General features: G+C 42.6%; 2 protein-coding genes, 3 long non-coding RNA genes, 11 other non-coding genes and 2 pseudogenes across 34 annotated transcripts in view; 11 read left to right on the forward strand and 7 right to left on the reverse strand.

The window, feature by feature from the left end:
- Nucleotides 1-1,760: 1,760 nt before the first annotated feature.
- Nucleotides 1,761-50,656, forward strand: SNX6 (sorting nexin 6). Of its 5 annotated transcripts, none has more exons than XM_086363620.1 (14): nucleotides 1,761-1,796; nucleotides 1,951-1,998; nucleotides 11,051-13,172; nucleotides 13,408-13,518; nucleotides 16,564-16,685; nucleotides 18,600-18,723; nucleotides 25,833-25,928; nucleotides 28,183-28,288; nucleotides 31,865-31,940; nucleotides 33,809-33,848; nucleotides 40,509-40,595; nucleotides 44,295-44,454; nucleotides 44,537-44,622; nucleotides 48,933-50,656. In XM_086363620.1, exons 5-14 carry the CDS (start codon nucleotides 16,642-16,644, stop codon nucleotides 48,984-48,986), a joined length of 873 nt encoding a protein of 290 aa, XP_086219746.1. In that variant the 5' UTR covers nucleotides 1,761-1,796; nucleotides 1,951-1,998; nucleotides 11,051-13,172; nucleotides 13,408-13,518; nucleotides 16,564-16,641; the 3' UTR covers nucleotides 48,987-50,656. The 5 variants fall into 5 exon arrangements, 3 of the variants coding, with proteins under 3 accessions (XP_086219746.1, XP_086219745.1, XP_086219747.1); XM_086363619.1 differs by having other exon boundaries at nucleotides 13,068-13,172; XR_015149750.1 differs by lacking the exon at nucleotides 28,183-28,288 and having other exon boundaries at nucleotides 13,068-13,172.
- LOC147349271 (small nucleolar RNA U3) lies at nucleotides 31,184-31,406 on the forward strand. Its single transcript, XR_015150647.1, has one exon. It is a non-coding gene; the product is annotated as a small nucleolar RNA U3 (small nucleolar RNA).
- TRNAW-CCA (transfer RNA tryptophan (anticodon CCA)) lies at nucleotides 33,462-33,533 on the reverse strand. The gene has a single exon. It is a non-coding gene; the product is annotated as a tRNA-Trp (tRNA).
- Nucleotides 50,657-52,244: 1,588 nt separating the features above from the next.
- LOC147349273 (U1 spliceosomal RNA) lies at nucleotides 52,245-52,408 on the reverse strand. Its single transcript, XR_015150693.1, has one exon. It is a non-coding gene; the product is annotated as a U1 spliceosomal RNA (small nuclear RNA).
- Nucleotides 52,409-57,709: 5,301 nt separating this feature from the next.
- Nucleotides 57,710-57,799, reverse strand: TRNAY-GUA (transfer RNA tyrosine (anticodon GUA)). The gene is given in 2 exon segments: nucleotides 57,710-57,745; nucleotides 57,763-57,799. It is a non-coding gene; the product is annotated as a tRNA-Tyr (tRNA).
- A 2,782-nt stretch (nucleotides 57,800-60,581) lies between these two features.
- Nucleotides 60,582-60,745, forward strand: LOC147349275 (U1 spliceosomal RNA). The gene has a single exon (XR_015150649.1). It is a non-coding gene; the product is annotated as a U1 spliceosomal RNA (small nuclear RNA).
- Nucleotides 60,746-60,984: 239 nt separating this feature from the next.
- Nucleotides 60,985-65,886, forward strand: LOC147349276 (uncharacterized). Its single transcript, XR_015149756.1, has 3 exons — nucleotides 60,985-62,441; nucleotides 62,973-63,091; nucleotides 64,019-65,886. It is a non-coding gene; the product is annotated as an uncharacterized LOC147349276 (long non-coding RNA).
- On the reverse strand, nucleotides 64,100-64,189 carry TRNAY-GUA (transfer RNA tyrosine (anticodon GUA)). The gene is given in 2 exon segments: nucleotides 64,100-64,135; nucleotides 64,153-64,189. It is a non-coding gene; the product is annotated as a tRNA-Tyr (tRNA).
- A 969-nt stretch (nucleotides 65,887-66,855) lies between the features above and the next one.
- LOC147349278 (uncharacterized) lies at nucleotides 66,856-79,725 on the forward strand. 3 transcript variants are annotated; one of them, XR_015149765.1, is made up of 3 exons: nucleotides 66,856-66,994; nucleotides 67,561-67,620; nucleotides 78,440-79,725. It is a non-coding gene; the product is annotated as an uncharacterized LOC147349278 (long non-coding RNA). The 3 variants fall into 3 exon arrangements; XR_015149766.1 differs by having other exon boundaries at nucleotides 66,864-66,977; nucleotides 78,440-79,655; XR_015149767.1 differs by lacking the exon at nucleotides 78,440-79,725 and adding an exon at nucleotides 68,214-68,350 and having other exon boundaries at nucleotides 66,880-66,994.
- LOC147349279 (U1 spliceosomal RNA) lies at nucleotides 67,051-67,214 on the forward strand. The gene has a single exon (XR_015150660.1). It is a non-coding gene; the product is annotated as a U1 spliceosomal RNA (small nuclear RNA).
- On the reverse strand, nucleotides 75,179-80,150 carry LOC147349280 (uncharacterized). 8 transcript variants are annotated; one of them, XR_015149764.1, is made up of 3 exons: nucleotides 80,007-80,150; nucleotides 78,600-78,675; nucleotides 75,179-76,565 (listed from the first exon to the last, which is right to left on the reverse strand). It is a non-coding gene; the product is annotated as an uncharacterized LOC147349280 (long non-coding RNA). The 8 variants fall into 8 exon arrangements; XR_015149758.1 differs by having other exon boundaries at nucleotides 78,600-78,714; nucleotides 79,987-80,131; XR_015149757.1 differs by having other exon boundaries at nucleotides 78,600-78,714; nucleotides 79,753-80,121.
- On the reverse strand, nucleotides 79,767-79,930 carry LOC147349281 (U1 spliceosomal RNA). The gene has a single exon (XR_015150682.1). It is a non-coding gene; the product is annotated as a U1 spliceosomal RNA (small nuclear RNA).
- A 2,631-nt stretch (nucleotides 80,151-82,781) lies between the features above and the next one.
- Nucleotides 82,782-82,871, forward strand: TRNAY-GUA (transfer RNA tyrosine (anticodon GUA)). The gene is given in 2 exon segments: nucleotides 82,782-82,818; nucleotides 82,836-82,871. It is a non-coding gene; the product is annotated as a tRNA-Tyr (tRNA).
- Nucleotides 82,872-88,642: 5,771 nt separating this feature from the next.
- Nucleotides 88,643-88,806, reverse strand: LOC147349283 (U1 spliceosomal RNA). The gene has a single exon (XR_015150803.1). It is a non-coding gene; the product is annotated as a U1 spliceosomal RNA (small nuclear RNA).
- Nucleotides 88,807-92,557: 3,751 nt separating this feature from the next.
- Nucleotides 92,558-92,721, forward strand: LOC147349284 (U1 spliceosomal RNA). The gene has a single exon (XR_015150804.1). It is a non-coding gene; the product is annotated as a U1 spliceosomal RNA (small nuclear RNA).
- Nucleotides 92,722-96,683: 3,962 nt separating this feature from the next.
- Nucleotides 96,684-142,318, forward strand: part of EAPP (E2F associated phosphoprotein) — a 49,691-nt gene continuing 4,056 nt past the window's right edge. For 2 of the 5 annotated variants that reach the window (XR_015149768.1, XM_086363627.1), the window contains exons 1-5: nucleotides 96,684-96,838; nucleotides 99,814-99,995; nucleotides 101,090-101,182; nucleotides 102,474-102,591; nucleotides 105,228-105,341. Coding sequence is in view for 4 of the 5 variants with exons in the window: in XM_086363627.1 (XP_086219753.1) it covers nucleotides 96,741-96,838; nucleotides 99,814-99,995; nucleotides 101,090-101,182; nucleotides 102,474-102,591; nucleotides 105,228-105,341 (605 nt within the window). In the remaining variant the exon portion in view is untranslated. Of the gene's footprint in view, nucleotides 97,017-99,813; nucleotides 99,996-101,089; nucleotides 101,183-102,473; nucleotides 102,592-105,227; nucleotides 105,342-110,888; nucleotides 112,909-142,318 lie in introns of those variants that run through there. The other 3 variants (XM_086363626.1, XM_086363625.1, XM_086363628.1) reach the window with 3 other exon arrangements.
- LOC147349286 (small ribosomal subunit protein eS25 pseudogene) lies at nucleotides 116,547-117,543 on the forward strand (annotated as a pseudogene). Its single transcript, XR_015149769.1, has one exon. The product of XR_015149769.1 is annotated as a small ribosomal subunit protein eS25 pseudogene (transcript).
- LOC147349287 (large ribosomal subunit protein uL23 pseudogene) lies at nucleotides 127,786-128,338 on the forward strand (annotated as a pseudogene).

The following is a 142,318-nucleotide window of genomic DNA, read 5'->3' on the forward strand; positions in this document are numbered from 1 at the left end:
GGCCGGACAAGGGTGGGGAGAGATAAATATGGAGTTTGGGATTAACATATACACACTGCTATATATATGTGTGTGTGCGTGTATTAACGTATACACACTGTTATCTATATAAAATAGATAAACAACAAGGACCTATTGTGCACTCATGCTCAGTCACTCAGTTGTGTACTACTCTTTGTGACCCCATGAACTCTAGCCAGTAGTCATGTATGGATGTGAGAGTTGGACTATAAAGAAAGCTGAGTGCCAAAAATTGATGCTTTTGAGCTGTGGTGTTGGAGAAGACTCTTGAGAGTCCCTTGGACTGCAAGGAGATCCAACTAGTCCATCCTAAAGGAAATCAGTCATGAATATTCATTGGAACGACTGATGCTGAAGCTGAGCCCCAATCCTTTGGCCACCTGATGCGAAGAGCTAACTCATTTGAAAAGACCCTGATGCTAGGAAAGACTGAAGGCAGGAGGAGAAGGGGACAACAGAGGATGAGATGATTGGATGGCATCACCGACTCTATGGACATGAGTTTGAGTGAACTCTGGGAGTTGGTGATGGACAAGGAGGCCTGGCATGCTGCAGTCCATGAGGTTGCAAAGAGTTGGACACAACTGAGTGACTGAACTGAACTGTAGCCCGCCAGGTTCCTCTGTCTATGGGATTTCCCAGGCAAGAATACTGGAGTAGGTTGCCATTTCCTCCTCCAGGGGATCTTCCCAACCCAGGGAACGAACCCATGTCTCCTGCATTGGCAGGCAGATTCTTTACCGGCTGAGCTACCAGGGAAGCCCGTGCTATACACTAGGGGCTCTACTTCAATTTTTAAAAATGGTTTTTAAAAAGAGGCCAGACAGATGCTGAGGGTAATTATTGTGGAAGGGGGTTGGAAGGAGGAATGAGACCAATTTAAGAGGTAATGGCAGATAATCAACTATACATGTAATGGGATTTGGTTACTAAATGATGTGAGGACTGAGGGAGAGGAAGGAAGGACTTGAATGGGACTTTTGAGGTTTCTGGCCTGAACATCTGAACATGCTGATGCCATAAACTGAGTGGAAACGTAGGATTGCTTGTTTGTACATGTGTGTGCACTTCTGTGTAACAGAAGTGGGGCAGGGGCTAAGAAATGGTTTTGTCTTGTTTCAAGTGCCTGTGGACACTTGTGTGGTGCTATAGAACTGGACAGGTAGAGTGGGCCTGGGGACAATTCTTGATATAAAGAAAAGGAATACTCTAGTAATGTGTACAGCTCATTTATATAGTGTTCAACTATTAGCGCACCACACCCTGAGGTAATTACCTTGCCAGCAGTAAAGCTTTTTTACAGCCCCTGACCGATGACTGTATAAAGGGCCTTGGTTCCCACAACATCTACGGGCAAAATATTAATTGTGATTAATTATCGTGTGGCACCATACAAAAACTAGAAGTTTTCTTGTGGCTCCCGGAGGGCACTTGCTTGGTTTTCGCTACAGCTCTCAAGTAAAGGGAACTGGACAGCTCCCCGGGTGGCCTTCGGCCCTTCCCGGGTCTGAACCGGCCAGCCGCGAGCGGTCTCCAGACACGTGCGCCTGGGCCTGGGCGATCTGGGCCTAGGATGCGACGACCTTGGGCGGAGGGCACTGAGTCCTTCCTCCGCGCTCTCAGACCCTGGCCCCCAGCGTCTGGGCGGGAGGGGCGGGGCGGGGCGGAGTTGCTTCGAGGCCCCGCCCGCCTGCAGCCGCCGCCGCCGCCGGCTCCCTCCGGCCCGCGGTGCGGTGCGCGCCTGCGCTGGCCCTCGCCTCGGAGCAGCCATGATGGTGGGTGTTCGCGGCGCCGAGCCCAGGGCGCGCGGTGGGGGCGGCGGGCGCGGGGCGGGCGCGGGGGCCGCGCCGGCCGGGCACTAACGTCTCCCTTTGTGTCTCCCCTACTCCATCCTCTCCCCCGGCGCGCTGGGCCCTTCCGACCCCGCAGGAAGGCCTGGACGACGGCCCCGACTTCCTCTCGGAGGAGGACCGCGGAGTAAGTTCTGCCTCCTTCTGGCTCGCAGGACCCCCTTCCTCGCCTTGGCCCTGGGGTGGGTTACCGGAGGGGGGTCCCCGGCCGCGCGGCACCCGCTCCCCGCCGGCCTCCTTTCGGTTTCCTCGCCGCACCGCGCCCCGCCCTCCTGCAGCCCTTCCTCCCTTGGGGCCCTGCGGTTCTGATTTCCCGGGGACCCGCGGCTGCCCTCGGCCCCCCGCCCCGGCTCCGACCCTCCGGTGGACTCCTTCCCCGCCCGCTCCGGGTGCAGGTGGGGAAGTGGAGGGGGAAGTCGGAGCTAGACAGTCCCCGCCCCCCGCCCCACGTTGGGGGCTATGAAACCCATTGTCAGACCTTCCTGCCCGCACCCTGAATTTCCCCTTGGGGACCTCTCGAACCCGTCTCCGCCTACCCTTCTCTCTCTCTAAAACATTGTAGTACTGGCCTGTTGTAAATTATCCTTTGGCAAGGGATTTTACAGTCGCCGGATCTTATCTCTTCTCCAGTATCCTACGAGATTTTGCAAAGTGCTGGTAGCCCACTGTACCTTTACTTTTCCTAATGTCCAAAAGACACATCTTTTGCGGAGATCCCTTGGTGGTGATTTGAGGCAAACTGCAGTTCCCTTCAGAAAGGGCCTTCAGAGCTGTGATTCCTCCCTTCCACCCTGCCCCCATGTACCTTGGCTGAAGGGTGGTAATCTCTATAGTGCCTTGTACAAGTGAGCACTTGAAAGATACTGATACATGATGATTGCAACTCAGCAGCGTTTCATGGTTCCTTCACATTTAACAGCGTGAGCTTTACTTTTCTTTTTTGCTTTTACTTATTTATCTTTGATAATGTGAGAGACACATTTGTTAGTCGGTTTTTGGCAGATGATAAAGTATTTTTATAAGATTTTATTCCTGTTTTTTTTTAAGTAAAGATAAGGTAGTATTAACTGATGACCTTTATAAAGCTTTAACATAGTAAGAAAGATGCAAAGGGTGCAGTATACTTTTATAGATGAGGAATTAATACATTTATCTGTTTACACAAAACAGGAAAAGCAAACAGGATTTGCTCTCTTGTAAAACCTAATGTTCAGTAAAAGTATTAATTTTTTGAGTATTTATGTTGATGTGAAAAATAGAGTATTTTCTGGTGAATATTTGTGTTCCAAGCCTTATGCCTTTGATGAGATTTGCTTATCAAACTGGAACCTCTTAAGTAATGTGTCCAGAAACTTTTCATGTATTACAGATTAAAGGCAGGGTGAGATGAAAGGCATGGGTGACCAGGAGGTTCTTACAGAAACTTGCAGATGAAAATTTTAATATGAAAATGGAAAAAACAACAACAACAACAACAAACATCACCAGGAATTTGAAAGCATTTAGAAGGTCATGATGAATATGTCTACATGTCCAGTTCTTCCTTATTTTTGTCCTGTGAGACTAGGTGAATCATAGTAATAGCCACAGCCGGACGGTGTGTTAGCACTGTGTAAGCACAGTTTCCTTATATCTTCTCATCATTCTTGTGAAGCTTTTAGTATCCCCCCTTTACAGATGAGAAATCTGAACCTCAGGGAAACTAAGTAATAGTCTGAAGTCATATAGTCAGTGAGTGGGAGAGGTGGACTTTAAACCATGTAGCTGACATCAAAGCCAGTGCACATATTTCTCAAAGTCTCCTTGAAACACTTGCATCAGAATCACCTGGGGTGTTTGAAGAGCTAAAGTCAAAAGGTTGTGGGCCCACTGTCTAGTAAATCAGTCTCTTGAGATGGGGAGGGAAGAAAACTACTTTGTTAACAAGCAAGAAGATTCCACTGCACATGAAGTTTGATTATGGCTGCACAAAGTTATCCTGCTCTTTCCTCATTTCAGGAACAGAAATTGCAGGCCTGTTAATTTCCTTATATTGTGTTTGTCTTAATAGAAATAGATTAGTAGAACTTTTAGGCATTGCACTTTTAGTTCAGATTGTCTTATTCAGCCTTTTAAGAAAGTCTTGATAAAGAGAAAGTGTGAAATACCTATTTGATACAAATTACAGAGGGGAACATCACAGATTCAAAAATAATAGTGTAAGCACTTCATTCAAAGCAGCAAGTAAGCAAAATTAAAGACAGTATTTTTAAATACGTTTATAAGCAGCCTTGAATTTTCATATTTGGAACAGAAGAGAATCTTAAAGCTTTAAGAAAATACTGTTTCGGGAGAAAACATAAAAAGCAGACTTTAAGAATACACAATATTGAAAATATTGGTCACGTTTAATCTCTTCGGTTACACCTCTACATAATAGGGTATTTTTTTCTTTCCCAAAGGCAGGACAGTAACATATTATTTAGTAAACAAATGAGCCCTTTGAACTGGATGCATTTTGCTCTGATGTCCTTGTTAAATAGAGCGGTAGGTGCCAGCATGATGGCATAGTTCTGTTAGCATTTGATTTGAACTCTAAATAATATGTTTATTGTTTTCAGAATTACTTCAGGTGGAGGAACTGCACCTCTCCTGGACTTCTCGCCTTGCTCCTCCCTCTGCATTTCTTATCTTCATTAATGTCATTTCCATTCCTGCAGGCAAGAAGCCTCTGAATCATATCCTTCATCCCCATACCAGAACAATCATCAAGGCCAGATAATTTCACCTCAGAAATATTGTTTAGCCCATCTTTTGTTTACATGACCCCAGTTAAGGTCCCTGCCATCTCTTGCAGGGCTTGTAGCAGTATCTGTTATTGGTCTCTATCTCTGGTCTTTCTGTTTTCCAGTCCAGACTTCACATGACTGCTAGTTTACCTAACTGAAATGATTGAATCATATGGCACCAGTAGTCACAAGGACTTACTTGGACCCAGTTCTTTTTGCAGTAAGGTCTAAACTCCTTATTCTAGCATTGAATACCGTTCATCATCCTTTCTGGCCGACTTCCTTCTCAAGATGCCCCAGCACACATCCCCTCCCCAAAACACACGTGTAGGCATATTCTAGTCTATTTGTCATTGCTCAAGCATCTCTGCCCTCTCTAATGTCTATTTTATGCATGCTTGTCAATGTTGTGGAGTGGTTTTTTCCCTTTACCTCTTTTTTTCCACATGAAATTTGGCTTATCTTTTAAGACTTGGCCCAGATGTGTACATTTTCTTTTGTACCTCCTCAAGCATTTAGCTTGAATACATTCCACATTTATTGGTAGTTATTTCAGATAAAAATGTCTCATAGATTTTGTTAGCAAAGGATAAGATGAATGTTGGCAGAGGAAGAAGAGAAAGCTCCTGCCCTGGGACCATGGCAGTGTAGCATGAGATTTATGGTGAAGTGCTGAGGGAGTACCAAGGAGGGTGAATACGTAACGATTGCTACACACTGCTGAAGCATTTGCTGCATGCCAGGGACTTTCCATATATTAACTCACTTCTCAAATCCCTGTGAAGTAACTGCTTCTGTTATTCCTACTTGGAAAGGAAAAGTGAGATTTAGAAAGAGTAAGTAACTTGCCCAGATTCCCACAGCCAGTATGAAATAGATTCGAACTCAGAGGAAATCTAGCTATGGGTCCTGGGCTGTCATGTTCGACTGTTTTGTGACCCCATGGACTGTAGCCCACCAGACTCCTCTGTGCATGGGTTTCTCCAGGCAGGAATACTGGTGTGGTTTGCCAGTTCCTTCTCCAGGGGATCTTTCTGACCCAGGGATCAAACCTGCATCTCTTGCATTGCAGGTGGATTCTTTACTGCTGAGCCACCAGAGAATCTCGTTAACCGTGGTGCTGTCTCCTAAAGGAGCTAAACCTTAAATGTTGATCAGAAATTGTGTAGGCTGTCAGGGGAGGGGAGGGCTTGTCAGCAGAGAAGATAACATGTGTAGATAAGCCATTTGGTTCCACCTGCAGCGCTTGTTCTTATTGGAGAGAAATGAAGTGAAGTCGCTCAGTTGTGCCCGACTCTTTGTGACCCCATGGATAGTAGCCTGCACCAAGCTCCACCATCCATGGGATTTTCAAGGCAAGAGTACTGGAGTGGGTTGCCATTTCCTTCTCCAGGGAATCTTCCCAACCCAGTGATCGAACCCAGGTCTCTCACATTGGAAGCAGGAGTAAATACCAGTAGTACAGATAAAGTGCATAATGATAAAGAATCCAGCCAGTGGGAAGTTCTGAGGGTTCTTAGCTGGGAAGGACATATACCCAGATGAAAATAGCATTGTAGATGACTACAGTGTGGAAGATGGATTGCTGCCTTCTTGCAGAAAGCAGAGAAAGCAGTTAGCAGGCCCTTGTGGCAGTCCAGATGAGAAATGTTAAAGGTAGAACTAAGGCCGTGCAGTGGGAGAAGGGATGAAGGAGAGGACATAGCAGAGATGTCTAGGAGATAGAATGGACAGGGCATAGTGGCTTAAGAAATACATGGGCTGGGCAGAGGAGAAGGAGATGAGGAATATAGGAGAGAAGAGTAGAGTTAGAAGGTAGATAATAGGTTTGGTTTTCACATATGCTGGATTTGAAGTGCCTAATCCCTTTCCGCCAAAACTACAAACTAAGATCTGAAAGGACAAAGATTGTGTCTTTTCATCTTAGCACCTTTGACAGTAGTTGGCACACTGAAGGCACTCGGTTGTTTAATAAGTATTAAGAAATAAATATGTAAACACTAAACAACAAATACATCCAGGTGGATATATCTAGTTGGTAAGTTGAAATTATGATTGAGAACTTAGAATAAGAGATGTGAGTTGAAGGTATAAATTCAGGAGTTATTAGTCAAGAATGGCTGAAATTACAAAGGCTAGATACCCAGAGGAAATAAGATTCACATGCCAAGGGGAGAAAATGGACTAACTGATGGGGCTGAGATGGTCAGGAAGAAAATGAGAAGTGTTCCAGAAGCTGAGAGTTTTAATGGAAAGGATCAGAATGATCATTAAGGCAAATACTGAAGAGAGGTCAAAAAGACTGCAAAGTATTGGGTTTGGAAATAAGGTCCTCACCGTGTGGGGGTTTTGTGAGATCAGGGCTAATTTGACTAGAAGAGCAGTGCTAGAGCAGACAGGAAGGTTACATGCTCAGGTGGCCAGAAAGCTCAGCTCTCTGTAGGACACCATGTCTTCTGAGAAAGCAGAGGCATTGAGTCCATCCAAATCTATTTGTAGAAAGGTTTATTGATGGGTCTGAAGGGGTAACAGCTGCTAGTGTTTATTTCTTGGAGATGTGGGAGGCAGTGTCACTTATTGAGCATAGGCGTGGAAATGTGGTTGAGGCTTGAGACAGGAAAGGTTTGGAGTAGTTGCTCAGGGAGTCAGAAGGGGAGCTGAGCAGATCGGCCTAGGACTGTTGAATGATTTTAAGGATCTTATGCAGTTTGGAGACCAGTACTTTGTAGTGGACAAGTGCAACAAACAGTTGTGACTTTCCTCTAGCCACACTCAGCTCAGAAAGCAAAAAATGTCGATTGAATTGCTCCTCCAGGTGGGAATTTGCAAGTCAGGTATGGCAAAGAGCAGTGAGAGTTGACGAGACCTGTGAGAAAGGCATTGGAGTGACATCAAGTGACTTATTTTTGGTATGGTAGATGAAAGGAGATCTAGTTTCCAGAAAGTATATGTATGTATAATCAACCATTGATTTGACTGCTGAGTATACTGGGTATAATAATGGAAATAATTCATTACAGGACTTCCAAAATTATTTGTTGTGGTTCAGTTGCTAAATTGTGTCCAACTCTTTGTAACCCCATGGACTGAAGCACATCAGGCCTCCTTGTCCCTCACCATCTCCAAAATTATAACTGGTTGTAAATCAGCTGTACTTCAATTAAAAAAATTTTTTTTTTCTTTTTTTGAATCCTAACTGAACTAGGAGTAAAATAGATTTAAAACTTGGCCAGAACTAGTGAACTTAACAATTTCTGTCTGTCTCATGGGGTCACTGATTGTACTATAATTCCCTAGAAATAGTTTCTTAGCACGATTACGGTTTGCGCCTTTCTTTCAGGGCTGCATTGAGCCAGAAGAATAGGGCCTGGGGGCTCGCTGTAAGGACTAGGCTTTTCTCCAAGTGAGAACCCCTTAGGTTTTGAGCAGAGGAATGTGTTCTAGTTTACTGGTATCGTTCCAGTGGCCCTATATGGAATATAGATTGAAGAGGCAAGAGGACAGAAACAAGAGAATGGTTGGGAAGCTGTGGCAATAATCAGTTACTTTGCTTCCTTCTTCCTCCTCCTTCCATCAGTCTATCTCTGTACATGTATTTACTTTTCTGACAAAAGATAAACAGTTTTTTAGGAATGTCATAAAGTAGGTACTTTAATGTGTAAACACATCAGTGTACTAAACTAGTAGTGAATGTCCTCCTTACTAATTTTACATGAATTAATCAGCAGTAGGGCAGTGTCTTTATATTTCTAAGGATAGTGTATTTATGTTGCTTAATCCATTTCCTCTGCCTGGGCTTTCTCTTGACCATGACACAAGTGTTTAACCTAGTAAGTCTTTGACAAAAGAAAGTACAAAGTTTATTGACCCAGATAAGGATTAAACTGATGAATGTAGTCTAATTAGAATATCCTCAAACTGACCTGACTAGTTGCACAAAGTTAATGAAATGTTAATAAATCACAGTTGTTTGCTTCACTCCTCCCCTTAATAAAAGCTACCTAAAATTACTTATTTTTCTCTAAATCAAGAAGGTACTCTGCTTGCAAAATCTGTGTGTGTGTGTGTGTGTGTGTGAGGTCACTCAGTTGTGTCCGGCTCTTTGTGACCCCATGGAATATAGTCTGCCAGGCTCCTCCGTCCATGGGATTTTCCAGGCAAGGATATTGGAGTGGGTTGCCATTTCCTTCTCCAGGAAAATCAGTGCACATTGTATCTAATTAGCACTAAATTTACAGAAGTTCCCTGCAGTCCAGGGTTAGGACTCTGTGGTTCCACTGCAGGGGGCAGGGTTCCATCCCTGGTTGAGGAACTAAAATCCTGCAAACCGCACAACAGGGCCAAGAAAAGAAAGAGAAAAAAAAAAAAAAACCCCACCAAATTTACAGTACGATATTTTATTAAATCTAAGGTGCAGTTGATTGGAAGATATATTTTCTTACATGTACCACTAAGGAAAAAATACAGCCAACTAAACTATTAATTTGTCATCAATTACAGGGCATCCTTATTTCAGATGCATTAAAATGTGGAAAATATGTATCTGGAATTGATGAAATATGATATCAGATTATCTTTCTTTTTTAACTTAATTTTTTAAATTGAAGTATAGTTGATTTACAGTGTTGTGTCAACCCCTGCAATACAGCACAGTGACTCAGTTATACATAGATAGTAGTGAAAATAGCTCAGTGTGTCCCACTCTTTGGGACCCCATGGACTGTACAGTCCATGGAATTCTCCAGACCAGAATACTAGAGTAGGTAGCCTTTCCCCTTCTCCAGGGGATCTTCCCAACCCAGGGATCAAACCCAGGTTTCCTGCATTGCAGGTGGATTCTTTACCAGCTGAGCCACAAGGGAAGCACAAGAATACTGGAGTGGATAGCTATCCCTTCTCCAGCGGATCTTCCAGACCCAGGAATTGAACTGGGGTCTCTTGCATTGCAGGTGGATTCTTTACCAACTGAGCTATCAGGGAAGCCCATACACATACAGACGTTCTTCTTTTTTTTTTTTTTTAATTCTTTCCCATTGTGGCTTAACCTAGGATATTGAATACAGTTCCCTGTGCTATACAGTGGGACCTTGTTGTTTATCCATCCAGATTATCTTTCAGCGAAAGTTTTGTGTTGATGTGGGAGATCATTTTATTGGCTGGCAAACCCTTATGTGTGTGAAACAAATCTTGTGGTCAGACAAAATAATCCTTCTCCATAGGCCCAGGAAATGGAAAAAAATTGAAGTCTGAAGTGTATATGGGAACTGACCATAGGAACATGCACTATCAAAATGAATGCTTCTGCTGATATGTAGCTAACGTTCCTATGAGATATAAAGAGGAAGAATCAGAATCTTACCATCAGCGTTTTGCTGTGACCACATTTGTAATTCATGTACATTTTCCTAAGATCAGTTCTAGAACTAAGAATGAAAGAAGCAAATGGCAGGTTGAATTAATAGCTATTAAGGCTATTATGTGGGATGCTTTAGTAAAGCATACAAGAAGAGAATTTATAGAAAGGTTAGAAAGAAGTAGAGGAATAAAAGCAAAGGAGGAAACTTCTGGGACTGATGGAAATGTTCCATATCTTGATTATGGTGATGATTACAAGGGTATAATCTATGTATTTGTTAAAACTTTTCAAATTATATCCTTAAAATCTGCATTTAATTATATGTAAACTGTGCCTAAAAAAATATAGAGTACAAGACCAAAAGTGAGATATAGGAGTATAGGAATGTATAATATAGCTATACTTTTTGTATATAGGAATACTTGTATTGATTAGTTGCAATTTTAAAAAGCCAAGTGTTTTACTGTCAGACTAAACAAAGCAAAAAAAACGGAAATAGTGGATGTGGTATAAAAGGATACTGAAATGGAAGACAGAGAAATATGTTAATAATTTGAAATAATCTTTAATTGGAAGAATAAATAACAGCTGTTCATATGTAGAACTCCTGAAAGATGTATTTCCAGATTAATAATGAAATGGTTAAAAAAATAAACCTGAAAGTTAAATTGTACTTAGAGACATGCAGTCTGGCAGAATGTTTTATATCATCATTAGCAACTGAGATAAAGTTTTGACAGAATGTAAAGACAGTCCGGAAGAATCTAGACTAATGTTCCCTCATATGGTTTTTAAGGCTTATTCTGAAAATTGTTTTGATATGTCTGTGGTAGGACATGGGATTCTGTGTTTTTTAATAAGCATCCAAGTTGAATCTTACCAGTAGTGTCTGAGAAATGCTAGACCAGGCAGTGAAAACATAAATGAAGAACTGCCAAGATTGTTAGTCCAAAATCCGTAAGATAAATCTATTAGTTTCCTGGGGCTGCTGTAACAAGTTACCACAAACTTAATGGGTTAATACAACAGAATTTTATTCTCTCATGATTCTGCAGGCCAGAAGTCTGAAATCAGTATCACTGAGCTGAAATCAAGGTGTTGGCAGGGCCATGCTCCCTGACGCTGTAGCGAAGAATTAGTTACTTGTCTTTCCAGCTTTCTCCTGGCTGCCTGCACTCCTTGGCTTGTGGCTTTACCACTCTAATCTCTGCCTCCTTAGTTAAGTTGCTTTCTCTTCTTTTGTCTGTGTCAGATCTCCCTCTTACAAAGATACATGTAATTGTATTCAGGGCTCTCCTGGATAATCCAGGATAAACTCCACTTTTTTTTTTTTAAACCATATAAGGTTACATCCACAGGGATTTGGACCTGGATGTCTTTGGGGCAGCTGTAATTCAGCCAGCCACAATAAACATCTTAAGAGTGGCCTCAATATGAGTAAAAAGAAATAAGGAAACAGATTTCTTAAATTAGAATTAGGGTAAGGGGTTAGAGAAGAGGTAGGAAACAGTTTGAAGACCTGATAAGACTAAATAAAAGCAAGAAAACCAAAGAACAGCGTACTCTCTAATGTTTCCAATATTGCAGAAGCAATGAAGTTATTGGAAAATAAAAAAGAAAACTTCTTTGTAATTCAGGACAGCCTTTAAATTTCTTTTATCAGACAATGGCTACATGTAGCAGAGTACAATAGTGATTTTTTAAAACATTTTTATGTAAGTTTATAGTGTTAACTTAAAAATATGATTGCTGATTGAAATTTAATTCAGTATAAACTTATTAAAGTTACCAATAAAGTTTTTGTTAAAGGCCATCATAGATAGTATCATGCATTTTAAATAATGATTCATTTCTTCTGTGACTGTTGTTAGATTGTAATGGTATTTATTTTTTAAAAATATGTCTACTCAATATAGAACCAGTAGTGCAAAAGTGAAATAGTATTTTACTTTCATTACTAATAAACAACTCTATTTAATGAGAAACTTCACAAAATTCATCTTTGAATAAGTCACAAGATTTCTTAAAGGCTTTTTTCCAGTTTTATAAAATTCATGCATATTGTGGAAAGTTGGGAGAATAAAAGAACATAGAGGAAAATCACTGCAACTCACATTTTGTTGTATTTCCTATACATAATAATTTTATGTGTGCATTTTTTTAAAATATAATTGAGATCATAGAGTGAACAATTTTGCTTCTAGCATTTTTTCCATTTGCACCGTAATTGAAATTTGAAACACTAATGATTAGGTAAGTTTCCAAAGGCAATCCTGCTTTTGCAGCTAGAGTATTTGAAGCAGGCTAGTTAGATTTTTAATATTTTGTATCTTTACATCTGGCTTAGACTTGATTTTATCTTTTAGTGTATTTGCTTTTGTAAATCTACAAATTACCTTAAGATGTTAGAATGTTAATCTGTTTAAAAGGGAAGAAAAATGAGTGATACTTAAGAATGAGAAAAATTGTGATTAGAATTATAAGTGACGTCTTCTCGTAGATGAGTAAATAGAAGCACTAAATAGGGAATATACCCAATTTTTCTAATGTACTAAAACTGTAGAGTAAAATTTAATACATATCACGGGAGTTAATTATTATTTGTTAGCATTTTTCTTAGCACTTTGCATATGTAGTACATTGAACTGTTATTTTATTATATATTCCTAAATTAAAATAAGCAATAAAATTTAAATGATTGGCCATTATTCTTTTTATTATTTTTCTTATTCTTAAAGGTAGATACATTTCTTAATTTTAGGACATTTGAACTTGTAAAGGAGCATCTTTTTGGGAAATAGTTTACTAGTTTACTTTTTGGGTGAAACTATAGTAAATCATAGTTAGCACGTTGACTCATACAAAGGATAGTTGAATGATGTAGAATGAAAATTGATTAAGATAACATACCCAAAGCACCTCCCCCAGAAGATAGATTAAATGAACTTGTGTACTTGTTAGATCTAAGATTCACTATTTTAGTTTTGTTTTTGCACTGTCTTATTGTCTAGGAGAAGAATGAATTTGCATAAAAACCTATAGAATTTTCACTGAGGTATTATTTTTTTCTAGCTTAAAGCAATAAATGTAGATCTTCAGAGTGATGCTGCTCTGCAGGTGGACATTTCTGATGCTCTGAGTGAGAGAGACAAAGTAAAATTCACTGTTCACACAAAGGTAAATGGGGTTTTTTTACTTGTGTTATTTTAATTATTGTGCTGTTATATATGTAATAGTACACTGACTAGAATTTTGGTTTTCAACATAATTAGAAATTGTATTTTAGTTTATAATTCACTGCTGCTTATTATCTTTCATTAAAGACTAAGTTTAGAAAATAAGGTATAAATGTTCATAGAAACTTTTATAGTCTAATCTTAATTTTTATTTGAGAAAATCTCTGTCTTTGCAGAGTTCATTGCCAAATTTTAAACAGAATGAGTTTTCTGTTGTTCGACAACATGAGGAATTTATCTGGCTTCACGATTCCTTCATTGAAAATGAAGACTATGCAGGTTACATTGTAAGTATTGAGGTTCCATTTTAATCCTATTTTCTAGGAACTTTTTAGATACTTTATTATGTGTGGAAATTTTATTCAACACTTCTAGTGAACTGATGTAATTTTTTAAAAAATTTCCAGCTATAAAACATAATTGACTGCCACTTTTTATCCCAAGTTGTCTTGTTTGGGAGTGTGGCGATATCGATATGTAATGCTCCCTCATTTAAACTTAAATTCTTACTGTTTATTAGAATTGAAATGGGCTTGTCCTGGGGGGTAATAACTAAGGAGGTGTTAGAGACCATATTAGTCTTGAACCCTTAGGTAGACAGATGTTTAGAGTTGGAGGGCTCCTGAGAGGTTGTCTAATGTAAATATGCACCCGGTGTTATGGCTCAGCTGTGGACCACACTCAGATTTCTGGAACTGTTTCTTTTGATTTCCTTGAAATTGTCCTGACCTGATTCCATCTTTATCCTTGTGGCCCTTACTCTCAGTCATTTGCTTTGTTTTTCTTTCTACAACCCCAGTTTGGTGCACGAGTGGCGGTGCTTTTGTCGTTGTTAATTGCCAGTTTTTATCAAGACTACAACTGAGGGACAGCCCAGTAGAAAAGATGCACAGGATGAGATATTGGGGTGAGGGATTGGCACAGAACTCTCATGCCCTTTCCAGGATGTACCACCAGCATGTCAGTGTGTTTACTAGTCTGGAAGCTCTCCTGTTTCCACCCTTTTCCCCCTCATCTTCTTGTATGGCGTTATTTTCTTACTACTTTTTTCTCTCATAGACTAAACACTCCTCAAAGATCAAGACCATGTCTTATTTATCTTTATCTGCTGGTCGTTCAGCATCACGCCTGGCACATAGTAGATGTCGTGCATGGGCAGCAATGAATATGTGCCAGTCTGTACTTGGTGCTTCCTTCCCTGTTGCTTTCCTTGGTATAATCCTTTTCTTCTGGTCATTGCTGTTTTAACTTCCCCCTACTTACCTTTCTTTCTGTTTATTTGCTATCTTTGCTTTCCATCATTTCCCCTTCACAGTTCTTACTTGCAGGCTCTTCCTCTAAGATAGATTTTTTTTCTTTTATCATTCCCTTGAGTGATACGTCTCTTTTAGACCTTGTGTTTTTATTTAAAGTAAGTGCTTACTTTCCCCCTCACTGTGAGAGAATAGGGGGAGGTTAGTCATTAGTCTGTGCCGTATTCTCTTGTAGTTAAGTCAGTGCTTTCTGCCTCTGGTACACTCCAGTCATACCATTTACATACTTTGGAAAAAATAGCATGCATATTTGCAATACATTTAGTTAGTGTGTACTTAGAGCTTATTGTGCATATACATTTGAGAGCTCTAGGTTGTCACGTAGGAGTCTACAGACTGAAGTTTGGGTTCAGTTCAGTTCAGTCGCTCAGTCGTGTCTGACTCTTTGCGACCCCATGAACCGCAGCATGCCAGGCCTCCCTGTCCATCACCAACTCCCAGAGTTTACCCAAACTCATGTCCATTGAGTCAGTGATGCCATCCAACCATTTCATCCTCTGTTGTTCCCTTCTCCTCCCATCTTCAATCTTTCCCAGCATCAGGGTCTTTTCAAATGAGTCAGCACTTCGCATCAGGTGGCCAAAGTATTGGAGTTTCAGCTTCAACATCAGTCCTTCCAGTGAATATTCAGGACTGATCTCCTTTAGGATGGACTGGTTGGATCTCCTTGCAGTCCAAGGGACTCTCAAGAGTCTTCTCCAACACCACAGTTGAAAAGCATCAATTCTTCGGCGCTCAGCTTTCTTTATAGTGCAACTCTCACATCCATACATGACTCCTGGAAAAACCATAGCCTTGACTAGATGGACCTTTGTTGACAAAGCAATGTCTCTGCTGCTTAATATGCTGTCTGCTGCTGCTGCTGCTGCTAAGTCGCTTCAGTCGTGTCCGACTCTGTACAACCCCATAGACGGCAGCCCGCCAGGCTCCCTGTCCCTGGGATTCTCTAGGCAAGAACACTGGAGTGGGTTGCCATTTCCTTCTCCAATGCATGAAAGTGAAAAGTGAAAGTGAAGTCGCTCAGTCGTTTCCAACTCTTATCGACCCCATGGACTGCAGCCCACCAGGCTCCTCCGTCCATGGGATTTTCCAGGCAACAGTACTGGAGTAGGGTGCCATCACCTTCTCCGAATATGCTGTCTAGGTTGGTCATAACTTTCCTTCCAAGGTGTAAGCGTCTTTTAATTTCATGCCTGCAGTCACCATCTACAGTGATTTTTGGCGCCCACAAAAATAAAGTCAGCCGCTGTTTCCACTGTTTCCCCATCTATTTGTCATGAAGTGATGGGACTGGATGCCATGATCTTAGTTTTCTGAATTGAGCTTTAAGCCAGGTTTTTCACTGTCCTCTTTTCACTTTCATCAAGAGCCTCTTTAGTTCTTCTTCAGTTTCTGCCTTAAGGGTGGTGTCATCTGCATATCTGAGGTTATTGATATTTCTCCTGGCAATCTGGATTCCAGCTTGTGCTTCCTCCAGCCCAGCGTTTCTCATGATGTACTCTGCATATAAGTTAAATAAGCAGGGTGACAATATACAGCCTTGACGTACTCCTTTTCCTAAAGTTTGGGTCCTACGATCTAATACCAGAATATAGTGCTGCGCTCTGTTTCTTCCTTGGTGTTCAGGACCTCAAGAAACTTAATTTCTAGACTTAATCAACTTCTCTAACCTTAATTAGGATATTCCTCATTCATTCATCATGTCGTTAGCTCTCTCAGACAGCAGTCTTTTTTTTTTTTGAGAGGGAAACAAAGTAAGTTTGAGTGGGAGATGCTGTTAGAACAGCGGGCCAGCTCAAGGCAGAACCGACGAGACAACAGTCTTCTATAGTGGCAATAGTGCAACTACTGAAGGAAATAAAAGTCTTTAAAAACTAGTGGTTTAGGGGACTTCCCTGGTGGTCCAGTGGTGAAGACTCCATGCTTTCACTGCAGGAGGCGTGGGATCTATCCCTTTTCGGGAACTAAGATCCTGCATGGCACAGTCAAAACAAAACTAGTGGTTTTATTCTGTGACAGATCCCTCCAGCACCACCAAGACCTGATTTTGATGCCTCAAGGGAGAAACTACAGAAACTTGGAGAAGGAGAAGGGTCTATGACAAAGGAGGAATTCACGAAGATGAAACAGGAATTGGAAGCGTATGTGACTTTTGTTGTTATTTGTGCGTGTTTTTATGCCCTTTTTTTGTTTGGTTGGTTTTTGTTTTTGTTTCTCTGATATCCCATCCTTTCAATCATTTCACCACAGTGACCCTTTCTGGAAGATGCAGGTTTAAGCCATACAACCAGTGTTAACTATCATGATCAGAGCCTACAGGAAAATTATAGAATAATTGTCTGCATTGTAAAATTCTTTAAATTACTGTTTTAAATAAACTCTGAAGATTGAAAACAGAAGATCCACAAGTCCATAAATGATAGTAGAAAGGGAAATAATGACTTTTTAAAACACACATGTAGATCATTTTATTTTTATTTACAAGGCCTTAGTCATTACCCACCTGGTTCTCTTGTTTGGACAAGTGCATACTACCAAGATTTCTGTTTCTCATATAAGTGTGCACTAAGCAACTCTGGATATTTTCTTCTTTCTTTTTCAAAAACTGTGTGTGTGTGCGTGTGTGTGTATAATTTTCCCACTCTTTTGTCTGACTATGGCTTCTGCCTGAAGGGAAAAGAATAGGAGCAAAGCAATGAGAGAATAGTTTTTTAGTGTTTTTTATTAAATGATGATTAGTTTCGTATATACTAGACATATATTAAATTCTTGAAAAAATTCTATTTCGTTTTTAGTATATTCGCTGAAAATACAGTTTTTCCCCTTCTCTTGAACATTTGAAATAATTTTGGATTGCTTCATATTGTTTTTCTGTATTTTGAGAGTTAAACAAGGAAATAGCTTTCCTTGCATTACCATCACCTCCATCACTTTTTCTGGTCATTTCTCCTGTTTGTGCATTTCCTTTTCTTCTCTTCCACTGAATTTCAGTTTTTAAGCATATATTCATGCTGCTACTAGACTCTTCTTCAAAATGCTAAACTCTTGACAAGAGAAATTAACAAAGTAGGTCTTCTTTGTTAAAGTGTAAGGTGACAGATATTTTAAGAATTCTGTCAATACTGAGTGCAAGCAGTAGCCTGATAGTGGACAGGTATGACTTCTATAGTTGATAAGCCTGACAGCTGGAAATGAGCAGCGCACATTAATATTGAGAGAATCTGTGGTTTTCCAGTGGCCCTGATCATGATTCTTTTGTGGTCTGGTTAGGGGTTGGATAACAGAGAACCTTTGGTTTATTCTACTGCTACCTCCATCCTCTGCATCCTTCTTTTTTGTCTTCACTGAATGACTACCCTCACAGAGATCAAACTTCTCCCAACATTGGTCCTGCTGGTTTGCTGGTATGTAAAACTTAACCTCCTTGCACGTAGTTGAAGCAAGAATATTGGACCTTTTCCTTGAGTGTTCCCCCCCCCCCAAAACTGACATGTATTACTATAAGATCACTGTGATTCACTGATGATATTAAAATGTTTTAAACACAGTTCTTCAATGTAATGGAAAACACTAGTCTCTCCATGGTGTGTTTCTTTCTTGTGTGTTTGGGTCTTTAGATGAAAATAGTTATTAAAGTTGAAAATATGTTTACTGAGGTTTGTTTTAGTTATTTGTATGAAGGTGTATAAAAGCAGTAATTATCTAGAAATTGAATCATTAAAATTGTATGCTATAATTTGTAATGTACTTTCTCTGAAGCTAAAAACAAAAAGCCCTATAGTTACCTTTAACATCAACTTGCATAGGAAGAAAGGTTCATAAAACTTAAAAATATTAACATTTATATATAATAAATACTATTAACTAGCATGAAGTCTTTTCAGAGCTGGGTTTTATATATTTTGTTAACAGTTCAACTAAAACCTTTGTTTACATGGATTATATCTTCGTGCCTCTAGTTTTGCATTTAGAATAATTCCTAGTATTTGGTTAAAAAACTGTTGTGGGTGTTTTTCTGCAGAGTTTTTACCTTTAATTTTGTGTATTATTTCTAGTGAGTATTTGGCAATATTCAAGAAGACGGTTGCAATGCATGAAGTGTTTCTGTGTCGTGTGGCTGCACATCCCATTTTGAGGAAAGATTTAAATTTCCATGTCTTCCTGGAATATAATCAAGATGTGAGTATTGAATTGATAAAAGCAGTGATCAAGGTTTATTTTTAAAGAGTCATTGGAAGGAGAAGGGAGTTGTTAGAAAAGGCTTAAGGCCTTATAAATACATTTTATAAAATGTTCTGATTTTTCAAGGCAGTTTAATATGACTTTTTTAATGATACAGTATTTCAGTAGAACTTAAGTAGATTAATTTTTTAAATGATGCTAAACTATGTTACTGCATGAGATATTGATTTTGATCCTGAAATGTGAACTTCTTAAGAAATAGGGTTATTAAATTGGTTAATGTTTCTTAAATTTGAATTTGGAGGCTTCTGAAGTCTTATGGAGAATTCAGAGAAGTTCTTAAGCTAAAGAATTCCCAGTTACTTTTGGGTTGATCATTGACTCTTAATCTGTTTAACCTGCCTCCTTCAGTGCTGGTTGCTGCTAATTTTCCTCCCTCCCAGCCTCAAGAGATTTCTTCATTCGTGGTCCTGGAAAAAATCTTTTTAGTGGATGGGTGATACAGATCTTGGAGTCTCTATTTGGATGACAAGATTAACTCATGATTTTAGCAGAAGAGAGATATTTCCTAACCTTCGTTCATTTCTTCCTATGGCATCAGTGACCACACCCAGGACCTCATCTCACCCCCGAGTTCCTAAACCCTGACCTTATGGACTCCAAGCGTAGCCCTCTGTCCTCACAACTCCCTTTTTCCCTGTTCCCACTGCAGTTGTTCTTTGATTCACTGCTGCATCTAGACCCTTGACTTCTCCTGCACTTTGACCCTGGCAGTAGCTCTTTTCTTTCTTTCTTATCTTGCCTAGCGTGCCTGCTCTGTCACTTATAGCAGTGTTATGACTTTAGACAGATCTCTCGTTTTCCATTAAAGCTAATTTCAATAATTCTTCTAGATCAAATAATGACCTTGTTCACTGGGACTGGACACCAATCAGAAAGCAAACACCCAAACCTCCTGTATCCCCCCATAGTCTTCAACCACTTTGGCAGCCACACTCATTTAATAGTTTTCTTTTCTTTTTTCTTTTTTACTTCCTCCTTTCCAATCTGGATGCCTTTTTAAAATTTTGCTTGCCTGACTGCCCTGGCTGGAACCTCCAGTACAGTGTTAAATAAGAGCAGACATCTGTGTTCTGTCCCTGATCTTAGGGGAAAAGCACGCACTCCTTCACTATCAAGTGTGATGTTAAATGTGGGTTTTTACATAGATACCTTTTGCCAGCTTAGAGAAGTTCTATTCCTAGTTTGTTGAGTGTTTTATCATGAAAAAGTACATCTGTTGAGATGATTCATGTTTTTTATTCTGTTAATGTGGTAAAATGCATCATGCTTTTCCATTTTGACTGAGATACCTTTCTAGCTATGCTGACTCCCATGTTCTTGTGGATCTATGGGAATCCATCTTGATGTGTTCACCTCTTAACTCTATGGCTGCTTCCCAGTCTGCTTCATGGGCTTTTCCCGCCATATATCCGTTCATTTAAATCTGATTCTTCCAAGGTTCCTCATTGAGTTCTCTACAAATCTATAAGATTTCTAATTCTGTAAATTCTCTCTAATACCTGCTTCTGTGGCTCCAGCGATTCTAATATGCTATTAACTTAGAAATCTATGGGAATTCCTTGGCGGTCCAGTGGTTAGGACTCTGTGCTTCCACTGCTGGGAGCGTGGGTTTGATCCCTGGTCACGGAACTAAGATCCCACAAGCCAAATGGGACAGCCCTGCCTGGCGGCTCCCTCCGCCCCAACTGTATCACTCCTGAGGCCCAGCACTATTCATTAAATAGCCTCCTGAAAAACCTCCATTTAGATGTCCCCTTGGCCTTTTACCCTCAGCTGAACCCTTCTTTTAAATCCATGCCTCCTTTTGTACTCTTTGTCTTATCTCAAAGAAGGCATCACTAACTCCCGTTCCCTTCCACTGTGAAAATTACTGAGGACTCCTACTGTCTGTTCCTGTCAGGAGTCACCAGATTCTCTCTGTCTTTTTACTGTGGATACTTGGTTCCATCACTAGACCTGAAGACTAGTCCAGACTTTGCCTGGGTTATTGAAGCAGACCCTGACTGGTCAGTCAACCTCCAGTCTTACCTTTCTCAACCCCTCAGTTATATTGAGTTCTTTGGGTGCTTTGCTGATGCCCCATGAATAGCTTTAACACTATACTTCCCCTACTGTGTGTAATTATGTTTGCTTCTCTCTGTCTTCCTCTGTACCATTAGTTACTTTAGGAGTAGGGGCCACCTCTTAATCATCTTAATATTTGTAACACCTAGCACAGTGTGTGGTTATAATATACATTCATTATGGTTTGTTAAATGAGTGAATTAGAGAAAGAAATGGCAACCCACTCCAGCGTTCTTGCCTGGAGAATCCCAGGGACGGGGAAGCCTGGTGGGCTGCCGTCTGTGGGGTCGCACAAAGTCGGACACGACTGAAGCAACTTAGCAGCAGCAGCAGTGAAATAATTAATATAAAAAATAAGGTTAAAAAAAAGCTGGAGTACTTTGAGGGGCCTAAGAGCAGTGAATTCTAACTGGGAATTTGAAAGGGTTTCATGAAGAGATGCCTTTTATTTTGAATATTAAAGTCTGACAGAGTTTTTGGTGGAAGAGGAGATACCATTTCAGATACAGAGGAACCTAAGAGTTCAGAGCCTCTTTCGAGAACAGTGTGGAGCATAAGGCTCTTTAGGGGTAGGGGTGGAGTTGGGAAGGTAACCTGAACCAGATTTTTTCAAAGTGTTGAGTATCTTGCTAAGGGGATTGGTGTTCAGTCTCTGAACATTATGAAACTCTATGAACTTATTTAAGTATGGAAGAGATGCTCAAAGTGTGATTTTGGAAGGAAAAAGAAAGAAGCTGTAGATTGTGTCAAGATTTTTATTGAAAGGTATGGAGTTTTCATAGTTGCATACCTTTACAGTCAGTTTCTCCCATCGGGAAGCTTCCATAAGTCTCTTATCTTTATCCATCAGAGGGAAGACAGAATGAAAACGATAATCAAACTAATCAAACTGATCACATGGACCACAGCCTTGTCTAACTCAGTGAAACTATGAGGCATGCTGTGTAGGGCCACGCAAGATGGACAGGTCATAGTGGAGAGTTCTGACAAAATGTGGTCCACTGGAGAAGGGAATGGCAAACAACTTCAGTATTCTTGCCTTGAGAATGCGATGAACAGTATGATAAGGCAAAAAGATTTGACACTGAAAGATGAACTCCCCAGGTCGGTACATGCCCAATATGCTACTGGAGAAGAGTGGAGAAATAACCAGAAAGAATGAAGAGACAGAGCCAAAGTGAAAACAATGCCCATTTGTGGATGTGACTGGTGGTGGAACTAAAGTCCAATGCTGTAAAGAACAATAAAAGAACGATACGGCATAGGAACCCGGAATGTTAGATCCATGAATCAATTGGAAGTGGTGAAACGAGATGGCAAGAGTGAACATTGACATTTTAGGAATCAGGGAACTAAAATGGACTGGAATGGGCGAATTTAATTCAGATGACTGTTACATCTACTACTGTGGGCAAGAATCCTTTGGAAGAACTGAAGTAGCCCTCATAGTCAACAAAAGAGTCTGAAATGCAGTACTTGGATGCAATCTCAAAAACGACAGAATGATCTCTGTTCATTTCCAAGGCAAACCATTGAACATCACAGTAATCCCAAGTCTATGCCCCAATCACTAATGCCGAAAAAGCTGAAGTTAAAACAGTTCTATGAAGACCTACAAGATCTTCTAGAACTAACACCCAAGATGTCCTTTTCATCATAGGGGACTGGAATGCAAAAGTAGAAAGTCAAGAGATACCTGGAGTAAGAGGCAAGTTTGGCTTTGGGGTACAAAATGAAGTAAGGCAAAGGCTAACAGAATTTTGCCAAGAGAACACACTGGTCATAGCAAACACCCTCTTCCAAACAACACTAGAGATAACTCTACACATGGACATCACCAGATGGTCAATACTGAAATCAGATTGATAATATTCTTTGCAGCTGAAGATGGAGAAGCCCTATACAGTCTGCAAAAACGAGATCAGGAGCTGACTGTGGCTCAGATCATGATCTTTATTGCCAAATTCAGACTTAAACTGAAGAAAGTAGGGAAAACCACTAGACCATTCAGGTATGACCTAAATCAAATCCCTTAATTATACAGTGGAATGTTGCACAGGAGGCAATGATCAAGACCATCCCCAAGAAAAAGAAATGCAAAAAGGCAAAATGGTTGTCTGAGGAGGCCTTACAAATAGCTGAGAAAAGAAGAGATGCTAAAGGCAAAGGAGAAAAGGAAAGATGTACCTATTTGAATGCAGAGTTCCAAAGAATAGCAAGGAGAGATGAGAAAGCCTTCCTCAGTGATCAGTGCAAGGAAATAGAGGAAAACAATAAAATGGGACAGACTAGATATCTCTTCAAGAAAATTAGAGATACCAAGGGAACATTTCATGCAAGGATGGGTACAATAAAGGATAGAAATGCTGTGGACCGAACAAAAGCAGAAGATATTAAGAAGAGGTGGCAAGAATAAACAGAAGAACTGTACAAAAAAGATGTTCATGACCCAGATAACCACAATGGTATGATCACTCACCTAGAGCCAGACATCCTGGAGTCCAAAGTCAAGTGGGCCTTAAGAAGCATCACTGTGAACAAAGCTAGTGGAGGTGATGGAATTCTAGTTAAGCTGTTTCAGATCCTAAAAGAAGATACTGTGAAAGTGCTGTACTCAATATGCCAGCAAATTTGGAAAACTCAGCAGTGGCCACAGGACTGGAAAAGGTCAGTTCTCAGTCCAATCCCAAAGAAAGGCAATGCCAGAGAATGTTCAGACTACCGCACAACCGCACTCATCTCACACACTAGCAAAGTAATGCTCAAAATCCTCTAAGCCAGGCTTCAACAGTACATGAGCCGTGAACTTCCAGATGTTCAAGCTGGATTTAGAAAAGGCAGAGGAACCAGAGATCAAATTGCCAACATCCATTGGATTATCAAAAAGCAAGAGAGTTCCAGAAAAGTATCTGCTTCTGCTTTATTGACTATGCCAAAGCCTTTGACTGTATGGATCACAACAAACTGGAAAATTCTGAAAGAGATGGGAATATCAGACCACCTGACCTGCCTCCTGAGAAATCTGTATGTAGGTCAAGAAGTAACAGTTAAAATCGAACATGGAACAATGTACTCGTTTCAACACGGGAAAGGAGTACGTCAAGGCTGTATATTGTCACCCTGTTTATTTAACTAATAATGCAGAAAGCAAAGAACTAACGAGCCTTGTGATGAAACTGAAAGAGGAAAATGAAAAAACTGGCTTAAAACTCAACATTCAGAAAACAAAGATCATGGCATCTGGTCCCATCACTTCATGGCATATAGATGGGGAAACAATGGAAACAGTGAGAGACTATTTTCTTGGGCTTCAAAATCACTGCAGTTGATGACTGCAGCCATGAAATTAAAAGACACTTACTCCTTGGAAGAAAAGCTATGATAAACCTAGATAGCACATTAAAAAGCAGAGACATTACTTTGCCAACAAAGGTCTGTCTAGTCAAAGCTATCTTTTTTCCAGTAGTCATGTATGGATATGAGAGTTGGACTGTAAAGAAAGCTAAGCACTAAAGAATTGATGCTTTTGAACTGTGGTGTTGGAGAAGACTCTTGAGAGTCCCTTGGACTGCAGGGAGATCCAACCAGTCCATACTGAAGGAAATCAGTGCTGAATATTCATTGGAATGACTGATGCTGAAGCTGAAACTCCAATGCTTTGGCCACCTGATGCGAAGAACTGACTCATTTGAAAAGACCCTGATGCTGGGAAAGATTGAAGGCAGGAGGAGAAAGGAACGACAGAGGATGAGATGGTTGGATGGCATCACTGACTCGTTGGATGGGAATTTGAACAAGCTCTGGGAGTTGGTGAGGGACAGGGAAGCTTAGCATGCTGCAGTCCATGGAGTCGAAAAGATTTGGACATGACTGAGCTACTGAACTGATGGGGTTTTAGGGACCAGATGAGAAGCTAAGAGACTGTATAGATGGGAAAACCATGAATAGGGAACCAAGAAGACGGAAAACTTGGAGATTAGATTATAATAAATATTTTAAAAAATATTCAGTGTGCGGTTAGCAGAATATATATGTGAAGAATACGATGTAGGCAATTTGAAATATAATCTAAGATTCAGGAAAGAGCCTCTGCGTAGTGATTGAAATGTGCTAGTCACTTGCTTAATGGTGAGTATTGAAGCCATGGCAGCAGATAAGGAAGTTAGATGAGATGTTCCTTCACGGGGCACTGATGCAATAAGTGGTAAAGTCAGAGTTGACTGCTTCTCAGTTTTGCCTTTAGATATATACTATTCATGCCATTCAGAGTCATCGTTTGTGTCCTTTGTCTCATGAGTTTGCTGACCCCAATATAGGTCGGGAGATGAGATTTGGAGTTTAGAGTGAAAAATTTGCAAAATATATTTTCAGAGTTTCTATAGAATCATATGATGGTATATTGTACTCCAGTAAATTTTACATGTTCAGAGAAGCTTCTGAGTGAATTTTTAGTTGACTTTATATGATGTAGTAGTGTTTGACAAAGTATGATGAAAGGGCTCCTTAGAGCAGAATTATCAACTACATTTACACAATTTGGAGGGGCTTCCCTGGTGGCTCAGCAGTAAAGACTGCCTGCAATGTGGGAGACTCGGGTTTGATCCCTGGATTGGGAAGATCCCCTGGAGAAGGGAACGGCAATCCAGTCCAGTATCCTTGCCTGGAAAATTCCATGGACAGAGGATCCTGGCAGGCTACAGTCCATGAGGTCATAAAGTGTCAGACACGACTGAGCGGCTAACACTTTAACTTTTGAGCCATACTGTAGATCAGCTGAACCTGAATCTTTGGGGCTGAGGCCAGACTCCTTTAAGTTCCCAGAATTTGAAAATCACTGATCATACATAATGAAATTGCCAAAAGTTTAAAAACTGGAGTCCTTTTGAGATTGCTGTTTTGATGACAGAGAATAAAGGAGGTATTAACTTCTCATTTGTAATCTTAAAAGAAATACTAACTTAAATTTACCTTTCTTTCAGTTGAGTGTGCGAGGAAAAAATAAAAAAGAGAAACTGGAAGATTTCTTTAAAAACATGGTTAAATCAGCAGATGGAGTAATTGTTTCTGGAGTAAAGGTAAGACACTATTTGGTTAACAGAGGTACTGCTTTGAGAATTTACTTCTTTTACGAGGGAGATACTTTGAGATTTTCCGATGTGTAGGCCATTATATTGGAATGGAAGAGAAGTTTGGATAGTAGACTTCTTAGGGCTGGGAAACTGGGCCCCTTGCCCTGAGTTCCCCTCTTCAGAGAGCTCCTTTCTCTAAGGGGTGATAGGTCTGCAGCTCCAAGGGAATTTGCCAACCCAGAGCCTACACCCCTGTCCTCCAAACCAGACCATCCTCCTTATCTAGAACCCCACATTTTCTTGCCCAAATTCCAAGCCTGCCTTCAAGTCCTGCTTGGACTTCCTCCTTGAATTCATCTGCTGGTGAGTAGACCGTGCCTCTGGTGGTCTGTCCTCCACAGATAGTCACGGAGTAGAGGGCCAGCACAGGGAAGAAGAGCAGTGTGCGGGATGGAATGACTGTCCGGCCTTACCCTGTGACTCTGCCTTACAGAGTCACAGGGTGGGCACCGAGGGGCTGCCTCGGTTTGTACACGTAGCCTTGGCTTTACAAATGTTAGGGGCCGACTTGGGTTTAGATTTGAAGTTAGAAGAGCTCAGTTGAAGTTTTGGTTTTGTCTCATAGTAGCTACGTGACCTTGAGAAAAGTCACTTTTCTTTCTCTAAATCTCAGGTTTCCCATTTTGAAAACGTGGTTAGTAATGCTACCTAGCTATAGGATTGTTAGAAACACTGAGTTAGATTTAGAAAGAATGAGATGCTAGTATGCATATACTTATAATTACCTAGATAACACCTAGATTTTTCTTAATGATGGTCTGAAAATGGTACAAGAATTGATTTTTTTGAAAACTCTTACCATCAATATTGAGAAAAATGTTCATTGCACAATGTATTTTCAAAGTTTATATAGAATCATATTATGGTATATTGTACTCCAATAATAATATTATTAAGCAAATAATAAAGCAATAAATAATGCCTTATCATCATTGCCTGTTTTTATAAATATATCTACACTAAAACTTTGGTGTAAAGTACTATTTGGTTTATACTTTGATTTTGTAGAGACAGGTCAGTTGATATGTTGACAGTGCATCTCCTTTGGCTACTTTTAATAAAGGGTTGACATGGGAATTCCCTGGCAGTCTAGTGGTTAGGACTCAGCGCTTTCACTGCCGAGGGCCTGTGTTCAATCCCTGGTCAAGAAACTAAGATCCCACAAACCATGCAGTGAGACCAAAAAAAGATTCAAGCTGGTTTTTTTTTTCTTCTTCAGATTATTTCCATTTTGATGCTACTTATGTTGAACTTTTTGATTAACATTAAGTATAAACCACTATATTGATTAGTAGTTTGATAATTTTATTAAAGTAATAGCTAACATTTTTTTGAACATTTGCAATGTGGTGTTTGGTAGCGCACATTTCATTAATCTTCACTACAACTCTGCAAGTTAGTTTTATCTCTGTTTTTCCAATAGACCTCACCTATACTAGTTAAGAAAACTAGTACACATGCATTAACAGATTTTAAGTCACATTTTGTCACACTAACTTTTGCTACTATGTTCTGTTAATACGGGTCTCAAGTTACATCATTTCAGCTGGTGCGTTTTCAGTAAACAGTTGCTATTTTAGAAGGGAGTTCATTGTTTTTAGTTTTAATGGATTTCTAGCTTTGTTCCAAAAAAGATTGAAAACAGTGTTTAATACCAAAATTGCTCCCAGATAGCTAATTTGGCCAGGTTCCCCAAAGCAGTCAGAGAGGGCCAATGACTAAGGCTTGGCAGCATTCAGGAATGGTTCATGAAATGCATAACAGACCAAGAGAAGCAGATTTCTACTTGTCTGCTGGGCTTTTTCCCCTTTTTTTCCTCAAAAGCAATTGATTGCTCCCACTGGAGGAAACAAATGTGTTGGAGAAGCAGGATTGCAGTGGAAGAGTACAAGCTGGAATAGGTTCAGGCACAGCGTGGAAGCTGGGACCATATGGGACCATGAGCCTTCTGCTGTGGCACTGTGGAAGGCCTCTTACTTGATAGAGAGGTGTTTTTGAGGTTTGAACTTGTTTTTGAAGTTTGAACTTAACATGTTTTTGAAGTTTGAACTTGCTGGTGAGATCAATATAATGTCTGATTGTTAGAGGATAGCTATGCTGTTTAATGATGATCTTTTATGATTATAAGGGAAGCAAAGTGTTACATGTTAGATTAAAGCAAATAAGTGAAAAAAGCTCATATTTTCTTTTGATCCCATAGGATGTAGATGATTTCTTTGAGCATGAACGAACATTCCTTTTAGAATATCATAACCGAGTTAAGGATGCATCTGCTAAATCTGATAGGATGACAAGATCCCACAAAAGTAAGGTTTTTCTCTGTGGCTCAAGTTTACATTGTTTAATGGAAAAATTATCAAGTTATTATGTTATTTACAGTTTGTAAAAGTCTTGATATAGGGCAGTGATTTTCAAACTGTGGTCTATGAAGCTTTGATCTCAAGGCCCTTTTAAGCAAGTCTGTGAGAACAAAACTAATTTCATAATAATACTAGGATGATTTTTTTGTCCTTTTCACCATGTTGACATTTACACCAATGATGCAAAAGTTGTGATGGATAAATTGCTGGTGTCTTAGGACAAATCAAAGCAGTGGCACCAAACTGTACTAATAATCTTTGTATTCTTTCCCACAGTGCATTCAAAATTTTAAAAATTCAATTAAGAATGTCCTTGATGAAGCAGTGAAACTTATTACTTATTGAAAGTCTCCTCCCTTGAGTATACTTTTTTAATATGCTGAATGATGGATCGGGAGGTATGCATAAGGCACTTCGCATATGGATGTATGATGGTTCTTTGTAGAAAAGCAACTGAGTTGCAGCTGAACTGGCTGCTTTTTTTCAGTACCATTTTTACTTGAAAGAACAACTGACAGACAAGCTGCTATTATGCAAACTTGTGTCTTGGTAGACATTTTATCAAAAATTAATTAAATGAGCCTCACACTTCATGGAAAACTACTGGCAGCGTTTGTTGACAATGATGAAAATCAAGGTTTCCAGCAATTATTAGAATCTTGGAAAACTTGTGTCAGTCACCATGAGTTTGCTTTTCAGTAATTAAAGACTTGTCTGAGGAGATTGATGGTGATATTACTGAGTGTGATACTTTTTATATACTGAAGTGCATCTGCATTTGGAAGATGTGTGTGATTCATTGAACCAGTATTTTCTAAATAATCAAAATCATGTTAAGTACACGTTAGATTAATGGTTTTTTTTAACAGCTGTATTGAAGTGTAATTGATATCAATAAGCTGCAATGTTCAAAGTTTACAATTGGATAAGTTTTGACACATGTATGACATCATTACTAGAGACAGTATAATGAACATGTCCATCACCACACACAGTCCTCTTGTGGCCCTTCATAATCCCTCCATCCTGTCCCTGTCCCCAGGCCACTGCTGATAATGCTTTCTGTCTCTGTAGATTAATTTGCATTTTCTAGAGTTGCAAATAAAATGGAATCATACAGTATGTACTTTCTATGGTCTGGCTTTGAAATTCAACAAAATTATTTTGAGTTTCATCCATGTTGTTGTATGCTTCAGTAGTTCATTCTGTTTTGTTGTTGAGTGGTATTCCATTGTATAGATATACCACAGTTATCTATTCAGCTGTTGCTGGACAATTGGATTGTTGGCTAGCTTTCACCCATTCAAAATAAAGCTGACATATGTAAGTCTTTGTATGAACATAGGCTTTCATTTCTCTTGGGTAGTACCTAGAAGTAGAATGACTGGGTCAAATGTAAGTGTGTAATTAACTTTTTTTAAAAAATTGCCAAACATTTTTCCAAAATGATTGTATCATTCTGCATTCATACCAGCTGTGCACGAGGATTCCAGCTGCTTCATATCCTTACCAACAAAGTCAGTCTTAAATTTTATCCATTCTGCTAGGCCAATATGGTTTTAATTTCAGTGATTGATGATATTGAACTTCTTTTCTTGTATAAGTCTTTCAACTTTATTCTTCTTTATCAAAGTTGTTTTGGGCCCTCTAGGTTCTTTATTTTTTTGGATGGATTTTAAAATCAGCTCGTCACTTTCTACAAAAATGCCTGCTGGGATTTTTTGATTGGAATTGTGTAGAATATAGATCAGTTTGGGGAGGATTAAGATCTCAAAAGTGTTGGTTCTTCTAATACATGAACAGGGTATATGTCTATTTACTTTGGTCTTCTCTCAGCAATTTTTTGTTGCTTCCTTTGTAAAGCTCTTATACATCTTTAGTTAGATCTCTGTTTTTTGATGCGATTCTAAATGATGTGTTTTCTACATTTGAGTTTCTAGTTTTTTTGCCAATATATAGAAATACATTGTATTTTCAGCATTGAGCTTATATCTTGCAGCCTTTCTAAATCAACTCACTTATTAGTTTATTAACTATTTTGTAGATTCCTTAGCATTTTCTACATAAAGGGTCATCTTTGAATAAAAACAGTTAACACTTCTTCCGTTCCAGTTGGAATGATGTTTATTTCTTTTCCTTGCCCATTATACTATAGCTGTACCCTTTAGTACCATTTTGGTAAAAGTGGTGAGGGCAAGCGGTTTGACCTTGTTCCTTATCTTGTGGGAAAGCATCCATTTTAATTGTGATGTTAGGTATAGGTTTTTCCTAGATGCCTTTTAGCAGGTTTCAGTTAGGAATGAATGTTGGATTTTGTCAGATGCTCTTTTTGCAACAATTAAGATAACCATACGGTTTTAATTTTTTTAGTCTGCTAATATGGTTAATCATATTGATTGATTTTCAGATACTAAACCAATCTTATATTCTTGGGATAAATATTACATATCATTGGAGTTTAATGTGATAGAGTACACAGACTTCACTGATAGGACTTTAGGTTCCCCAGTGTGACTAACCCTTAAAGAAAAGACTGCTTGTTGAGTAGAGTATCCACAGTTATCTGAAAATATTAGTAAAATACCTCCTGCTTTTCCAACAACATACCTGTTTGAAGCTAGATTTTTTTTTCCCCACATACTTGAGCAAAAATATTGTGTCACAGTACAGTGAATGCAGAAGCAGATAAGAGAATGGAGCTATTGACTGTTAATCCAGACACAAAAAGGAGATTTGCAAAATCTAAGTGTCACCATGGTCACTGATTTTAAATATTTTTCATTTAAATATTATGTTAACATATAATGGTTTGAATACTGTTATTTTAAAATAGTAAATATTAAGACTGTACTTTTGAGGATCGTTGCTGTTGTTTGTTACTCTAGAAGTTTCTCTGAACATGTAGAGCACCTGAAAGCATGAGGAGGAGACATACTTCACACAGCAGTCTCTCCTCAGCGTGAAGCTGGCTCGTGGTGTTGCTTCTGCAGTTGCTGTTTGCTGTTGATGATTGTTCTCTTCCTCCTTTGGGAGAGTAAGAGGGAGAGAATGCTGTCTGGGTGGTTTCCTTAAGAAAAAAAAAAGTAAATACTTAAAAATTTTTTTGTTTTACTTTAAAAAAAAAATAACACTCTCTACAGTGCTACAGACCCAGAAGTCTCTCTGAATATTCTTTGCTCTTGTATGTCTCCCTGGTTCTTTTCCATGCCCTTCTCTTTATCTAGAATTCTTTCCTCCACTTTGCCTAGTAAAGATTTCCTCACCCTGCAAACTCCAACACCTGCTGTAGTGTCTGTAAACCCTTCCCTGACATCCTCAGGTGGAATATCTGTTTCCCCTGCTCCTTAAGTAGTTTATAGCTACTTCCAGTTCCATATTCATCATAATGTATTATAGTTTGTGTGGTTTCTTTCTCTAGACTTCGGTATCTCATATTACATACACATTTTTTGGCAGGTACGTATTCAGTAACTTTTTTAATCCATGAATAAATATATTAAATCCTTAAAACTTTTTCCATAGGTGCTGCAGATGATTACAATAGAATTGGTTCTTCATTATATGCTTTAGGAACTCAGGATTCTACAGATATATGCAAGTAAGGATTCTGATTTAAAACATTAAATAAAACAAAATTTTTGTTGCCAGCTCGGGCACACACACTACTGCTGACCCAGCAGGCGTTTTGGAATATTTTTGTCAAAACACATTGACAGTATAGAGCTTCTTTATAAAGTTAGGTTGGTGTTATTTTTCTCTTCCTTTTTTCTCTTACTTTTTTAAATCTGAGAAATAAAAGTCAACCTTAGTATATATAATTTTTAACATTTACAGTGTTTTAGTTGATGAAAATTTGCCAATTTATGTGTGTGAAAGAGAAACAATTTATATTAAAATGTTCTTAGATTTTAATAAAGTTTCTTTTAAATAAGAAATGCTAAAAAAAAAAGAAATTCTGTTTTAGAATTAGAGTATATATATATTAATATATATTTTGTTGGAGGCCGAGTTTTACTCTTTGGCCACCTGATGCAAAGAACTGACTCACTGGAAAAGACCCTGATGCTGGGAAAGATTGAAGGCAGGAAGAGGAGATGACAGAGGATGAGATGGTTGGATGGCATCATCGACTCAATGGACATGAGTTTGAGCAAGCTCCAGGAGTTGGTTGTGGACAGGGAAGCCTGGTGTGCTGCAGTCCATGAGGTCACAAAGAGTCAGACACGACTAAGCAACTGAACTAAACTGAAGTTTTAATCTAGCCATAAATCTTAGTTGCTCGTGTAATGTTGTTTAAACTTAACTCTCCTTTGAAAATAGCTCAAACATACTTTTAATATTTTAAGAAGAAAAACTGTTTTCATAGTCCATGCCTTTCTCTAAACCACATCCTTGAACTTTTCTCTAGTATATCCTGTCTCAGTAGACATGTCAGATCAGATTTTTCAGCAAAACAGGATACCATAGCCTACTAATTAACATGCTACCTTCCCAAAGAGTTAGTTCTTAAGTCTTTGATAAGGAAAAAAAGGCAACCTTGCCATGTGTTACCTTACATAAACTTGTCAAAGAGTGAAGTGAAGTTCATAAAATTCAGCTTTCAATAGTATATACCCTAATCCAAATATAATGTTGTCTGTCATATTTTACAGAATACCCTTCAGTAGTTTGGCATTGGGATATTTTTTAGTTGGCATCAGCATTTGAAAGATGGACTTTCTAGTTAAAAGCGACAGTGGGGACTTGGTGGCCTGGCAGTTAGGGTCCGGGCTTTCACTGAGTTGGCCCCGGTTCAGTCCCTGGTCAGGAACATCCTGCAAGCTGCAAGTGCAGCTCCCCTACCCACCCCCAGAAAGTGAAAGTGAATCCTGAAATAGAAATTGGCTATTCGTTTCTATTGTTTTCCAAAACAAAACAGCTCCATTTGAAAATATTTAAAATGTAGTTCTTTGGATGTGATTGTTCTGTACTTCTATAGTATTTAAAGGTATAGACTTTATTTAATATTATGCAGCATATTACTAAAGGATATCAAGACAAAGATGGTTGTTTTAAAAAATATTTATTTAATGTATTTATTTGGCCGCACTGGGTCTTACTTATGCTGTGTGGGATCTAGTTCCCTGACCAGGGATTGAACCTAGGCCCTTGCATTGGAAGCATGAAGTCTTAACCACTGGACTACCAGGGAATTCCCAAGACAAAGTTTTTAATGTATGGCTTAGACTGTTACCTTGAAATGGGAGGATTTTCTATAACAGTACAGCACGGGGAATCTGTTATATGGGTGCTTATACAAAGAAAGATTTTTGTCGAACTAGATGAAATCTGCAGTGAAAAAAATCATTATTATTATAATGAGATAAGAATGTTTATTATTAATATGGTTTGCGGTGTGTTCTCTGAACATTTGCAATAGGAAATTATTTCAAAGATAGCTTATGATGAAATATTTTTCCCTTCCAGGTTTTTTCTTAAAGTTTCAGAACTGTTCGATAAGACGAGAGTAAGTACTAATAATTAACCTTTGGGAGTATAAGTCTCTGCAAACAATGTTTAACTTGTTGGGCTGTGTTTAACTTTATGAAAAAGATGAGTTATACTTTAGAATCATGAAGAGGCAGATTTAGATTTGAAAATAATGAGTTTTTCAGGAAATTCACTTTTTGTTACGGTATAAAAGTTCAAATTCTTTCTTTTATAAATTTATTTATTTTAATTGGAGGCTAATTACTTTACAATATTGTATTGGTTTTGCCATACATCAACATGAATCCGCCACGGCTGTACATGTGTTCCCCATCTGGAACCCCCCTCCCACCTCCCTCCCTGTACCATCCCTCTGGGTCATCCCACTGCACCAGCCCCAAGCATCCTGTATCATGCATCGAACCTGGACAGGCGATCCGTTTCATATATGATATTATACATGTTTCAATGCCATTCTCCCAAATCATCCCACCCTAAGTTCAAATTCTTGATCAGAAAATGTGTTCAGTAGGAAACTGTTTATTTTTATGAAAAAAATCATTTTTTCTTGGGGATTTTGTAAGCTAGAAGAAAATCTTGGATTCACTATAACTTTACCAAGATTATTGTTTTTGATCCCCCATGAAATACTGAGTTAAAAGTGAGTTGTATCAATGTAAAGCAAATATATAACTGCATGAAATTTTCATTCATTTTAGTAATTTAATACTGATACAGTCTTGGTTTTCAGAGGTCATATTTATTTATAATCATTATGATAGTTAAATAATATTTAACATTTTTATAAATTGATAGAATAGTGAAAGTGTTTATTAAATGTTTAATGGTACTTAGCTAATTAAGATCGGTGGTGGCTAGTCCAAGTAGAAGTCTGGTTTCATCATGATCTTGTCAGTTGAGCTATTTATACTGAAGACAAGTAGAAAAAGATAATATTCTCTATCAAAGGAACAAGTTCTTAAATACGTAGATGTTATACTGGGGTCCATATAGCCCATTATTCTGCCTTTGATGTTTGTACCAGTTAGCATTTTCTGGAAAGATATAGTTGTTTTCTTGAGTCTATTTACATCAAAAGGATAGGGATCTATCACAAAATAGCCTTATGTGCCAGTTCTTCAAAAGTAGATGTAAGGATGGGATTAGATGCACAGAGGTTTATTGTGAAAAGCAAAAAGGAAGGAGCAGTAATAGACAGGAGGAGCCTTCAGATGACAGTGCCAGTCTGCACCTGTGAAAGGAGAGGAAGAGGAAAGAGGACTGGCTAAGCAGGGTTTCAGACTATAGCATAGTTCTGAGAAAGCTTCATCCAGGTCACAGGGGAGTCCCTAAGCCAGAGCTGCCTGTTAGAGGAGTTCTGCGTCAGGCAAAAATGGGCTGGGTGGGGAGCATAGAACATATCTTTGGTATGAACATGATTCCAGATCCAGAGATACAGTAGTTGGGGCTATCAGCCAGCCAGCTATAATCCTTTCAGCAAGCATTTCTCTTGACCGAGGTCCGGGTGGCACATTTCGATAACCCCCAAATTCTTATTTCTTTTTGCATGTGCATGGTGTTCTGGTTACTATGGCTGTGTTACAAATCATCCTAAAATCAGTAGCTTTAAACAGCAACCATTTGATTAAGCCAGTGAACTCTGGTTCAGGAACTCAGAAAGGGCGCAGCAGAGATGATTGTCTCTGCCCCATGGTGTGCCTCCACAGGAAGGCTGTGAAGGCCAGGGCCTGGAACTATCTGAAGGCTCGATCATTCCTGTGTCCGAGGGTTGATACTGGCTAGCAGCTGGAACTTCTGCTAGGGCTGTTGGCTCTAACACCTACATGTGGCTTTCCCATGGAGCTGCTTAGGCTTCTTCATAGCTTGGTAAAGAGGTTCCAAAAGTGAGCATCCCCAGTAATGGGAAGAGGAAGCTGGGGCCTAGAAACTGGCGTGGCATCGTTCCTGTATTGGCCAAGTAGTCTTAGAGCCCAGATTCAAAGAGAGGGGACACACACCCTACTTATTAATGGCAGGAGAGGAGCCCCGTTTAAAAGCACCCAACATTAACTAGCATGTCAGGAAGTTAAGTTTGTTTCTCCACAAAGAAACAAAGTTTTTTCTAACTTTTTATTAAAGTATACTATACGTGTAGAAAAAAGCACATAACAGAAACGTACAGCTCAGTGAAATGTTATTTCACACACTCATGTAATGAATACCCAGACGAAGAAATGGAGCATTACAGCAATTCAGGTACCCGACTCCCCTTTCAGCTGCCTTCTGAGTCACCACCTCCTGTAAGACTACCACTGTCCTAGCTTCTAACAGCAAAAATTGGTTTTATTTTCATATCTTATATAAATACATATGCAGTATATATTGTTCTTTGTCTGGTTTCTTTTAATTGTTATATACATGAGATTCATTGGTGGTGTTGCATGTAGGTATAGTTTCTACATTCTTACTGCTGTATTGTTTTCCATTGCAAGAATAGACCTAACTTTATTATTTGTTCTACTGGTGGGCATTTGGATAGTTGCCGGTTTGAGGTACTTTACACAGAGTACTGTTAAGACCATTTTTTATTTATCTTCAGCTGAACATAAGTACACATTTCTGTGGGGTGTATGTAACTTGGAGACGTGATAGTTCATAGGATACCCATGTGAAAAGCTTTTGTAGGTGAACTGTTTCCCTAAGTGATTGTGCCAACTCACATTCCCACCAGAATGAATGTGAGCATTGGGCTGCTGCACAGGGTTGTAATATTTGGTATCTTTTTTTTACTTTAGCTGTTCTGGTGGATGTATAGGATTTTTTTTAAAAATTTTTTATTTTGACAACAATTTCTGACTTAGATTGCAAGAATAGTACAAAGAATTCCTGTACACATGTCACCCAGATTTCCTTTCCTTTTGTTCAGTCACTAAGTCTTGTCCAACTCTGCAACCCCATGAACCTGCAGCAAGCCAGGCTTCCCTGTCCTTCACCATTTCCCAGAGTTTGCTCAAACTCATGTCCATTGAGTCAGTGATGCCATCCAACCATCTCATCCTCTGTCACCCTCTTCTCTTGCCATCAGTCTTTCCCAACATCAGGGTCTTTTCCAGTGAGTCAGCTCTTTGCATCAGGTGGCCAAAGTATTGGAGCTTCAGCTTCTGCACCAGTCCTTCCAATAAATATTCAGGGTTGATTTCCTTTAGGATTGACTGGTTGGATCTCCTTGCACTTCAGGGGACTCGTAAGAGTCTTCTCCAGCACCATAGTTCCAAAGCATCAATTCTTCAGCGCTCAGCCTTCTTTATAGTCCAACTCTCACATCCATACGTGACTACTGGAACAATCATAGCTTTGACTAAATGGACCTTTGTTGGCAAAGCAATGTCTCTGCTTTTTAATACACTGTTTTGGTTTGTCATAGCTATTCTTCTAAGGAGCAAGAGTCTTTTAACTTTGTGGCTACATTCATTGTCTGCAGTGATTTTGGAGCCCAAGAAAACTAAATATGACACTGTTTCCACTTTTTCCACATCTGTTTGCCATGAAGTGATGGGGTCAGATGCCATGATCTTTGTTTTTTGAATGTTGAGGTTTAAGCCAGCTTTTGCATTCTCTTCTTTCACCTTCATCAAGAGGTTCTTTTTTTTGTTGTTTTGTTTTGTTTTTTAATGATTTTATTTATGGTTGTGCACGGTCTTCATGCTGCGTGGGCTTTTCTCTAGCTGTGGCTCCTCTTGTTGCGGAACATGGGCTCTGGTGCCCACAGACCTCAGTTCTGTGGCTCCCGGGCTCGAGAGCCCTGGCCCAGTGGCTGTGATGCATGGGCTCAGCTGCTCTGCCACGTGTGGTCTTCCCAGACTAGGGGTGGAACTCACGTCCCCTGCTTTGGCAGGGGGGCGATTCTTTACCACTGAGCCGCCAGGAAAGCCCTCAGGCGTATTTTAGACTAGTTTTCCACGCTCCTATCTGGTGAGAGAGGCCTGGGAGCCGGGAGTCCACTCAGCCACAGTGCTGGCTCTGCCATCAAAAGCTCTGGGGCCTCTAGCGAGCGCCTGCCCCTCCCTCAGTCGTGTCTGACTCTGCCCACCAGGTTCCTCTGTCCATGGGATTTCCCAGGCAAGATTACTGGAGTGGGTTGCCATTTCCTTCTCCCATCAAGAGGTTCTTTAGTTCCTCTTCACTTTCTGCCATTAAAGTGGTATCATCTGCATATCTGAGGTTGTTGATATTTCTCCCAGCAGTCTTGATTTCAGCTTGTGATTGATCTAGCCCAGGATTTTGCATGATGTACTGTGTATATAAGTTAAATAAGCAGGGTGACAGGATACAGCCTTGACGTACTCCTTTTCTTTTTTTTTCAGGGGTAAAATACTTTTAATAAATTTTTATGGGATACTCCTTCATTACAAACAGTATTGGAAATGTAACCAAAAAATAATAAAGATAAATAGGCCAATAACAAAATCTTAATTTTTTTTAAATTTTATTTTATTTTTAAACTTTACATAATTGTATTAGTTTTGCCAAATATCAAAATGAATCCACCACAGGTATACATGTGTTCCTCATCCTGAACCCTCCTCCCTCCCCACACCATCCCTCTGGGTCATCCCAGTGCACTAGCCCCAAGCATCCAGTATCGTGCATCGAACCTGGGATGTACTCCTTTTCCAACTTGAACCTATCCATTGTTCCATGTCCAGTTCTAATTGTTGCTGCTTGTCCTGCATACAGATTCCCTTAGATTTGGTTGACATAGTACATTCTTCTTTATCCTCTGTCTCTCCAGAGTGAATGAAGAGTTCTCATCTTTTTAGTCTGACATGGCTGCTTCCCACTTCACCTCACCTCAGACTCACCACACCACTTTAGTTTTATGTTTGTTTGTTTGTTTGTTTTTAACTTTCACTCTTTGGTATTTTCAGGCACATTTTGTTAATGTTTTAATGTTGTTTTGTGGTTGTCTGCAGCAGGGGGATTGGTTTGAATTACCTAGTGCAGTACTCCTGCCAGCCTCTATTACTTTATAGTCTGTGTACATATCAGTTGCTATTAAAATGAATAGAAAAATACAGGTGAACCTAAAAGATGATATTGAAACTAGTTACAGCCAAGAACTTGAGTCAAATATAGAGTCCTTCCATAAATTCACTAATCTCATTTGATCTCATCATTTTTCTATTAATTTTTTTTTGTCAGTTACATACAAAGACAAAATAACAGGCTCATAGAAAGAATGGAAGGAAACTTAGCTTAACTAGGAACTGATACTGTAGTTACTTATAACTTTAATTTTTTTATTTTCATTTTTTTATTTATTTTAACTGGAGGCTAATTACTATACAATATTGTGGTGGTTTTTGCCATACATCGACATGAATCAGCCATGGGTGTACACGTGTCCCCCCATCCTGAACCCCGCTCCGATCTCCCTTCCCACCCCATCCCTTGGTTGTCCCAGAACACCAGCTTTGAGTGCCGTGCTTCTCGCTTTGAACTTGCACTGGTCATCTATTTTACATATGGTAATATATATATGTTTCAATGCTAATAACTCAAGTTGGCCCACCCTCACCTTCTCCCACATAGTCCAAAAGTCTGTTCTTTACATCTGTCTCCTTTGCTGTCTTGCATATAGGGTCATTGTTAACCATCTTCCTAAATCCATATATATGCGTTAATATATTGGTGTTTCTCTTTCTGACTTACTTCACTCAGTATAATAGGCTCCAGTTTCATCCACCTCATTAGAACTGACTCAAATGCATTCTTTTTTATAGCTGAGTAATCCATTGTGTATATGTACCGCAACTTCCTTACCCATTCGTCTGCCGATGGACATCTAGGTTGCTTCCATGTCCTGGCTATTGTAAACAGTGCTGCAGTGAACATTGGGGTACATGTGTCTCTTTCAATTCTGGTTTCCTCGATGTGTATGCCCAGCAGTGGGATTGCTGGGTCATATGGCAGTTCTATTTCCAGTTTTTTAAGGAATCTCCACACTGTTCTCCATAGTGGCTGTACTAGTTTGCATTCCTACCAACAGTGGAAGAGGGCTCCCTTTTCTTCACACCCTCTCCAGCATTTATTGTTCATAGACTTTTTGATGGCAGCCTTTCTGACTGGCATGAAATGGTACTTCATTGTGGTTGTGATTGCATTTCTCTGATAATGAGTGATGTTGAGCATCTTTTCATGTGTTTGTCAGCCATCTATATGTCTTCTTTGAAGAAATGTCTGTTTAGTTCTATTGGCTCATTTTTTGATTGGGTCATTTATTTTTCTGATGTTTATCTGCATGAGCTTGTATATTTTGGAGATTAATTCCTTGTCGGTTGTTTCGTTTACTGTTATTTTCTCCGGTTCTGAAGGCTGCCTTTTCACCTTGCTTATAGTTTTCTTTGTTGTGCAAAAGCTTTTAAATTTAATTAGGCCCCATTTGTTTGTTTTTGTTTTTAATTTCATTACTCTGGGAGGTAGGTCATAGAGGATCTTGCTGTGATTTATGTCAGAGTGTTCTGCCTATGTTTTCCTCTAAGAGTTTTATAGTTTCTGGTCTTATATTTAGATCTTTAATCCATTTTGAGTTTATTTTTGTGTATGCTATAACTTTAATTTTTTTACAATAAGAAAAAAGTACTGAGTGTAGAATGTAAATACTGACTAAATACTTAATTTTTTTTTCCTATTTTAGAAAATAGAAGCACGAGTGTCAGCTGATGAGGACCTCAAACTTTCTGACCTTTTGAAATATTACTTAAGAGAATCCCAAGCTGCTAAGGTAATTTTATTCATTGTTTTTTAAAATGGACTGCTTTACAGAAACCCATCATCTCTTTAGAAGTTGTTAGACTTAAGATGGTTTAAGATGACTTACCTCTTGATTTTAAATCATATTTTCAAGTGTGATTTTTTTTTTCTCTCCTTTTATAGATTGTAGGTCACAGAACCCCACGTTAAAGTCTCCTCTATTAACTTCTGATACAGTTTGTCTAGAACTTATCTTTTTTTTGAATTTGATATATTTAGCCAGGTGAAATACCTGCAGAGACAAAAGGAAAACGCCCAAATAACAGTTGTACAGTTAGAGGATTCCTAATTTGGCCTATCTAAGTCCTCTGTTGGGGGTGTCTGCTCAGTTGTGTGCAGCTCTTTATGACTGCATGGACTGTAGCCTGCCAGGCTCCTCTGTCCATGGGATTTTCCCAAACAAGAATACTGGAGTGGGTTGCCATGTCCTCCTCCAGGGGACCTTCCCGACCCAGGGATTGAACCCACGTCTCCTGTGTCTCCTGCATCACGGGCAGATTCTTTACCACTGAATCACCAGGGAAGCCCTCTGTTGAGGGTGAGCGAGTCATAAAACAAGGATATGTTTTATTTTAAGGCATCTCAAATTTCCTTTTGGAAATCTGTCCATGTGTAAAACTAAAACTCTTTACTAATCAAAAAAATGTTTAACAAAAACTTCTAAAAGCACTGAAATGTTAGTGACTCAGATATTCCAATTCAGTGTTAATTTATGAATTGAGATGTACAGAAAATTCCCATCTGGTCCCTGTTGCTTTGAATACCCTTCTTTTATTTCTCATCAAATTATAAATAACCCTTTTAACTTTGAGGACTTAAGTACTTGCAGATATACTGTCCATATCGAATTTGTTTTAAATCAGATTGTGTATTATGAACTGCTTAACATTGGTTGGGCAGGGTTAAAATAAATTGTTCACTTTTGAAGACTTATTATTATAATATGTAATTGTAATATATTCATAAAAGGGAAGGCTGCTCAACAAGTAAAAAGGAATGAGCTATGCATATATGCAACAAGATGGGTCACTCTCAAAATAATTTTGCTGAGTGAAAGAAGCCCGGCAGGAAAGACTGCAGTTTACATTAGCGCTCACTCTTGGTGGTGTACTTTCTGTGGGTTTGGACAAGAGTGTAGTGACATAAGTATCATACAGAATAGTTTTCCTGTCAGAAACCCTGTGTTCCATCTGTTCATTCGCCTTCCTCCTAACACTTTTTGATACCTTAATTGCCTCCATAGTTTTCCCTTTTCCAAAATGACATATTGTTGAGTCTTGTCATACTGGTTTCTTCACTTGGTAAGGTGCATTTAAGTTGCCTCTGTGCTTTTCAGGACTTGATAGCTCTTATCTCTTCAGCAGTTAATAGCCTCTATCCATCAAATTTGTTTATCCACTAACCTTACTGAACGGTTGCTTCTAAGTTTTGGCAGTTATGAGTACAGCTGCTATAAACATCCGTGTGCAGGTTTTTGTGTGAACATAAGTTTTCAACTCCTTTGAGTAATTAACAGCAAGGAGGGTAATTGCTAGAACATATGATAAGAGTAGTTCTGTCAAACTGTCTTCCAAAGTGGCTATATCATTGCATTCCCACCAGAATGAATGAGAATTCCTGTTGCATAACATCCTCACCAGCAATTGGTATTATCAGCATTGTAGATTTTGGCCATTCTGACAAGGTGTGTAGTGATACCTTGTTCTAATCTGCATTTCCCTGATAACATTTGATGTGAAGCATCTTTTCACAAGCTTATTTGCCATCTCTGTGTCTTTGCTGAGCTACCTGTTCTAAAAAAAGAGTTATTTGTGTATTTTGGATAGCAGTCCTTTCTATCAACATTTTTAACTGTCAGGGAAAGGAAAGTGTTAGTCGCTCAGTCATGTCTGACTCTTTGCGACCCCATGGACTGTAGCCTGTCAGGCTCCTCTGTCCATGAGGATTCTCCAGGCAAGAATACTGGAGGGAGTAGCCATTTCCTTCTTCAGGGGATCTTCCCAGTCCAGGGATTGAACCCGGGTTGCCTGTATGCCAGGCAGATTCTTTATCATTTGAGCCATCAGGGGAGCTCCTGAGCCACCAAATACACATCAAAACCATGGAGTTATATCACTTCACACCCCCTACATAGCTCTAATCAAAAAGACAACAGTGTTGACAGGCATGTGGAGAAATGAGACCCCTCATAGTTCTGGTGGAAAAATGTAAATGGTGCAGTCACTTTGAAAGTAGTCTGGCATTTTCTCAAGAGGTTCAACATAGAGTTACAAGTTGACCCTGCAATTCTACTTCTAAATAATGAGCTATGAAAGAGAAATGAAACATGAAAACATATCCACAGAAAAGCTTAAACACACATGTTCGTAACAGCATTTTTATGAAATAGCCAAAAAGTTGAAACAAACCAAATCTTTCAGCTGATGAATGGATCAATCAGTGTGGTATATCCATACAGTGAAATATAGAGCTTCCCTGGTGGCTCAGAGGTTAAAAGCGTCTGCCTCCAACGCAGGAGACCTGGGTTCGATCCCTGGGTTGGGAAGATCCCCTGGAGAAGGAAATGGTAACCCACTCCAGTACTTTTGCCTGGAGAATCCCATGGACAGAGAAGCCTGATAGGCTACAGTCCACGGGGTCGCAAAGAGTCGGACACGACTGAGCAGCTTCACTTTCACTTTGATATCCATACAGTGAAATATTTAGCAATCAAAGGTATGAAATACTGATTCATGCTACAAATAGATGAACTTGAAATTTTATGCTAAGTGAAAAAGCCAGACAGGGGAGTTCGCTGGCAGTCCAATGGTTAGGACTCTACTCTTTCACTGCTGAGGGCCCAGGTTCATTCAGTCCCTGGTCAGAAAACTAAGATCCCACAAGGCAAGCAGCCAAAAAGGAAAAAAATAAATAAAAGCCAGGCACAAAAGGCTGCATATGAAATGATTCCTTTAAGAAATCTGTTTATTTGGCTGTGCTGGGTCTTTGTTGCTATGTGGGCTTTTCCCTAGTTTGGCAAGTTGGGGTTCCTCTCCGCTTGTGGTGCACGGACTTCATTGTGGTGGCCTCTCTCGTTGCAGAGCACGGGCTCTGCAGCGCACGTGCTTCAGTAGTTGTGGCTCCCGGGCCCCAGAGCAGACTCAATAGTTGCGGCACATGGGGTTGCTTGTCTTAGACAGGTGGGATCTTCGTGGATCAGGGAGGGAAACCGTATCTCTTGCATTGGCAGGCACATTTTTTTAGCCTTGAGCCACCAGGGAAGCCCAGGATTCCTTTTTTAATGAAATGTCCAAAATAGGCAAATCTGTAGAGACAGCAGATGAATGACTGGAGGTGGGGGCTGTAGGAGGAAATGGAGAGTGATTGCCATGGACATGAGATTTCCTTTTGGGTGACAGAGATGTTCTAAGATTGAGTGTAGTGATGGGTACACAACTCTGTGTGCATATTAACCATTGAATTGTGCTCTTTAAATGGGTGAATTATATGGTGATATGAGTTATACCTCAATAAAGCTGTTACCAAAAAAATGTGGAAGAGTAACTGACCTGTGGCATTCCGTGTGTAAGTGTTAGCTCCGATGATGGTTGTTAGGGGTGGGTGGGGGGAGGTTGGCAGCAGCTACTAGACACGAGCAGCATGTGTTATCATGCAGCATTCTGTTTTATAGGATCTCCTCTATCGAAGATCTAGGTCATTAGTGGATTATGAAAATGCCAATAAAGCACTGGATAAAGCAAGAGCGAAAAATAAAGATGTTCTGCAGGCTGAAACATCCCAACAGTTATGTTGTCAGAAATTTGAAAAAATATCTGAATCTGCAAAACAAGGTACTCTTATATTAACCTTTAGTCATCAGGTATGTTTTACACTGTTACACAAGTAGTTAATCCTAATTTGTTTTGTTCACAGAACTTATAGATTTTAAGACAAGAAGAGTTGCTGCATTCAGAAAAAATTTAGTGGAACTGGCAGAGTTAGAACTGAAGCATGCAAAGGTAGTGTCATATTAAAGATATAACAATTTAAGTGACTTAAAATTTAGGAATGAGTCTGTTATGATACTTTATACTAATTTTAAAAATAGGAAATCTTAGACTTGAGAGGGATTTTAAAGATTATCTAATTTCAGCAAGAATAGTATCTGCAGTGTCTCTAATGGTTAGCTCTGCAAGACTCCAGTACCTAATATGGAGAAACAGTGTCATTTTTTGACTAGTTAAAAAAATAAATTTTCTTTACTGTCATTGCTCATTTAAAATACTATACCTGAAAATGGGAACACTTTTGCATGTGTGAAATGATTATTGTACACATTTCTTGTTGCAGCATGTTTTTTTAATTGAAGTATATAGTTGATTTAGAATGTTACGTTGATTTCAGGTGTACAGAAAAGTGATTCAGTTTTATACATATATGTATATATTCTTTTTCAGATTCTTTTCCATTATAGGTTATTATAGAATATTGAGTATAGTTCCCTGTGCTATCCAGTGGGTCCTTGTTGTTTATTTTATATATAGCAGCATGTGTATGTTCCCTTGTGGCTCAGCTGGTAAAGAATCCGCCCGCAATGCGAGAGACCTGGGTTTGATCCCTGGATTGGGAAGATCCCCTGGAAAAGGGAAAGGCTACCCATTCCAGTATTCTGGCCTGGAGAATTCCATGGACTGTATAGTCCATGGGGTTGCAAAGAGTTGGACACAACTTAGCAACTTTCAAAAAAAAAAAAGTGTGTATATGTTACTCTCAAATTCATATTTTTTGTGGTTAAAAAACATAAAATTTCCCATCTTAACCATTTTTAAATGTGAAGTTTGAGTAGTGTTAAGTATATTCACATTGTTGTATACCGGATCTCTAGAACTTTTTCATTTACTGAGCATTTATTTTAAAAATGTAATTGCAGGCCACATGTGTGTCTGTTAAATTTTAGCTTGCTAGTCTTAGCCCAGCTCATTGAGATCTTTTGGAAACTTGGGTTTGATCATGTGGTATTTGACTATTACACTAGTTTTTCCTGTCAGTTGTTTGATATTTGCAGTTTGTATGAACTTCCTTTTTATGTCTTCATCTAAGTTTTGATTTAAAAGGTTGATCAGGATTAAAGGAATCAGTGTTTGTTAATCTAATTTATAAAAGTGGCACCAAAAAACTTTTAGTTCCCTTCTGTTCTTTCTATGCTAATTGATACTAACTTATTAATATTATTTGGTTATATTTATTTGAATAGTTATGAATTCACTTATTTATACTATTATCCACCATTATTTCTCCATTTTATCTGTGAAGGACATTAGGATCGAGCCTGTGTTGGTTTTCTGATGTTCACTGCTTATGTTCTTTTTAAAGACGTTACAAACTATCACGGGTTTTGTTATAGATTAAGGATGAGTTGACAAACTATAACCTGTTTTTGTACAGCCTGTGAGTCAGAAATAGCATTCATGTCTTTAAATGATTATAAAAAGATCAAAAGAATAATACTTCTTGACATGCTAATTATATGAAACTCATTTAACCTATAAAGTTTTATTGAAATTTAACCTATAAAGTTTTATTGAAATACAGCCAAGCTTATTCACTTACACTTTGTCTATGATTGCTTTCATACTACTGCAGCAACGCTGAGTAGTTGAAACAGAGACCAAACGTCTCTGAAAGTCTAAAATGTTTACTGTTTAGCGCTTCACAAAAAGAGTTCACTGACCCATGCTATAGGTTGGTGTTAGCTTCTGGTTTCCAGATTTTGTACTTTTTCAAATTCTTTCTGAGGTATGTTCTTTGGGTGCCAGTTTCTCACAGCTGTTCTAGTCCAGTTGTTCTGAACTAGTAGTGATTTTGCCCCCCAGAAGACATTTAGTAATTTCTGGAGACATTTATGGTTGTCACCAATCAGGATGGGTAGGTTATAGAGAGGCCAGAGGCCAGGGTTGCTACTCAGCATCCTCCGATGCACAGAGAACCCCCACAAGAGGGGATCACAGCCCCCGTGTCAGGAGTGCTGAGCTTGGAGAACTCTGTTGTCTCAGATTTCTTACTGATTTTTTAAGTCCGAACAAAATCTCATTTTGGTCCCAGGATCCAAGTAAACCATTCCAGAAAGAGTAGATAACGGTTAAATTTACAGCAAGATGTTTGAAACTACTTTGGATTTTATTTATTATAACTGACATATATGACTCTACCACATAACTGAAGTCTAGTTATAACAGAAAACTCGATAGTTAGGTCACTTTTGTTTCCTTGAAAATAGGCTCAGATTCTTTATTAAGGAAATAAAAAATGTATGATGGGGCAGTAACAAAAAAAGTGATGAGCCAGCTGTGGGGGTGTGACGTGAGTCCCCACGTACCCTACTGTAGGTGCAGAGCAAGGTACACCTTTTGCAGGGCATCTGGCAGGTGTCAGCCTGCAGCACATACATCTCGTGACTCGGTGGTTCCCGTTGGGGGGTGCAGCTGTAAGAAGGTAATTTCATGACGATTGGCAGGCTTAGAGTCATTTGTCACAGTTCTGTTCTTATACCGGCCAAAAATTGACAGTAACTTAAACATCTAAAATTGTTTATTTTCACTTAATTTTAGACTTTCAGAAATGTTGCAAGGAAAGTACAAAGAATTTCTGAATACTCTTCACCCAGATTCCCCAAATGTGCGTGTTATCACATCTATTTTGTCTTTTTCTCTCCCTTCTTCCCTGTTTCTCTTTACACACACATCCCTGTACATACCTATTTTTGTCTTAAACCATATGAATAAGTTGCAGATTCTATGCTTCTTCCTTTTACATGTTTCAGTGTGAATTTCCTAAAACCAAGTAATTCTCTTAAAATAGTCAATTATAAAGGTGAGGAAATTAATATTGACATAATTCTGTTATCTAACCCAGAGACCTGTATTCACATTTCCCTTGTTGTGCCAGTAATGTCCTTAATGGCAGAAGGAGTGAAGAGATCGTGTGCATTCAGTGCACCTGTCGTCTTAGACTTCTGGTGTCTGGGGAAGTTGCTGAGTCTTTGTGTTTTGTAGCATTGGATACAACCCACTCCAGTGTTCTTGCCTGGAGAATTCCAGGGACGGCGGAGCCTGGTGGTGGGCTGCCGTCTCTGGGGTCGCACAGAGTCGGACACGACTGAAGCGACTTAGCAGCAGCAGCAGCAGCAGCAGCATTGGATACAGGCCCGTAGAATGTCCCTCAGTTTGGGTTTGTCTGATTCCTGCGTTTGGGTTTTGCACTCTGGGAAGGTGTCCCACACAGAAGTGATGTTCAGATGGTCTCATTGCATCGCATGTGAGGAGATACATGCTGTTGATTAGCTGCCTTACTGGCAATGTACAACATTGATCATTTGCTTAAAGTGATGTCTGCAGGCTTCACAGTGGCCGAGTTGCTGTTTTATACTTTGGAATTAAGAGGTATACTGTGGGGAGGTACTTGAGACTGTTAAATACCCCATCACTCAACCAGCACTGACCAGTAGAACTTCGTGCCATGGAGGAAGTACTCTCATTAGCACTACCCGTGTGGTTGGCGTTAGTCACGTGTGGCTGTTGACCCCTTGAAATGTGGATAATGCACCTGAGGGACTGAGTTTTCATTTAATTTTAATTAACAGAAATTTTAATTATGCAGCTGTACATAGCTAATGGCTACAGTATTAGCATTTTAAGTCTCATAATAGCATCCATTCATGTTTTTTGCCTGAGTCAGTTAATTTGTGATGATTGCCAAATGGTCATTTTCTAATTCCATCTTTATACATTTTAGTTGACTTTCTAAGGAGAAGGATTTCCTTCACTCCTGTTAATATATTACTGTAACGTCAATATACTTAAATTTACTTTTGTATGTTCCTAAATTTGGATGCCAGTTCACATGTTTTATAAGTGGGCATTTAGGTATGACTTTTGTAGAATACTTGTGTGTGATCTTACTATTTTTATAAAACTGCTATAAGTCTAAGCTAATGTATATTTTAATAGCTAAAGAATAAGAACCTGTCTTACCATCAGAACATGCTCAGTAGTTTAATCGGTATACAAAGGGCATATTTTATAACCCTCACTAGTGCATGCCAAATATTAATATATTAGTCTAGATAGAAACTTACTGAAGCATCTAGTATGTGGAAAATATTATTGTGCATGGAACAGATTCTGTAATTTTATGTCTTTAAACCTTTATTTCTACATAATGACTGTTTTCACAATTCTGGTATTTTAATGTGATTTCTAATGCCATGTGTTTTCAGTAAGACTTTTTCACACTATTTGAAGCTCACTGTTGCTGTTCCCTTCCTTTGCAGGGTAATCTACAATTGCTGCAGAACTGCCTGGCAGTGCTCAATGGAGACACATAAGCCACACTCTTGCCTTCCAGTTAAAAAGGGCTGCCTTCCTTCAGATTTTATTTTTTATTAATGATGTTAGGCATTTACTGCTCACTGGAAACGAAAGAAACAGCTGACAGAGTGCATCTCCTCTCCCTTTTTCTGAAAAATAATGGATCAGTGCCACCCACGGGTCTGCGGGCTGCGTGGTGGCACCTGCGCACCTGCGCCCTGGACAATTGCCCATCATCGTGCCCTCCTCCTCTTCAGAAGTCCAAAGTTCTGTCTTTTTTAAGTAGCCTCTATAACTGTTTATTTTATGAATAACTGTTTATTTTATGAATAGTATTCCTTTTGGCTGCCAATCTTATTTACCTTTAAATAATTTCTGAAGTTTAACCCTTTCAAAAATACATGGTTTAAACAAAGATAAGGATTGCCATTACCTTTTTTTTTTTAAATTTTGTTTAAAAAAAAACATTATACACCACCATAGTTCACTCTTGTATCCTGGTAAAGCATCTTAATCAGACTTATTTTAATTAATGAACGTTTCTTAGAAGTTTTGGGACAGGCTTTATGTACTCTTTATAAGTATGATTTCTGAAGAAAAGCAAATGCATTAGTATGTTTGCCTTAAACTTGTAGACTAAACCAACTATTGTCAAATAAACAGTGATAACAGTGATAGTTTTTAACTCTGGTCATTGTATCACTCTCAAATTTGGAGTAGCTATAATCTACTCCTATACTATGCTTTTACAGTGCAGGTCTTGGCTTTTCTTTCTTTCTTTTAAAATGGCATATGGAACCAAGTTCACCGCTTTACAGAAGAATGAACTGCTTCTCTGGGTGCTTTGAGCACTTTGTATAAGATGGAATTGGACAGAGACAGGTTAGAGACCGCTGTTTGTAAAACTGGAACAGAGACTCTGGTCTGTTGTAATTTCCAGGATTCCACCTCTAGCTCAGCCAATTAACCATGAGACATATGCCAGAGTATAGATTGGTATGTAGAGAGAAAGAGGCCTGCTATAGGGAATAGTACTTGTCAGTGGGGAAAAGTTGGAATATTTGGAATAAAAGTTAGGGTACAAAGTTAAGGTAATGTCAGTAGCTACTTTACAAATATGATTGACCTTTCTAATGTGAATGACCATTATGTTTTTCCTGGTTTAAAATGAGCTCGAGTGGTTGGATTTTTCCACTCTAAGTTGTCTCCCATGTAGAAACCACAGGCATTTGGGTTGGTCACCCCTCCAGTGTGTTCCTAATTGTTTTTGCAAACCATTCTGAAGACCGCCTGCCTGGGTCTCAGGGCTAGTTACTATGGTTCCAGACTTCCTCTGCTGCTTGTCTCTTGCCTCGCTGGTGTGCTGCTCAGTGTTCCTCTCTGTTACTGTTGTTCCTCAGTGTGTTTGAATTGTCCATGTTTGTGTTGGCTGAGAGATTGTGTTTTGTCCTCCATGTGCCCTTCACTGGTGAGAATATGCCCCTGTGATGCCCACCAGTGGGTGAACGTGGGGTGGAGGGCCCCAGCCTTTGGATTCAAGGGCAGTCCCTTCACCAGCTGCCCTTGTGGCCTCAGACCATAGGGTTCACTTGAGCTCTTTGCCTGTTTCTCCACCATGAAGGATATACTGACCTACCTCACAGGGGTGTTGTGAGGATTAATAAATGTTGGTACAGTGCTTTGGAAATGTGAAGATGCTGTGTTAATGCTAAAAAATAGCAAGTTCACAATTTTCTACACAGCCATCAACTAATCTGTTTCTACCAAGGTGGCCTTTTTCTAGGAAGGAAGTACAGTGGAAAGTACATCCCCTGACCTTTGGTTTACATTTTAGAATGCTTGACGGAATGGGGTAAACTGGAGGTGACGATTATGGGTGTGGGGAGGTGAGGCGTGCTTAATAAATACATGTATAAATGAGTTATTACTATCCAAGGGTCTTGGGAAAGAATGTGTGTTACTCCTTTGAAGTCTTAGGGCAAAAATTTACTTTGTACCTCCAGAACAATTGAAACATTCCATAGCTCACTGCTAGTCCCTGTTAAAAATAGCCCACCCTGGATTCACTGCTGTCGATTGAGTTGTGGCATTCATAAAGCTTTAGCGTGGCAGAGGTGCAAGAGGAGGACACCTAGTGGCAGAGACAGGACAGCAATGGAGAAAAATGGTTTCCCTCAGGAGATACTCTATGCTTTGAGAGGAAGAGGAGCAACCTGGTCTGTGGAAATGGCTTGGGGAGTCATTGTTGGTTGCAGTGGGAACCAAGGATGTGAGAGATTAGGAGTTTATGTGGTGAGCAAGGACAGTGACCAGAGGAAATAAGTGAAAAAGGTGAGGCAAGCCTGCCTGAGGCCAGTGAGGCTCCAACTGGATGTTTTTTCCAGTGGGCACATAGTGTAAAAGGAGTTGATTTTTCACTGCTTATGGGTAGAGGAGAAATATCAATAACCTCAGGTATGCAGATGACACCACCCTTATGGTAGAAAGTGAAGAACTTAGAGCCTCTTGTTGGAAAGAGTGAAAACACTGGCTTAAAACTCAATATTCAAAAAACAAAAGATCATGACATCTGGTCCCATCCCTTCATGGCAAATAGATGGGAGAGGAGAATGAAACAGTGACAGACTATTTTCTTGGACTCCAAAATTCTGTGGTTGGTGACTGCAGCCATGAAATTAAAAGATGCTTGCTCCTTGAAGAAAAGCTATGACAAATCTAGACAGCATATTAAAAAAACAGACATCACATTGCTTACAAACGTCCACATAAAAAGCTAGGGTTTTTCCAGTGAGATGTGAGAAGTGGGCCATAAAGAAGGCTGAGAGCCAAAGAATTGATGCTTTGGAAGAAGCATCAATTGGTGCTGGAGAAGACTTGAGAGTCCTTTGGACAGCAACGAAATCAACCCTGAATGTTCAATGGAAAGACTGATGCTAAAGTTGAAGCTCCAGTACTTTGGCTACCAGTGGAAAAGACCCTGATGCTGGGAAAGACTGAGAGCAAGAAAAGAAGGGGGCGACAGAAGATGAGACAGTTGGATGGCATCACTGACTGAATGGACATGAGTTTGAGCAAACTTCTATAGGTGGCATGGTGCAGTTCATGGGGTGGCAAAGAATCAGCAGGACTGAGGCACTGAACAACAACAATAGCTAACAGCAAGTTTATAGCAGAAAACAAAAAGAGCACCTCTACAAATCCCTTTGGGTATAAAACATTGAAATACACATACCCAGACACCAAGCAAGTCCCTTTTTAACTGTATTCACAATTACCAGAAGAAAGGACGAGCACAGGCCCCCACTACCCCAAGTTATGCAGTCGAGCTTCCCACATTTGGGGAAGTCACAGGGGTCAGCACATCAAGAGTACAATGAATAAGCCTCGCCCTGGGAAAACCACCTTCGTGATTATGGTATCTCCTCTACCAGGTAAGTATGAGTTTCCAACCACGCACCGCCCAGCACACTCGCGCTCGCTCCATTCTCCAGGCACGGTCACTTCCTCAGCCGACTCTGCACACTCCGGGCCCTCCGCCCCTGCACGCCTGTCGCCGTGGCCTCGCTCAGCCTTAGACCAACCCCAGGAGCCTCCGCGTGTCCACACGCAGGACGCGCAGACCCAGGTGAAGCGGGACCAGCAACCTCTGCGTGCCTGCTTATCTACATACGCCACGCCCCTGCGTGGGTGTCTCCGGCGTCCTTTGCTTCGCCTTGGGGACCGCGGAGCCCACTGACCCCACCTGAGACGCGCCGATATCTCCGATGGGGGAGGGGGGGGCGTGGCGCGTGGCGACAAGTCTGGACCTGCAGAGGGGACCAGGGAAGACGAGCTCGCGGCGTTCGGCGCCCCGCAGTTGAGGGGGGACTGGGTGGGTCCCGGCTTGGGTCTGGTTTCAGTTTTCTTTTACTGAAATTGACACGCAACAGAATGTCAATCGGACGTTAAATAGTTAAGAGCAGAGTTTCGTCATAAATTTAGCATGAAATTTAGTCCTCGTCCATGATCTTTCTTTCAGATTATGTAGTAATCTAATCTTGCAACAGCGAAAGAAAATCAGACTATCAGGGCAAAGCGTCCCTGTAAGGGGTAGATGTGTATGGGCTGGGTGAGGCGTTGGATGGTCCCTGAAAATCAAATACACGCAAATATCACGTTTTCATCCTGAAGGACTAGGCTGCCCTTTCAACCGCCAGATTTGTCTTTTCCTCTTCCGTACATGAAGATTATTTCTCGGAATCAAGTGGCTCCTCCCCAAACGTGAGCAAAACGACTGAACGAACTGTTGCGCGATCATGGGTGGTCCGTGCTAGGGAGCAAAGGGAGGCGAGAGGCATGACTGGTGATGTTAAGATTAGGGAAGGCTTCCTGAGGTCCTGACTGCTCAAAGATCCTAGAACACGTGGTATAGCACCCTTTGTTTTCTTCTTCCTTTTTTCTTTTTCTGGTGGGGGCAATGCTAGTTCCCGCGACAGGGATGGAATCGCACGCCGGCGCCGCCCTGCAGTGGAAGTATGGAGTTTTAACCACTGGACAACCCGGGAAGTCCCAAGCACCCTTTTTGATTATTGGTTGTCTCAGGAAGTTTTCTTTCTTAGTGAATATTTCCTAAAAATAGAGGATTTTCTTATCTAACCCCAGTGTTTCTTGATAAAAGTCAAGAAATTAACATTGATACCTTATTTATTCTATAGACATTATTCCATTTGCTCAGTTCTCCCAGTAATCCTTTATCAGATCAGATCAGATCAGTCGCTCAGTCGTGTCCGACTCTTTGCGACCCCATGAATCGCAGCACGCCAGGCCTCCCTGTCCATCACCAACTCCCGGAGTTCACTCAGACTCACGTCCATCGAGTCAGTGATGCCATCCAGCCATCTCATCTTCTGTCATCCCCTTCTCCTCCTGCCCCCAATCCCTCCCAGCATCAGAGTCTTTTCCAATGAGTCAACTCTTCACATGAGGTGGCCAAAGTACTGGAGTTTCAGCTTAAGCATCATTCCTTCCAAAGTAATCCCAGGGCTGATCTCCTTCAGAATGGACTGGTTGGATCTCCTTACAGTCCAAGGGACTCTCAAGAGTCTTCTCCAACACCACAGTTCAAAAGCATCAATTCTTCGGCACTCAGCCTTCTTCACAGTCCAACTCTCACATCCATACATGACCACAGGAAAAACCATCGCCTTGACTAGACGGACCTTGGTTGGCAAAGTAATGTCTCTGCTTTTGAATATGCTATCTAGGTTGGTCATAACTTTCCTTCCAAGGAGTAGGCGTCTTTTAATTTCATGGCTGCAGTCACCATCTGTAGTGACTTTGGAGCCCAGAAAAATAAAGTCTGACACTGTTTCCACTGTTTCCCCATCTATTTCCCATGAAGTGGTGGGACCGGATGCCATGATCTTCGTTTTCTGAATGTTGTGCTTTAAGCCAACTTTTTCACTCTCCACTTTCACTTTCATCAAGAGGCTTTTGAGTTCCTCTTCACTTTCTGCCATAAGGGTGGTGTCATCTGCATATCTGAGGTTATTGATATTTCTCCTGGCAATTTTGATTCCAGCTTGTGCTTCTTCCAGTTCAGCGTTTCTCATGATGTACTCTGCATATAAGTTAAATAAACAGGGTGACAATATACAGCCTTGATGAACTTCTTTTTCTATTTGGAACCAGTCTGTTGCTCCATGTCCAGTTCTAACTGTTGCTTCCTGACCTGCATACAAATTTCTCAAGAGGCAGATCAGGTGGTCTGGTATTCCCATCTTGCCTGTGTTTCGGCCTCACGAAGCCACCTTGGCCCAGAGCAGGCTTCCTGCAAATGTCCCTTCCACCCGCCGCGCTGTCCCCGCTGCTTGCGCTGCTGGTGGGATGTTTTTAAGTGAGTGATCGAGGTCCACGCCAAGTGATGTTCTAAAACGACAGAAGTCTCTTTACAAGGAGTCGTCTCCTGAGACCTCTTGGGAAGAGAGAGAACCAGTTCCTCTCGAGTATGGGACCCCCCAACACCCTATCTGCTTACAAATAATGCCCATTTGGGAAAGAAACAGCTACCAAGTGGGGCAAGCAACTTGGCTGTATTCCAAGCCCTGGTTCCACCTGTTCCAAGCTCCTCAGGCTTCTACCTGTACTTTCTTGTCTGGATAACACATAGTAACATCTGGAGCAGCCGTGAAGAGATACCCCATGCCCAAGGTAAGAGAAACCCAAATAAGACGGTAGGTGCTGCAAGAGGGCATCAGAGGGCAAACACACTGAAACCATACTCACAGAAAACTAGTCAATCTAATCACACTAGGACCACAGCCTTGCCTAACTCAATGAAACTAAGCCATGCCCGTGGGGCAACCCAAGATGGGCGGGTCATGGTGGAGAGATCTGACAGAATGTGGTCCACTGGAGAAGGGAATGGCAAACCACTTCAGTATTTTTGCCTTGAGAACCCCATGAACAGTATGAACAGTAATCCTTTATAGCAAAGGGAAATTCAGAATCACGTGTTACATTATGTATCCTGATTTTTTAACAAATTTTAATCTGATATAACTCCCAGCCCTGTCTTTTTTATTTCATTATGCAGGCATTTTTGAAAATTACAGGCCAGTTATTATTGTGTAGAATAGCCTTTGATTTTTAAATTGTCCTGTATGTCCTCCTAATTACATTCAAGTATGTATTTTTTGACAGGTAGACAACATAAATGATACTGTATCCGTTTACAGGTTGAATTATGTCTGTGTCCTGCCACCCCTCCCCCAGGAAAAAAAAAACAACACACCTCAATATACTAATCCCTGGTACCTATGAACACGACCTTATTTGGAAATAGAATCTTTGTACATATAATTAAGTCAGTCCAGTCACTCAGTTGTGTCCAACTCTTTGTGACCCCATGGACTGCAGCAGGCCAGGCTTCCTTGTTCATCACCAACTCCCAGAGCTTGCTCAAACTCATGTCCATTGAATTGGTGATGTCATCCAACCATCTCAGCCTCTGTCCCCTTCTCCTCCTGCCTTCAATCTTGCCCAGCATCAAGGTCTTTTCTAATGAGTCAGTTCTTCAAATCAGGTGGCCAAAGTATTGGAGTTTCAGCTTCAGCATCAGTCCTTCCAATGAATATTCAGGACTGATTTCCTTTAGGATTGACTGGTTGGATCTCCTTGCAGTCCAAGGGACTCTCAAGAGTCTTCTCCAACACCACAGTTCAAAAACATCAATTCTTCGGCCCTCAGCTTTCTTTCAGTAAAAGTTCAGTAAGGTGGGCCCTAATCCAGTAAGAATATTGCCCTTATAAGAGGAAAATGCTGTGTAAGGACAGAGATATATAATGCCATGTAATGACAAAGGACAGATTGCAGTGGTCTTGTAGTGGTGGTCTTGCAGTGACTTGTAGCTGCAAGTCACGGATTGACTGTTACCTCCAGAAGCTAGGAAAAAGCAAGGACAGAGTCTACCCAGAATCTCAGAGGGAGCATGGTCCTGCTGACACCTTGAGTTTGGATTTCTAACTTTCGTAACTGTGAAAAAATTAATTTCTGTTGTTTCAAACCACCCAGATTGTGGTACTTTATTATGATAGCCCTATCAAGTTAATCCAGTGTCCTCCTGTGGGCATCACATTGGCAGCATGTGAAGCCAGTTTGTTCAGTTACTGATGGTGTTAACATTCATTATTTGGTTAGGGTGGTGTATCAGTCATTTACTGCTGTGTAACAAATTACTCTAAAACTTAGCAATTTAAAATAGTAACCATGTGGGTGACTTCCTTGGTCCCGTGGTTAAAAATTGCAGAGAAACTAAGCCTAGGCAATGGTGACTAAGACCTGACTCAGGCAAATAAATAAAGTGATTAATTAATTTAAAAAATAGCAACCATGTTATTTGCCCACCATCCTTTGGGTTATCAATTGCAGTTGGGCTCAGCTGGGCTGCTCTGTGGCATTGACGTAGGCTCACTTATACAGCTGCAGTCAGCTTGTCGGACAGTTGAGGCAGGTTGGTCTAAGGGCCTCAGCAGACATATTTCATCTTCACTCCCATATTTCATCCTCCAATAGGCTAAGTCAGACGTCTCATGGTGGTCTCAGGACAGCAAATAAGAGCAAATCCTGATAAGCAACTACTTTTCAATCTTCTGTTTCCATCGCATTTACTGTTCCATTAGCAGTGGTTCCGAAGATCTCCGGGTGGTAGCTCTGCTCCACAAATAGATTAAGATGGTTGGGAAGGTTTTCTGTCTCCCCGAGTCTGCACCTGCAGAGACTATATGAAAGACAGGGACGGAGAGACAGAGGTTGGGAGGTTGAAGCATTATGACTGGGAGTAACAGAGACTGTGACCTTCCTTTAGGGGGCAGAGCTGGGGGCTGAGCCGGCATTGAGGGGGTTTCAGAAAGGGTGCCCTGCTGTCCCTGACTCTGTGACGGCCTGGGTGCTTGTTGGCCGCGCTCCAGGGCTTTTGGAGCGCAGCTGCTGTTTGCTGGGCCTGGGCGAGAGTGGGGGTGGGAAAGCGAATAAAAGCCCGCGGCGGAGGCCACCGCGCTGTGGGCCTGTGTGCGGCCTATGGGCAGGAGACGGCGCAGGCGAGTCCCCAGGCCACGGCCAACGCGGGGTGTGCGGGTGTCCCCGAAAGGCTTTCCCGCCTCTGGCCAAGAAGGAAGGTCGCTGCGCTGCCGCAGGGTGTCGGGCGGGGCAGAGGCGCCGGGGGCGGGGTGCCTTTCTCTGGGGAGCAAAAGCAACCAGCACCTCCTTCGAGCCGGAATCGAACCAGCGACCTAAGGATGACCACAGGTGTCGGATCTACAGTCCTCCGCTCTACCAGCTGAGCTATCGAAGGGTGCGCGCCACCAAGTGGCCGGGGACCTTACTTTTCCCAGAAACGCTGCAACACCACACTGGGACGCCCGAGGTGAGACCATCCGGGCTGGTCGGAAACCCCTTTGAAGAGAGCGTTTAAGTGCCCTTTAAGTGCTCTTCAAGTGTCGTTAGTTCAAAATACTCCTTTGAATAAAATGGTATTATTTGCTGTGGCACGTTGTGCCGCCCTTCAAAGCCAGTATCATCTTGCCTGCACTCCGCGGATCGCCTATGGATCTCCCTGCTTTCGCTCTATCACCTTTACAGCCAGAGTGACCTTCTCTCCTTTTCTAGGAGTGTGGGAAAGAGGGTTTAGATGAAGCCGCTTCTCTTCTGGAAACTTCTGGTTCACTCAGACTTGAACCCTTACAATGGTCTACAAGACCCTCAGTTCTTGTCTCCACACAGTCACCTCTCTCAGGTTCGGTACCACTCTTAAATTTTGTTCTGTATTCAGGACCTCCTTGCTATTCTCCAGACCCACTGGTCTAGCTGACCTTTTGCTAGGGATGCTCTTCCCAGACAGCCCCGTGACTAGCCCCCTCCTCCCTCCAGTCTGCTCACGTTGTCACCTTCGCCAGGGAGCCTTTCTGACCTCCGAAATCAACACAGCAACCTGCCTCCTTATAGCAACTCCCATCCCCTTTTCCTCCTTGGTTTTTTCCTTTTTTTTCTTTTTCATAGCTCTGGTCGCACAGAGTCGGACACGACTGAAGTGACTTAGCAGCAGCAGCAACATACTAATTAATTTACCTACTGTGTCTCTTGTCAATTTTCTCCCACCCCACACCCCTTTCTCTAAGTAAAATATGAGTATCAAGAGGCCTTTTTGTTGCCAAATTCCTGAACAGTGTCTGGCATGGGGTATTCAACACATAGTTGTTGAGTGGAAAAGTGCCCAGTACTGTCAAAGAGAAGATCAGGATATAAAAGAAGGGGCCAGTAGCCAGGGTTTGCCCAGGGGGATGTGCAGAAGTATCTTCTTTGGTCACAAAATAGAGCAAGGTAGCAACCCCTCCAAACCATTTCCTGCACTAAGAGACTTGACCAGACTCAAGCCTGGCTTTCAGCAGCATAAGGTCCTGTCCCTGCCTTGACCTCCACCCCCATTAAAATGTCTGTCTGATCCCAGACATAGAAAACAAACTTATGGTTACTAAAGGGGAAAGGTGGGGAGAAGACAGAATTGGGGATTAACATATCCACACTACTATATATAAAACAGATAAAGAGCACCTACTGTATAGCACACAGGACTATACTCAATATTCTGTAATAACATGCGAATAGAGTCTACAGTATATATAATATATATAATCCTGTCTCAAAAAATCTAACACCTGACACAGGGCCCTGATCTCCGTTTTTTCTTTCTTTCTTTCCTTTGGCTTCTGTATGCTGCATTTTAGTTCCCTGGCCAGGGTGACCCCTGCCCCCATGCAGAGCTCAGAGTCTTAACCACTGAAGCGCCAGGAAGGTAGCCTAACTGCCCTTTGTTAGAGCATTTAACAGGGTTTGCAATTGTAAAGATGGTTCTCTTACGGCCCAAAGGGTCTCTCTCAAAGACTGGGACCCATTCCTTTGAAATGTAAGCAAGAAGGATAGGGCCTCTGTCTCCCACTTTCTGTGCGAGGACCCATCCCAATTTCAGTAACTGCCCGCTGACAAACACGGCTGGCCTGACTCTCTACTGACCAGCTCTGTGGTTTTTCACTGCTGCCTCTTCTGAGTCCCCTCCCCCTCATCCTCCCTTTAAAACGCCCCAATCCCCTCCCCCATTTCGGAATGGAGCTCGGTCAGCTCTTTCCCCTGCTGTCAGTATTCACTGAATAAAGTCTGCTTTCAGCACTTTCTCTACGGTCTGCTGTGTTTCTCTTTGACCGAGTCAGATCGGAAAGGACCAAAGGACACCTGGGGGGCCAATCAGTGTCTGCCCGTTGGGGCAGCAGGCGGGGGTGGGGGTTGGGGTGGGATACGGGGGCGAGGCCCAAGGGCAAGGGCTCCTGACCCCGAGCACCGCGCTCCGGGAGCCCCCGCCTGGTGCGGTGGAGGCGACTGCTCGCGCTCTCACCTGGTTTTCTCTTTGCAACAGAATCCCGAGTTTTCCTTCCAGCATCACTAGGATAGGCTACATTATCCGAAGCACTTTCGTCACTTTTATTTAGAGAGACACCGTGAATAAACATAACCACGCTTTCCTATTAAGGAGGCTTTAGTGCTTAATGTCAACCGGTAAATAGGTCTTTTCTGAGCTTTCCATGACTAGAAAATGAGTTCACACAGACGACTGCAAAAAAGGCCTGATATTTTCTTCTTGCTGAAAGGAAGGAGAGACCAGACTCGAGTCCAGACCCACCCCTCAACTGAGGGGCACTGCGGTCTCGTGTTTTCCTAGGTTCCCACTCCAGGTCCAGACGGGTCGCCGCTCGCCCACGCGTTCCCCTCATGAGACACCGGCGAGTCTCGGGTGGGGTTAGTAGGTCCCACGCCCCCGCGTGGAAGAACAGGACATCCGGGGCATCCCGGCAGGGGGCGTGGCGTATGTAGATGAGCGGCGCGCGGAGGCTGCTGGTCCCGCTCCTCCCGGGCCTCGGTGTCCTGCGTGTGCACACGCGGAGGTTCCTGAGGTTGTTCCTCGGGTGAGCGAGGCCGGGCCGAGGGACGAGCAGGAGCTGAGTGTGCGGAGGTGGTGCGAGGGAAGTGACCGTGCGTGCAGAGTGGGGCGAGCTCGAGGGTGGTGGGCGGTGGGTGGGTAGCAACTCATACTTACCTGGCAGGGGAGATACCATGATCACGAAGATGGTTTTCCCAGAGCGAGGCTTATCCATTACACTCCGGATGTGCTGACCCCTGCGATTTCCCCAAATGTGGGAAACTCGACTGCATAATTTGTGGTAGTGGGGGACTGCGTTCGCGCTTTCCCCTGATTAATCTGGTTTATCCAATAGAAGAATATGGATAACTGCGTATTTGTGTTTTCTAGTGTTTTGTTTCTTCTGAAAATACTTTCTCTAGTTTACAGTTTTGTGATTTTTTGGTTAGCAGAGTAATGAACAGTTTTGAGTTGTGTTTTTGGCTTTATCTCATTTTTTTTTCAGAGATGCTTTTGCAAACATTATTTTTCCAAGAACTGTGGGGTTTTTTTCAGCGTTACCCGGTCAGGTGGAAAAAGAGGTTCCTGTTTGATTAAAGATCTCTCGAAACAAGTTTTGCAGTTTGTAGTATTAAAAAGGTCAGGGAAAGACAAATACAATATATGTAAGTCATTTATTGATTGTTTCAGTCATGCCTGACTGTGCGGCCACTTGTACGGCAGCAAGCCCGACTTACCTGTTCTTCACTATCTCTGCTCATCGGGTCGGTGGTGCAATCCAACCATCTCATCATCGTCCTGTATGTCACCTCTTTTTCTCCTGCCTTCAACCTTTCTCAGCATCAGCGTCTTTTCAAATGTATCAGCTCTTCGCATCAGGTGGCCAAAGTATTGAAGCTTCAGCATCAGTCTCTCCAATGAATATTTAGGGCTGATTTCATTTAGGATTGATTCGTTTGATCTCGAAGTCTAACGGACTCTCAAGAGTCTTCTATCACTTACATGTGGAATCTGAAAAAAAAAAAAAGCTTTATAAAACGAAAACAATCACAAACAAATCTGGGAGGCAGGGATAAACTAGGAGTACGGGATTAATAGGTAGAACACTGTATAAAAAACAATATACTAAAAAACAAAAAAATAATATACTACATAGCAATTGAACTATATTCAATACCTTATAATGGAAAATAATCTCAACTGTACACCTGAAATTAACACAAGATTGTAAATCAACTAGTTTAATACATTAAAAAAAAATTTTTTTAAGAACCTGGAGGGAATTCCCTGGAGATCCATGTTTAGGACTCCAGGCTTTCACTGATGGGGTAGGACATCAGTCCCTGATAAAAGAACTAAGATCCCTAAAGTTGTGCAGGCCCCACCAAAAGGCAGATTTTTTACATGTACAAGAGAACCCCCAAAGGAAGATGGACTGTAGCCTGCCATGAGATTCTTCCGGCAAGAATACTGGAGTGGGTTGCCATTTCCTTCGCCAGAGGATCTTCCCGACCCAGGGATCGAACCAACGTCTCCTACATTGCACGCAGATGATTTACCAACTGAGCTATGAGGGAAGCCCTAAAGGAAGATAAATAGCCCCCAAAGTGGCTAAGTGCTTCCGTTTATTGGCCCTGGCTCCTTTTGCTGGAGAATGATAATTAGAAACTAAAATGAGTCCTCTTGTTGATGAATACTGGTGTGTCATTGCTATTAAGTCCTGTACCTATTTTACTCAATGGATTATATTCCATTATCATCATTACCCTGATTTGGCAATGGGACTCCTTTGAAACTGGCTCCTGTGAGCTTGATATGCCCCCAAATCAGTCACCGTACATTTCTTCACTTTTCGGCACATCAGCACTTTTCCAGGTTTGCATGTTCCACTACTAAGAGCCTCAGTTCCCGTGGAAGCTGATGTGCCCCTTCGCCCTCCTGCCCACCATGACTTCTGGTCGCAGCGAGGCTTCCTGTGAAGTGATGGAGAAGGCTATCAGGCTCAGAGCATCCAGGCTTAACCAGGCCTGTAGGTATCCAGTCTTGGCTGCCTTCCTTCGCCCACCTACCCCAATTCCTGGGCATAAGGGGCTGCTTCCTGGAAGAGGTCAAGGTTCTGTGGGCTTCCTGGAGATGGGGCTGGAATCCAGAGGGAGGGGCAGAAGGCACGGGTGTCCAGATTGGACTCTACAAACATTTCAGATCCCATTGGTGTGTGTCCACCACCCAAGATCGCTAGCCCACCCAGCAAAAGTCCTCCAGAGGCACAGCAAGCCACAGTGAAGTGGCCTTCCCTCAGCCCAGTGTGTTGCCACTCCCTGACCAGGCAGCGGGCACCTCTGCCCCTTTGAGGTTGGGGGACAGTGCCTCAGAGCACCCCTGCCAGTTTCTGTGACACCCGGACCAGAATAGTTGGCCATGCTGGTAACCAAAACCCACACCCCTTCCCACTTCCCCAAACCCAGGTCCCCATGGATTCTACACCTCCACATCCCTTCAGGAATAGATCCAACAAAAGCCTAAGGTTCTTTCTTTTGGCCCCATCTGCTGGTCTTTACAGATGGTATCATTCGAGGCTGGGGTCTCTGCATCCGCAGAGCAACGGACCTTTCTGGAAGGGCACCGGTCAGACTGCAGCAGCACAGCCCTCTAGGCCGGGGCAGACTCCAAAGACTCCAGGTCGGCGCATATTAGCAGTGGGACGATTAGAAGGGCTGAGACCAACAGGGTGGGTGGGTGGGTGGGGGTGGGTTGACCACAGGAGTTTGCCAGGAGAGGAAGACAAAGCAGAAACACAGTCTCCGGTTTGAGAGGCAGTTCAGTTCAGTTCAGGCGCTCAGTAGTGACAGACTCTTTGCGACCCCATGTACTGCCGCACGCCAGGCTTCCCTGTCTATCACCAACTCCTGGAGCCTACTCAAACTCATGTCCATTGAGCCGGTGATGCCATCCAACCACCTCATCCTTTGCCTTCCCCTTCTCTTCCTGCCTTCAATCAGAACCAGAACCAAAAAAGGCCTCAGGGGTCGGGGACGGCAGCCCCGGGCCCCTGAGGTTTCAGAGAGCCACACTGCCATCGGCTGGTGAGTTTGGGTGGAGCAGGGGCTTAGGGGACGAGGAGGATCACGGGAAGGGGGCTCAGCTCACCGGAGGGCCCGCACCAGCTGCTCGAAGGCCTCATCCACGTTGAGGCGCAGTTTGGCAGAAGCTTCGAAGTAGGCCACGTGGTGGGAGGCACTGAAGGTGGAGGCTTCAGATCGGGGGACCTGGGGCGCGAGGTGGGGATACGGAGGAGTCAGGGGCCTGCAGTCAAGGCTAGTCCCAGCCGGGGGTGGGGGGAGGCAGAAAGACGCACTGTGTGCTCTAACTGGGGTAACATACTGCGGAGGCTCAAGTGTAGAGTCCTCTGAGATGGACTCCACCTGTAAGCAGTCTCTGGAGTTTCCCTCCCACAGGAAGGGAGGGAGAAAGTACCACTCCCTGCTGTTCTCTGTACCCACACCCAAACCAGTCTGTCCCCAAAGTGAAGCTGCTCCTTCTTGATGACAATCCAGCCCATTTCCTTCTGGGTGCTCTCTCCACTTCAATCTCTTTCTCCCAATTTAGCCTTAAGGACCCAGCACTAAAGTTAGCCACCTGGTGAGAACCTCCCCTGCTTTTCACTGGGGAGCAAAAGCAACCAGCATCTCCTTCGAGCCGGAATCGAACCAGCGACCTAAGGATGACCACACGTGTCGGATCTACAGTCCTCCGCTCTACCAGCTGAGCTATCGAAGGGTGCGCGCCACCACGTGGCCGGGGACCTTACTTTTTCTGGAAATGCCTCAACACCACACTGAGACGCCCGAAGTGAGGTCGTCCGGACTCGTCGGAAGCCCCTTTGAAGAGACCGGTGTGCTCGCCGCCAGGGCGCCAAGTGCGGGTGCGAGGTCCCGGCAATCCTGCAGGGTGGCTGCGGCCCGGCCTTTGTGTCGGCCGGCATCGGGGCAGCGAGTTTCAAGATGCCTCGTTTTCTCTCCGCCGTCCCTCTTTCTACAAGTGGGGACCGCTCCCTGAAAGCGCGGAAGAGAGCTAGGGGAGAGGCGTTGGGAAATGGATGCGCGCGTGGGGTGCGGGAGGCCGGGCCAAGGAGAGGGCACCGCGGAGCCGGCTGCCAACCGCCTAGCCAGCCACCTGGTGCTCTTTAAGTGCCGTCAGTTCAAACTACTCTTTTGGTCAAAATGGTATTATTTGCTGTGGCACGTTGTGCCGCCCTTCAAAGCCAGTATCATCTTGCCTGCACTCCGCGGGTCTCCTATGGATCTCCCTGCTTTCGCTCTGTCACCTTTACAGCCAGAGTGATTTTCTCTCCTTTGCTAGGGGAGTGTGGAAGAGGGGTGGGGGTGGGATGTGGAGGGTTTAGATGAAGCTGCTTCTCTTCTGGAAACTTCTGGTTCACTCAGACTTGAACCCTTACAAAGGTCTACAAGACCCTCAGTTCTTGTCTCCACGCAGTCACCTCTCTCAGTTTCGGTACCATTCATAAATTTTGTTCTGTATTCAGGACCTTCATGCTATTCTCCACATACTGCTCTGTCCTTTTGCTAGGGATGCTCTTCCCAAACAGCCCTATGACCAGTCCCCTCCCCCCCCACCCCAGTCTGCTCACATTGTCACCTTCTCCAGGGAGCCTCCCCTGACTACCGAAATCATCACAGCAACCTGCCTCCTTATAGCAGTTCCCCATCTCCTTTCCTTCCTCGATTTTTTTTTTCTTTTTTCATAGCTGTTAACATCTAACATACTAATTAATTTGCCTACGGTGTCTATTGTCAATTTTCTCCCACCTCCACACCCCTTTCTCTAACTAAAATATGACATTTTAGTCTAAAACATTTTGCCTTACACCTAAAACTAACACAACGTTGTAAACAACTATATTTCAATTAAAAATAAATTTTAAATTCCTCTCTGAGAAAGTCCGACACCTGACACAGGCCCCTGTCATCCTTTTTCTTTCTCTTTTGTCCAGCGCTATGCTGCATTTTAGTTCCCTGGCCAGGGTAACGCGTAAGCCCGCATTGGGCGCTCAGAGTCTTAACCACTGAAGCGCCAGGAAGGTCGCTTGACTGCCCTTTGTTAGAGCATTCATTTAAAAGGGCTTGCAATTGTGAAGATGGTTCTCTTACGGCCCAAAGGGTCTCTCTCAAAGACTGGGAGCCATTCCTTTGAAATGTAAGCAAGGATAGGGCCTCTGTCTCCCACTTTCTGTGCGAGGACCCATCCTAACTTCAGTAACTGCCCGCTGACAAACACGGCTGGCCTGCCTCTCTACTGACCAACTCTGGTTTTTCACTGCTGCCTCTTCTGAGCCCCCTCCCCCTCATCCTCCCTTTAAAACGCTCCGATCCCCTCGCCCGTTTCGGAATGGAGCTCGATCAGCTCTTTCCCCTGCTGTCAGTATTCACTGAATAAAGTCTGCTTTCAGCACTTTCTCTACGGTCTGCTGTTTCTCTTTGACCGAGTTAGATCGGAAAGGACCAAAGGACACCTAGGGGGCCGCTCAGTGTCTGCCCGTTGGAGCAGGAGGCGGGGGTGGGATGCGGGGACGAGGCCCAAGGGCAAGGTTTCCTGACCCAGAACACCGCGCTCCGGGAGGCCCCGCCTGATGCGGTGGAGGCGACCGCTCGCGCTCTCACCTGGTTTTCTCTCTGCAGTAGGACCCCGGGCTTTCCTTCCAGCGTCACTAGGATAGACTACATATCCCGAAGGACTTTAGTGACTTTTACTTAAAAAGACACCGTGAAGAAACGTTACCACGCTTTCCTATTAAGGCGGCTTTAGGGCTTAACGTCGAAGGCAATGGCAACCCACTCCAGTACTCTTGCCTGGAAAATCCCACGGACAGAGGAGCTGGTAGGCTGCAGTCCATAGGGTCGTGAAGAGTCGGACACAACTGAGCTACTTCACTTTCATTTTTCACTTTCATGCATTGGAGAAGGAAATGACAACCCACTCCAGTGTTCTTGCCTGGAGAATCCCGGGGACAGGGGAGTCTGGTGGGCTGCCGTCTATGGGGTCGCACAGAGTCGGACACGACTGAAGCGACTTAGCAGCAGCAGCAGCGCTTAACGTCAACAGGCAAATAGCTCTTTCCTGAACTTTCCATGACTAGAAGATGAGTTCAGAAAGGGGAGGACAAAAATGGGCTAACATTTTTTGCTGAAAGGAAGGTGAGACCAAACCCGAGCCCCGACCCACCCCCTCAACTGCGGGGCACCGCGAGCTCGCGTCTTCCCAGGTCCCCCCTGACTGGTCGCCAGTCGCCCACGCGCTCCCCTCACGAGACACCGGCGAGTCTCGGGTGGGGTTAGTAGGTCCCGCGCCCCCGCGCGGAAGAACATGACATCCGGGGCATCCTGGCAGGGGGCGTGGGGTATGTAGATGAGCGGCGCGCGGAGGCTGCTGGTCCCGCTCCTCCCGGGCCTCGGTGTCCTGCGTGTGTACACGCGGAGGTTCCTGAGGTTGTTCCCCGGGTGGGCGAGGCCGGGCCGAGGGACAAGCAGGAGCTGAGTGTGCGGAGATGGTGCGAGGGAAGTGACCGTGCGTGCAGAGTGGGGCGAGCTTGAGGGTGGTGGGCGGTGGGTGGGTAGCAACTCATACTTACCTGGCAGGAGAGATACCATGATCACGAAGGTGGTTTTCCCAGGGCGAGGCTTATCCATTGCACTCCGGATGTGTTGATCCCTGCGATTTCCCCAAATGTGGGAAACTCGACTGCATAACTTGTGGTAGTGGGGGACGGCGTTCGCGCTTTCCCCTGAGTCTTTTTTGGTCTTAAAGACAGCTGGTACAAATGGGTCTCACGTGTTTGTATTTTGGAGTGGAATCTTTGTTTATGTTGAATAAGCTAGTAATCTTAAAAAACGTACGCAGGTGTGAGAATTGTGTTCTTGGGGAAAAATGGGAAGTAACTATAGGAAATAGGAGTATATACTTTTGTTGAATGGTACCACGGACTCACTACATCTGCGTTTGCTTGAATTCTAGGAGTTTGTGAAGTACGATTGAACAATTGAGCTGAAATATACGTATTCTGACACTTTTGTCACATGCTTTGCTAGGTTATATGATCTTTTGCTTTTTAACCTTGTTAATTTGTTTTGTAGAGGCAATGGCACCCCACTCCAGTACTTTTGCCTGGGAAATCCCATGGACGGAGGAGGCTGGTAGGTTGCAGTCTATGGGGTCGTTAGGGTCGGACACGACTGAGCAATTTCACTTTCACTTTTCACTTTCCTGCATTGGAGAAAAAAATGGCAACCCACTCCAGTGTTCTTGCCTGGCATCCCAGGGACGGGGAAACCTGGTGGGCTGCCGTCTATGGGGTCCCACAGAGTTGGACACGACTGAAGCGACTTAGCAGCAGCAGAGGTTTTTCAGGGGTTTTCAAGGCAAGAATACTGAAGTTGTTTGCCATTCCGTTCTCCAGTAGAACATATTCTATCAGACCTCTCCAGCATGACCAGTTTGTTTTGGGTGGCGGGATTGCTTAGTTTCATTGAGTTAGGCTGTGGTCCGTGTGATCAGATTGGCTGGTTTTCTGTGATTAAGGTTTCAGTGTGTTTGCCCTCTGATACCTTCTCGCAACACTTGTCTTAACTTGGCTTTCTCTTACCTTGGACGTGGGGTATCTCTTCACGGCTGCTCCAGCAAAGTGCAGCCGCTGCTCCTTACTTTGGATGAGGGGTATCTCCTCAGGGTAACCCCTCCTGACCTTGAACGTGGAGTATCTCCTTTCAACCCTCCTGCACCCGCGCAGCTGCTGCTCCTTGGACGTGGGGTTGCTCCTATTGGCCGCCGCCCGTGACCTCAGGTGTGGGATAGCTCCTCTCCGCCCCCACCCCTGACCTCGGAAGTGGGGTAGCTCCTCTCGGCCGCAAGATGGTTAAACAGTGGAAACAGTGTCAGACTTTATTTTGGAGGGCTCCAAAATCACTGCAGATGGTGACTGCAGCCATGAAATTAAAAGATGCTTACTCCTTGGAAGGAAAGTTATGACCAACCTAAGATAGCGTGTTAAAAAGCAGAGACATTACTTTGCCAACAAAGGTCCGTCTGGTCAAAGCTATGGTTTTTCCAGTGGTCATATATGTATGTGAGAGTTGGACTGTGAAGAAAGCTGAGCGCCGAAGAATTGATGCTTTTGAACTGTGGTGTTGGTGAACTTTTGAGAGCCCCTTGGACTGCAAGGAGGTCCAGCCAGTGCATCCTAAAGGAGATCAGTCCTGGGTGTTCATTGGAAGGACTGGTGCTAAAGCTGAAACTCCAATACTTTGGCCACCTCATGCAGAGTTGACTCATTGGAAAAGACCCTGATGCTGGGAGGGATTGGGGGCAGGAGGAGAAGGGGACGACAGAGGATGAGATGGCTGGATGGCATCACCGACTCGATGGACGTGAGTTTGAGTAGACTCCGGGAGTTGGTGATGGACAGGGAGGCCTGTCATGCTGCGACTCATGGGGTCGCAAAGAGTCGGACACGACTGAGCAACTGAACTGAAGGTTTTTCTTTTAAGCTTTCTAATTTGCCTGCCATCGAGTTGTTTTCTATTGCCTGATACTCCCCCCACCCCGCCCCCCAGCCCAGTAAATAGCAGTTGTGTATTTGGCAGCAGGAGAAAACCTCGGAGCTAAAGACTGACTTGTACTTTTGAGATGTTTGAGGCGAAAAGGGCAAGTTCTGTGTCTGTGCAAAGAAGGCTTAGCAGTGAGTGAAGGTGATGAGCTTCTGTATAGCAGTGGGGTTGGCTTCTCTGGACAGGAGCGGATCGTGAACAGGTTCTAATCTGGTGCTGCAGGTATTAATAACTTGGTTGTGAGGTTTGGAAGGACTCGTTGGATGGGACCGGGTTCTGTAAGTTGCCAGTCATTTGCTCGTCCTGGAGGGTTGGCGGGTAGAGAGTATATAATACACAGCCATGGACAAATTCTAGGCTTTCAGAAGGGGCTGGGACAGCATTATCCCCACTGTCAAGATGTAGGCATGTGATGACAGCGAAGACCTGTTTATGAAGCCCTTCCAAAACAAGGGGCTTGTGCTTCTAATGGACTCAGAAGACCAGGCAAAACCCTGGCCATTTGCTAAGGTTTTTCATAAGTGCTGTATAGAGTCTCCTGACTGCCCAGGAAAAAAAAGGAGACTGCCACTGTAAGACTTGGAATCACAATCCTGATGTGCACCTTTCCTCTAGTGATAATGTTGCCCTTCCCCATCCTGATAGCTCAGTTGATAAAGATAAAGCTATCAGGCAGGCTTCCCTGATAGCTCAGTTGATAAAGAATCTGCCCGCAATGTGGGAAACCTGGGTTTGATCCCTGGCTTGGGAAGATCCCCTGGAGAAGTGAAAGGCTATCCACTCCAGTATTCTGGCCTGGAGACTTCCATGGACTGCATAGTCCACAGGGTTGCAAAGAGTCGGACACGACTGAGAGACTTTCACTCACTTCATCATCCAAGTCAGTTCTGGCCCAGGCTCTCCGGCCCCATAGGCACTGGGACATGTAACGTGTAATGGAAGATGAATACTAAATCAGAAAAAAAAATTCCCCTGTGCAAAAAAGGGAAAGATACTTACTCCTCTCTTTCTCAAACTGTTTATTCTTTTGTTTCTGTTTTGGTCTGTGCCAGACTTAGTTTTGGCTTGCGGGCTCCTTGTTGCAGCGTGTGGGATCTAGTTCCCTAAGTAGGATGGAACCCAGAGCCCTGAATTGGGAGTGTGGAATCTTAGCCCCTGGACCAATAGGGAAGTCCTCCCCGTTTCTTAAAAAACGTGCAAATACATGTTCTCTCCTTTTGAGATACATAGATACATAGTGTTTTTAACAGCTAAACAAATCTTTTGTCAGTGTTGCAACCTAAGAATGTTTGTTTTGGGCCTTTGAAGCCATCTTTTTGAAGTGTGAACATGAAGGAAATGCTCCATCTCCCTCTACCTCAGGGAGTTTAGCTAAAGTGGCTGGCTCCATGTTGTAATGACCTGCTTGCCATGGAGATACGAGTTTTATTTCCTTTTGGATAAAGGCACACGGATGGCCACTCCAATTACCAGTTGAATTTAGAATGAACTGTGTAGCAAATGGTGCTGTCAAGTCCTCCTATTGAGGACAAGTTCTTGAAGACGTATATGTAATGAGTTGTATCTGCCTGCCTGTATAACAGGCAACATTCTTATTGTTATGGGGTGAATTGTGTCATTCCCCCTGCCCCAAGATTCATATATTGAGGCCCTGGCCCTCACGTGACTGTATTTGGAGACAGGGCCTTTAAGGAGGTAAATTAAGATTAAAATGAGGTCATAAAGGTGGATCTCTTAATTCAATATGACTGATGTCCTTAATTGGAGATGTGAGGGACAGCTGCAAGCCAAGAAGAGGCCTCATGAGAAAGCAAAGCTGCCAATATCTTGGTCTTGGATTTACAGCTCCTCAAACTGGGAAATGTTCGTATTATTCAAACCTCCCTGGCAGTCCATGATGTTTTATTACGGCGGCCCAACTGAATGATATCCTGTCTTTGCAGTCTATTTGGTGCATTTCTTGTGATGTACATTACAATGTGGTTTAGTAGTTTTTCAGTAAAAATATTTTCTTTCTACTTTCGTGGAGAGGATTCCCTGGTTTGACAGGAGATGGTATTCTCAATGGTCTGGCATCGAGGACAAGTGTTGGTTTGGTGGTTCTTGACTTGACTGAATCGGGTAAACGTCTTGTGGTCTCACAACAGTCAGGTAAGAAAAGACCCTGAGTTATTTTAATTTAAAAGTCTCCCTTTTAGGACTTCCCTGGTGGTCCAGTGGTTAAGACTCCATGCTTCCAGTGCAGGGGGCATGGGTTTGATCCCTGTTAGGGAAACTTCTGCATGCCATGTGGTGTGGCAAAAAAAAAAAAAAAAAGCCCTTTTTCAGCCCTCTGCTCTTTTCAAATTCTAGCTGGAGGAACCACCCGCTTCAATATCAACATATTAAGTAAGCATGGGTAACATAGGTTCTAAAATTCTCAGGATCACTATTAGCATTGAAGGTAAAAGAAATATGTCTGTGTGTGTGTGTGTGTGTGTGTGTGTGTGTGTGTGTATATATATATATATATATATATATATATATATATATATGCCAGCTTCCCTGGTAGCTCAGATAGTAAAGCATCTGCCTACAATGCGAGAGACCCGGGTTCGATCCCTACGTTGGAAAGATCTGCTGGAGAAGGAAATGGCAACCCACTCCAGTATTCATGCTTGGAAAATCCCATGGACCGAGGAGCCTGGTAGGCTAGAGTCCATGGGGTCGCAAAGAGTCGGACACGACTGAGTGACTTCACTTTCACTTTTCATTACTCTCATCAGGGCTTCCCTGGTGGCTCAGATGGTAAAGCGTCTGCCTGTAATGAGGGAGACCTGCGTTTGATCCCTGGGTCAGGAAGATCCCCTGGAGAAGGAAATGGCAACCCACTCCAGTTCTCTTGCCTGGAAAATCCCATGGATGGAGGAGCCTGGTAGGCTACAGTCCATGGGGTCACAAAGAGTCAGAAATGACTGAGCGACCTCATGCATATCTATCTATCTATCTATCTATCTATATATATAGTCACTCAGTCTGTGGCTCAGATCATGAACTCTTTATTGCCAAATTCAGACTTAAATTGAAGAAAATAGGGAAAACCACTAGACCATTCAGGTCTAAATCAAATCCGTTATGATTATACAGTGGAAGTGAGAAATAGGTTTAAGGGCCTAGATCTGATAGAGTGCTTGATGAACTATGGATGGAGGTTCATGACACTGTACAGGAGACAGGGATCAAGACCATCCCCATGGAAAAGAAATGCAAAAAAGCAAAATGGCTGTCTGGGGAGGCCTTACAAATAGCTGTGAAAAGAAGAGAAGCGAAAAGCAAAGGAGAAAAGGAAAGATATAAGCATCTGAATGCAGAGTTCCAAAGAATAGCAAGGAGAGATAAGATTGATCGCTTCCTTAGCGATCAATGCAAAGAAATAGAGGAAAACAATAGAATGGGAAACACTAGAGATCTCTTCAAGAAAATTAGAGATACCAAGGGAACATTTCCTGCAAAGATGGGCTCGATAAAGGACAGAAATGGTACGGACCTAACAGAAGCAGAAGATATTAAGAAGAGGTGGCAAGAATACACAGAAGAACTGTACAAAAAAGATCTTCACGACCCAGATAATCACGATGGTGTGATCACTGACCTAGAGCCAGACATCCTGGAATGTGAAGTCAAGTGGGCCTTAGAAATCATCACTACGAACAAAGCTAGTGGAGGTGATGGAATTCCAGTTGAGCTATTCCAAATCCTGAAAGATGATGCTGTGAAAGTGCTGCACTCAATTTGCCAGCAAATTTGGAAAACTCAGCAGTGGCCACAGGACTGGAAAAGGGCAGTTTTCATTCCAATCCCAAAGAAAGGCAATGCCAAAGAATGCTCAAACTACTGCACAATTGCACTCATTTCACACTCTGGTAAAGTAATGCTCAAAATTCTCCAAGCCAGGCTTCAGCAATATGTGAACCATGAACTTCCAGATGTTCAAGCTGGTTTTAGAAAAGGCAGAGGAACCAGAGATCAGATTGCCAACATCTGCTGGATCATGGAACAAGGAAGAGAGTTCCAGAAAAACATCTACTTCTGCTTTATTGACTATGTGAAAGCCTTTGACTGTGTGGATCACAATAAACTGGAAAATTCTGAAAGTGATGGGAATACCAGACCACCTGACCTGCCTCTTGAGAAACTTATATGCAGGTCAGGAAGCAACAGTTAGAACTGGACATGGAACAACAGACTGGTTCCAAATAGGAAAAGGAGTACGTCAAGGCTGCATATTGTCACCCTGCTTATTTAACTTCTATGCAGAGTACATCATGAGAAATGCTGGGCTGGAAGAAGCACAAGTTGGAATCAAGATTGACGGGAGAAATATCAATAACCTCAGATATGCAGAGGAGAAGGCAATGGCACCCCACTCCAGTACTCTTGCCTGGAAAATCCCATGGACGGAGGAGCCTGGTGGGCTGCAGTCCATGGGGTCTCCAGAGTCGGACACGACTGAGCGACTTCACTTTCACTTTCATACATTGGAGAAGGAAATGGCAACCCACTCCAGTGTTCTTGCCTGGAGAATCCCAGGAACGGGGAAGCCTGGTGGGCTGCCGTCTATGGGGTCACACAGAGTTGGACACTACTGAAGTGACTTAGCGGCAGTAGCAGCAGATATGCAGATGACACCACCCTTATGGCAGAAAGTGAAGAGGAACTCAAAAGCCTCTTGATGAAAGTGAAAGAGGAGAGTGAAAAAGTTGGCTTAAAGCTCAACATTCAGAAAACTAAGATAATGGCTGCTGCTGCTGCTGCTGCTAAGTCCCTTCAGTCATGTCCAACTCTGTGCGACCCCATAGGCGGCCTCCCACCAGGCTCCCCCGTCCCTGGGATTCTCCAGGCAAGAACACTGGAGTGGGTTGCCATTTCCTTCTGCAGGAAAGTGAAAAGTGAAAGTGAAGTTGGTCAGTCATGTCCGACTCTTAGGGACCCCCCATGGACTGCAGCCCACCAGGCTCCTCCATCCATGGGATTTTCCAGGCAAGAGTACTGGATTGGGGTGCCATTGCCTTCTCCGAAGATCATGGCACCTGGTCCCATCACTTCATGAGAAATAGATGGGGAAATAGTGGAAACAGACTTTATTTTTTTTGGCTCCAAAATCACTGCAGATGGTGACTGCAGCCATGAAATTAAAAGACGCTTACTCCTTGGAAAGAAAGTTATGACCAACCTAGATAGCATATTCAAAAGCAGAGACATTCCTTTGCCAGCAAAGGTCTGTCTAGTCAAGGCTGTGGTTTTTCCAGTGGTCATGTATGGATGTGAGAGTTGGACTGTGAAGAAAGCTAAGCACAGAAGAATGGATGCTTTTGAACTGTGGTGTTGGAGAAGACTCTTGAGAGTCCCTTGGACTGCAAGGAGATCCAACCAGTCTCTTCTGAAGGAGATCAGCCCTGGGATTTCTTTGGAAGGAATGATGCTAAAGCTGAAACTCCAGTACTTTGGCCACCTCATGTGAAGAGTTGACTCATTGGAAAAGACTCTGATGCTGGGAGGGATTGGGGGCAGGAGGAGAAGGGACAACAGAGGATGAGATGGCTGGATGGCATCACCAACTCGATGGACATGAGTTTGAGTGAACTCTGGGAGTTGGTGATGGACAGGGAGGCCTGGCGTGCTGCAATTTATGGGGTCACAGAGTCGGACATGACTGAGCGACTGAACTGAACTGAACTACTCTTCAATTTCTTGGAAGTGTTTTACTCTCCATCTGGTGATAGCATAGTAGAAACCCGGTTTTTTGGGCCACCTTTCTACTTGTTCCTTTTCCTCCATGGTTCTCATATAGAACAAGTTCTCTGACTTGAGAAACACGTATTATTTTTTTCTCCTTTTAAAGTACAGGGGAGACCTGCTGTACATATTAAAAGCTATCATGTCCTATGCTATAGATGCCATGTTAGTGGAGCTCCTTGGAGAAAAAGACCCCTAATTTGGTAACTATGTACCTCCTGAAAGAAGAGATGGATGGCCAAGAGTGACTATCTCACACTTCACTGGAAAAGCCCTCCAAACAGACAAATCCATGTATGGGGCTGGGCCTTAGCAAATGACGACACTTTTTTAGTTTGAGATAGAGAACAATTAACAAAACTTAACAATCAAATTAAGGAGAAAAAAGAGAATTTTATTCTAGTCAAACTGAGGATTATAACCCAGGATAAGCTCTGAGAAAGAAATCCAAGGCACAGTCACATATATTTTTCAGAACAAAGAATCATACATCAAAATAACATACTGACATTTTACATAAAGTTCACCAAAGATGCATAGTTCAGGTAAGCATGTACAAATCAGGCAGCAAGCCACCATACCCTTTGACACAGCTGGGAAAGAATGCCAGTCTTCTGAGAAGTTACATCGCTGTTGTCAGAAGAAAGGGAGAAAAAAAATGATCTTTATGGCCCAGCAGGCATTTCCACCTCTAAGGAGATCTGGTTAATGTATAATACACATCACACACTAGGGAGGGCCCAATATGGGCAGGGACTATGTTATGCTTAAATTTTTTTGTCCTGTTTATACATTCAGTTCCATCAGAATCAATAATTTACCAAAAGGATAAGCTATGGTCAGGTATAAAACAATATCCTTTGTCAAGAATTCAATTAAAAGGGGGCTTCCCTGGTGGCTCCGTGGTAGAGGATCTGCCTGCCAGTGCAGGAGACACAGGTTCCATCCCTGGTCAGGGAAGAAACTACATGCTGTGGAGCAACTAAGCCCGTGCGCCACTACTGAGCCTGTGCTCTAGAGCCCATGAGCCACAACTACTGAGTCCATGAGCTGCAACTACTGAAGCCCGCGTGCTAGAGCCTGTGCTCCAAAACGAGAGAAGCCACCACAATGAGAAACCCACACAGCAACTCAGACCCAACACAGCCAAAAACAACTAAGTTTTAAAAAAGAATTCAATTAGAAGGAATAAACCAGTTTTTAAAAAATTAGAAAAATGAGAATTTTAAAACAGCGCTCACCTTGTAAAGAAGTAACAAATTTGATAATTGACTAATATGTAGATTTATACAAGATCTCAGAAAAATTAATTTATTATTCCATTAATGTTAAGGCCTGTAAGCTTCTGCTGCTGCTAAGTCGCTTCAGTCGTGTCCGACTCTGCGCGACCCCATAGACGGCAGCCCACCAGGCTCTGCCGTCCCTGGGATTCTCCAGGCAAGAACACTGGAGTGGGTTGCCATTTCCTTCTCCAATGCATGAAAGTGAAAAGTGAAAGTGAAGTCGCTCAGTTGTATCCAACTCTTCGAGACCCCATGGACTGCAGCCTACCAGACTCCTCCATCCATGGGATTTTCCTGGCAATTTTAACCCTGAAGTTATCCTGACTTCAGTACCATCGTCTGCGAGGTTTATCTGTGTAGTTGATCTGAGTTCTGGTTATTTTTCTGTCCCGCTAATGGCAGAGTCTTTGTTTTCAAACACAGAGTCCTATATTGATGGCAAAGGATTCCTCAAGGGTTTCAGGACTCTTCTATTTTCTGTAGGAAAAAAACAGAAATTTATGGGAAAACTTACAGAACTATGTCCCAGCAGAAGGGTCTGTAATTGTAGATGATTTTCTAACAGTCTCCTAAAGGACACTGGAAAACCAACACCTCAGCTTTGTTCCAGCTCCTTGCTTCACAGAGAAACAAGGCCTCACTAGACAAATTGTAGGATTGTGAAACAGAAGTAAAATATTGCGGATTCATTTTGATATATGGCAAAACCAATACAATATTGTAAAGTTAAAAAATAAAATAAAAATAAAATGGCAAAAAAATAAATAAATAAAATATTTAGGGTATGTTGTCAATCGAAGGCTGCAAAGTGTTACAAGCTAGGAGTCACCTAATTTTTCAGTGAAGCATCTAGTACAAAAAAGAAAAGAGTTTGGGGTCAGGTACAAGCACTAGTCAGGTAGGGACTTCCCTGGTGGCTTAGCGGTAAAGAATCTGCCTGCTATGCAGGAGACCTGGGTTCAATCCCTGGGTCAGGTAGATCCCCTGGAGAAGGAAATGGCAACCCACTCCAGTATTCTTGCCTGGGAAATCCCATGGGCAGAGGAGCCTGGCGGGCTACAGTCCATAGAATCACAAAGGGTTGGAAACAACTGAGCGACTAAACCACCACCAGCACTAGTCAGGTACTTAGATGGTAGGTTTCAGCTTTTCCAGAGGCAAAACTTCTGACAAAGCACTTCGTGGGAATTCCCCAGATCAGATTCAGTTGCTCAGTCATGTCTGACTCTCTGCAACCCCATGAATTGCAGCACGCCAGGCCTCCCTGTCTATCACCAACTCCTGGAGTTCACGCAGACTCACATCCATCGAGTCAGTTATCTACTGGTTTGGTCCCTAGAAAAAAGATTTTGAAGAAAAATCAGCTATTTCCCCCCAACTTTGGGTATTCCAATTTTTAGAAAGAAAACTTTTCACTTATTTTGTTATGAAAACAAAGTTGTGTTAATGGAATTTTAAGTCAAAAGTTGGGATTAGGCTATAAACCTAATAGTATGGTTCTCAGTTCTTGGTTTCAGTGTCCTGGAAGTGCCTACTTGTGTGCTTTTCAGCTGCAGCAGCAGCTGCCACACTTTTTGAAGGCTCAAACCCTGACCTTGGGTTGCTTATTTGCTATCAAAGTGAAAGAGAAAATCAGTTGGATTCATATTTCCCATGTGAAGCCAGTTAAATACCTTAGGAAAACCAAAGGGTGATTTACACAAGAACTTGACACTTAAATTTTCTGGAATAACTGACATTGGAACTGAGCTGTACTGAAAAGGTAATGATTCTTTCCTACAGATACATGTTTCCAGTCAATGCCACTTTGCACTCTCAGAAATGGTTTGTATTGAAGTTGAACAGCTGTCATTGGTGATTATTGGCAGAGCACTTTTTATAATATCAAAATAAATCTAACTTGAATCCATGTCCTCAAGCGCTAAATTTGACATGAAAACAATTTTAATTGAGTACAATGTTGTGTTAGTCTACTGTACAGCAAAATGACTGTTATATATACATTTTAAAATATATATTTGTTCCAGTCAATGTAAGTACTTGACTTAAATATGAGGTTAACTCTAAAAGCTGACTTAAATAAAACCCAACATTCAAAAAAACTAAGATCACATGGCATCCAGTCCCATCACTTCATGGCAAATAGATCGGGAAAAGTGGTAACAGTGACAGATTTTATTTTCTTGGGCTCCCAAGTCGCTGGAGAGGGTGTCTGAAGCCACAAAATTAAAACATTTGCTCCTTGGAAGGAAAACTATGACAAACCTAGACAGCGTATTAAGAAGCAGAGACATCACTTTGTTGACAAAGGTCTGTATAGTCAAAGCTATGTTTTTGTTTTTCCCCACTAGTCATTTATAGATGTGGGAACTGAACGATAAGAAACATCAAGCACCAAAGAACTGATGCTTTCAAACTGTGGTGATGGAGAAAACTCTTGAGAGTCCCTTGGACTGCAAGGAGATCAAACTAGTCAACCTGAAAAAAAGAAAGTCAATTCAGAATACTCACTGGAAAGACTGATGCTGAAGTTGAAGCTTCAACTTGGTCCACCTGATGCAAAAAACCTGATGCATTGGGAAAGAACCTGATGCCGGGAAAGATTGAGAGCAAGAGGAGGAGGCAACTGAAGAATGAGATAGTTACATAGCATTATCGATTCAATGAACAAAAACGAGTTTGCTCAAACTATGCTCAATGTGTTAAGGGACAAAACACCTGACATGTTCATAGTAATAGACACGACACACCAAGTCTCAAATAGCTCAAACACTGCAGACTTAAAAGAACATCTGAAATAGTCAAAAACTCAGATATGCTCTATCACTTGTTCAAGTGAACAAGTAAAACATTTTACTTCGCAAAATCTCTCACTGCCTTAAAATCTGTTTAACAGAAATTAAAAAATAGTTCACAAGTATTAATTTTATGTTTATCACAATCCTGAGAACAGTTCAGTTCAGTCGCTCAGTCGTGTCCGACTCTCTGCGACCCCATGAATCGCAGCACGCCAGGCCTCCCTGTCCATCACCAACTCCCGGAGTTCAGTCAAAGCCAGTCTGTCGCGTCGGTGATGCCATCCAGCCATCCCATTCTCTGTCGTCCCCGCCCAACATCCCGCCGCCCCATTCTCTGTCGTCCCCGCCCAGCATCCCGCCGCCCCATTCTCTGTCGTCCCCGCCCAGCATCCCGCCGCCCCATTCTCTGTCGTCCCCGCCCAGCATCCCGCCGCCGACCCCTCCCAGCATTATGATTTTTTCCAGTGAGTTAACTTTTCCCATGAGGTAGCCAAAATACTGGAATTTCAGCTTTAGCATCATTCTTTTCAAGAACACCCATGGCTGATCTTGCCGTCCAAGGGGCTTTCAAGAGTCCCCACACTACAGTTTAAAATGCATTAACTCTCCGGCGCGCAGCTTTTTTCCACAGTCCAACTCTCACATCCGAGCATGACTACTACAAAACAAACCTTAACTACACAGACCTTTGCTGGCAAAATAATCTGTTTCTGAATATAATGCCGAGATCACTCACAAATTTGTAAGGAATAAACGTCTTAAAAGGAAATTGGTAAAAACTAATTTTTATATTACCCATTATTTGAAAAAAATTGTAATGTCACAAACTGTAAGAAAACCTGAAAACGTTTAAGCCTATTATTTACAACACTTATAGTATCAGGAGAAAGCGCGAACGCAGTCCCCCATTACCACAAATTGCGCAGTCGAGTTTCCCGCATTGGGAGAAATAGCAGGGATCAACACATCCGGAGTGCGATAAATAAGTCTTGCTCTAGAAAAACCACCTTCGAGATCATGGTATTTCCCCTGCCAGGTAAGTATGAGTTCATGCCCACCCACCGCCCACCACCCTCGAGCTCGCCCCACTCTGCACGCACGGTCACTTCCCTCGCACCACCTCCGCACACTCAGCTCCTGCTCGTCCCCGGCCCGGCCTCGCCCACCCGGGGAACAACCTCAGGAACCTCCGCGTGTGCACACGCAGGACACCGAGGCCCGGGAGGAGCGGGACCAGCAGCCTCCGCGCGCCGCTCATCTACATAACCACGCCCCCTGCTGGGATGCCCGGATGTCATGGTCTTCCAGGCGGGGGCGTGGGACCTATTAACCCACCCGAGACTCGCAGGTGTCTCGTGAGGGGAGTGCGTGGGCGAGTGGCGTCCAGGCGGGGGGGGGGGGTACGTGGGAAGACGTCAGCTCACGGTGCCCCGCAGTTGAGGGGGTGGGTCGGGGCTGGGGTCTGGTCTCACTTTCCTTTCAGCAAAATATCAGCCCATTTTTGCCCTCCCCTCTCTGAACTCATCTAGTCATGGAAATTTCAGGAATAGAACTATTTGCCGGTTGACGTTAAGCCATAAAGCCGCCTTAATAGGAAAGCGTGGTAATGTTTCTTCACGGTGTCTTTTTAAGTAAAAGTGACGAAAGTGCTTCGGGATAAATAGCCTATCCTAGTGATGCTAGAAGGAAAGCCCGGGGTCCTATTGCAGAGAGAAAATCAGGTGAGAGCGCGAGCGGTCGCCTCCACCGCATCAGGCGGGGGCTCCCGGAGCGCGGTGCTCGGGGTCAGGAGCCCTTGCCCTTGGGCCTTGCCCCCGCATCCCACCCCCCACCACCCCCGCCTGTTGCCCCAACGGGCAGACACTGAGCGGCCCCCCAGGTGTCCTTTGGTCCTTTCCGATCTGACTCGGTCAAAGAGAAACACAGCAGACCGTAGAGAAAGTGTTGAAAGCAAACTTTATTCAGTGAATACTGACAGCAGGGGAAAGAGCTGACCGAGCTCCATTCCGAAATGGGCGAGGGGATCGGAGCGTTTTAAAGGGAGGATGAGAAGGAGGGGCCTCAGAAGAGGCAGCAGTGGAAAACCAGAGCTGGTCAGTAGAGAGGCAGGCCAGCCGTGTTTGTCAGCGGGCAGTTACTGAAGTTAGGATGGTCCTCGCACAGAAAGTGGGAGACAGAGGCCCTATCCTTCTTGCTTACACTTCAAAGGAATGGCTCCCAGTCTTTGACAGACGCTCTGGGCTGTAAGAGAACCATCTTCACAATTGCAAGCCCTTTTAAATGAATGCTTTAACAAAGGGCAGTCAAGCGACCTTTCTGGCGCTTCAGTGGTTAAGACTCTGAGCGCCCAATGCGGGGGGCGGGGCACGGGTTACCCTGGCCAGGGAACTAAAATGCAGCATAGCGCAGACAAAAGAGAAAGAAAGAAAAAGGGATGACAGGGGCCTGTGTAAGGTGTCAGACTTTCTCAGGAATTTTTTTTCATAACTTTTTAAATTGAAATATAGTTGTTTCGGAGAAGGCAATGGCACCCCACTCCAGTACTCTTGCCTGGAAAATCCCATGGACCGAGGAGCCTGGTAGGCTGCAGTCGATGGGGTCGCTAAGAGTCGGACACGACTGAGCGACTTCACTTTCACTTTTCGCTTTCATGCATCGGAGAAGGAAATGGCAACCCACTCCGGTGTTCTTGCCTGGAGAATCCCAGGGACGGGGGAGCCTGGTGGGCTGCCGTCTATGGGGTCGCACGGAGTCGGACACGACTGAAGCGACTTAGCAGCAGCAGCAGCATAGTTGTTTACAACGTTGTGTTAGTTTCAGGTGTAAGGCAAAATGTTTTATATATCATATTTTAGTTAGAGAAAGGGGTGTGGAGGTGGGAGAAAACTGACAATAGACACCGTAGGCAAATTAATTAGTACCTTAGTTGTTAAGAGCTACAAAAAAAGTAAATAAAAAAAATCGAGGAAGGAAAGGAGATGGGGAACTGCTATAAGGAGGCAGGTTGCTGTGTTGATTTCGGTAGTCAGGGGAGGCTCCCTGGAGAAGGTGACAATGTGAGCAGACTGGAGGGAGGAGGGGGCTGGGCATAGGGCTTCTGGGAAGAGCATCCCTAGCAAAAGGTCAGCTAGACCAGTGTGTGGAGAAGAGCATGAAGGTCCTGAATACAGAACAAAATTTATGAATGGTACCGAAACTGAGAGAGGTGACTGGGTGGAGACAAGAACTGAGGGTCGTGTAGACCTGTGTAAGGGTTCAAGTCTGAGTGAACCAGAAGTTTCCAGAAGAGAAGCAGCTTCATCTAAACCCTCCACATCCCACCCCCACCCCTCTTCCACACTCCCCTAGCAAAGGAGAGAAAATCACTCTGGCTGTAAAGGTGACAGAGCGAAAGCAGGGAGATCCATAGGAGACCTGCAGAATGCAGGCAAGATGATACTGGCTTTGAAGGGCGGCACAGCAAATAATACCATTTTGACCAAAAGAGTAGTTTGAACTGACGGCACTTAAAGAGCACCAGGTGGCTGGCTAGGCGGTTGGCAGCCGGCTCCGCGGTGCCCCTCTCCTCGGCCCGGCCTCCCGCACCCCACGCACCCATCCATTTCCCAACGCCTCTCCCCTAGCCCTCTTCCTCACTTTCAGGCCGCGGTCCCCACTTGTAGAAAGAGGGACGGGGGAGAGAAAACGAGGCATCTTGAAACTCGCTGCCCCGATGCCGGGCGACACAAAGGCCGGGCCGCAGCCACCCCGCAGGACTGTCTGGTCCTCTCACCCGCACCCGGACTCTGGCAGCGCGCCCACCGATTTCTTCAAAAGGGCTTCCGACCAGAGTCCCAGTGTGGTTGTGCATCGTTTCCGGAAAAAGTAAGGTCCCCGGCCGCTTGGTGGCGCGCACCCTTCGATAGCTCAGCTGGTAGAGCGGAGGACTGTAGATCCGACACCTGTGGTCATCCTTAGGTCGCTGGTTCGATTCCGGCTCGAAGGAGGTGCTGGTTGCTTTTGCTCCCCAGTGAAAGGCACCCCGCCCCCGGCGCCTCTGCCCCGCCCGACACCCTGCGGCAGCGCAGCGACCTTCCTTCTTGGCCAGAGGCGGGAAAGCCTTTCAGGGACACCCGCACAGGCCCGCGTTGGCCGTGGCCTGGGGACTCGCCTGCGCCGTCTGCTGCCCATAGGCCGCACGCAGGCCCACAGCGCGGTCTGCCGCCGGCCGCGCCCTCTCCGCTTTTATTCGCTTTCCCACCCCCGCCCCCGCCCCCGCTCAATGCGCCCAGGCCCAGCAAACAGCAGCTGCGCTCCAAAAGCCCTGGAGCGCGGCCAACAAGCACCCAGGCCATCACAGAGTCAGGGACAGCAGGGCACCCTTTCTGAAAACCCCTCAATGCCGGCTCAGCCTCCAGCTCTTCCCCTCAAAGGAAGGTCACATTCTCTGTTTCTCCCAGTCACAGTCTTTGAACCTCCCAACCCCCCCCCCCCTCTTTCTCTGTTCCTTTCATATAGTCTCTGCAGGTGCGGACTTGGGGCGACAGAAAACTTTCCCAGCCATCTCTCGGGGCAGAGCTGCCACCCCAAGATCTTCCGAACCACTGCCTACCCTAGTCCTACTAGGGTAGGCACCCGCAGGAGCAAAAGTCAGCAGGGCTCTCAGTGGGCCTGACAGTGCTGATGAGAAATTCCGCGGCTAATTCAGGTGTCCTGTCCGTCTGAGGACCGGAAGTGCCCCCCGGGGAAGCCTCAGCTTTCATAGGCCGTTGCACCTATCCCTGTAGCCGCTGGAAGGTTCAAGTTCCTGTGGAAAGAACAAGGATTGCTCCCACTCTGTAGAAGGGTGGGAAAAGCGCCCCCACCATTCTGCTACATTTGATGGAGGAGAAATCAGTTCAGTTCAGTCGCTCAGTCGTGTCCGACTCTTTGAGACCCCATGAACCGCAGCACGCCAGGCCTCCCTGTCCATCACCAACTCCCGGAGTCCACCCAAACTCATGTCCATCAAGTCGATGATGCCATCCAACCATCTCATCTCTGTCGTCCCCTTCTCCTCCTGCCCTCAGTCTTTCCCAGCATCAGGGTCTTTTCCAATGAGTCAGCTCTTCGCATCAGGCGGCCAAAGTAGAGATGACAGCAGAAGTACAGACAAGAGCTCAGAGAGCCCTGAGTCGGGAGCAAGGGGAGCTGATGGCAGGGAGAAGGGTGGAGGGTGGGATGGGGGGCATGTGGGGAGATGTTAGCATGAGGGGCACATAAATTCACCTAGTTGCACAGACCACTAGCCTGTGGGTTCTGACCAGGTGGCTAACTTTAGTGCTGGGTCCTTAAGGCTAAATTGGAAGAAAGAAGAGGATGAAGTGGAGAGAGCACCCAGAAGGAACTGGGCTGGACTGTTACCAAGAAGGAGCAGCTTTATTTTGGGGACAGACTGGTTTGGGTGTGGGTACAGAGAACAGCAGGGAGTGGTACTTTCTCCCTTCCTATGGGAGGGAAACTCGAGACTGCTTACAGTTGGAGCCCATCTCAGAGGACTCTCGGCAGAACACCGAAGGCAGCGAGGCTCTCTGAAACCTCAGGGGCCCGGGGCTGCTGTCCCTGACCCTTGAGGCCACAAGCCATATTTTGGTTCTGGTTCTGATTGAAGGCGCGAGGAGAAGGGGAAGACAGAGGATGAGACGGTTGGATGGCATCACTGGCTCAATGGACATGAGTTTGAGTAGTCTGCGGGAGTTGGTGACAGACAAGGGAAGCCTGGCGTGCTGCAGTCCATGGGGTCGCAAAGAGTCAGACATGACAGTGCCTGAACTGAACTGAACTGCCTCTCAAACTGGAGACTGTGTTTCTGCTTTGTCTTCCTCTCCTGGCAAACTCCTGTGGTCACCCAGCACTTCTCATCTCAGCCCTTCTCATTGTCCCACTGCTAACTAACATGCTCTGACCTGGAGTCTTTGGAGTCTCCCTGGGCCTAGAGGGTTGTGCCACTGCAGTCTGACCGGTGCCCTTCCAGAAGGGTCCATTGCTCTGCGAATGCAGAGACCCCAGCCTCGAATGATACCATCTGTAAAGACCAGCAGATGGGGCCAAAAGAAAGAACCTTAGGCTTTTGTTGGATCTATTCCTGAAGGGATGTGGAGGTGTAGAATCCATGGGGACCTGGGTTTGGGGAAGTGGGAAGGGGGGTGGATTTTGGTTACCAGCATGGCCAACTATTCTGGTCCGGGTGTCACAGAAACTAGCAGGGATGCTCTGAGGCACTGTCCCCCAACCTCAAAGGGGCAGAGGTGCCCGCTGCCTGGTCAGGGAGTGGCAACACACTGGGCTGAGGGAAGGCCACTTCACTGTGGCTTGCTGTGCCTCTGGAGGACTTTTGCTGGGTGGGCTAGCGATCTTGGGTGGTGGACACACACCAGTGGGATCTGAAATGTTTGTAGAGTCCAACCTGGACACCCGTGCCCTCTGCCCCTCCCTCTGGACTCCAGCCCCCTCTCCAGGAAGTCCACAGAACCTTGACCTCTTCCAGGAAGGAGCCCCTTATGCCCAGGAATTGGGGTAGGTGGGCGAAGGAGAGCAGCCAAGGCTGGATATCTACAGGCCTGTTTAAGCCTGGGTGTGCTGACTGCTTTTGATAGCCTTCTCCATCACTCCACAGGAAGCCTCGCTGCAACCCGAAGTCATGGTGGGCAGGAGGGTGAAGGGGTACATCAGCTTCCACGGAAGGTGAGGCTCTTAGTAGTGGAACATGCAAACCTGGAAAAGTGAAGAAATGTACAGTGACTGATTTGGGGGCATATCAAGCACACAGGAGCCAGTTTGAAAGGAGTCCCACTGCCAAATCAAGGTAATGATAATAATGGAACATAATCCATTGAGTAAAATAGGTACAGGACTTAATACCAGTGACACACCAGTATTCATCAACAAGAGGAACCAGATTTTAGTCTCTAAATGTCATTCTCCAGCAAAAGGAACCAGGGCCAATAAAAGGAAGCACTTAGCCACTTTTGGGGGTATTTATCTTGCTTTGGGGGTTCTTTTGTACATGTAAAAAAATCTGCTGTTTTTGTTTTCGGGCTGCACAGCTTTCAAGATCTTAGTTCTTTGACTGGGGATTGATGTCTTGCCCCATCAGTGAAATCCTGGAGTCCTAAACACTGCACTGCCAGGAAATTCCCTCCACATTCTTTTTTACATTTTTTATATATTAAACTAGTTGATTTACAATCTTGTGTTAATTCCAGGTATACAGTTGAGATTCCTTGCCATTATAAGTTATTATAAGATACTGAATATAGTTCAATGTGCCATGTAGTAAAATCTTATTTATTTTTTATAGTGTTCTATAACTGTTAATCCCATACTACTAGTTTATCCCTGTCTTTTGCCTCCCCCTCTTCTCCCTACTCCCCCTTGATGCCTGTTTTCTGTTTGTGATTGTTTCTGTTTTATAAGTAAGTTGACTTCCTTTTTTTTAGATTCCACATATAAGTGATATAAAAAAAACTCTTGAGAGAGTCCCTTGGACTGCAAGGAGGTCCAGCCAGTCCATCCTAAAGGAAATCAGTCCTGGGTGTTCATTGGAGGGACTGATGCTGAAGCTGAAACTCCAATACTTTGGCCACCTGATGCGAAGAGCTGACTCATTGGAAAAGACCCTGATGCTGGGAAAGATTGAAGGCAGGAGGAAAAGCAGTGACAGAGGATGATGAGCTAGTTGGATGGCATCACCGACTCAATGCACATGAGTTTGAGCAACCCTGGGAGACTGTGAAGGACAGGTAAGCCTGGCATGCTGCAGTCCATGTGGTCGCAGAGTCAGGCACGACTGAAACAGTAAGTGATTTTACAGATATTATATTTGTCTTCATCTGATCTGCTTAGTATAACCTCTAACACCTATTCAGTTCAGTTCGGTTCAGTCGCTCAGTCGTGTCTGACTCTTTGGGACCCCATGGACTGCAGCACGCCAGATCTCCCTGTCCAACTCCCGGAGTTTACTCAAACTCCGTGTCCATTGAGTCGGTGATGCCATCCAACCATCTCATCCTCTGTCGTCCCCTTCTCCTCCCGCCTTCAGTCGTTCCCAGCATCAGGGTCTTCTCCAATGAGTCAGTTGTTCACATCAGGTGGCCAAAATATTGCAGTTTCAGCTTCAGCATCAGTCCTTCCAATGAATATTCAGGACTGATCTTCTTTAGGATGGACTGGTTGGATCTCCTTGCAGTCCAAGGGACTCTCAAGAGTCTCCCCCAACGCCACAGTTAAATTCTTCAGTGCTCAGCTTTCTTTATAGTCCAACTCTCACATCCATACATGACTATTGGAAAAACCATGGCTTTGACTAGAGGGACCTTTGTTGGCAAAGTAATGTCTCTGCTTTTTAATATGCTGTCTGGTTGGTCATAACTTTTCTTCCAAGGAGCAAGCGTCTTTCAATTTCATCGCTGCAGTCACCATCTGCAGTGACTTTGGAGCCCCCCAAAATACAGCCTGTCACTGTTTCCATTGTTTCCCCATCTATTTGCCCTGAAGTGATGGGACCAGATGCCACGATCTTAGTTTTCTGAATGTTTAGTTCTAAGCGAACTTTGTCTCTCCTCTTTCACTATCATCAAGAGGCTCTTTAGTTCTTCTTCGCTTTCTGCCATAAGGGTGGTGTCATCTGCATATCTGAGGTCATTGATACCTCTCTCTTCCTTTCCCGATTTGGAACCAGTCTGTTGTTCCATGTCCAGGTCTAACTGTTGCTTCCTGACCTGCGTATGGCTGACCTCAAGAGGCAGGTCAGGTGGTCTGATATTCCCATCTCTAAGAATTTTCCAGAGTTCGTTGTGATCCACACAGTCAAAGGCTTTGGCATAGTCAATGAAGCAGAAGTTTTCCCTGGAACTCTTGCTTTTTCCGATGACCCAACGGATGTCGGCAATCTGATCTCTGGTTCCTCTGCCTTTTCTAAATCCACCTTGAAGAGCTGGAAGTTCAGGGTTCACGTACTGCTGAAGCCTGATTTGGAGAATTTTGAGCATTATTTTACTAGCGTGTGAGATGAGTGCACTTGTGCGGTAGTGTGAGCATTCTTTGGCATTGCCTTCCTTTGGGGTTGGAATGCAGACTGACCTCTTCCAGTCCTGTGGCCACTGCTGAGTTTTCCACATTCAGCACGTTCACAGCATCTTTTAGGATTATGAAATAGCTCACCTGGAATCCCATCAACTCCACTAGTGAAGGTCCTAAGGCCCACCCACTTGACTTCGCATTCCCGGATCTCTGGCTCCAGTTGAGTGATCACTGCTGCTGCTGCTAAGTCGCTTCAGGCGTGTCCGACTGTGTGCGACCCCATAGACGGCAGCCCACCAGGTCTCCCTCCTCCCTTGGATTCTCCAGGCAAGAACACTGACTGGGGTGGGTTGCCATTGCCTTCTCTGAGTTGAGTGATCGATCACACCACCTTCACTACTTTCTGTATAACACCTATTATTCAAAGTGTTGTAAACTTAACAGAGACCCTTTCCCCAAATGGGGAAAGTGACAAGCGTTCATAAGAAGGGTTACAACTGGAGATACAACTGAGAAGATTCCGTGGTTTGAACGATTAAGCACATCACACTCAGCGCAGCGCAAAGTACAACTTTCTGTGCATCATCAGTACAAGTAACGAAACATACTGCATAATGCCGAAGTGATAGGAACTTTATTAAAAATACGCAGTAACCGCCGAAAGAGCAGACTACGTAACCACTATAAGCTCGTCTATTCTTCATAAACCACGTTGATCAGGGGAAAGCGCGAACGCAGTCCCCCACTACCACAAATTATGCAGTCGAGTTTCCCACATTTGGGGAAATCGCAGGGGTCAGCACATCCGGAGTGCAATGGATAAGCCTCGCCCTGGGAAAACCACCTTCGTGATCATGGTATCTCCCCTGCCAGGTAAGTATGAGTTGATATCCACCCACCGCCCAGCACCCTCGAGCTCGCCCCACTCTGCACGCACGGTCACTTCCCTCGCACCACCTCCGCACACTCAGCTCCTGCTCGTCCCTCGGCCCGGCCTCGCCCACCCGGGGAACAACCTCAGGAACCTCCGCGTGTGCACACGCAGGACACCGAGGCCCGGGAGGAGCGGGACCAGCAGCCTCCGCGCGCCGCTCATCTACATACGCCACGCCCCCATACCGGTTGTGTGACCAACCAATCCCCAACCTAGACAAGTTGCCTTGAGGTTTCTGGGCCCGCAGCGAGAAGACGCGACCTGGAGGGGGAGCCCGGGAAAACAGGAGTTCTGGGCGGCCGGAACCCCGCATTTGAGAGTGAGGGTGTGAGTCGCGGCTCCGTTCTAGTCTCACCTTCCGATTTTGTTTTCACAGCCAGACCGAACTCATCCCCACTGGGCATGGTTATTATGAGGACCTTTCCCTCCCCCGACCCCCGTTAAATATTTAAGTAATAAGATTTCCGCAGTCAATTTAAAAGCGATCGCTTTATTCGTAGTGTCTTCCTGAGTTAGCATCTCCATCAACTACTTCAACACATATCTGCTTCAAGATACACACTAAACCAAGTGAAAGTTAGAGGGGAAAAAAGTCAAGAATCTAACCTTGAAGAAAGTAAACCAGGGCAAGGTACAAACTTCTTCCACTTTGCAAAGAATACAGTGCTTGAGTCAAGTATATAGTACTGGCAAATACAAAGTTTTAAATTTTATTTTGGCCGTTGCCCTGCGATTTGCAGGATCTAAGTTTCCCCACCAGCGACTGAGCCTCTGCTCCCTGCAGCGCAAGCACAGAGTCCTAGCAACTGGACCGTCAGGGAATTCCAAACAATTTTTAGAGAGTAAATGAGACATTTTATATCCCAGCTACTCTGCCCACTTAGAGTCTACCCTTCCCCTGGAATCCCAGTAACTAGGCTGACCAATAGAATGAGGCCCAAGTGATTTTCAGGGGATTCTGAGGCTAGGTCAGCAGAAGCCTTGCATCTTCCTCTGTGTCTCTGAGAACCTTGTGTGGCCGACTTGAGCTGTGAATAAGAAGGCTGACAACACTGGGGCTGCCATGTTGCGAGGAAGCTGCTGCTTTAGAACCTGACTCTTCTCCCTCCCTAAGGAGAGAGTAAAGATAGAGGTGCTGCTGCGTGACTTTAGTCGTGTCCGACTCTGTGCGACCCCATAGACGGCAGCCCACCAGGCTTCCCTGGCCCTGGGATTCTCCAGGCAAGAACACTGGAGTGGGTTGCCATTTCCTTCTCCAATGCAGGAAAGTGAAAAGTGAAAGTGCAGTCGCTCAGTCGTGTCCAACTCTTAGAGACCCCATGGACTGCAGCCCACCAGGCTCCTCCATCCATGGGATTTTCCAGGCAAAAATACTGGAGTGGGGTGCCATTGCTTTCTCTAAGATAGAGGTAGGCCACCGTAAGTTGGTAGATGGCAGGTCCAAGAAGCATAGGAACTTACTAAAATTGTCTTGGGTGGCTGAAAGAGGAGTAGCTCTCTACCCCTACCTGCCAAATCTTAAAAGTTATAAAAAGGCCTTAACTGGGTTGTCAGGTATGCTGTTCAGACGATCTCAACAACGCCTTACTTCCTCAAGGTTTTTTCCTTGGGATAGCTCCCACTGTGGGAGTAGTAAGCAGAGGGTACATTCCAAGGACAGGGGAATGGTTGCCTGAGTCTAGCTCAAAGACCGGTGGTCACAGCCTACCGATCATCTTCTTCAACAGAAGACCAAAGTTTTGTCTCCAATCTGTTCCTGGTTGGAGAAGTAAGATCCCACAAGCCAAGAGCCATACATGGAAAAGGGACACACTCAGGTTTCAGCCCCAAACTGTGACCCCAGACATTGGGGAAGAGAGAAATCCCTTCCCAAACTGCAGATTTGGATGAAAATAGATGAGTGGTTTTGTTTCAAAGCTCTTAACTTTGGGGGTGTTTTTTTTGGGGGGTGGGGGTGATATTTTTGTGCAACAATAGAGAAATGGAAGAGGGATACAGAAGTAAGCAAACAAGTAACATGAAGTAGAAGGGGGAAACGTGGGTTAAGGGATAGAGAAGACACGACGGAGAGCGGGGGTTGGGGTGAGGGCTTACAGTGTTTGACAAAGGGGGTCAGGGAAAGCCTCTCTGTTTCAGTTTGCTACATACTCCTGCTTCCCTTTGCTTGCTTGTCATTAGCACATGTAACCACCAAAAATCGACAGGCTCAGCCCCTGAGTTTACTTGTTCTGTCCTAAAATCAAAGTCCTAGTCCTAGAATCAAAACCAACTCGTTAGCATTTCCAATTCTTAGTTTTAAATTTATGGGAGTAAATAAGTAATGACTTAACTTTGTGGATCAGAATGAATATGGATGTAATTGTGGCCCTGACCAGGGCCACAATTCTCAGAAAAAGAAAAATGGGTTTCCTAACAGGTGTCTCTTTCATGTCATTGTTACTCACGGGAGAGTATTGTACCTCCCAAGAAAGCTGGGTGGAACAATAGTTGAAAACCAAGGAAGGGAGTTCCCTGGCAGTCCAGTAGGACTCCTCCCTTTTAGGGCAGTGGGTCTGGGCTCAGTCCCTGGTTGGAAAACTAAGATCCCACAAGCCAAGAGGCACAGTCTAGAAACAAACAAAACCACAGAAATATATAGCATATGAGTGGTACATTATCCTACAAGATTTCAAAGCATAGAAAGAGCACAAGCAGAGGGAGAATCTGAAAAGGTATCACAGCAATCATACAGTTGGAGTAACCATAGGTGCAGCATCTCGTGGCTGAAAGGAATCCTAAAGGATCTTTCTATCTAGTAACTGAGCCACCCATTGCTTGCAGATGGATTTTGAAAGACAGGTAGGGTTTGGATGGTGCTTGCGCTGCAGGGAGCAGAGGCTCAGTCGCTGGTGGGGAAACTTAGATCCTGCAAATCGCAGGGCAACGGCCAAAATAAAATTTAAAACTTTGTATTTGCCAGTACTATATACTTGACTCAAGCACTGTATTCTTTGCAAAGTGGAAGAAGTTTGTACCTTGCCCTGGTTTACTTTCTTCAAGGTTAGATTCTTGACTTTTTTCCCCTCTAACTTTCACTTGGTTTAGTGTGTATCTTGAAGCAGATATGTGTTGAAGTAGTTGATGGAGATGCTAACTCAGGAAGACACTACGAATAAAGCGATCGCTTTTAAATTGACTGCGGAAATCTTATTACTTAAATATTTAACGGGGGTCGGGGGAGGGAAAGGTCCTCATAATAACCATGCCCAGTGGGGATGAGTTCGGTCTGGCTGTGAAAACAAAATCGGAAGGTGAGACTAGAACGGAGCCGCGACTCACACCCTCACTCTCAAATGCGGGGTTCCGGCCGCCCAGAACTCCTGTTTTCCCGGGCTCCCCCTCCAGGTCGCGTCTTCTCGCTGCGGGCCCAGAAACCTCAAGGCAACTTGTCTAGGTTGGGGATTGGTTGGTCACACAACCGGTATGGGGGCGTGGCGTATGTAGATGAGCGGCGCGCGGAGGCTGCTGGTCCCGCTCCTCCCGGGCCTCGGTGTCCTGCGTGTGCACACGCGGAGGTTCCTGAGGTTGTTCCCCGGGTGGGCGAGGCCGGGCCGAGGGACGAGCAGGAGCTGAGTGTGCGGAGGTGGTGCGAGGGAAGTGACCGTGCGTGCAGAGTGGGGCGAGCTCGAGGGTGCTGGGCGGTGGGTGGATATCAACTCATACTTACCTGGCAGGGGAGATACCATGATCACGAAGGTGGTTTTCCCAGGGCGAGGCTTATCCATTGCACTCCGGATGTGCTGACCCCTGCGATTTCCCCAAATGTGGGAAACTCGACTGCATAATTTGTGGTAGTGGGGGACTGCGTTCGCGCTTTCCCCTGATCAACGTGGTTTATGAAGAATAGACGAGCTTATAGTGGTTACGTAGTCTGCTCTTTCGGCGGTTACTGCGTATTTTTAATAAAGTTCCTATCACTTCGGCATTATGCAGTATGTTTCGTTACTTGTACTGATGATGCACAGAAAGTTGTACTTTGCGCTGCGCTGAGTGTGATGTGCTTAATCGTTCAAACCACGGAATCTTCTCAGTTGTATCTCCAGTTGTAACCCTTCTTATGAACGCTTGTCACTTTCCCCATTTGGGGAAAGGGTCTCTGTTAAGTTTACAACACTTTGAATAATAGGTGTTATACAGAAAGTAGTGAAGGTGGTGTGATCGATCACTCAACTCAGAGAAGGCAATGGCAACCCACCCCAGTCAGTGTTCTTGCCTGGAGAATCCAAGGGAGGAGGGAGACCTGGTGGGCTGCCGTCTATGGGGTCGCACACAGTCGGACACGCCTGAAGCGACTTAGCAGCAGCAGCAGTGATCACTCAACTGGAGCCAGAGATCCGGGAATGCGAAGTCAAGTGGGTGGGCCTTAGGACCTTCACTAGTGGAGTTGATGGGATTCCAGGTGAGCTATTTCATAATCCTAAAAGATGCTGTGAACGTGCTGAATGTGGAAAACTCAGCAGTGGCCACAGGACTGGAAGAGGTCAGTCTGCATTCCAACCCCAAAGGAAGGCAATGCCAAAGAATGCTCACACTACCGCACAAGTGCACTCATCTCACACGCTAGTAAAATAATGCTCAAAATTCTCCAAATCAGGCTTCAGCAGTACGTGAACCCTGAACTTCCAGCTCTTCAAGGTGGATTTAGAAAAGGCAGAGGAACCAGAGATCAGATTGCCGACATCCGTTGGGTCATCGGAAAAAGCAAGAGTTCCAGGGAAAACTTCTGCTTCATTGACTATGCCAAAGCCTTTGACTGTGTGGATCACAACGAACTCTGGAAAATTCTTAGAGATGGGAATATCAGACCACCTGACCTGCCTCTTGAGGTCAGCCATACGCAGGTCAGGAAGCAACAGTTAGACCTGGACATGGAACAACAGACTGGTTCCAAATCGGGAAAGGAAGAGAGAGGTATCAATGACCTCAGATATGCAGATGACACCACCCTTATGGCAGAAAGCGAAGAAGAACTAAAGAGCCTCTTGATGATAGTGAAAGAGGAGAGACAAAGTTCGCTTAGAACTAAACATTCAGAAAACTAAGATCGTGGCATCTGGTCCCATCACTTCAGGGCAAATAGATGGGGAAACAATGGAAACAGTGACAGGCTGTATTTTGGGGGGCTCCAAAGTCACTGCAGATGGTGACTGCAGCGATGAAATTGAAAGACGCTTGCTCCTTGGAAGAAAAGTTATGACCAACCAGACAGCATATTAAAAAGCAGAGACATTACTTTGCCAACAAAGGTCCCTCTAGTCAAAGCCATGGTTTTTCCAATAGTCATGTATGGATGTGAGAGTTGGACTATAAAGAAAGCTGAGCACTGAAGAATTTAACTGTGGCGTTGGGGGAGACTCTTGAGAGTCCCTTGGACTGCAAGGAGATCCAACCAGTCCATCCTAAAGAAGATCAGTCCTGAATATTCATTGGAAGGACTGATGCTGAAGCTGAAACTGCAATATTTTGGCCACCTGATGTGAACAACTGACTCATTGGAGAAGACCCTGATGCTGGGAACGACTGAAGGCGGGAGGAGAAGGGGACGACAGAGGATGAGATGGTTGGATGGCATCACCGACTCAATGGACACGGAGTTTGAGTAAACTCCGGGAGTTGGACAGGGAGATCTGGCGTGCTGCAGTCCATGGGGTCCCAAAGAGTCAGACACGACTGAGCGACTGAACCGAACTGAACTGAATAGGTGTTAGAGGTTATACTAAGCAGATCAGATGAAGACAAATATAATATCTGTAAAATCACTTACTGTTTCAGTCGTGCCTGACTCTGCGACCACATGGACTGCAGCATGCCAGGCTTACCTGTCCTTCACAGTCTCCCAGGGTTGCTCAAACTCATGTGCATTGAGTCGGTGATGCCATCCAACTAGCTCATCATCCTCTGTCACTGCTTTTCCTCCTGCCTTCAATCTTTCCCAGCATCAGGGTCTTTTCCAATGAGTCAGCTCTTCGCATCAGGTGGCCAAAGTATTGGAGTTTCAGCTTCAGCATCAGTCCCTCCAATGAACACCCAGGACTGATTTCCTTTAGGATGGACTGGCTGGACCTCCTTGCAGTCCAAGGGACTCTCTCAAGAGTCTTCTCCAACACCACAGTTCAAAAGCATCAATTCTTTGGCGCTCAGCTTTCTTTAGGGTTCAACTCTCATATCCATACATGACTACTGGAAAAACCACAGCTTTGACTAGACAGCCCTTTGTTGGCAAAGAAGGGACAAAGGAGTCCAATCGATTCCAAGACTTTCAGTCTATGGCAACTCTAAGGATGTCAGGAAGTGGTAAGAGCAGAAATTGAGTCAAAAGTAGCTATTGGCTGAGGCATAGGAATGGGGTGAAAGATGCTGTGCCGGTTTGGGGCTACATTGATTGAATTGCAACAGGCGGAGGTATCTAGCCAAGCAAGAGGAAATTCGACAAAGTATCAGAGGAAAGGGCAAGGATTAAATAAGACAGAGTAGTCATCTGAATTGGATCATTAAGAGGGGTCACTTGTCCCTAAGGGGGCAGACGCTTGAATATAGGCTGGTAAAGAAACAGAAGAAACGGTCTTACAGTCAAGACGCTGTCATCTGTCTCATCTGACATATCCAGTGGATGTGTAAGGTAAGGGCTGAGAAAAGATTGGGACTAAGAAGAGGTCATGGAGAAGGCAATGGCACCCCCACTGCAGTACTCTTGCCTGGAAAATCCCAAGGAGCCTGGTGGGCTGCAGTCCATGGGGTCGCTAGAGTCGGACACGACTGAGCAACTTCACTTTCACTTTTCACTTTCCTGCATTGGAGAAGGAAATGGCAACCCACTCCAGTGTTCTTGCCTGGAGAATCCCAGGGACGGGGGAGCCTGGTGGGCTGCCGTCTGTGGGGTCGCACAGAGTCGGACACGACTGAAGTGACTTAGCAGCAAGAAGAGGTCAAGAAAGGCAAATTAGGAAGTAATGACAGGTTGGTGCTTTTGAACTGTGGTGTTGGAGAAGACTCTTGAAAGTCCCTTGAACTGCAAGGAGATCCAACCAGTCCATCCTAAAGGAGATCAGTCCTGAGTGTTCATTGGAAGGACTGATGCTGAAGCTGAAACTCCAATATTTTGGCCACCTCATGCGAAGAGTTGACTCACTGGAAAAGACTCTGATGCTGGGAGGGGTTGGGGGCAGGAGGAGAAGGGGATGACAGAGGATGAGATGGCTGGATGGCATCACCGACTCGATGGACACGGGTTTGGGTAAACTCCGGGAGTTGGTGAAGGACAGGGAGGCCTGGCGTGCTGCGGTTCATGGGGTCTCAAAGAGTCGGACACGACTGAGCGACTGAACTGAACTGAATTGAATGACAGCTTAGCAACTTTTTGGAAGACAGAAGAGGGCGGAAGTCAGACTGAGAAGGGAGAACTGTGAAATCAAGGCAGTAGCGCGAGAAGAAAAGGCAGAAGTGTTTCAGGCGACGAGGCTGGAGGGACGTCGAAAGCTAGTGTCTGGAGACCTACTGGCCCTGATCTAAGGCTACAAGTCCCTCAGCATATAGATTTCTGGTTTTTCATGTCACAACGTGAAACACGGCAAGTGGAGTGTTTATCTCACATACTGCCATTTATGAGGGTGCTGACTGCAACTTCCAGTAATAAGGTAGCGGCTTCCTATGTTCCAAATAGGAACATATTCCTGTTGCGAAGGGTAGCAGCAGGTCTTTGGGACCCGCCTGCCGTACCAGCCCTTCGCTGGGAATAACCGCGCAGGCGCGCATTAAGGACTCGGAAGTGCGGGCGGAAGTTGTGTCGGAGCACTTTAGGGAAGGGACCTGCGGAGTAAACAGTCATTCGGCAGACGCCTGTGGATGGTATCGGAGGGGCTAGTCACTATGAACCGCCTCCAAGACGACTATGACCCGTACGCAGTTGAGGAGCCTAGCGACGAGGAGCCGGCTTTGAGCAGGTGGGCCCCTGGCCCGCCCCGTCCCCCTGCCTCTCCCCGGCCCCCGAGGCTTCGGACCAAGGTCGGACCTCAGCCTCCCGACTTGCTGCGCTTTCCGGGCCCTTTCGGATACTCCGGCCAGCGGTTCGGGACCCTGTCGCACCCCGCTGTCGTCTGTGGGACTCCGCCGGGGGTTCTGGTGAGGTCTTGCAGTCACGGGGGAGGCAGGATCGAAATTGGCGCAGGGAAGGGCCATAGTCCATATTCTGGAATTAAGCGTAAGATTCAAAAGCCGTGAGGTCGAATCCTGCTTCTGCAGCTTACCAGCACTGTGACTGAGGGCCAGTCTCTTATCGTCGGTTTCTCGTTTGTAAAAAGGAAGTATAATAAACATCTCGAGTTTGTTGTGAGGCACTTGGGACTTAACTGTGAATTGAACATCATGAAGATTAAATTGCCATAAACAGAAATTAGGCTATTGTATGCTTGCTCTGGGCTACGGAGATCAGACATAAGATTTTTTGTCTTCGACAGGTTTAACGGTAAAGTAGGGGACATAAGATAGATAAGTATCTTGCGAGATACAGGTCTTGGAAATAAACGTGTATTGCAGAAGAGCGCTGTAGAAAAAGATGACCTGGGATAGTTACAGATGAAGTTCCACGGGAATTTCCAGAAGGGAGGGATTAATCCTACCTGGGGGAAACTTGCAATTATGTTGACTAGGTATTTCCAGGCAAGTTTAGCCATTTTTAAAGCTGTCAGCAGATCCTGTTCATAAACTTAAAAACATTCTGTCCGACTAGTTTTCTGTGAAACCGTTTTTCTCTTAATCACAGTGCTTCCTCATACTATCCTGAGGAAGGTTTATAGGATGGGAGATCAGACTGCTGTGAGGATTTCTGTTGTGGGAAATGAGGATGGATTCCAGGATTCCCTTATGAAGAGTTTCACTTAGGGGCCCAGTCTGTGAAAGTAGGTCTCAATTAGTAATTCAGTTTGATTGGTTTCAGTGTTTCCTGAACTTGAGTTATTCTTCCATTATCATTCCCATATTCACCCTTGTTATTATTCATTTAATATTTTTCTTTAAGTCAGTTTACATTTTTGTAGTTAAATGCCTTTTTTTTTTGGCTCACAGTTTGTGGGATCTTAGTTCCCTAACGGGGGATTGAACCTGGGCCCCCAGCAGTGGAAGCACAGAGTCCTAACCACTGGATCACCAGGGAATTCCCATGTAGTTAAATATTTGTAAGGAGACTTTATATTCCTGTGATGGTTGCCACTGGTAAGGTAACTGTAAATACTTTGAAAACAAAACAGTGTTTTAGGCAGTATTGCCTGCTGAATCCAATGCTTGTTTTGGAAAGGGAAATTGTGTTAGAGAGGTGTTTAAGAGGTGTCTGTCAGGATTTGATTTTACTCTATCTAGAAGTGACTCCTTTATCGCCTGTTACTGTTTCATGGAAGCTGGCAGAACACATGAGTCTCCCGAGTAAGAGACACCTCACAGTAGAGCAAGCAGTCTGAGCATCCCGTTTGTGTTGGTTGCTCTTGCTTCCAACTCCCATCTATAGGAGTTACTTGGAGAGGCCCACATGGCTGCTAGGTGTTCAGTGGGTTGGTATCATAGCTGAGGACCACTTGGGCTTGGAGAATGCACCTTTTACAGCAGGCAGTAAATATGCCACTAGATGCCAGTAACCCCTCCTCCCACATCCCAGTTGTGACAATCAAAAATATCTCTAGCTGTGCCATATGTTCCCTAGGAGGCAAAATTGCCCCCAGTTGAAGAGTACTGTGATAGTTCAAGGGTAACAGTGAAAGATAAGCCTGAAAAGATAAGTTGAAACCAGATTGTGGAAGATTCTTTTGAATGCTGTACTCGGAGTTTTGGTCATGGATGATTTTCTTTTGGATTTGGGTAGTGATGTGATAACAGTTCTTTAGGAATAATATGCTGGCCTCAGGGTTCAGGGTGGAAGGAAGCAGAAGAGTTTTGAGACCTGGAGATCATTAGGCCTTGATGGTACAGGCAGAGATAAGAGAACCTGAGTGAATATAGAGGTGATGAAAAAAGGGAGCATGCTGATCAGGATGGGGAATTTTCTTGGGAGTAAAATCTGGATAAGGCCTCTGTCATTAGCAAAATTGATTGGCATGAGTTGTATTATTCTTATTTACCTTCTTCTGGTGTATTAATAGAAGAGAAAAATAGTGAAGCAAAACCCGTGAATAGTCTGTAACTGTTCATCAGACCATGAATAATTGAACATGATATATGTACTGTTGACTGTATTAGAAATGTCTTAGGCATTTCATCTGGATAACATTTCATTTCTTCTGATACCTGGTTTAATTCCATACTGCTATTGATGGGGAAACCCAGGCACAGAAGGGCAAATCGGCATACATTGCTCAGGAGAATTTGGAATATACTTTAGGTCTCTCTCTCTTTTTATAGTTCCCTGTAGCACTGTGCCTTTTAAACTGTGATATTTATTTACTGTCTGTTAACATTTTGTGTGGATATATTGGCTGTCTGTTACATATATTAAGTTTTATTTAAGTGTCCAGACTTTGAAACAAACGCCCAGTAAAATTTTCATTGCTGATAGAATTACGAATTGGTGCAATACACTTGAAAAGTAGTGTGATAATTCCAGAAGTCAGAAGGATGTTTATGTCTAATTTTAGACATTTAACCTAAGGAAATCAACAGAAACAAAATTATATATCCAGAGCTATTCATTGTATGTGTTTAATAGCAAGGACAAATAACTATACAGCATCTGCAAGAGGAAATGGTATGCAGACATTAAAAAATATGTTTGGAAATATGCAGAAATGGTTGAAGTCAGAAGAGCTGTATGTAATGACAGCTGAATCCAGTGCAACCTTATGAAACTTAAAATTGTTGGGCAATGGGATGATAGGTGTTCAAGTTATTTTAATACTTTAATATTCATGTTCTTTGTGATTTAAATGTGTTCTAGTTCTGAAGATGAGGTGGATGTGCTTTTACATGGAACTCCTGACCAAAAACGAAAACTTATCAGAGAATGCCTTACTGGGGAAAGTGAATCCTCTAGTGAAGATGAATTTGAAAAAGAAATGGAAGCTGAATTAAATTCTACCATAAAAACAATGGAGGACAAGTTATCTTCTCTAGAAACAGGTAAACTTTTAGTTCGATTCTCACATAGATATTTTTCTAAGCTCCATAACGGCAGAGACCCTTATTTGCGTTCTGTTGTGTCCCCAGCACTTTCAGTCCGTGCCCAGTAAACACGTCTTGAGTGAATGAATAAATGTACTTGGCAACCTGAGCGTGCTTTTCTTTCATTGCTAGTGCAGACTTTTCCTGCGGTGCTGGAAAGAGGCTGTTAAGCGTTGTTTACTTATATGATTTCCTTTTGTACTTTTTACCCTAGGATAAAGAAAGAAAGACACATTAGCTTATAGAAGTACTTTTTAGGTTATGTAACACTGATATAGCAGATTGAGCAATGTGTCACCACGAATTCCTGTCTTATTTTAGTAAGTAATGAAATATACTTAATTCTGGTGCATGGTCTGTTATGTAAAATGTACCTGCCTTGAAAACTTTTGTGAAAGTAGGACTCCTCAGCATTGGTTTCCATATTGTTATGCTATATATTAACTATTAAGAATTGAAAGAATATATGATAATGATCAAAGCAAAGGCAGATATTAATTAAGAGGAAGAATTAGGGATGTACGCATATGATGACAGAAGTATAGGTAATGTCACGGCACTGGGCACTACTGAGGAGAGGAAGAACATGTCCTTGACTCATTCCTCCTGACTCTTTATAGAGCTCTTATCCTCTTTTTTCTAAAGTCCCTTAAAACAAGATGTTTATTTCCTGTTCTCTACAGTATACTGCATGGCTGAAAGGTAGAGATATATATGCTGGTAACTTGAAAATATGGCTATTTTGTTTAATTAGATGTGCTTTTATCATTATCATATGTGCTTTCAGTCTCTTTCTGGCAAGAGAGAAAGAATAATTTTCTCATGATTTGGAACACATATTCGAGGACGAGAAGTTCTCTGTAATTGCATAGGGCACAGAAATACAGTAAGTCATTGACTCCAATAAGTCATTGATGTGAAAGTATTTTTCCACTGAAATGAAATTGGGAATGAGCCGATAGCAGTTTGAAGTGATGGAAGAATGTATGGAGTTTTTTATCTTGTCAATTCTGTATTTTTTAGTCTTTAAACTTCCTTTATGGTTTGACTAGGGTCTTCAGGAGATGGGATAGTTGGAACAGCTCCGACAAAGTACTATGACAATATATATTTTGATTCTGATTCTGAAGATGAAGACAAAGCAGGTAAGGAACATGTTTACCAGGTTTAGCAGCTATATTTTATGAAAGAAGTTTTACCTAGCAATTTGATATTAGGTTTTCCCTTTGAGTTTTATCTTTTAAGAAATTGCAGGTGGTTGATGTGAAAACAAAAGCAGGATTGTGCGTAGAACAGATGGAAGCACACACACCTGAGGGCCTGGGACTAGGGCAGCGTGCAGAGGCGCATCTGGGGAGAGGAGGAGAGTCCTGACTCAGTAGCTCTCTGCTCAAGGCTCTCGGCCTCTTTTTCCTTCAGGGTTCTTTAGCACAGCAGCATTTGCTTTCACGACTGCAGATAGTTTCTAGGTTTTACTCTCTTGTAGAATTTTCCCTAAGTTGTTGCTTTTTAAAAAAAAATCAACCTCTCTGTTCTTTGAAATTGATTTTGTATAAATTAGAATTTTTTTTGGCTGTAGTGAGTCTTCATTGCTGCGTGCAGGCTTCCTCTAGTTGCGGCGAGCAGGGGCTACTCTTGGTTGCAGTCGTGGGCTTCTTATTGCAGTGGCTTCTCTCGTTGTGGAGCATAGGCTCTAGGCACCGGGCTGAGGCTGTAGTTGCTCTGCGGCATGTGGGATCTTCCCAGACAAGGGATGGAAGTGGTGTCTCTTGCATTGCAAGGCAGATTCTTAACCACTGGACCACCAGGGAAGCCCCTGATTTTGTGTAAATTTTGAGCAAAGTTGAGCATAATGACAAGAGCTAAAACTAAATTATATCAGTAGTTATGATGGAATACATACATAACATATTTATAAGGTAAAGAAATGATTTTATATTTTTATATATTGTTGCATAAATATTGACTTGTTCAAGTTGGTCTAGTATATGTATATGATCATAGTGTTCCACTCATTTTTGTTCTGAAATCAGTCGCATTTAATGTATGAGAACTTATGGAAAATTTAAGACATCAAAAATAGTTTCTAAGGAATTCCCTGGTGGTCCAGTGGTTGAGACTCCATGGTTCCACTTCTGGAAGTCTGGGTTTGATCCCTGGTCTGGGGAGCTAAGATTCTGCAAGCCGAGCAGTGCAACCAAAAAAAAAAAAATTAGTGTCTGTTCTTGACTTGATTTGGGTGGCTTTTTTGAGACTCTGACTTCTCATTATTTGAACTCGGTTCTGAACTTTATTTGGAGGAATAGTTTAAAAAAATTTTTTTAGGAAGATAGAAAAAATGTATACCTTAGGAAATAGGATTCTTCATTTTGTGTAAAAGAAGGTGTGAATTTTAGACATGCTACTTAGCCATATTCTTAACATTTTCAAAATTAGCACAAGTGACCAAGAAAAAAAAGAAGAAACAACACAGAATTCCAACAAATGATGAATTACTATATGATCCTGAAAAAGATAACAGAGATCAGGCCTGGGTTGACGCACAGAGAAGAGGGTAAGAACTTAAATTTAATATTTCAAATCTTTAGGGAAAATGATTAAAAGATGATTTTCACTGTACTTAGGTTTTGAGTGTATGTGTGTATGTTTATAGAGACTTTGCTGGTGGCTAAGATGGTGAGGGATCTGCCTGTAATGCAGGAGACCCGGGTCATGCATAAAGAAAGTTTGAGAAAAAAAACTACTGAATATTTTGAAAATGAAAAGCAAATTTCAGTCAGGCCATTGGTTATTTATTTATTTTTATTTGAAATATAGCATCATGGACTCAATGGACATGAATCTGAGCAAACTCTGGGCAATAGTGAAAGACAGGGAAGCCTGGTGTGCTGGAGTCCATGGGGTCACAAAGAGCTGGACACGACTCAGTGACTGAAGAGCAACAGCATAGTTGATTAACAATGTCGTGCCAATGTCTGCTGTACAGCAAAGTGACTCAGTTATATACATATATACATTCTTTAGACCATTTATTTTTTAAAAACTGTTGTTGAATTCAAACTGCTGTAGTTAGTCAAGTCTCTCCCTTCAAGAAACAAAGCTGACTTCTTTCAAATAAGCAGTATAAAATTACTTAGAGATTAAAAGTTTATATGGGAAATTCCCTGGGGGTCCAGTGGTTAGGACTCCACGTTTCCACTGCAAGGTGCTCAGGTTCGATTCCTGGTTGGAGAACTAAAATCCCGCATGCCTCAGCATGGCCAAAAGTAAAAGAGTTTATGTGGATTAAGAGTGGATGTTATGTTTTCTATTTGAATACTTGAATCATGTTTACAAATTTGACTTTTTAAAGTTGAGGTAAAATTCACATGACGTAATGTTAACCATTTTGAAGTTAGCAGTTCAGTGGCATTTAGTGTGTTCACAGGGGTGTGTGCAACCACTTCCTATGTTGTTTCAAGTCATTTCCATCATTTCAAGAGGAAACTCCACACTCTATTTCAAATTTGATTTGATGAAGATCGATTTATCATAAAAATGAAAGCTGAAAGCTTATCACTGTTACCTAATGTTACCCTAGCCTGCCTGAGCTTCAGAATCACTGGTGAGAGTGAAATGCAAACCCTTGGGTCCTACTCCAGGAAGTTTCGATTCATCGAGGGTGGGGCCCAGGAATCTATAGTTGTCCAGTCCAGAGGGAATGTGATGCTGTGTGGGTCTTTGTGTACCACCTTTTAGCTTCCACTCTTCCACTTTGTTCTTTTTTCCTCTCTCAGTTTCATCCGTGCACCACTTACAGCTGTCGCTGGCATTTAAGTGATGAGTAGTTTTCACACCTACAGTGTGAGATGAACATTTTAAGTGCTATGAGCGCTGTTGAAATAATTAAGGAGCTTAAGATCTAGCTCCTGATTCCGGTAACAGAAGTTGTCAGTGACTTAAGATGGAATGTATTTTCATTGTTATGTAATCTTGAGAAGTAACATCTATAAGCCCCTTTTAAGAATATATCCTTTTATACTTTAGTGTCTTTGTAAGTAAATTCATACTTTATTTTTTCAATCAGCACATATTTGTTGAGCACTTACTATACGCAAAACACTGTTCCAGACTTTTGAAATACAAAAGGGAACAAAACAGACTAAGATTCTTAGACACTTAGAGCTTACAATGCTTGCTTTTTAAAAGTAGCTTTATTGATGTGTGTGTGTTTAATTAGTAGACTTTTTTAGAATAATTTTAGAGGTACAGAAAAATTCAGCTGGTAATACAGAGAATTTCCTTATTACTCCCTGCAACCAACAGCAAGACGACCTGACCACTGGACTGCCAGGGAATCCCCCCAGATTTCCTTAGTTTTTATCCTAATATCTATATTCTCTTCCAAGAGCCCATCTGGGATACCATGTTACATTTAGTTGTCATGTCTACTGAGGCTTTTCTTGGCTATGAGTTTCTCAGACTTTCCTTGGTTTTTATGACTTTAACAGTTTTGAGGAGCATGGGTCAGGAATATTGTGGGAGGGTCCTCTATTGGAATTTATCTAATGCTTTTCTCATGATCAGACTGGAATTAGAGGTTTTGGGGCGAAAGACCATAGACGTCAAGTGCCGTTTTCATCACTTTGTATCAAGGGCACATACTATCAAGCATGATTTAGTTTCTCAGCTGTAAAGTTCCTCTTTCCACACCTTTCTGTACCTTCTATTTGGAAGGATGTTATTATATTTAGCCTAGACTTAAGGAGTCATGTTCCATCTCCTTTAGGGGAGAGTATCTTCATAAATTATTTGTAGTTCTTACATATGGGAGATGTGTCTGTTCTCCCTTTATTTACATATTAAGTCATTTATATCAGCATAGAGTCATGGGTATTTATTTATACTTTGCTTATAATTTAACACTGTTTTATTTCAGTGCTCTAATTGTTTTAATTTCAGTCATCAGGGGCTCTTTGAGTTGACTCCTGTGCCCCTTTAACATACTGTCTCATGGATTTTTGGTTTTGTTTTTTCTTTTTGAGTACCGCCTTACTTTCTGGCACTACAGGATGTTCCAGGTCTACCTTATGTGCCCCATTCCTAGAATTAACCATTTTTCTAAAGGGTACTGATTTCTTTTATTGGAAAGTGGCCTTAGAAAGGAAGATCTGGCTTTAATGTGCTTCACCCTTCCTCTTTCTGTTCTAGCTACCATGGTTTTGGAATACAGCGACCACGTCAACAACAGCAGCCTGTTCCGAATAGCGATGCTGTCTTGAATTGCCCTGCCTGCATGACTACACTATGTCTTGATTGCCAAAGGTAACTGATAAAGAGTAACAACACACACATACACACACACGCATGAAAATAAAACCACTTGGTGGTCCTTGTTTAAATAGACTTTTGAGGTACTTAGGAATTCTGATAAAGTTCTGTCCTCATATATCCCTTGTGCTGCACGACTAATCTTTATAGAAATAATTTTGATTATATGTGGTCTAACTAGGTTTTCTAATAAGTACTTGCCAGTGCTGATAAGGATTCAGTAAAACTGCATATATATTTTAAGATGATGAAATCTCTCAAATAGACTCATTCTTTTTTTCTATTGTGATAACATAAAATTTACTATTTTAAGCATTTAAAAATGTTGCTGTAAGAGTATTTCATTTGAATATTCAATTTATTGTTAGCTAGACCATTTAAGAATTAAATCTTTTCCCAGCTTTATTGAGATGTAATTGACATATACCATTGTATAAGCTTTAGGTATACAGTATACAGTGTAATGATTAGATATTCAAATATATTGCAGGATGATTACCACAATAAGGTTAGTTAACACAGCCATCACCTTACATAGTTCCTTTTTTTGGGTAGTGAAAACTTTTAAGATCTACTCTCAGCATTTTTCAAGTATGTGATACAGCGGGAGGCTTGGGTTTGATCCCTGGGTTGGGAAGATCCCCAGGAGGAGGTCATGGCAACCCACTCAGTGTTCTTACCTGGAGAATCCCTATGGACAGAGGAGCCTGGTGGGTTACAGTCCATGCAATTGCAAAGAGTCAGACACGACTGAGCAACTAAGCACACACATACACACACACACACACACACACACACACAAAACTAAGCACAGTACATTGTTAACTATAGTCATCATGCTATACATGCATCTCCAGAGCTTAATCATTATAACTGGAAGTTTGTATCTTTTGACCACCTTCATCCACCTACCCTCCCCCACCAACTTTTTTTTTAATATAAATTTATTTATTTTAATTGGAGGCTAATTACTTTACAATATTGTATTGGTTTTGCCATACATCAACATGAATCTGCCACGGGTATACACGTGTTCCCCATCCTGAACCCCTCTCCCACCTCCCTCCCCATACCATCCCTCTGGGTCATCCCAGTGCACCAGCCCCGAGCATCCTGTATCATGCATCCAACCTGGACTGGCGATCCATTTCACATATGATATTATACATGTTTCAATGCCATTCTCCCAAATCATCCCACCCTCGCCCTCTCCCACAGAGTCCAAAAGACTGTTCTATACATCAGTGTCTCTTTTGCTGTCTCACAATACAGGGTTATCGTTACCATCTTTCTAAATTCCATATATATGTGTTAGTATACTGTATTGGTGTTTTTCTTTCTGGCTTACTTCAGTCTGTATAATAGGCTCCAGTTTCATCCATCTCATTAGAACTGATTCAAATGTATTATTTTTAATGGCTGAGTAATACTCCATTGTGCATATGTACCACAGCTTTCTTATTAATTCATCTGCTGATGGACATCTAGGTTGCTTCCATGCCCTGGCTATTATAAACAGTGTTGCGATGAACATTGTCTCCCCCACCAACTTTATGAGTTCAGTTGTTTGGTTTCTTTTTTTTTTTGGATTTCACATATAAGTGAGATCATACACTCTTTGTCTTTCTCTTTCTGACTTATTTCACTTAGCATAATTCCTTCAAGCTCCATCCATGTTGTTACAAATGGCAGGATTTTTTTTTTTTTCTTTTTAGTGGCTGAATAATATTCTATTGTGTGTATATACCATATTTTCTTTATTTATTCATCAGTCGATGGACATGTATGTTGTTTCCACATCTTGGCTGTTGTAAATGCTGTAATGGGTTTTTGGGAGGAAGACCACTGAAGTAAAGTGCCATTTTCATCACATTATATCATAGGCAACAAGCTATCAACATGATTTATGGCTATTAATGTTGACCTTGATCACCTGGCTAAGGTGAGGGCTCAGATGTCTCTTTGAGAGAGTATTTTCATTCCTTTGTATACATTCCCAACAGTGGGATTGCTAGATCATATGATGGTTCTCTTTTTGAGGCTCCTCTGTACTGTTTTCCATGGTGGCTGTACCAATTTACATTCCTACCAGTAGTACACAAGGGTTCACTTTTGTTATCTTTTGACTTTTTGATCATATCTATTCTATGAGGTGATATTTTACTGTAGTTTTGAGGTGATGATCTTACAGTAGTTTTGATATGTAGTTCCCTGATAATATTGAGTACCTTTTTGTATACCCGTTAGCCATTTGTATGTCTTATTTGTAAAAATGTCTATTCAACTTCTTTGCCCACTTATTAATTGGATTTTTTTATATTGAGTTCCTTATATATTTTGGAGATTAACCCTCTATGAGATATATAATTTGCAAATATTTTTTCCCATTCCATAGGTTGCCTTTTTATTTTGTTGATTGTTTCTTTGCTGCGCAGAAGCTTTTTAGTTTGATGGAGTTCCCATTTGTTTATTTTTGCTTTTGTTGCTTGTGCCTTAGGTGTCAGCTCCAAAACATTGCCAAGACCAGTGTTAAGGAGCTTTTTTTTAGGTTTTCTTTTAGGAGTTTTACGATTTCAAATTTTAAGTTGTAGTCTTTATTTCAAATTAATTTTTGTGAGTGGTGTAAGTTAAGGGTCCAATTTCATTTTTTTGCCTATGAATATCTAGTTTTCCCAATACCAGTTATTGAAGAGATTGTCTTTTCCCCATTGAATATTCTTGACTCCTTCCCAAATATTAGTTTATGGTACATGCATGGGTTTATTTCTGGGCTCTTGGTTCTGTTCTGTTGATCAAAGAGTCTGGTTTTTTATGCCAATCCCATACTGTTTTGATTACTGTAGCTTCGCAGCATAGTTAGAAATCAGGAAGTGCGATGCCTCTAGCTTTGTTCTTGTTTCTCAAGATCGTTTTGGTTATTTGAGGTCTTTTATGGTTCCATACAAACTTTAGAATTTTTTATGTTTCTATGAAAAATGCCACTGGAATTTTGATGAAGGTTGCATTGACTCTATAAAATGGCTTTGGGTAGCATGGACATTGTAGCAGTCTCTGAGCTTGGGATATCTTTACATTTATTTGTGTTTTCTTCAATTTCTTTCATCACTGTCATAGTTTTCAGTGTATAGATCCTTCACCTCCTTGGTTAAATTTATTCCTAAGTATTTCATTATTTTTATGTTATTGTGAATGAGATTGTTTTCTTAATTTCTCAGTTTGTTGTTAGTGAAAATGCAACAGATTTTTGTTGATTGCTTGTGTATCCTGAATCTTTGCTGAATTCATTAGTTCTAACATTTTCTTTTTGGAATCTTTAGAGTTTTGTATACATAAGATCATGTCATCTGGAAACAGGGATACTTTTACTTCTTTCTTTTCTGTTTGGTTACCTTTTCTTTTTTTTAACCTGATTGCTTTGACTAAGATTTCTAGAAATATATTGAATAGGAGTGGTGAGAATGGACACTCTTATCTTGTTGCCTGTTTTAACCTTTTTTTTTTTAACTTTAAACTTTTTATTTTGTTTTGGGGTATAGCCAATTGACGATGTTGTGGTAGTTTCAGATGAATAGCAAAGGGACTCAGCCATATATATATATTTATCCATTCTCCCCCAAACCCCTTCCCATCCTTGCACATAACGTTGAGCAGAGTTTCCTGTGCTATATACAATAGGTCCTTGTTGGTTATCCATGTTAAATATAGCAGTGTGCACCTGACCTTCCAGTGTACATTTAAGTGACATGAACTACAGTACAATGGTACAGCCATCATGACTCTCCATTTCCAGAACTTGTTCATCACTCCATTTAGGAACTGTTTCCCCAGTAGACAGTAAGTCACCATTCTCCATCTGTACCTATCCCAGCCTCTGGTAATCTCTATTCTACTTTCCTTTTGGATTGTTCTTTGCTAGTGTATAGAAACAGCAGATTTTTATGTCTTCATTTTGCACTCTGCAACTTTGCTGCCTTAATTTATTAGCTCTGATAGTTTTTTGTGTAATCTTTATAGAACTTTAAACATAATATCATGTCATCTGTGAACAGAGAAGATTTTACTTCTTCCTTTCCGGTTTGGATGCCTTTTATTTCTTTTCCTTACCTCATTGCACTTATTATAACTTTCAAGTTGGATAGAAGTGGTAAAATCAGGTATTTTTTGTCTTGTTCCCTTGTCTTAGAGGAAAAGTTTTGTCTTTCATCATTGAGTATGATGTTAGCTATAAATTTTTCATATATGGCCTTTATTATATTGAGTTCCTTATATTAGTTTTTGGGTATTTTTTATTATGAAAGAGTGTTGAATTTTTCAAATGCTTTTTATGCATCAATTGAGAAGATCATGTATTTTTTTATCCCCGTCATTCTATTAATCCAAATATACTCTTGCCTTTTTCCTCCTTTTTTTGCCAGTAGCCTTATAAACGTCTAACTTAGTCCGTGTTCTAAATCAGGTTAACTGAAACTAAATGATGATGCAGGTGGTAGATTTGTTCTAGTCACTGAGTAGCCAGATGTGGTTTTACTCTTACTAGCTAACTTGAGGTTTCTGATCATCTGCAACAATGAATTTTTGTAGTCTCCATTTGAACTCTTAAGTTTTTTGTATATAAATTGACACCTAGAGTGGGAAATAAAGAAAAAGTAAAGTACCTTTGTATTTAAGTTGCTTCTCTTTTAAATTAAACCATACTGCTGTGTTACAGGATTCCTATACCCAAAAGAAGTTGCTTCAAGATCTAACAGTAGAAATTGGTCTTGGTAAAAATTGTGTTCCATATGAATACAGGATTCCAATATGGTGGAGTATAAATGTAATTTTTATGGTCTCACCTAGAGAAGCACCAGCCTGGTGGTTGGTGGAAGAGGAAAAGATCAGAGTTTAGAACCAGTGGAGGCATAACTTGACTTCACTGTTTTTAGCCAAATAGATATTTCTGTTGCATGAGCTTTAAGGCAGAGAAAAGAAAAGTAACAGTAATTACTAAGTCAAGAAAAGTAGGAAAAAACATTAAAAAAGTTATTTGAGGAGAACAAAGAAAGCATTATTTATTCTTTAGACTATTGGAGTGAAGCCAAGAATGGACATAATAAAGTCAGGTGCTCTTTAAGCATTTAAAATTGTAGCTTTTACTAAAATAGTGACCAGAATGGCACCACCTGTAATGAGAGGAGGGCAGAGTCTCAGGCCACAATAGGAAAAGATGCAGTCAAAGAATTTTTAAACATTACCTCTCAAGTTTCCAACAACTTTTCTTGTCTTTCTGTGTTGGAAGAGCAAATCAAAAACTTTTTCTACTGATGTAAAAGTTAGTTTTAGAGCAGTAGAATATATTCATTCTTTATTATCTATTTTTGTAACAGGTCCCTTCCTGTTCTTAAAATAACTCTTAAAAGTTTTTGAATTTCTTGTTTTGTTCTCATGTTTTAACTTTGTTTGGTATTTCAGTAAGTTTTTGATAGTCTTAAATTTTTATCTAAATGTGTAACTATTAAAATAGAACATACATCCAAATTCTCCATTTCATTTTCCTCTTAGGCATGAATCATATAAAACCCAATACAGAGCAATGTTTGTAATGAATTGTTCTGTCAACAAGGAAGAGATTCTGAGATACAAACCCCCAGAGAACAGGAAGAAAAGGCGAGGCCATAAGAAGATGAGGTCTAACCAAGAAGGTGCTGCGGAGGAGGCAGAGACAGATGTGGAAGAAATCTATCACCCAGTCATGTGCACCGAATGTTCCACTGAAGTGGCAGTCTATGACAAGGATGAAGTCTTTCATTTTTTCAACGTTTTAGCAAGCCATTCCTAAATAGCCATGCTGGCATTTAATTGCCCAATACTGTACACAAGGCAAATACACATTTATGTTCTTCTTGCCTACTCATCTCAATGACAGTCTGAGTGGTTATTTGAGGAAGCAGTGTTTTATCTTTATCTTTTTGAAAGAAAATGGTTATCTGCTCTCATTCCCCCACTTCCTTTAAAGAAAAAGAAAATTTCCCCAGTTCTGATGGGATTCATTATTCATTCCTTTTTTGGATAGATATTTGGAAGCTGGGGCCTTTTATTTATTAAAGCTCTGTAGAATTAAAATGTTCTAGAGTTACAGGTAACTTTTGTTTCAGAGTATTACTTTTATTTTCTGTTTTGGATATACCCTTGGTGTACTTAAACTATATTGTTTCTGCTTAGAAGAATGTTTATTTCTCTTCTCCCCCATAGGATAGAGTGAACAGTATTTAGTAACTGTTAAAATTAGGTAGAGTTAGTATGGGGGTGCCTTGGGTAATTAACATAGGTCTTCCCTTAGAAGGATGGTAGTTACAAGTATTCTAGACTTAATGAATTAACATAGTAAAATAGAAAGTTGTGGGAAGGAAGAGCAAACTAACCCTCTAGCTTTAGACTTAAAAATTCTGTTGCTCTCTCTTGTGCTGCCATTTATTTCAGAATTGCTGTTGCAAGCAACCAAGGTTATTTTGTTTTTGCTCTTAATAATAGAAAAATCATTAGTGGCAGCTTGAAGGAAATTGCAGTGTAGGCATGTGTACATTTTAGCTTTTTTAAAAAAATATGACTGGACTCTTTCCAAAAACAACATTAGGAAGCTCAGGGTCCTCTTGTTATTTTAATAGAGATGTGATAGAATGAAAAAAAATCAGGAAATAGGTTTTAATTCAGGCTCTATCATGCTAATCTTTGGCAAGTCTGTTCCTGTGAGCTCCAGTTTTCTCATCTATAAAATGAAAAGATTAGAAAAGAGCAGTGATTTTCCACAGAGGTCAGGGCTCAACAGAGCTTGAGTGGGACTTCTGCTTTCTTCCTCAGAGAACGATATACATCCAGGAGGGAAAACATATCCTTTCCACCTCCCTGCCTTTTGCACTTTCTAAAAGGCTACACCTAAGGTGAACTGGAACCAGTGATAGTGTGGTATTTGTAGGAATTGGATGGAGGCAGAAGAATGATAAAGAATTTGCTTCTAGGAAATTTCCAGTGTCTTAATATCATAGTTGATCATTTTTGTGATATGCTGATATCTATCCAGTTGAATTGTGCTGGAGAAGACTCTTGAGAGTCCCTTGGATTGCACGGAGATCAAAGCAGTCAACCCTAAAGTACATCAACCGTGAATATTCATTGGAAGGACTGAGGTTGAAGCTGAAACTCCAATACTTTGGCCACCTGATGCAAAGAGCTGACTCATTTGAAAAGACCCTCATGCTGGGAAAGATTGAGGGCAGGAGGAGAAGGGGTGACGGGATCAAATGGTTGGATGGCATCATTGACTCAGTGGACATGAGTTTGAGCAAACTCCGGGAGATAGTGAAAGATAGGGAAGCCTGGCATATTGCAGTCTGTGAGGTTGCAAGGAGAGGTTGCAAGGAGTCGGACAGGACTGAGCAACAAAAATCCAGTTGAAAGAAATATGTATACTTTTAAATGTTTCAATATATATGCTTTTAAATGTTTCAGTCGACTGAGCGACTGATCTGATCTGATATACTTTTATGTTTCAACATATTGCCAGATAATACATTACAAAATAATACTACTGGTCTACTTATTTTAACCTTGTATTTGTCTTACTGTAGCTTTATAAGATCTTTTTCTGTCTTACTATCATTGTGTCAGGAGTCTGGGCATGGCTTAGCAGTATCTTCTACTGAGGGTCCAAAAAGGTTGTAATCCAGTTGTTGGCCAGGTTGTATTTTCATGTGAAGACTTGCCCAGGGAAGATTTCACTAACTGCTGCACTTCCAAGCTACTGCACATTGTGAGGTTGTGGGACTGAGGTTGCTGTTTTCTAGCTGGATGTAAGCCAGGTGCTGCTCTCTAGAAGCCTCCTGCCAGGATGTATCTATGCTTCTGTTTTGTGTTTTCATGTGTATCATTCATGAACCCTTTGTCCCCTGCATTGGAAGCGTTGCAGTTTCTTAACCACTGGATCACCGAGGAAGTTCCTGTGATTTCTTCTTTTCTAAGCCCCTTATCCTCCTTACCCCTAAATGTTTTGTCCTCACAATTCCCTAGCCCTCCCTTGCAGGAGTCACTGCCACCCACCTCTGAACCGTTATGTAATGTGGAAATGAAGGAGGCAGGCAGTTAGGGAATGGAGGGAGAAAAGGGAGACCCTACCCCATGTCATCAAATATTAAGATACACGCATATCCAATGTTGAATATCTTTTCTCAAAAAATTTTCTGAATGGATTATCCTGGTTTTGGAAATTAATTGACTGTGTTGACTCATTAATGATTTGATACGCATTTTAAGCAGTCATGGATATGTCAGAATTCTTGAGAAATGTAAAACTCTAATGTGCTAATTATTTTCAAATGTAAGGAAATTCATATGTTTTAAAATGAAAAATTAAGTTTATATATGAATTTAATGGAACATTTTAAAATTTTGTAGTTTAATTTTCTTAAATTGGTGTCTGCCCTTTTCATGCCTAGATCTCAGGCATTTTCTTGTATGTTTTCGTTTCTGGAAAAGTTTGCAGGCCCTGGGCTTCCTGCCTACAGTGTGAAATGGACAAATTGGATTTCATCAAGTCTTCCTATAGGAAGGGATCAGTAAGGGAACAAAAAGTTGGCAGTAGTTTTATCAACATCCCATCAGTTCAGTTCAGTTCAGTCACTCAGTCATGTCCGACTCTTTGAGACCCCATGAATCGCAGCACGACAGGCCTCCCTGTCCATCACCAATTCCCGGAGTTCACTCAAACTCACGTTCATCGAGTCGGTGATGCCATCCAGCCATCTCATCGTCTGTCATCCCCTTCTCCTCCTGCCCCCAATCCCCCCCAGCATCAGGGTCTTTTCCAATGAGTCAACTCTTTGCATGAGGTGGCCGAAGTATTGGAGTTTTAGCTTCAGCATCAGTCCTTCCAATGAACACCCAGGACTGATCTCCTTCAGAATGGACTGGTTGGATCTCTTCACAGTCCAAGGGACTCTCAAGAGTCTTCTCCAACACCACAGTTCAAAAGCATCAATTCTTCGGCTCTCTGCTTTCTTCACAGTCCAACTCTCACATCCATACATGACCACAGGAAAAGCAATAGCCTTGACTAGACGAACCTTTGTTGGCAAAGTAATATCTCTGCTTTTGAATATGCTATCTAGATTGGTCATAACTTTCCTTCCAAGGAGTAAGCATCTTGTAATTTCAGGTAATTAAGCAATTTCAGTAATTCTTAATAGCATGACAGATTTTATTATCTTTTAATAGGTATTAGCTAATGGGACCTAGGGAAGCACAGGAAAATTTCTTTTGCATTAAAGCAGTTCTAGGCAGAGTAGTATTTATTTAGAGTGATATATTGCCAGGGCTGCCACAACAAAATACCACAAACTAGGTGGCTTAAACAACAAATGTATTTTCTGACAGCTCAGGAGGTGGAAAGCCCAAGATCAAGGTCAGCAGGTTTGGTTTTTTGTTTTTGTCTTGAGTCTTCTTTGCCTGACTAGCAGAAGGCCACCTTGCTGTGTTTTCACATGACTTTTCTCTGTGTGTATGCAGGTCTGTCCTCATCTCTTCTTAATAAGGAAAGCAGTTACAATGGATTAGGGCCTACCTATGTGACCTCACTTTATTGTAATTACCTCACTACAGATCCTGTCTCCAAGCACAGTCATGTTATGATGCACCAGGGGTTCGGATTTCAACATATGCTTGTTGAGAAGATAAAATTAAGCCCATAACAATTGTCATCTTTTATTTTATGTAGTAGCAAACTTGATGATAAAGCACACTTCAATTAAGGTAAATCTGTTTTCCTACTGTCTTCCAATGGGAATATACTGCCCTCCCACCCCTCAGTGAAACATATCGATAGCAAGAGTAAGACCTTAAGCTCAAAAGCAGAAACAATTTTGAATTACTCTGTACTCTCCAGATCCTACCCCCGCAATTTTGATTTTATTCTTGCTGTTTTACCAAGTCTTTTCTTTATATTGTCTTCAGTCCTTCTTCAAATGATGAGCATACCTTCCAGATACAGAGTTGCTCCATTTCATGTGGAAGATTCTATAACTTGGCTTCCCTTTCCCCTTTTGTCCGAGATCTCAATGAACTGTTTTAAAAAAAAAAAACACCTAATTTTATGGAAGTAGAGTTGATTTACAATACTGTACTCTGCTCTGTAGCAGTGTGATTCAGATATATAGATAGGTATTCTTATCCATATGGTTTATTATAGAATATTGGATATAGTTCCCTGTGTTGTACAGTAGGACCTTGTTTATTCTATATATAATAGTTGTGTTTGCTAACCCCAACCCATCCTTCCCCCTTCCCCCTCTCCTTAACAACCACAAGTCAGTTCTGTATGTCTGCGAGTCTGTTTCCGTTCTGGTAGGTAAGTTTTCAATGAACTCTTCTACCACCTCACTTATCCCTGTCTTTTTTTTATTTCTCTTTCACCTTCCTTTTTATTTTCGGTGTTACTGTGTGCAAAGGCCTAGACATACAGAGTAAGAAGAAATACATGTTCTTTTCGTGAAGTTTACTGTCCAGTGTGGGAAGATGACCTTTAAAAAAAATGCACTGACTTTAGATGGTAACTGAGAGTTGTGATTTGATGTGAAAGCAAGGGGGTAGCTACTATAAGAGAATGTGTGTTTTAAATTTAAATAGAGCTTGGAGAAGGCCTAATGAAGTGGTATTTGAGGTGAAACCTCCCCATTGAGAAGAAGAGTTACTTTCCTGCAGATGGATATTTGCGTTGTTTTTCTTCCTATTTATTTTGCTGTTAAAAACATTGATGCTTTGAACATTCTTACACACATTTCTTGATGGATATTTCCAAGAATTTTAAGGTTAAATCTAGGAGTGTTAATTGTATGTTATTCTGTATGTGAATGTTTAGTTTTCAGGATGGTGCTGAATCATTTTCCACAATATTTATACCAATTTACATCCACGAAGGAAACAAAAGAAATTCCATTTAATAGGCTCCCCTGGTGGCTCAGTGGTGAATCCACCTGCCAGTGCAGGAGACATGGGTTCAATCCCTGATCTGGAAAGATCCCACATGGCGAGGAGCAGCTAAGCCCATGTGCCGCAGTTGAGCCTGTCTGTGCTCTGGAGCCTGGGAGCATCAACTACTGAGCCCATGTGCCCAGAGCCCGTGCTCTGCAGTGAGAGAAGCCACCGCAGCCTTTTTGTCCGGCATCATAGTGAGGCGGCAGTTGTTGCAGCTGCTCTCCGGGCTTCGCTGTGCCGCCCAAGGATGACAAGAAGAAGAAAGATGCCAGAAAGTCGACCAAGAAAGACAAAGATCCAGTGAACAAATCTGGGGCCAAAAAGAAGTGGTCCAAAGGCAAAGTTCAGGACAAGCTCAATACTAGTCTTGTTTGACAAAGCAACATGACAGACTCTGTAAAGAAGTTCCCAACTCTAAACTTATAACTCCAGCTGTTGTCTCTGAGAGTCTGAAGATTCGTGGTTCCCTGGCCAGGGCAGCCCTTCAGGAACTCCTTAGTAAAGGACTTATTAAACTGGTTTCAAAACACAGAGCTCAAGTGATTTACATCAGACACACCAAGGGTGGAAATGTCCCAGCTGCTGGTGAAGATGCATGAACAGGTCCCACCAACTGTAGATTTTGAAAAATAAAACTTTATTATCCCCTTCTGATAGCTATGTCAGAAGCTTTCTCTATCTCCTTTATACTTTAATAAAACTTTATTACACACACACAAAAAAACTTTATTAAATAAAAAAACAAAAATAAAAGCCACTGCAATGAGAAGCCTGCAACTAAAGAGTAGCCGCACTGCTCACCAAAATGAGAGAGAAGCCTGTGCAGCAATGAAGATCCAACACAACCAAAAAAAAAAAGACTCAGAGCCAGGGTTCATTAAAAAAAAAAAACAGAGAAATTCTATTTGAGAATCTCCCAAACTTCCCATAAGAATTTTCATTCTTGTCAGTACTTCACAAATTTAATTTTTACCAATCTAAATATGTATTTTTACCAATTTTTCATTGCAATTTTAATTTTATTTTCCTGATTATTATCTGTTTTTTTATTTTACTTTTTAAAATAAATTTAAAAATACATTGTGGGTAGCAGATTTTTGTGAGTGATATATTGCAAATATTTTCTCTCATTTTGTGGCTCTCATTTCACCTTCCTCATGGTTTCTTTTAATAAAGTTTTTTTAAGATGGTCGAATTTGTCATTTTATGGTTAACACTTTTTGTGTCTTGTTTAATAGCTCTCTCCTAACCCTGAGGTCACAGATAATTCTCTATTTTCTTTGAAATGTTTCTAAAATATGTACTCATATCTAATTATTTTATCTATCACTGATTCCTTTTTTCCTTGTGGATACTTAGCACTCTTTATTGAAAAGTCCATTCTTTCTCCAGTGACCTAAACGGCATCTCTGTCTTATCAAATTTCCAAGTGTGCATGGATCTGCTTCTGGGCTCTCCATTCTGTTTTATTGGTTGGTTGTTTTGTACCAGCACAGTGTACCATGTTCATTTCTGTGGCTTTATGGTAAGTCATGCTATTACATTTTAGAAGCAACCAGTAAAAGTTCTGTAAACCTATTTGAGATCTTAATTGGAAATTCATTTAATCTTTAGGTCATTTTTAAAGAAAATGACATCTTTACAATATTGAATCTTGCTATCAATGAACATGATATTGCTCCACTTACATTTCAATGAAGTTTTATAATTTTTTACATGCCACTCATGAATACCTTTTAAAAAGATTTATTTTGTAGGTTATAAGGAGCTCATGATCTGAGCCACAGTCAGCTCCAGGTACTCTTGGAAAAGACCCTGATGCTGGTAAAGATTGAAGGTAAAAGGAGAAGCGGGCAGCAGAGGTTGAGATGGTCAGATAGCATCACTGACTCAATAGACATGAATCTGACCAAACTCTGGGAGGACGGGGGAGTCTGATGTGCTGCAGTCCGTGGGGAAGCAAAGAGTCGGACACTGTTTAGTGACTGAACAATTCCTAGGTAACTAATGATTTTTATTATTTATTTAAATGGTCTATTTTTGGCTGTGCTGGGTCTTCGTTGTGCTGGCTTTTCTCTACTTGTGGTGAACAGGGGCTGCTCTGTTGCAGTGTGGGGGCTTCTCACTGTAGTGGCTTCTCTTGTGGGGCCTGGGCTCTGGGATACATGGGTTCAGTAGTTGCAGTTTCTGGGCTCTAGAGCATAGGCTCAGTAGTTGTGGCGCACAGGCTTAGTTGCTCCAAGGCATGTGGGATTCTCCTGGACCAGGGATCAAACCCATGTCTCCTGCATTGGCAGGTGATTCTTCACCACTGAGCCACCAGGGAAGCCCCTAAATTGTCTCTTTAAAAAAATTGCTTTCTAACTTTGTTATATAGATAGGCGACTGCTTTTTAACTTTTTCTCTCTCTCTCTTTTTTTTTTTTTTTTGCCATACCATGTGGCTTGCAGGATCTTAGTTCCCTACCAAGGATTGAACCCTGGGCCATGGCAGTTAAAGTGCCAAGTCCAAACCATGAGACTGCCAGGGAATTCCCGACTTTTTTTTTTTTTTCTTAACTTTAATTTTTATACAATTGTAGATTCATAGGAAGGTGTAAAAATAGTACGGAGAGTTCCATGTACTCTACCCAGTTTCCCAATGGTTCTGTCTTATGTGGATATAGTACAGTATCAAAGCCAAGAAATGGACATTGGTGCAACATATATGTATAGTTCTGTGTCATTTTGTCAAGTGTGTGGATTCCTGTAACCATCAATGCTATCAAGAAACATCTATTCCATTACCACAAAGCTCTCCCTCATGCTGCCCATTTATGGATCTACCTACCCGGCATTCGAGTATTATTTTTAGACCCTGGTAGTTAATAATCTATTCTCCATATCTGTAATTTTATCATTTTGAGGAATTTATCTAAATGGACTCATACAATACATAGTCTTCTGAGAATTTTTTTTTTCACTCGGTATAAATGCCCTGAGATCCATCCAAATCACTGCATGTGTCAGTAGGTCATTCCTTTTTTATTTCATTTTCTGGATGTATTCAGTTTGTTTAGTCATTCAGCTATTGAAGGAGCAATTGCTTTTTAAATATAAAAGCAAATGCCCACTTTAATCATAATTCTGAATTGCTTTTTTTGTGTTAATATCTATGGTTTTATAAAGCATAGTAAACTAAGCTAGGTATTATTATTTTGCATTTTGGCCACGGCACATGGCACATGGCACATGGCCACGTTCTCTGACCAGGGATCAAACTCGCCCCCTGTAGTGGAAATGTGGAGTCTTAACCACTGGACTGCCAGGGAAGTCCCAGTATTATTAATTTTTATTGGTTAATAAGATTTGCTATGCTATGCTAAGTCACCGGTCGTGTCTGACTCTTTGCGACCCCATAGACGGCAGCCCACCAGGCTCCCCTGTCCCTGGGATTCTCCAGGTAAGAACACTGGAGTGGGTTGCCATTTCCTTCTCCAATAAGATTTGAGACATATATAAATGATATCTCTATGATATACATTATAGTTATAACTAGACAATTAAAATTCACACACTTATATGAAATATTTGTAACTCTATTTATTTCTTTATTTTGACCACCCTGTGGGGCTTTTGTGATCTTAGTTTCCCAACCACGGATAGAACCCGGGCCCTTGGCAGTGAGAGCAGAGTCCTAGCCACTGGGCCACCAAGGAATTCCTCTATTTAGTCATAATAAATTTAGATCTACCTGAAAAAGATACTACCTACCATAGGGCTAAGTACCTGAAAAGCACTTCCAGGATCATTGATTTAATATAAAGTGATTATTTAAACAGACACATGTGCACATAGCTTTCCTCCATGTCTTTTTTTTTTTTTAATATTTATTTATTTGGCTGTGCCAGCTCTTAGTTGTAGCATTCTGGACCTTTTTCAGTTGTGGCGTGTGGGATCTAGTTCCCTGACCAGGGATTGAACCCTGGCCCCCTCCAATGAGAGCATGGAGTCTTAGCCACTAGACCATTAGGGAAGTCACTTGTTGACTTGTTTTAGAATTTTATTTAATTCATCTGTAGACATACAGACCTTCTGGTCCCACTCCAGACCAACTAAGTCAGAAACTTGGAGGGGGCGGGTGGTACCCAGCCATCTTTTTACAAAAGCCTTCCAGGTGATTCTGATGTACTCTGAAGTTTGAGAACCACTATGATAGACTGTTGTTGTTGTTTTTTTTTAAGTCAAGGAAAAAACAAGCCAGAGAACATTTGAACATATACCCTATTAGGTTTTATACTTGCTACTGCCTTTCTTCTGCTTTTGGTCTCTACTTTTGGTCAAGTAGGGTGTGTTGCTGTTACTTCTAGGGCCAAAATAACCTCAGCCCAAACACTCGTGGTGTCAAATCTTGGCTTTTGACTTAGCAGCAGCTGCCATGGCCTGGTTGTTTTTTCCTCTTGATCCTGTTTCTCAGACAGAGCTGAGGGCTAGCTGTATCACAGGCTTTGAGAGTGGTTTTGAAAGTTGAAAATCTGCAGTGTTGATCTAGCTAGAATGGGACTGTGAAGATCCTTGGTGAGTCCTTACAGATGGTTCATCTGCTCAGGCCAGGGTTGGCGGTGGGGATGGTGCAGTGTGTGTTTGTGGTGGGTGAGGGTCGGGGGATTGTAATGATCACAGATCCAAGGACTGAAAAGGACATTTTAAAGGCCTGAGCTGTGTGGCTTGGACTCTAGGATCAGGTTTTTTCACAGTCTTATCTGTCAATCCTCTTTTTTTAAGTCCTGCTTTTGGGGATTATGTCTAGAAAATGTTCTCCCTTTCTCCCCATTTATGCTACTTTTATCTGCTTTTCTTTGTTTTTCAAATACCTCATTGGTCCACTTGCAATTTATTCTGGCTTTAAATTGTTATTTAATGTGTCCATTTGGAGGACACTAACATTTCATTTTATCATGTTTCCCATGTACTGCATCTCTTTGTTATTAAAATCTCTTGGTCTTTGTAAATTAGTAAAAAAGTTTACTACCAGGTATTTTTGTTTGTTTTTTGCCATTGAAATTGGATCTTTTGTCCATTATATATTCTCACAGGTAGCAGCTGGAGGAAAACCACTGATGTAAGCAACTGTTGTATTTTATAACTCGCTACCGTGATGAACCTCAAGTTGTCACGGTTTTTCAGTCACGGTTTTTGGGTTGTCCTGTTACCTGTAGGCAGCCCTTCTGCACTGGTGTCCAGGATACTGTGAATGTGTTCTTTCTGTTGTCTTTTTTGCTTATTTTCCTCTAGAACTCTTCATTCTCCAAGTTTCAGTCCTTCAGCCATTCAGTGCATAGTCTCTTCCTCGGAGGAGTGTTCATCCACTTTTTAAAGTTTGCCTCAATGTTAATGGTTCCCAGTGTATTCTGAGCCTTGACTCTAATTCTAAATGTCTGGAAATACCCTGGACTGTCCTAGGACCTTGAGAAATGTGCTTTTCTAAAGCTGAATAGGGACTTCCCTGGACGTCCAACGGTTAAGGCTCTGAGCTTCCACTGCAGGGGGCACAGGTTCCATCCTTAGTCAGGAGACTAAGATCCCACATACTGCACAGGACAAAAAAAGAAAAAAAATCAAAACGAAAAAAGCTCAGCAAAATAGTTTAGGATTCCTTTATTCCGGTTGTAGTTTTAAGATTTAAAATTTTTCTTTGTTTTCCACTTCCACTTAGTTAACAAATCTTTTTTTTTTTTTTTTTTTTAATCTTCCTTTCAAATGTCCCACATTTATCTATCATTTCCTTCTAGTCACGCTGAGTCCAGGTCATTTCTATCCCTTTTGAACCATTACTACCACTTGCCAACCGGTTTTCTTGTTCCCCGTCTCTTCGTTTGTTGGTTCATCAACATTAACTGAGCTCCTGTCTGCCTGGGATTGTGTCAGGTGCTAGGACTTTACGAACAAGGACCTACTCTCAACGCGTTGAGATGAACAGGGAAAACAGGTAACCAAGCAATCACGGTATTGTGTGGTGTGTGCCATAGCACAGATGTGACACCAGGTGCCACCAGAGTATGGAAAAGGAAGGACTCGGGACAGCTCTGGAGAGGAGGTAAGGCTTGAGCTGGGTCTCACAGAATTGGTATGAATTGGCCAGGAATTTAGCTGTCTGGGGTTGCTAACTCTGTTAGATCAAACACTTATTTGGGAAAGTTTTTTTCTCGAAATGCTTGCCATATATCCTATTTTTTTGGTATGAGACTTTAAGGTTCTGTGAGGGCTATTTTCACAGTTCAGTCATTTTAATTCAGCATGGAATCAAATTTCAAGCTAACAAATGGCTAGATTTACTAAGAAACTAAACTCCAGGTTTGTGCACGTGTGCTCATCTTCAGTCATATCTGATTCTTTGTGACGCCATGGACTGTACCCTGCCAGGCTCCTCTGTCCATGGGATTCTCCAGGCAGGAACACTGAAGTGGGTTGCCATGCCCTCCTCCAGGACATCTTCCTGACCCAGGGTTCAAACCTGCATCGCCGGCATTGCAGGCAGTTTCTTTACTCACTGAGTCACCTGGAAAGCCCAAACTTCAAGTATAAATCTGTTAATCTTTCCCCCAGAGGATGAGATGGTTAGATAACATCACTGACTCAATGGCCATGAGTTTAAGCAAACTCTGGGAGTTGGTGAAGGACAGGGAAGCCTGATGTGCTGCAGTCCATGGAGTCGCAAAGAGTTGGGCACGACTTAGTGACTGAACAACCCCTTACCACAGTTGTATAGTCATATCCCCAATAGTATCTAGATTGTTATGATCAGATTCTGGAAATCAACAAGTCTCTGATAGATTATGATGCCCTCTTAGCCCATCCACAGACCAGTAATCTGACAAACAGGTTTATTAACCCATTACAATAAGGGAGGCTATACACTAGAGGACCAGATAAAGTATAGAGTTAATACAGGATTTGAGGGAAGCGTGGAGATAAAATGTGAATGAAACAGTATTTTGACAGGCTGATAGCAAAACAGGGCTCCCATGGTCAGTGTCAGGTTTAAACTGTTAGACTGAGCTCAGGAGTGATGTTTCCTTGGAAACTAAAAGTTTAGTTGTGGAATACTACATCCACAACTCCTTTCCTGAGGCTTTACACCGGGGTTGTAAATAAAGGCTGCTTCTCTGTGTCAGAGTGACTTGGATGTTCAGTCAGTAATGGAATATTTCATTTTTATGGGTTTAATTTCAAATAGGAAAGTTTCTTCTGATTAATAATTTTAGAGAACAAAAGCTTCCAGTGAGTAAGAAAGCAGGAGTCATACAAAGATGGGGGTTATTTGATACTCTACAACTGTAATGTATCATGGGGAGAGATGCTTCTGTTATTCTGCAGCTGCCTTTTACTGTGTCTGTTAGCCTAGCCTGGGTAATGGCAAGACAGGTTTCAAATGTTCTCGGTCCTACCAAATTTTGACTTTTTCAGTCCTCATATTATAATAAAGCAGGATCTGTAGACAAAAGGCAGAAAGGGGTCTGATGAAGAGGGGCACTCCTCTGTGAAGCCAGTGGTTGGTGGGCCTCCTTGCTCCTGGCATCAGCTGCGTACCTCTATAATAGAATGGTATATAATCATCTTTATGAATCTGGGCTGTGAGCATCTTGAGTGTCGGGCGTTTCAAAGATTCCCTTTGTCCTCCCAGTTCTGGCCCACGATGCTGAGTGAATTCACACGTGAGTCATCAGGGTTGCTCACCCCTAAGTTTTTACTGCTCTGCCACTCTGCCACATCCAAGGTGGAGGTAGCAAGCACTACCTGTCACCTGAGCAGTGTGTCCCTAGAGTTCCTAGGACTGGAAAAGTGCTCTTGGCTCTTGGTGTGGTTGGTTAGTGAAGAATGGCAGGGAAGTCATTTGCATATATGTTAAAATCAGCTGACTTCCACAGAGCCACAAGTCTTGTTCTGAGCCTCTTGCAGACTCTCTGGCCCCACCTTTACAAACAAGGCATGTAAAAAACACCTTCTTTAGGTGTGGTACCAAAGTTCCCTCCAGGCACAGGCTGTTGAGTTGATGCTTTTCTGGAAGATCCTTATATATAAAAAAAATGCCAACAGGTACACAACAGTCATGGATTCTTCAACTCACAGAGTTTAAAGGGAGCAGTCTCATATTAAAATGAACTCTTAGCTTCCTAAACTAACTTCATTGGTATGTAATCCATCTGTGTTGTCATAGGAGTAGCTAATATGAGTCTCCTTAAAGGCTTTCAAGTTAAATCACTTTCTCTTGGGTTTTCAATTGCCTGGTTCTAGACCTGGGATTCCTGTGCACACATGGAAATGGAAGCTTGTACAAGGTCTAGGTACCCGGGCCACAGTGATTTCCTCTCTCTTTTTATTGTGGTAAGCTGCTTTCTAAAGTAACTTCTGCTTCGGGTTGAGGATTATTTTGTTGAATCAAATATAGCAGTCCCTGCTTATTAACTGTCTGTATCCACAATGTAATCATGATATACCAGTTGCCAAGGTAGTTTTCCACTATATAAAAATATGATAAATAATTCATAGGGAGAATCACTGACAAAATAAAACTTGTGCCTTCAGTAACTTTTATCTGGGGATCTCAAGAGAGCTCTTCACAGATGGTCCAGCCTAGTATAGAAGTGCCTCTTGCCAGTGTGCCTTGAATAAAAGAATGAACTTAATCTTTAGGTAACGCATAAAGCTTTTGCTCTTTATCACAGCAGATGTTAGAATTTTTTAATTTTAAGAATAAAATAGTGTTCAAATGCAACAAAAACCATGTTCCCTGCCTCCAGCCATGCTGCTACTACCCAAAGACATCTCTTTCTAATGTAACTGTTTTTTTCCTGCTATTCACTTCTATCTACATAATATGCTTATACCATGGATTCTTGACTAATCAACCTTAGATCATGTTGTTTACTTTCTCTCTGGCCAGCAAGGACCTAGAACTCTCATACCCTGCCACCTCTCAGTATGAACGTGGTGCAGGCTTTCTTTTTAATGTCAGTATTAAATGATTACATTAGTATGGCTGAAGTAAGCAGTGTAAGATGGTTATAGTTCTTCTACATTGTATTTTTCCTGAAGTTATATTTTGCCTTTACTTCCTCTTTCCTGCAGGGTTGGGAGAAAGGGAAAGTCACTTGGCTTTTCAGGGTGGTGATGAGACCTGGTGCCAAACAGCTTCTTAAGCAGCCTTTTAACCATTTCTCTTGTCCCCAGCCTCTCATCTCACTCCCTCTGCCCTCCACCCCAAATTCTCAACTTTGGCTTTTCCTATGTACAGGATATGGGACTTCCCTGGTGGCTAAACAGTAAGGAATCTGGCTGCAACGTGTGAGACCTGGGTTTGATCCCTGGACTGGGAAGATCCCCTGGAGAAGGGTACGGTTACCCATTCTAGTATTCCTGCCTGGAAAATTCCATGGACAGAGGAGCCTGGTGAGCTGTAATCCATGGGGTCACAAAGAGTCGGACACGACTGAGCAAAACACCTTCTTACACTTTCTTTCATTTTTATATATAGCATATATCATCATATTGAAACTACTGCAAGATTTTAAACAGATAATATAGGTGTGTATGTGCATTCTTAGTCACTCAGCCGTGTCTGACTTTGTGACCCATGCATTGTAACCCACCAGGCTCCTCTGTCCATGGATTTTCCAGGCAAGAATACTGGAGTGGGTTGCCATTTCCCCCTGGGGGAATCTTCCTGACCCAAGGATCAAGCCGTGTCTCCTGCATTGTTAGGCGGATTCTTTGTTACTGAGCTTCCTGGGGATATAGGAGTGATTGCTATATCTTATACTGCTATATCCTAGTTCAGAATGTCATCTACTACCTGAACTGCATTTCACAATTATATCCTATTTAATCCTAGCATCTTGCTGAGTATTAATAAATATTCTATAGCCACCAACACATCTATCACAACAGAGATGCTTTGGTCAAGTGAGTTTGGGATACATTGGGTTATGCAAAGTTAGATTTTTACTGCAGGACTTCTAAGAACAGCTACTATGCATTATAACTCCCCAAGAAGACTGTCCTCCCCCACCTTTCTTTTGAGAATACCAGTGTTCCTTGGAGCATATTGAGCAACCCTGAACTGGGTCATTCAATAACCGCCTAAGGGGTTTTCCCTGTCCCCAGTCTCTTTTATCCTAAAACTGTGATTTATATTTTTGCCACACTTTTCTTTCTAACTCACAAAGCCCATCTTGGCATTTCAGTTCTCAGAAAGCTTTCCTATTTTCATGAAAAAATACAGTCCATCCTCAAGATCCTCCATGTTTTGGCCGTAACAGATCCTCCTACCCACTGTTCCACCATTTCCTCATGCTCCTGCACATTTCAGCCAGCTTGATCATGAGTTTTACCTCAGGCCTACAGAGTAACTGGAAAGTCCAGTTCCTGCTCTTCTTTCACGCTGAATGTTCTACCCTTACTTCTCATCATGTCCCACGAATGCCTCCCTGATCCACTTCCTTCCCCAGGCACTACTCACGTTGGAACATAAGTCATTCCCTCCCCCTGTGCTCTGCCGTTTTGTCAGTGATTCTGTTAGACTTAGTACGTTCAGCATTGCAGCTGTTGTCTCACTGGTGGAATCTAAGACCCCTCAGGGCAAGACAATATCTTTTTTATTTCATAATTCTAGCATGTGTACTGATTTAGGTAAATATTCAATCATAGCTTATTAAAAATTAGAAACAGAAGCACTCTTTGGAGATCCAACCTGAAACAATAAGAGGTAACATTATTGAGGAGTTGATTCTTCAATTTCTAGGTTATCTGGCATGTTATTAATTTACTCTCATCTAGATGGCTTTTCAGTGGTTTCATCTCTTCCAGATCAGGGTAAAAGGAAACTGACAGTGAAATTACTCTAAACTTGTCTGCTATTTAGTAATTTAAAGAATAAGTATACTGCGGGCAGGAATCCCTCAGAAGAAATGGAGTGGCCATCATGGTCAACAAGAGAGTCCGAAATGCAGTACTTGGATGCAATCTCAAAAACGATAGAATGATCTCTGTTCGTTTCCAAGGCAAACCATTCAATATCACAGTAATCCAAGTCTATGCCCCAACCAGTAATGCTGAAGAAGCTGAAGTTGAACGGTTCTATGAAGACCTACAAGACCTTTTAGAACTAACACCCAAAAAAGATGTCCTTTTCATTATAGGGGACTGGAATGCAAAAGTAGGAAGTCAAGAAACACCTGGAGTAACAGGCAAATTTGGCCTTGGAATACGGAATGAAGCAGGGCAAAGACTAATAGAGTTTTGCCAAGAAAATGCACTGGTCATAACAAACACCCTCTTCCAACAACACAAGAGAAGACTCTATACATGGACATCACCAGATGGTCAACACCGAAATCAGATTGATTATATTCTCTGCAGCCAAAGATGGAGAAGCTCTATACAGTCAGCAAAAACAAGACCAGGGCCTTTTTGTGAAGATGGCGCTGGAGGCGAAGAAGGAAGCCCCTGCTCCTCCTAAAGCTGAAGCCAAAGCAAAGGCTTTGAAGGCCAAGAAAGCAGTGTTGAAAGGTGTCCACAGCCACAAAAAAAAGAAGATCCGGACGTCGCCCACCTTCCGGCGGCCCAAAACACTGCGGCTCAGGAGGCAGCCCAAATATCCTTGGAAGAGCGCCCCTAGGAGAAACAAACTTGACCACTATGCCATCATCAAATTCCCCCTCACCACTGAGTCAGCCATGAAGAAGACAACAACACACTGGTATTCATTGTGGATGTCAAGGCCAACAAGCACCAAATTAAACAGGCTGTGAAGAAGCTCTATGACATTGACGTGGCTAAGGTCAATACTCTGATCAGGCCTGATGGAGAGAAGAAGGCATATGTTTGACTGGCTCCTGACTATGATGCTTTGGATGTTGCCAACAAAATTGGCATCATCTAAACTGAGTCCAGCTGGCTAATTCCAAATATAAAAGTTTTCACTATAATAAAAAAAAACAAAAAACAAAAAAACAAGACCAGGAGCTAACTGTGGCTCAGACCATGAACTCCTTATTGCCAAATTCAGACTTAAATTGAAGAAAGTAGGGAAAACCACTAGACCATTCAGGTATGACCTAAATCAAATCCCTTATGATTATACAGTGGAAGTGAGAAATAGATTTAAGGGCCTAGATCTGATAGATAGAGTGCCTGATGAACTATGGAATGAGGTTCGTGACATTGTACAGGAGACAGGGATCAAGACCATTCCCATAGAAAAGAAATGCAAAAAAGCAAAATGGCTGTCTGGGGAGGCCTTACAAATAGCTGTGAAAAGAAGAGAAGCGAAAAGCAAAGGAGAAAAGGAAAGATATAAACATCTGAATGCAGAGTTCCAAAGAATAGCAAGAAGAGATAAGAAAGCCTTCTTCAGTGATCAGTGCAAAGAAATAGAGGAAAACAACAGAATGGGAAAGACTAGGGATCTCTTCAAGAAAATCAGAGATACCAAAGGAACATTTCATGCAAAGATGAGCTTGATAAACTACAGAAATGGTATGGACCTAACAGAAGCAGAAGATATTAAGAAAAGATGGCAAGAATACACAGAAGAACTACAAAAAAGATCTTCACGACCCAGATAATCACAATGGTGTGATCACTGACCTAGAGCCAGATATCCTGGAATGTGAAGTCAAGTGGGCCTTAGAAAACATCACTATGAACAAAGCTAGTGGAGGTGATGGAATTCCAGTTGAGCTATTCCAAATCCTGAAAGATGATGCTGTGAAAGTGCTGCACTCAATATGCCAGCAAATTTGGAAAACTCAGCAGTGGCCACAGGACTGGAAAAGGGCAGTTTTCATTCCAATCCCAAAGAAAGGCAATGCCAAAGAATGCTCAAACTACCACACAATTGCACTCATCTCACACGCTAGTAAAGTAATGCTCAAAATTCTCCAAGCCAGGCTTCAGCAATATGTGAATCGTGAACTTCCAGATGTTCAAGCTGGTTTTAGAAAAGGCAGAGGAACCAGAGATCAAATTGCCAACATCCGCTGGATCATAGAAAAAGCAAGAGAGTTCCAGAAAAACATCTATTTCTGCTTTATTGACTATGCCAAAGCCTTTGACTGTGTGGATCACAATAAACTGTGGAAAATTCTGAAAGAGATGGGAATACCAGACCACCTGATCTGCCTCTTAAGAAATTTGTATGCAGGTCAGGAAGCAACAGTTAGAACTGGACATGGAACAACAGACTGGTTCCAAATAGAAAAAGAAGTTCGTCAAGGCTGTATATTGTCACCCTGTTTATTTAACTTCTATGCAGAGTACATCATGAGAAACGCTGGACTGGAAGAAACACAAGCTGGAATCAAGATTGCCGGGAGAAATATCAATAACCTCAGATATGCAGATGACACCACCCTTATGGCAGAAAGTGAAGAGGAACTAAAAAGCCTCTTTTTTTTTTTTTTTTTTTCTTAAGACCTTCTAGAACTAACACCCTCAAAATATGTCCTTTTCATTATAGGGGACTGCAATGCAAAAGTAGGAAGTCAAGAGATACCTGGAGTAACAGGCAAATTTGGCCTTGGAGTACAAAATGAAGCAGAGCAAAGGCTAACAGAGTTTCGCCAAGAGAACGCACTGGTCATAGCAAACACCCTTTTCCAACAACACAAGAGAAGAGTCTACATGTGGACATCACCAGATGGTCAATACTGAAATCAGATTGATTATATTCTTTGCAGTTGAAAATGAAGAAGCTCTATACATTCAGCAAAAACAAGACCAAGGGCTGACTGTGGCTCAGATCATAAACTCCTTATTGCAAAATTCAGACTTAAATTGAAGAAAGTAAGAAAAACCACTAGACCATTCAAACCACTGGACCTTACAAATTCAAATCCCTTACGATTATACAGTGTAAATGACAAATAGATTCAAGGGATTAGATCTAGTCTATCAAGGGATTAGATCTAGTCTATCAAGACAGACTGCCTGAAGAACCATGGATGGAGGTTTGTGACATTGTACAGGAGACAGTGATCAAGACCATCCCCAAGAAAAAAAATGCAAAAAGGCAAAATGGTTGTCTGAGGAGGCCTTACAAATAGCTGAGAAAAGAAGAGAAGCTAAAGGCAAAGGAGAAAAGGACAGATATACCCATTTGAATGCAGAGTTCCAAAGAATAGCAAGGAAAGATAAGAAAGCCTTCCTCAGTGATCAACGCAAAGAAAGAGGAAAACAATAGAATGTGAAAGACTAGAGATCTCTTCAAGAAAATTAGAGATACCAAGGGAACATGTCATGCAAAAATGGGCACAATAAAGGACAGAAATGGTATGGACCTAACAGAAGCAGACAATATTAAGAGATGGCAATGAAAGGTTGTTGTTGAATCACGCGAATACACCGGGATTCTTGGCCCCCGGAGGAGAAGAATTCAATCCGGGGCCAGAGACGAGGCTTGATCGCTCAGAGCTTTTGTGTAGTAAAGTTTTATTAAAGTATAAAGGAGATAGAGAAAGCTTCTGACATAGGCATCAGAAGGGGGCAGAAAGAATACCCTAAAAAGCCTCTTGATGAAAGTGAAAGTGGAGAGTGAAAATGTTGGCTTAAAGCTCAACATTCAGAAAACGAAGATAATGGCATCCAGTCCCACCACTTCATGGGAAATAGATGGGGAAACAGTGGAAACAGTGTCAGACTTTATTTTTCTGGGCTCCAAAATCACTGCAGATGGTGACTGCAGCCATGAAATTAAAAGACGCTTACTCCTTGGAAGGAAAGTTATGACCAACCTAGATAGCATATTCAAAAGCAGAGACATTCCTTTGCCAACAAAGGTTCATCTAGTCAAGGCTATGGTTTTTCCTGTGGTCATGTATGGATGTGAGAGTTGGACTGTGAAGAAGGCTGAGTGCTGAAGAATTGATGCTTTTGAACTGTGGTGTTGGAGAAGACTCTTGAGAGTCCCTTGGACTGCAAGGAGATCCAACCAGTCCATTCTGAAGGAGATCAGCCCTGGGATTTCTTTGGAAGGAATGATGCTAAAGCTGAAACTCCAGTACTTTGGCCACCTCATGCAAAGAGTTGACTCATTGGAAAAGACTCTGATGCTGGGAGGGATTGGGGGCAGGAGGAGAAGGGGACGACAGAGGATGAGATGGCTGGATGGCATCACTGACTCGATGGATGTGAGTCTGAGTGAACTCCGGGAGTTGGTGATGGACAGGGAGGCCTGGCGTGCTGCGATTCATGGGGTCTCAAAGAGTCGGACACGACTGAGTGACTGATCTGATTTAATTGCAAAAAAGGTTGAACTTGGGGTTTTAGATTCCATTAATTTTATTCATATATTCCTACCTCTCACTGGCGCAGATAATCAAGATCTAATTGTGTGTTGCTAGATACATCTTTTGTTTATTAAGCCACTGAAATCCTGGCTCCAAACGATTTCCCTTTGATACTGTAGCTGGGAGAGCATTGTAACCCTAAGGTCTAAATAATTTGAGTGTCATAAATGAAAACACCCACAAAATTGAACTCTGATTGCTACTCAGATCAACATGTTTAAACTTGAAGTAGAAATTCATCAGGAAGAGATTTTATGCTAATTCAAAATAAAAAACAGTGGTTAGTTCATCCTGTAGGATGCTTGTTATAGTCAGGACAGACTGCTCAATACCCAGCACTGAGTTTCTTAAAAAGTTTCCTTCTATGACACAGCCTTTCATGGTTTTCTGCCTGTGTCTCTGGCCTCTCATTACTAGTCTTTCATTGATTTTTCCTCCTCTTCCTGACCTACATGTTGGATTGGAGGTCCCCTGGCTGTGATCCCAGCCTTTTTTTCTGGGCTCCAGACAATTACGTTCAACAGACCAAACAGTTTCTCTCTCTCTCCTTTTTAAACTTTTTATTTTGTATTGAGGTTTAGCTGATTAACAAGGTTGTGATAGTTTCAGGTGAACAGCAAAGGGACTCAGCCGTCCATATACATTTATCCATTTCCCCCCAAACTCCCCTCCTATCTGGGCTCTGGTTTCTCTATCTTGATGTTTCATTGGCATCTTAAACCCATTGTGGCTACTCAGCTCCCCTTCTCTTTCCTCCCAACTCTGCACACTTTATCTGGATAACTTCTATTCATCTTTCATGCTTCACCTCTATTTTTTCAGCAAATACTGACTGAATGCCTACCAGGTGCTTAAATGTGCCATCCTCAGGGAAGCCTTGTTGGGTGTCACAGATCAGTTTAAGGAGCTCCTGTTATCAGGTAAACCATGTTCTTCCCACTGGAGCACTTACCACTATGGAAGTTATATAATTAAAAAAATATCTATCCTGCCAAAGTTAATATCCACAAGAGCACAGATAATGTCTAATTATCACTGTCCTCAGTGCCTAGAATAGTGCTTGTTTCATAGCAGATGCTTAAGACGTGCAGAGTGAATGGATGTGGAGTTTTTAATGCAGTTGCTTATAATTTTTTGAAGAAAGACAGCAATTGAAATGGAGTTTACAAAGCAGTGTTGACAAGGAAGTGGTTAGACTGTTATGACTTTTGAAGTCCTATTCTATCCAGAGACTCTATGATTCTCAACCTCACATCCAAGTTACTGTAGATCACTCTGTACATTCTGTGGTTATGCAAAACAAGCGCATGGTCAGAGTTGGGTGTGGTTAATTTGGGAATATTTCCTAATTCAAACAGATGAATTTAAAGCTCAACTTAGAGCAGAGATTCTTAGTCTAAGTACTCTTGACATTTTGGGGCCAGATAATTCTTTGTCTGTATATGTGGGTGTCCTGTGCATTGTAGGATATTTTGCAGCATGTCTGGCCTCTACCCACTAGATACCAGGAGCAACACTTTTAACAACCAAAAATGTCTCCAGATATTGCCAAATATTCCCTGGAGGGCAAAATCACCCCTGAATGGGAACCACTGACTGACAGGAGGAGGATATATTGGCTTTCTTGGGAGAGAAGCTTTCCAGAGGACAGCATTTATGGAGGCTCTAAGTTGGGGATGGGCAAATCATGCCCAGGAAAATGGCAAGATGCTCTTGGTTGGAATGGGAAGAGCCCTTCATCTGGCAGTTACATCCAGGGAAGTCTTCAGACCAGACCTAGTGTTCCTCAGACTTGGGGAGGGGTGGGTGTAGGGATCATCGAGCTCAGTGCCCGCACAACACATTGATGAAGTTCACTGCATGAGCTGTTAGCTGGACTGACCTGAGAAGGAGGCGAAAAAGCTGGCAGAGAAGGCAAAAAATGCCTTGTAGTTGGTTGATTTGATGTATATTTTAAGTACTTAGAATGATACCCGTACATCAGATTTTTGCATTTGCTAGTCACCAAATTTTTGTATCTTCTGATTTATATCTTTATTTCAAGCTGGAACAAGGAGAAGAAAGTGACCATTTCTGGCTTAATTAGTCATGACTATTAGATATTTAGGGGCTTCCCAGGTAACGAATCTGCCTGTCAATGCAGGAGATGCAAGAGACGCAGGTTCGATCCCTGGGTTGGGACGATCCCCTGGGAAAGAAATGGAAACCCACTCCAGTGTTCTTGCTGGGAAATCCTATGGACAGAGGAACCTTGTGGGCTACAGTCCATGGGGTTGCAAAGTGTCGGACACGACTGAGCTACTGAGCATGCACAACTGAACACATTACGTATTTAAGTATGAGTGAGTGAGTGAAGTCGCTCAGTCGTGTCCGACGACCCCATGGACTGTCGCCTACCAGGATTCTCCATCCGTGGGATTCTCCAGGCAACAATACTGGGGTGGGTTACCATTTCCTTCTCCAGGGGATCTTCCCCACCCAGGGATCAAACCCGGGTCTCCCGCATTGGGGGCAGACGCTTTAACCTCTGAGCCACCAGGGAAGCCCTTATTTAAGTATAACACACTTTAAATATCTTTAAAATCAGGAGATGATATCAGTGACACTTTTATATTAAAAAAAAGTCAAAGCATGACTTTCTGCCTGCAATATCCAATATAAGTATGCCATGCCATTATCTTTTAAAATAATTTTATTCTTAATAGCACTGAGTTTGGGAAATTGTGTGCTTATTTCTCTCTCTGTCTTTTTGTGTTTGTGCGTGCGTGTGTGTGTGTTTTTCTGATGCTGTTGTTGCTAAAATATTTTCAGAGCTCTTCATTCTTCTGTTTATTCCTTCTCAAACATTTGTTGAGAATCTGTTTTGTCCCAAACACTGCTGGGCACCTAAAGATGAAGACGCCTAGGGCTGTCCTCCAGGAGCTCACTGATCGGTGGACAGTGAGCTCAGGTAGCAGGTGCTCTGGTGGGCAGTACAGTGCTGGCTCCCTGTGGGGCGAGAGGGCTGCTGGGGGTCTGAAGGAGCCGGTGAGGGCGCCTGCCGGAGGAAGCTGTGGAGCTGCTCGCTGAATGGTGAGCTGGAGTTTGCCAGGGGGGCAGGAGTGAGCGCTCAGATGCCTCCTGGCAGAGCAGATAAAAATGCTTTTATGTAGGGAGGGAGTGAGAAGAGAGTGCCGCAGAGAGCAGGGATGGCTCAGGGGGCTGGGGGTGGGGAGGAGCCTTGCCTACCATGCTGAGGTGAAGAAGGTTGTGGAAAGGTTCTTGGAAAGTGGATTCTGGCAGTAGTGAGGAAGGACTGGCTTCCGGGACAAAACAGGAAGATGAGGTGTGAGGCTAATGTACTTCTCTGCACAAACTGGGCAGTGAGGTGGGAGGTGCTCAAGGGAATATGCCCCTCCTCCCTGAGTTCCTAGAGGTACTAGAGGCATTTTTTCTTTTTTAAATTGAAGTGTTCTTGATTTACAATGTTGTGTTAGTTTCAGGTGTACAATATAGTAATTCAGTTCATAAATATATACACGTAATTATATATATATGTGATTCTTTCCCATTGTAAGTTATTACAAGGTATTGATATAGTTCCCTGTACTATAGAGTAGGACCTCGTTATCGATCTATTTTATATACAGTAGTGTGTATCCTGTACACACTTACAACTCTCAGCAGTGTGGTAACTGTCCAGTACATGAACTGTATGTGTGCATGTTGAAATGTAGCCCACAGTTCCGCATGTTCTACAGGAACATAACAGTCGAACATTTCTCATCAAGATAGAAAATGACAACCTGGTTTCGCCATCACTGCCCCATCAAATAACCTGTTAGTCACGGTGCACCTTTGGCCCATCAGGTGAGAATTAACCTGAGGTAGGGGCTGAGAAGGAAAGGAGGAAGGTGGCCAGGACAATGGAGTCATTCAGTGGTTAGGCAAATGATTACAGATCTTGGTTAGTAATTTCCAGTGAAGGTAGAGGCTGAAGGAGTGGTCTAGGATAATTGCTATATTTCCAGTTTGGTCACTAGCTTTTAAAATTGCCTTCTGGGTCTCTTTACGAGGCCAAGAAGATCAGTTTCATTACTTTTTTACTCCGTAGAGCATGAAAGAGACTCACTGGGTCATCTATTTTTACTTTTTCCCTAGAGCATGAACCAGTTTGATAACCCACATGAGTGACTGGATTGTCCTCTGATTGAAATTGACTTTGAGATATTTACAAAAAGGATCTGTTCAATACTTTCAAGGATAAGGTTTACCCTTGGTAAGGATCTGCGTGAGCACACACTCAAGTTCTGTCCTATAAAATCTTTTCTTCCCTTACCTAGAATGGGGAAAACATTTCATAATTGGAAACATTTAGTGAGAACTCAGTCTCTAACAGCACTGGTGTGCTTGGTATTCTGAAGAGACCAAAGCCTTTTATGTCCTCCGTGCCTCCGACCCAGGCAGTGTTCTGCCTGGAATGTCTCCATGTGTCACCCTTCTCCCCATTTCTAACTGGGGAGTCAGACACACCCTTCGAGGCCAAGCTGGAATGTCACCTCTTCTGCCTTCCTGACACCCTCACACCCCACGCAGGAGAGTCACAGCCTCTTACACACTGTTTTCCCCAGTAGACCATGCACTCTTTTAATGGAGGCCCCACCTGCCCACCTTCGAGTCACCATCATTCACACACCTGGATTTAGCAGAAGTTTAATCCATTTGGTTGAATTATAGAGGATTCAGAAATGTGGTCATGAATATTACATCTACCTGGGAAGGTTGGAAGCCAGAGCCCACGAGGAGGAGGCTGTGTAAAGGGGCCCAGCCAGGGGGCTGAGCCTCTTGGCACCTGGCAGTAGCAACAGGTGGGCACCAGGGAGAAGTGAAATGAAAGCCAGGTGAGGGTGGTGTTCAGGGCCAGGATTATTGCCTCTGGAAGGCCTGGAGGGGCAAGGTAGAGAGGGAGCAAGACTGGGAATTAGGCTGGGATGGTGGGGAAAGGAAAGGGGCTAGGGAGGACTCTTAGTGATCAGAGTGAAGATGTTACCCAAAATGTGAGAGAAAAATCAAGTGAAGAGTCCTGCGGCTGGCACACACTGCAGCGGTTACTACATTTTAAAAGAACAGGGAATCATTAAATTTGAGAAGGACAGAATGCTGTCCTGCTCAAAAGGCGAGAGCGGCCCCAAAATACGGAGTGCTTAGTTTTATGGGCTGGGTAATTTCATAGGCTAACAAGTAGGAGGATTATTCCAACTATTTTGGGGAACAGGCTGGATCTGCAGGATTTGGGCAACTGCCCACTTTTTGGCCTTTTATAGTTGGCCTCAGAACTGTCATGGTACCTGTAGGTGTGTATTTAGCAAATGCTAATGTTCACAATGAGCATGTAATGAGGCTCAAGATCTACTGGAAGCTGAATCTTCCACTACCCTGGGCTTAGTGGTTTCTAACCAGTATATGCTGTATCCTCAAGAGCTATGTCATTCTTTAAGTGCTGTGCCCTGCCCCTTCCCCCCTGTTTCAGTGGAGTTAGTAAATTGTAAACTTAATTTAAGCATTGCTACATGGCATTTCTTCTTTATGATATAAGCAAAAATAAAGGCTACACTTGGTCAGGCTCTGTCTTAAATTAATGTTTTAAATTATATAAAATCTTTAGGAACACATCCCTTGCATAAAAATACAACAGCCCTAAATCAGTATCCTAAATTTTATTATTTTTTAAAATAAATTTCTTATGAATCTCTGAAGCCTTTCTTATTTTTGAATACTGGGAGAAAGATTTTTTTTTTCTTATCTTACTCTGCTTATCTGAAGACTCTGAGAGAACTCTGACAGGTCTTCAGAGTGTGTTGACATTGGTTGAATTTCAGTATTAGTAGTTGGCTAGCAGATTTATTTTAGGAGAATACCAGAGATACCGATTCCTAGAACTTGTTAGGGCAGTGTCAGATTATCAACCCAGCTTTTATTATACATGTAATTTATAAAATTGTAATGAGATAACATGTAATGTGACATAATGATACAGGGCAACTGCTTCTGAATCCCTGGCCTGTGTGATATATGTTCCAGATGGGATTGAAATTCATCAGTAGGAAGCTTGATGTTCTAGCATTAATGACAGAAAATACTAATTAGTTTTAATGAGCAGATGTGCAATTTAAGCAAAGAGTTGGAAACCTCATCCACCTTAAGCTTTGGACAAGTTTTTCCAGGACCTTAAGTTGATTTATTTATGTCTGGAATGAACAGCACAGTTCAAAACTTATTTGACAATTTTCAGAGTCATATAAGGGGGATTTACAAAATGATTATTTTGTAGAATTCTGCCTCACAGGTGAACTGCTGGTCAGTTTAAATATCTCCCTAAGTAGCCAAATATCTTGCCTGTGAATATTACTTTTTTAAAGTTTTATTTTCTGGCCATGCCATGTGGCATATGGGCTCTTAGTTTTCTGACCAGGGATCAAACCTGCACCTCCTGCATTGGAAGCATGCAGTCTTAACCACTGGACCACCAGGGAAGTCCCTGCCTGTGAATTTTAGACTTGAAAATTTCAGGCCCTAAAATGATGATCACCTGTCAAAATAATTCAGTTTTAGACTCTTCTACAAACAAAAATGACAAGAAAACCTTGGAATGTGGCCAAGATATTAAGTAACCTCACATCTAGCACAAAAGGATTTGACAGATCCCCCTGGATTGGAGTTTGAAAGAAATAAAATTATGTTTGTTTACATATGTGTGTATACACACACACACACACACACACACACACACACACACACACACACACACACTTGGGCTTCCCAGGTGGTAAAGAACCCGCCTGCCAATGCAGGAGATGTAAGAGACAAGGGTTTCATCCCTGGATCAGGAAGATCCCCTGGAGCATGACATGGCAACCCACTCCAATATTCTTGCCTGGAGAATCCCATAGACAGAGGAACCTGGTGGGCTACAGTCCATAAGGTCACAAAGAGTCAGACACAACTGAAGTGACTTAGTATGCATGCATATATATACAGCAGGGTTTTAAAACTGTATTTCTATATTTATATAGGGAGTTATTATAAAGACTACATAGAATGACACCACTGACAAGGATGGATATTTATTTGCAATATAAGGAAACTAAGTGGGAAATCATTATTCTATTTGTACTTGGAAAGTAGATTGGATTAGAGAAAGTAGGAGCTTAGAAAGCATCACTATGAACAAAGCTAGTGGAGGTGATGGAATTCCAGTTGAGTTATTTAAAATCCTAAAAGATGATGCTGTGAAAGTGCTGCACTCAATATGCCAGCAAATTTGGAAAACTCAGCAGTGGCCACAGGACTGGAAAGGGCAGTTTTCATCCCAATCCCAAAGAAGGGCAATGCCAAAGAATGTTCAAACTACCTCACAATTGCACTCATCTCACACGCTAGCAAAGTAATGCTCAAAATTCTCCAAGCCAGGTTTCAACAGTATGTGAACTGTGAACTTTCAGATATCCAAGCTGGGTTTAGAAAAGGCAGAAGAACCAGAGATCAGATTGCCAACATCCACTGGATCATCGAAAAAGCAAGAAAATTCCAGAAAAACATCTACTTCTGCTTATTGATTATGCCAAAGCCTTTGACTGTGTAGATCACACAAACTGTGGAAAATTCTTAAAGAGATGGGAATACTAGACCACCTGACCTGCCTCCTGAGAAATCTGTATGCAGGTCAAGAAGCAACAGTTAGAACTGGACATGGAAAAATGGACTGGTTGCAAATTGGGAGAGGAGTACATCAAGGCTGTATATTGTCACCCTGCTTATTTACTTTGTATGCAGAGTACATCATGCAAAATGCTGGGCTGGATGAAGCACAAGCTGAAATCAAGATTGCCGGGAGAAATATCAATAACCTCAGATATGCAGATGATACCAGAAAGTGAAGAACTAAAGAGCCTCTTGATGAAAGTGAAAGAGGAGAGCAAAAAAGCTGGCTTAAAACTCAACATTCAGAAAACTAAGATCATGGCATCTGGTCTCATCACTTCATGGCAAATAGATGGGGAAACAGTGGAAACAGTGAGAAACTCTATTTTCTTGGGCTCAAAATCACTGCAGATGGTGACTGCAGCCATGAAATTAAAAGACACTTGCTCCTTGGAAGAAAAGCTGTGACCAACCTAGACAGCATATTAAAAAGCAGAGACATTACTTTGCCAGCAAAGGTCCATCTAGTCAAAGCTATGGTTTTTCCAGTAGTCATGTATAGATGTGAGAGTTGGACCATAAAGAAAGTCTAGTGCTGAACTGATGCTTTTGAAATGTGGTGTTGAAGAAGACTCTTGAGAATCCCTTGGACTGCAAGGCGATCAAGCCAGTCAATCCTAAAGGAAATCAGTCCTGAATATTCATTGGAAGGGCCGATGCCAAAGCTGAACCTCCAATACTTTGGCCACCTGATGCGAAGAACTGACTCATTGGAAAAGATCCTGATGCTGGGGAAGATTGAAGGCAGGAGGAGAAGGGGAAGACAGAGAATGAGATGGTTTGATGGTATCACCGACTTGATGGACATGAGTTTGAGCAAGTTCTGGGGTTGGTGATGGACAGGGAAGCCTGGCGTGCTGCAGTCCATGGGTTTGCAAAGAGTGGGACAAGACTAAGCAACTGAACTGAACTGAGGAACTGTTAATGTGAGACTTAAGTAGGGCCTCTGGTTTACGTTCATTTGCTCAAGAGACTTGCAGGTTTGCAACACTGGGCAGCCGAAAGAGTACTTTTGGCTCTTGCTTTTGGATCTACCTTCAGAACCACTCCCTTCCAGCTCGACACTGCTCCCTGCCTTTCTCGTGTTCCAGCAACCTATGTACCTCCATCTCCTCAGCTTTCTCCACATCCCCAGTCTCCTTGCTTCCTCAGCCTCAAACTTCTCAAGGTGCAGTCTCCTTTGAGGTCATTTCCTTCCACCGTCTGGGTCTCTTTCCCTCAGGCCCCTTCTACCTGCTCTGACACACAATTGGTTGGTTGGTCTGGGTATTTGGATGAACTCTTTGACCTCTGGGTGGAGGAAGGTAAGATTGTATCATCCTTCTAGTCCCACAAACCTGTGGACAGCACTGGGACAGGAAGGAAGGGAGCAGGGCACAACCATTAAAAGAATGACACAACCATTAAGAACAGAATACAACATAAACTGGTTAGAACTGGTTAAGACTGAGATGGTGGAAGATTCAACTTCCAGTAAACCTTGAGCTTCATTATACACTCATTGTAATATATTAGCATAAGCTAAATACATACACACAGGTGCCAAGACGGTTCCTAGGCCAGCCACAAAAGACCAACAAGTGCACAGTGGCCCAAATCCTGGAAATCCTACTCCTTCCCCAAAATGTTGGAGTAATCTTCCCACTCATTAGAGTATGAAATTAACCAGCCCGTAAAAACTAACCATCTCCACACCTTCGGCCTTCTGAGACTGCCCAGACTCTGCCTGTGGAGTGTGTTTCTGTCTAACAGATTAACTTGTTGTCCCTTTACATTGGCTCCCTTTTAAATTCTTTCCTGTGACAAGCCAAGGACCCTCACTTGATGGCCCATCCCAGGACTCATCCAACATCCTCTTGCACCCCATTTTCCTGCAACAGCATCAAGAGGTGTGCCTTTTGAAAGAGAGCAGGTTTTCGTTTCCTTGAGGACTTGAGGTCATAGTGGGGATGGATGGGGCTGACGGTGCAGCCTTTGTGTTTGTGGAATAAGCCCCTCGCTTCCTGCTGTTCATTTCCTAGGAAACCACAGAGAGCGCTGGCTCTGGACTTCCTGTTGGCTAATGCCAGGGTTCCTGATCTACTAGGGCCACTGCATCCTCTCCTTGGCATTACTGGTGCCAAAAAAGATGGGAGTGTTAGAAATCAGTCTTTGATACCTAGTGCATAGTAAGAATTCCATAAGGATTTGCCAAATGTATGCATGAATGAAAAAATGTCATGGTTAAATCAGCTTTCTTGTAGCTTCTTTCTGTTGAATCAAATTACTTGCCATATTTAAACCAATTGGTAAAGCGTATTTGCCTTTACATATAACATTGCTGAAAGTGAAAGTTGCTCAGTTGTATCTGACTCTTTGCAACCCCATGGACTGTACAGTCCATGGAATTCTCCCTGCCCAGACTACTGGAGTGGGTAGCCATTCCTTTCTCCAGGGGATCTTTCCAACCCAAGGATTGAACCCAGGTCTACTGCATTGCAGGCAGATTCTTTACCACTGAGCCACCAGGGCCTGAGGGAAACCCCGAAGTGGATTCTACCCCATTTGGAAGCAAATGAATTTGCTGAACTCTGTTCTTATTCCATAAAAACAATCCATGTGAACAAATTGTGTATGGAGCAGGTGTTGGTAGTCATTCTATTGTGAATGTGAACTTTCTGCTTTGTGCTGCTCTGTATTTGCCATAGTGAAAATGCACAAGAATTGTACCAAGCCCTTGCTGTATTTTGAGACATTGTGCAACATGTTTGGAGGGTTTTCCTTAGTTTATACTCATTGACTAGCCTTGCTCGACCCCTTTCCTCTCTGCACCAAGCCACCAGACCAGCATTTTCTCTACCCTCAGAACCAGCTCTCACCTTTGCTGACCCCAGAGCCTCTGCTTCTCATCCTCTCATTTTCTTTC

Source organism: Bos grunniens, chromosome 21, assembly GCF_055505025.1.
Source record: "Bos grunniens cultivar Pamir isolate PY7600 chromosome 21, Bosgru_T2T1.0, whole genome shotgun sequence".
Classification (NCBI taxonomy): Eukaryota; Metazoa; Chordata; class Mammalia; order Artiodactyla; family Bovidae; genus Bos; species Bos grunniens.

Bases quoted from the DNA above. Each gene is read 5' to 3' on its own strand.
- SNX6 (XM_086363619.1), top strand. The intron at 18,724-25,832 runs GTGAGTATTGAA...CCTTTCTTTCAG, and splicing joins TCCTGGAATATAATCAAGAT to TTGAGTGTGCGAGGAAAAAA. The intron at 44,455-44,536 runs GTACTCTTATAT...TTTTGTTCACAG, and splicing joins ATCTGAATCTGCAAAACAAG to AACTTATAGATTTTAAGACA.